The following is a 144,179-nucleotide window of genomic DNA, read 5'->3' on the forward strand; positions in this document are numbered from 1 at the left end:
CCACCTCAACCTTCAGGACACCCCAGGCCCCTTACCCAAGTGAGTCAGGAACTGCTTCCACCCCCTGCAAATGATGTAAAATGAACTCCAGGATCCCTGGGCCCTCCAGCCAGACTCCCAGGACCAGCGCTGCCTGCCAGTAGTCCTGCAGTAAACCCCAAGCCCTGGCCTCACCTGCCAGTGGGTGGGCAGCAGCCCCAGAGCCTTCGGGACCCTGACTCCGTCTGCCAGTGAGTCAGCACTAGCCTGGGCCTCCTAGGAAAGAAGGAACAAGACAAAGTCCCAGAAGAACAACTAAGTGAGGTGGAGACAGGCAGGGTTAAGTGATCTCTGGGACAATATCAGGGGGCACCGATACTCATAGCGGTCCCAGGAGGAGAAAGGGCCTGAGAAAATATTTGAAGAGATAATAGCTGAAAACTACCCGAACCTGGGAAAGGAGTCACCCAAGTCCAGGAAGTGCAGAGAGGCCCAAACAGGATGAACTCAAAGAGGGACACCTAAGACACCCTGTAATCAAGAGACCCATCATGGGCTGCTACTCAAAGCAGAGTGTTGACTTGGGCAAGAGGCTGGGGGACCTGGGACGGGAAATGAGAGATTTAGATGGGGAAGAAGGGCAGGATGCGGGGCTCAGGGAGTGGGGGTTGCTAGACAAAGCTTCCCTCTCCCACTCAGCACGTCCTGCTGGCCCTCATCCGGGCCCTGAGGACAGCTGTTGAGGAGGTGGACATAAACAGGGGGAAAGGCCTTCATTCCTGTGGGCGAACAACCCTGAGAATCAGTGTGCTGCGTCTACGTAGTAGACATGGAAGAGGAATCTGAGGCTAGCCTTGGATGGAATTCAGTGTCCACCACAGATCTACCCACTACCCAAGGGCAAAGACTCAGCAACTTCAGAAAGGTCAATGGAAGCTGGGCACAGGACAAGAAGGGGTGAGGGCCCACTCCTCCAGAGAGGGGTGAAGCAGGGACACAGAACCAGCTGTGTGGTGGGAGCCAGAAACACACTGCGATTAAACCGTGTGACATCAAATGTATTTAAAGAACCCAGGGGATGCAGGTGGTGTCATGAGCCACATCCTAGAAGATGGTCACCTCTTCCTGGGTAGATGTGGTTGGTCCCCTTCCGGGTCCTTCTCTGCAAAGGGAGGGCTTTGGACCAGCTGACCCCAGGGACTAGCCAGCCCAGCACTCTAGAGGCACTAGTCACAAAAGGGCAAACTACAAACCTTGAGTATGAAGCTGATATATTTTACTTATGTAACCACTACCCATTTCCAGCATCCCAGAAAGTTCACTTGTTTCCAGTCAATAACTTCCCTTCCCACCCCCAGGTAACCACAATTCTGACTTCAAAATCCACAAATTAGCTCTGCCAGTTCTAGAAATTAATATAAATGGGGTCAAACAGTATTTTCTGTGTTTGGCTTCTTCGTTCAACAAAATGTCTGTGAAATTCATCCACGTTGCTGTGAAATTCATCTCTCAGTGACGCTACTTTTAACTGAAGTATGGGATCCTTGTCTGAACACACCACATCCACAGATCTGTTTTCTGCTGATGGGCACTGGGGTTGCTGCTGCTTTGGGTCATCCTGAATGAAGCTGCCGTGAACCTCCTGCAGGGTCTCCCCACCTCATTTCCCTTGGGGGAACCACTGGCCTGTAGGGTAGGTGTTGTCTCTAGCATGAGTAGATATCACCATTTTGCTTCCTAAGTTGAGGGGTGACTTTTTGGGTTTCAAAATGAATATAAAAATACAGAAGGAAGTAGAGGGAAGAACAAGAGGAAAGAAATGGATGGACCTTAAAGAATCAGTAAACACTGATTCTTGCAGTCAATGCTGAGTCCCCACTATGAACTGGTAAAAGCTGGGCCGCACCTCTTTCCCACTCCCCGTGGCCTGACGTCACCCCATCCCTGCTCTGCCAGGACAGCTGTGACTTGCTGGCACGGCTGTGATGGCACGACGGAGGCTGTGCCAAGTCGAACAGGCACCGGTGCTCTGTGAGGGACATTACCAGCGGGCCATAAATCTGCACACTCATTCCTCCCCAGCTGCTGAAACTGTTCCGAAAGCCCCTCCCCACACTCAAAGTCATGGCAGCTTTATATTTCAAGCCTCGCAGCCTGGATCCCAGGAAGACTTTAAAGCATATACAAAGCAACTCCCCAGGGCACGTAAGCGGAAAGGGCCTTTACAGAGTCTCTGAAGCACAAAGCCCCACACGGGGCAAGCCTCGGCTCCTGCCCTCTGCCCACTCATGGAGCACCTGGCCGCTGTCCTCCCACGTGCATTCCATTTACACCAAAGAGGTCAACTGCTGACACCCCTCCTAGGGAAACCCTGATGCCAAGAGCCTGTTCTGTTGTGTTCTGGACCAGATCGTGCCTTTCTGCAGAGAATGTTTATCAGGTCAGGTAATTCTTTGTTACAAGGACCATCCCGTGAATTGTAGGGTGTATAGCAGCATCTCTGGCTTCTACTCTCTAGATGCCAGTAACACGCCCAGCAGTGACCACCAAAAATGTCTCCAGACACTGCTCCTCCACATTTCAGCTTTCCAAGACACAATCAGGCTGGACTGAGTGGGCCTGCTTAATCCACAATAGGCATTTTAATCTTGGCAACCATGTAAAACAAAAACAAAAAAACCCACACTATTTACTCTGGTAAAAACTGAAAGAAAAACAGGAGAGGCAGAAAAGAAAATTCGGGAAAGCAGAGGTAAGAGGATTTGGAGGGAATAGCAAGGATGAGGGAGAAATTATCCGTGTAAGTTCCCGCTTGTAAACTGACACATCCACCACGGTTTCCCACATCAGTGACTCAAAGGGCAAACTCGAGGCCATAGCCAACTTCGTGACAGTGTTGGTTTGGGGGGGTACAAACTGCAAATTCAGTATTTCAGGAAGTGTCCCTAAATTCAAGTTCACCTCATTATATGGAAACATCCACACGTACACACAACCTTACCCTCCTGTTCTGTTAAACCCGACAGCTTAAAATGTATGCTCTTCCAGTATTTTTTTATTTTCTTACTGACTCCATTTGACTAAAACAAACAAACAAGAACCATACAAAACATTTTTAACATATCTTAGAAAATTAGCCAAAAAATTAAGAAAGTTCAGCATATTACATTGTACAATATTTAGGTAAGAATGAAAATTATAAATATTTTGTTGCCTCTCAACATAGCACATCACAAAAATACATTTTAAAAACTTTTTTCATGTATAATTTCTAGGAACGATCATATCACTGTTTATTAAGGCAAAGGTCTGATTAGGACAAGCATTCACACACACCAGAGATGTTCTGTACAGTAACTACAAAAGTAAAACCAAGGGGTCTGCCAGCACGTGCATGGTTGAAACCATTGTAAATATTAGGAAGAATTCAGTTAGTATCAAAACATCATTCTGAATGGGATTCACTTGGTTCATCTCTGTGCTATCTTTGATTTTTAAGTATCTATCTCAGCCAAAGCATGATTTAAAGGACTTCTGCCCCCTTGAGACAGTGCCTCTGGAGCCAGAGGCCAGTCGCTCACGTGGCATTAAACCTGCACAACCAAAGACACGAATGGCAACCCCTCAGTCCGAGCGAGGACCGTGTACGGGAGAAGGTGAGGACCGTGTACGGGAGGAGTGCCTTTTCCAGATGAGTAGCCGTGGTCAGAGGCGGTCCACGTCCACCGCGGACCATGGCAAGCAGAGTGGCCCACTTAGTTTAGAAACAAGAACTCGGAGGAGGAAATACGCTGCTGGAAAAACAGCAGCCCAAGCCCACAGAGGTTCCGATACCCAGTGACCCGAGCGCCTCCCTGCTCCCGGTCACACGCCACTGGGCTGTCTGTGCCCCGCCTCCTCCGACAAGAATCTGAGCTGAAGGGAATTTTCAGAAGCTGAGGTTTTCAAAGAAAGAGTAAATAAAGAGCCTGACAATGTTGACTTTTTTTTTTTTTTTCTTTTCAGGTAAGCCCTTCCTTATTGGCAGATAAATAAGAAGGCTTCTTTAGTATACTGACCCCATAGGAGGTGCTGGAAGTTAGAAGCAGAAAAGCCAGGTCCTTCTGTCTTTAGCATAAAGTTTTGCAGCTATGCTTGCAACCTACACAGCTGACATAACTATGGCTCACTCTGTGGTCTTCTTTTCTTTCCAGCTCTTCTGTCGTTCCTCAAGTTCTGCCTGGGTGAAAGCTGCCGGGCCCCAGTTAGTGATCAGGTGAGGGTTTTTTGAACCTAAGAGACAAACATGCATCAAACATACAAGGTCTTATATTCTTCAATTAACATTATCATTTTTCTACAGACAAGAGAGTACATTCTTCTACTTTATTTTCTCCTCTGAGGAATATCCATAAAGGTCATAGGAGGCAAAACCATCAGAAAATGTATACAAAGGGAATTAAATAGGCCTTCTCATCTATCAGAGGACAAAACAAATTCAAGAAAAATTTATTGCAAAGAGCTGGGTTCCTATATATTTGGGCTAAGAAAGTTTTTTTTTTTTTGGCACAATTCAAGTACACAAATAAAACAGAAAAACTGACTAAATATCTGATTACTTCAGAAAGTGTGTTACCTGGTTCTATCAATCGAATTAGTCCTTCATGATGGGCCACTTTGTCCTTCCAGCTCTTGGTCGTCTTAGCTGCCATCTCTAGCTTCTTTTTAACTCCCTGGAACAAGAGCAGATTTTAGACTCTGCAAACACACAGGCAGTTTAAGAGCCAAATAACAATGATTGGGCACTTGCTCCATGCTTGTGGATTATCTCATTAAGTCATCCCAGCCACAGAAACAAGGACTATTATTACCCCCATGGTACACAGGTGGAGACTAGGATTCAGAGCAGTTAAGTAACCTGCCCGAGGTCCCCTGAGGACCTAATTCACACTAATTATAGATGATGTATAAGATACTCCTGTGCCAGTGACGCCTTACTGCCTCTCGACTCCAAATCCATCCTTCGCTGCCCTGCCTGTGACCCTCGCCAGTGGGCCCCACTTAAGCTTCGTCAGTGCAGGAGCTGGCAGGACACTGGAAGAGGTGGGGGCTTTGCCTCCAGGCTCCACTGTGCTCATCTCAGCAGCTCCTATGGCACGTGGGACACCCACAGTGTTCATTCTAGCGGGTTTCAGTGGCAACTCCCCTGTGGGCAGCTGCCATCAGTGCCCCAGAGGGTAGCTTCCCTGTCACAGTGCCTTGTTGGGCTTTCCTATCATCCAGGGGCCAAGCCCATGTCCTCTCCAAGGAAGACTGAATCCCAGCACTGGGCTTATAGAGCTAAGAGTGTGTGTTCCTTCCCTGAGTGCTCTGTCTCAGCCGGGGTGGGGAGGGGGCAGTGGCTGCTTCCTGTGTCTGCCCTTCCTGTATTCTTAGAGTTTTTTTTGGCTGCTTAGTAGGTAATCCCCTGTTGTAGTTAATAGCTGATTATATTAAACCTTCCCTGTTCAAATTACTGTGTGGTTTCAGTCTCCCGATTGAATTCCAACTGTTATACCTCATCACCTGTGAAAACTCTTACTTACAGCTAAGCAACATTCTCACACAGCTTTTTATGGCAGAGCAAATATTCTCTTGGTTTTAAACGTTTAAGAATTTAAATGCACGTATTTGCAGGGATGGGCGTAATGACCTCGTACTGCTCAAGCGCCTGTTTCCGCTCGAGCTCGAGCTGCTGCAGCTGCTCCAAGGCTTCCTGGAGGGCCTGCTCTTTGATGACACGCTGGTTCTCCAGCTCCTGCTTCTCTGCTTCCGTGGTCTGAATGGCCTGCTGCTGCTCTAGATGCCACTTCTCCAGCTCGGCCCTCTTGGACGACTCTTCCTCCAGCAGCCTGCAACACGGAGAGCTCAGGGTGACCACACCCGACCCAGAAGATGACAAAACACAGGAGAGCCTCAGAGGAGCCTGGAGGCCATCTAACCACCTCTAGTCTCACAAGAAGGAAATCAGGAGCCAGAGAGGCCCAGGTTTGTGGGTAAGGTGACCCACGGGTCTGCTCCAAGCTCTGTTTCAGCCTTTTATGAAAAAAAAAAAATTAAAAATAACATGTACTGAAGGCTTAATGGGCCAAGAAAGAAGTGTATTTTTTCAACTGATCCTCACAATAGGCTTACGTACCATTACTATTCAGTTCAGAGATGAAGAAAGTGAGGCACAAAGGGTAAGTGACCTGGACTAGGTCATTCACCTGACAGGCAAGTGGCAGGGCTGAGTTTTGAAATCTGCGTGGTTGCTACAACATTAAAATACTTTTTTATCTAGCAGAAACCTATTACCAAGGGAAAAGCTGACACACCAACAAAGGCAAAAGAAGAGGAGGTGACATAAGGTAGAGGAAGCAGACACCATTCACTGACCAAGCACTACACGTCAGGCTCCTCACCTTCGTTCCTGTGACCCCCCCACAATTCTGCAAGGTGTTACTGTCCCTACAGATGAAGTCAAAGGGCTCAAAAGTATGACACACAGGTAAGCAATGGATTTCAACCCAGGCCCGCGTGACTTTAAAATGTTATCTCTTAATAACAGGTTACCTATCGGAGGATATCCCAGGTAAGCAGGTATCTAATAAATAAACTAACTTGTACCCCAAGTGTAGACAATGTGGTTAGACGCCAGCCCAGGACAGGACGCATGTCTACCGGCTTGATCGTCAGAATTACGGCAACAAACCTCACAGCAGGCCAGTTACTGCTGTGTAAGAGCGTTTGCACGTCTAAAGCCAATAGCAGCAGAAGTCAAGTGACAGACTCTACAGCCGCTATCTGACCACCCCAATCCTGCACCACTGTAAGAATTCCCTCAACGACATCCTACAGGGTGGTCTCCAACTGTGTGTGATGGTCCACTGCTTCACAATCCGGGTCAGTTTATTTCTGGGCAGCCTTGATCCTTAAAAGTTCTTTCTCAACTAGGATGCGCTCTCCTATCTCCTCCCCCGGGTTCCACAAAGAGCCAGTGTGCTGCCTCTGAGTTGTCTCTTGGATGCGACATCGCAGTGAACACTACCCTGCCACCAGGGGCTGACTAGAGTGTGTACTATACACCGTCCATGTGCTTTCCTAGACATGGGAGATACACCAGTGAACGAGACTGGAAGGTCCCCTGTTTCTTCATCCTGGTGGTCAAAGTCTGGAGGGCAAGGGACATTGCAGGAGGTGAGGCTGCTCAGCACTGAACCCCCTTCACGTGTCCAGGGATGTCTTGATGGGAAATGGGGTCCATCTCCCAATACAGAAGCCACAGCCCCTGCCCTTCTGCCCCGGGAAGCTGGAGTGCAGTGGGAGCCAGAGCTGGGCTTGGCTAAGCAGCTGGCATTCTCAGAACTTCATGAAACCACTGACTCACAAGAGCAGAGACAGTGGAGAGTTTATCTTGCTGGTGGCAGCAACATGTAGTGTTGAGTGATGGCAGAAGCAATAGGGACAACTGACTGACAAACCCATGGTGCCAACGTCTGCATCCGTGACATCCTCACTGGGCTTGTCCCATGGCCTTGTTGGTCTGCTCAGCCTCCCTTGGTTCCTGACTGTGTTCAGGGCCTGGCCACCTGCCTTTGTGAGGAATTGGTGAATTTCTCAAGAACCTTCCAAAAAACACTTTGATGGCTTTAGCTAACCCAAGTTGGTTTTTCTGGTTTGCAAACAGGACTCCTGACTAAAGACGAACCTCTCTGTACCTCAATTCCTTCATTTATGAAAAAAGGAATAGGAACTACATGTGTGTGTGTACGTGTGTGTGTATGCTCAGTCGTGTCTGACTCTTTGCAACCCCATGGACTGCAGGCTGCCAGGCTCCCCTGTACATGGGTTTTCCAGGCAAGAATACTGGAGTTGGTTGCCATTTCCTACTCCAGGGGATCTTCTCAACCCAGGAATTGAACCCAAATCTCTTGCATCTCTTGCACTGGCAGGCAGATTCTATACCACCAGCGCCATCTGGGAAGCCCACTAGGAACTACTCCCACCATCAAAGGTTTGCTGATCTATTAAATGTGATAATGCAGGTAAGGTTCTTAGAACAGTGCCTACCGCATCATAAGTATTGAATAAATGTCAGCTCATATTGCTACGATGGGACTATTAGCTCATTTGCTCTGATGCTCATGAATACTGCCTGAGAGGATATGAGGTTTTTGGCAATCAATTATATCAGAGAAGTAAAGCCCTGAACCTTTTCAAATGAATTGCTTTTAAGCCAAGTCTCCTGGATCCTGTACTTGTTCTGTTGATACTTTAAATTATCTTCTTGCTCTAAAACCAGCATTCCAGTCTGTCAATATCTTGTTTGAATGCTTATTTTGACAATTCTATACATTACATTTCTTCTCTATCTGCGCATGAGATATAAAGGAACAGAAACCAACAAACTCCGATGACTACCAAATCCAGACATTGCTCTTTGCAAGCACCACCCTCTTCAGCCTTCACAACAACCCTATGAGCTTATTATAGATAAGGAACTGAAGGCTGAAAGTAGTGAAGTAACTTTTCTAAAAATTACACAGCTAGACAGTACAATGGCTGGAACCAAACCCAGATCCTCAGTCCAGGGCTATCTATTATTGTGTGGACTGTTATTCCATATGGCCCCAAGAGGAGAACTTGGATCCACTCAATCAAAAGAGATTCCGTGGGTACTTACCATGTGCCAGACAATGCACTAGTTGCTGGGAATACAGACCTGACCAAAGTGTGCTCCCAGGCCTTACAAACATAAAAATTTAGTGAGTGGAAGTTATAATGGGACAGACTATGGCTCAGTCTCAAGAAGTTTCCAATAATTGAGCTGTCCAAATGGTAAATGAACAGTTTCCTTCCGAGTTCCACTCAGAAGAGGCTAGATAACCTTAAGGATTACACATTAAAACAACAACAACAACACTTCAATTTTCATGGAAAAACAAAAAACCCAAAACAAGAAGACCCAGATGGTTCAAGTCAAAGTTCTTGTATTTAAACGATTCGATTCTCGATTAAAAGTATCCCTGGGGAAACTTAAGACACTGACAGAGGAGGGACCATCCACTGGAAGAACAATGAGATGCCAACTGTTTCAAGAGTGACTTGCTATTGCTTAGAGCAAGGACAGAGGTTAACTAAAATGCCCTCTAGATACACCCTCAGCTAAGATTACGTTACAGTTCACTGAAGTGCGTGTGTGCTCAGTTATGAAACATAATCTTAGCTGTAGGGTGTATACGGAGGGCTTTTTAGTTAACCTCTGTCCTTGTTCTAAGCAACAGCAAGTCACTCTTGAACAATGAGATGCCAAATGTTCCTTCCAGTGGATGGTTCCTCCTCTGTCAGTGTCTTAACTTTACCCAGGGATACTTTTTAATCGCGAATCGTTTAAATACAAGAACTTTGACTTGAGAGCCATTTGGGTCTTCTAGTTTCAGGTTTTTTGTTTTTCCATTAAAATTGAAGTTTTTTCAGCTTTTCAGTTCATTAGTGCTAGACTTAAACGTTTCTATCCAAACTCCATGATGATTTCCTTTGACCTTTTACCCACAAAGGCCTATCCTGAAGAGTGGGAGCAAGGAGAAAGGCCCTTTTGTCAGTCTGACAAAATGTCCCTCTGAATCAGGCCCAGCCTCTTGTGAGTTTGGAAAAGATACGGACTCGCCGCACTTTAAAAAAATGACCGCTAGAGGGCGCAAGTCTGTCCATGTCAAGTTCCAAAAACAGAATAGTAAAATGCCTAAAATGGCCTTTAAACACCAAGAAAAAGCAGTTAGTTTTTGTGTAGTAATTTCAGCTTATTGGTACAGAGCTGTATGTAGCAGTTATATTTGCATTAACCGAGTTGAAACCATTTTTCCATTTACTGAGATTCAGTTCAGTCACTCGGTCGTGTGCGACTCTTCGCGACCCCATGAATTGCAGCACGCCAGGCCTCTCTGTCCATCACCAACTCCCGGAGTCTACCCAAACCCATGTTCATCGAGTCGGTGATGCCATCCAACCATCTCTCATCCTCTGTCGTCCCCTTCTCCTCCTGCCCCCAATCCCACCCAGCATTAGGGTCTTTTCCAATGAGTCAACCCTTCGCATGAGGTGGCCAAAGTATTGGAGCTTCAGCTTCAACATCAGACCTTCCAATGAACACCCAGGATTGATCTCCTTTAGGATGGACTGGTTGGATCTCCTTGCAGTCCAAGGGACTCTCAAGAGTCTTCTCCAACACCACAGTTCAAAAGCATCAATTCTTCGGCGCTCAGCTTTCTTCACCGTCCAACTCTCACATCCATACATGACCACTGGAAAAACCATAGCCTTGACTAGACGGACTTTTGTTGGCAAAGTAATGTCTCTGCTTTTAAATATGCTATAGGTTGGCCATAACCTTCCTTCTAAGGAGTAAGCGTCTTTTAATTTCATGGCTGCAATCACCATCAGCAGTGATTCTGGAGCCCCAAAAAATAAAGTCTGACACTGTTTCCACTGTTTCCCCATCCATTTCCCATGAAGTGATGGGACCAGATGCCATGATCTTAGTTTTCTGAACGTTGAGCTTTAAGCCAACTTTTCCACTCTCCTCTTTCACTTTCATCAAGAGGCTCTTTAGTTCTTCTTCACTTTCTGCCATAAGGGTGGTGTCATCTGCATATCTGAGGTTATTGATATTTCTCCTGGCAATCTTGATTCCAGCTTGTGTTTCTTCCAGCCCAGCGTTTCTCATGATGTACTCTGCATAGAAGTTAAATAAGCAGGGTGACAATATACAGCCTTGACGTACTCCTTTTCCTATTTGGAACCAGTCTGTTGTTCCATGTCCAGTTCTAACTGTTGCTTCCTGACCTGCATACAGGTTTCTCAAGAGACAGGTCAGATGGTCTGGTATTCCCATCTCTTTCAGAATTTTCCACAGTTTATTGTGATCCACACAGTCAAAGGCTTTGGCATAGTCAATAAAGCAGAAATAGATGTTTTTCTGGAACTCTCTTGCTTTTTCGATGATCCAGCGGATATTGGCAATTTGATCTCTGGTTCCTCTGCCTTTTCTAAAACCAGTTTGAACATCTGGAAGTTTACTGAGATTAGAGTGTACAAAATAATTAGAGTTTTTTCTTTTTTTGTCCATGCCATGAGACATGCAAGATCTTAGTTCCCTGACCAAGGATCAAACTTGTGCAGTGGAAGTGCAGAGCCCTAACCACTGGATCACCAGGAAATTCCCTTGTTGTTCAGTCAGTAAGTCGTGTCTGACTCTTTGTGACTCCAGGGACTATAGCCCGCCAGGCTCCTCTGTCCACGGGGTTCTCCAGGCAAGAATAGTGGAGTGCATTGCCATTTCTTTCTCCAGGTGAATCTTCCTGGACCAGGGATCAAATTTGCATCTCTTGCTTTGGCAGGCAGATTTTTTATCACTGAGCCACCACGGAAACCCAGGGAATTCCCTAGCCAGAACTTTTTAAATAAAATACTCACACCCGGGCTTCTATCCACAGATATTTTGATATGGTAAATCTGGAACAGTCCCTACATGTGCATTTTTCAAAGCTTTATATAAATGATTCTGATACTTACTATTGATTAAAAATTACTGCCATTAATTATCCAAAACTGTCTTATTCAAAACATCATTCTATAAACATGAAATAACTAATACTTCAATAAATTTCTAGAGTTACCTGGTTACCTTTATGATCTGATCCCTGCCATGTCGTAATTAATCTCCCTCACAGCTTCAGAGAAGTAAATATATATTGCATATCTCATCTGTGAATTCTCTACACAAGGGCAATCTATAAACTCAACACACCACAAATGATGAGGGTCAAAAATATCTAACGTCCCTTAGAATGTCTCTCTTTGGAAGTCACATGGGACCAAAGCTTCCCATGCAGTGGATGGTGTGTTAACATCACAATTGGACCGTGCCATTGCCACTCCCCAAAGGCAAGTGGGTGAAGGTCCCTAGACCCTGGCTAATACCATGATGAACACGCACTTGTGGGACCCATAAGTGCCAAGCAATGTGCCAAACATTCAATCTTCTATTAGAAGATAATTTTTCCTTAAGAGAATCAAAATTTTCAACACCTAATTTTTGGCAACGTACGTAACAAAGAAACCTTTCTTTCTCTCTTCCTACCTGAAGATTAAAACAAACATCTCTTGCAGCTCCGTGTGTAGATGGCAGCCATGAAAAACCTATCCCAGTTCATCCCACAACTGCTCCTACAATAGCGTGAGGTGTGCCCACACTAACCAGCTGCTGCTACAGGGAAACAGTGGTTAGTGCTGCATCCCCTGATGTGACATCTCAAAGAGAGCTAATGGGGAAGCAAGTTAGAAACTGGGAGAGGGCAGCTGACATTTGTTCTTTGGGGTCTTCATTCTACTTCATCCTTCCTACTGCTACCAAAGTCAAAAGTGAGAGTTCTCATCTGAGATCACGATGATCATACATAGTAAACCTGACTTTAAAAGGTCTAAGGGGAAAAAAAAAATGTTTTAAGAACTTCTAAAACTAAGATTTAAGGAATGTCACCAATCCTGAAAGACCAAATGGAAACTGCTCAGTTCCTCATTATCCCCCAAAGTGGCTGCAGCTCTTGCCTAACAGGCCACTGCCTCCACATGAGGGCCTTCTCAGGTCTGGAACATATGGAAAAAACCAGATTCTCATTAGGGCTGATGATGCTGGCTCCACGGACATTCTAGAATCTGACTAAGGGAACCGCACCAAACACATCCATCTGACTACTCTGAAATAGATACATGGCCTGTCATTAGCCACAGAAGCAAGGGTTTCCCAGGGGAGATTGGGAGTAAAGAATCCAGCCAGCAAGCCTCTAGGGTCCCTCCCATCTGGCAGAGACTCTTCCCTCTCCAGCAGAGTCAGTGCTTCCTAGAAAGTGTGTGAGCCCAAGCCAAGCACACAAAGCTCAGAGGATGAGTCGAGCCGTACCTGGCCTGTAGCTTCCGCACAGTCTCTTCATCTTGCCGGGCCTGTCTCTCATCCTCGAGAGCCTCCTGCAGCTTTAGGTACATGTCTTCCAGCTCCCGGACCCGCTGCAAATACTGTTCCAGTTCAGAGGATTTCTGGGCAACCTCTTCTTCCATCTGCTGCCTGATCTGAGGGTATAAAGGTCATGTTTAAACCAGGCTGATTTCGCCCTCGGGAAAGCCTCTTGCTCCAACACCATCCTGAGCGAGGCCACAGCCACAGCCATTCAGGGTGGGCAGGGCCCTGTCCTTCACCCCTTGATGATGGAGGAAGAAGAGGACCACAGCGATCCCCAAGACCACAGTTTAAGAGTCTAGGCACACAAACTACACCCAAACGCTGTTCTCCTTCCCTGGTATATTTCTCATCCCTTTCACACTGCGTTTCAAACTCAAGAAAAAAATACTTCCCTGTATAATTTCTCTTTAAATTCCTTTCTATCATAAAGCCACAACCTCTTTACCAACAGCATCTAAAAGGAATGAACCTTTTCCCACTCAGAACAGCCAACGGGTTAAAATAAGGGGGAAAGGAAAGATGGTCTCCTGCACTTACCTGGCTGCCTAGCATGCTCTACTTTCTCCCTCCCTAGGGCACCTCCAGACCTGGGGGACCCTCAAGCATCTAATTAGCATTCTAACACATTCACGGTTTCTCCATTCTGGCTTAAAGAGCCTTGAATCTCTCCTTAAAAGTTAAGACAAGGACATCAAAAATGTAATATCAAACATATTAGCATATGTCTCTGCAGTTTATATTTTCACTTGCATTAGCTTACTTCATCCTCATAGAGGTCATGAGAGATCATGTGACGTCCCCCTAACTTGAAGAAGAGAAACTAATACTCATAAGCAAGAGCAGAGGACATGAACCCAGGTCTGGCTGTGGTGCAGCACCCCCTCAGATCTCGGGTGCCTTCCTTTCACAACACACACACATCCACTTCAAGTCTAAGCAACAGAAAGTTGCTGAAGGAAATGTCACAGCACCTATTTAGTAGGCCCTGGGCCCAGCCCTCTCCCACACACTGTAACCCAATGTGAGGAGACCTGTGTTCCAGTTAACCAGCTCACTGCTGAAGCAACTGGCCCATGGGGATAAGAACCCCTACGATGAGTCAGAGCTGCCAAGAGTGACAGACCAGCATTCACATACTCTCATGACTTCAGAACCCCCACTCTGCTCATTACAGAGGGGAAATGTCATGGAACCTGCGCTTACTTTTTCCATAGTTATTTATTTTCCAAGCCAAGACTGAAGGATGAAAGGGATCTAGCAATAATTATACCAGGCTGGTGGAGACTATCCCAGGCAAACCAGGACAAGGAGCCCCCTCCCCGCAGCACTTATCACCCCATTCCTTAAATTTCTATTGGAGGTCTTGAGAGCAAGGTTCACCTTTACATCCTTGGCATGATACCTGCCACACAGAGAGTGCTCAATACACTGATAATGAGTTAATAACAAACACAAAACCTCCCCAGCAGCCAGCCCACCGTGAGTCAGCGGCAGAGACAGCTGGCAAGATGATCTCACTCTAGCCTCCGAGGTCTTCACCCTCCACCAAGCCAGGCCGGCTCCTGTCCCTCCACCCACACAGCCTGGCCTCTGTCCCTCTGCTGACCAGGATGTGACCAGGGCGGGCTCTTCAAGTTAAAGCAGCAGCACCCTGGGAGTGCGGTACTTACAAGCTTCTCCCGCTCCAGCTCCGTGCTGAACCTGGCCTGGAGCTCCACTTGAGTCTGAAGGCGCTTCTTTTCTTCTTCCGCTGCCCGAGATGCTGCTTCTTCCAGTTTCTACCCAAAAACCCATCCACAGAAGAGCAGGGAACGTTACAGTGGAAGTGCATTTGGAGAGAAAGGGTCACATTTAAACATTATAGGGTGAGTCAGTCATTCTCAATGTTCAATAAAGACAGAATAAGCCTTGTATGTCCACTGGAATTCCATTCCAACAACTTTCCCAGTCAACATGCAAAACAAATTGGATAAATGAATGATTCCTAGTAAGTTGTAACATTTCGCAAAGAAAATTTTAGTGTCATCATTAAATTCACTTGCAAATGCATCTGTGAGGTTCAAATCTATTTCTTGAGCTCACCGTATGCAGTTTTGTCATCTTAACATTATTCCTTAAAACTTTGTTGTTGTTATGTTAGTCGCTCAGTCATGTCCGACTCTTTGCAACCCCATGAACTGTAGGCTCCTCTGTCCATGGAATTCTCCAAGCAAGCATACTGGAGTGGGTAGCCATTCCCTTCTCCAGGGGATCTTCCCAATCCAGGATGGAACCTGGGTCTCCTGCACTGCAGGCAGACTCTTTACTGTCTGAGTCACCAGGGAAGCCCAACTTCCCAAAGGGTGGTTCTCTAGCGAAACAAGGGAAAAACCGAAAGCAATCATTTAAAGTCTCTGGGATTTATGCTAACAGCATACAGCAAACAGAGAACATTTATCCAAGAAAATCAACTAGATCTCAGCAAGAACTGTGAAAGTCTATGGCATCTGAACCACAGCACGGCCTCTTTTCCACCCCACCCTTGCCTTGGCAGTAGGAGGAGGCTCTACCCCATGGCCATGGAACCAAGAACACAAGGCTCCCTCTCAGTTTCCCGTCTAAGGATAAGGTATCTCACAGGAGGATGCAGATCGAAAAAAAAAAAAAAGTTGTCTGCCATTCCAATAAACAAAGGATGTTGTCCGCTATCAAGCCATCAGCCCCTGCAGCCGTCCCAGCAATGACCCATCAGGGAAACTCAGAGTGGAGAGAAACAGGACACTGGCCCTAGAGAGTTAAAATGCACACCTACGGAATCATTTTAATGAGCTAAACTCTGCATCTTCCTATATACAGAAAAGCACTAAAATCATTAACTTGAAATATCTGTTTTTTTGTGATAAGCACTAACTATACGGTTTTGTTTTGTTTTGTTTCCAACAAAAACTCCTATAAATCCTGGCTCTCCACTTATCTCTTTGAAACAGCTCCTTGTAGCTGAGAAGCTTTCTCCCAGGCCAGAGTCCTCAGCAACGGCACCAGATAAAACAGCAATCTCAACTTTTAGGCTGTGTGCTTTTTTCAGTCAACAAGATCAACAAACTAAATCACAAGCCAGCTAGAAGTCTGACAGGGGAAACGGGGGGAGACAGCAAAGAGCCCCCAGGTATTAGGAACAAGTTTCAAAGTCAGGCCTCAAAGATCAAATGTGGGCCAGAATTAAAATACCAGACCGTGGGGCAAGTTAGGCCCCAGGGCACTGTGGACAACAACAGAGGAACCTGTGAGGTGAACACCTGAGAACATGACACCAACTTAACAGAGATCAGAGGTGGAGACGGAACCCTCCTGCCACATACAAAAATACACTCAAAATGGATTAAAGACCTAACTGTGAGACCAGATACTATAAAACTACAGGAAAACACAGGCAGAACACTCTTTGACATAAATTACAGCAATATTTTTTAAATCTGTCTTCTAAAGGAAAAGAAATACAAGCAAAAACAAATGGGACCTAATTAAACTTTAAAGCTTATGCGCAGCAAAGCAAACCATCAAGAAAATGAAAAGACAACCTACTGAATGGGAGAAAATATTTGCAAATAATATGACCAATAAGGGGACTAATATCCAACATATATAAACAGCTCATACAACTTAACATTAAAAAAAACCAAACAGGACTTCCCTGGTGGTCCAATGGTTAGGAATTTACCTGCCAATGTAGAGGACATAGGTTCAATCCCTGGTCCAGGAAGATCCCACATGCCGCAGGGCAACTAAGTCCGTGTGTCACAGCCACTGAGCCCTTGTGCCTAGAGCTTGTGTTACGCAACAAGAGAAGCCACCACAATGAGAGGCCACACATCACAATTAGAGAAAAGGCTTTACACAGCAACAAAGACCCAGTGCAGCCAAAAATAATAACTCACTAAATAAAAGATTTAGGAAAAAAAAAAAAAAGCCAAACTCTATACACTGTTGGTGGGAATGTAAATTGGTACAGCCACTGTGGAAAACGTTATGGAGCGTTCTCAAAAAAACTAAAAACAAAACTACCACATGACCCAGCAATTCCACTCCTGGGTGACAAGGCAGGAGTTTCAAGACAAAAACACTAATTTGAAGATATATGCACCCCAATGTTCATAGCAGCATTGTTTATTATTGTCAAGATATGGAAGCTATCTAAGTGTCTTATCAACAGATGAATGAATAAAGATGCAGTGTTACAAATATACAATGGAATATTACTAAGCCATAAAAAATAACAAAATTTTGCCATTTGCAGCAACGTGTATGGACTTGGAGGGTGTTATGCTAAGTGAAGTAAGTCAGACAGAAAAAGACAAATACTGTATGATATCACTCACAGGTAGAATCAAAAACATACAACAAACTAGTGAATATAACAAAAAAGAAGCAGACTCACAGATATAGAGAATAAACTAGTGGTTACCAGTGAGGAGAGAAGGGGAGGGGCTAGATACAGGTGGGAGGAGTGGGAGATACAAACTACTGGGTTTAAGATAAGGCTCAAGGATGTATCATACAACATGGGGGAAGATAGTCAATATTTTGTAATAACTACAAATGGAGCATAACCTTTAAAAAAAAATAATACAGAAAAAAAAGGCTCTGTTGACACCTTGGTTACCCCAGGACACTACCCATACCCAAGGTTGTGCCTTGACAGAGCACAGACAGTCAGAGGCTCCATATCATGAAGAAAATGGACTTCACTGAAATAGTCCAGCCAAGTCTCCATGCAAATAAATGAGCAAACAACAATAAGTCCTTGGAGGAAGGGCGGAAGCCACATCGAGAGTTGCTTACAAATATCATCTAAAACATTAAGTTTTCAACAAAAAATTACGAGATATGTAAAGAAAGAGTGTGATTGATACACTGGAAAAAAGCAAGCAATAGCAACTACCTTTGAAGGAGCCCAGACTCTGGATTTAGCAAAGACTTCAAAGAAGTTATTATATGTTCAAAGAACTAAGGAAACCTTGTTTAAGGAAACTATAGATGATATGATGACATCCCCTCAAACAGACAACATCAATAAAGAGACAGAAATTATAAAAAGAATCAAACGGAAATTTTGCAGTTGAAAACTACAATAACTGAACTAAAAAATTCACTAGAGGGTCTCACTCATACAAGAAGAATGTATCAAAGATAGACTGATAGGAATTATCCAATCTGAAGAACACAACAGAAAATAGCCTCAGAGAAATGTGAGACACCCATTAAATGTGAGACACCATTAAATACACCATCATTCACAAAATGGGAATATCTGAAGGAGAGGAAAAAAGAGAGAGGAGTAGAAAAATGTTGGAAGAAATAATGACTGAAAACTTTCCCAATTTGATGGAAAATATTAATCCACCCATCCAAGAAAGTAAGATAAATACGAAGAGTTTAACACTACATCATATCATGCACACATATATATCATAGTAAAACTGTGGAAAAAACCAACGACAGAAAATACTGAAAGTGACAAGAGAAAAATGACTCATCTTACACAAGGAAACACCAGTAAGACTGACAACCAACTTCAGAAACACGTGACTAGTTCTGACCAAAATACTGTAAATAAATAGAAGTGAAGTGTGGTATTTCTGGGCTGGAGTAGTTAACTGGCAAATTCTAGAACACTTTTTTGTCTGACACATTGAACAGCAGTATTCGACATGGTGGCTGTTCCATCAGCCTGTATGTCATAATTATAGACGTATATACACTCTGACCCAGCAATCCCACCTCTAAGAATTCATTCTACAGATATATTGGACATGTATAAGTAAGTGTTAGTCACTCAATCGTGTCTGACTCTCTGCAATCCCATGGACTATAGCTCGCCAGGCTCCTCTGTCCATGGAATTCTCCAGGCAATACTGGAGTGGGTAGCTAGTCCTTTCTCCAGGAGATCTTTCTGACCCAAAGATTGAAGCCAGGTCTCCTGCACAGCAAGCAGATTTTTTACTGTCTGAGCCACCAGGGAAGCCCTTTAGACATGTATGAACATTTATAAAATGAAATAGTCCAAAATAATTCCCTGCAGCACTGCTTATTAAAACAAAAGTCTAAAACCACCCAAAAGTTCATCAACAGGAGGAACTGGTTAAATAAGTAATGATATAGTCATATAATAGAATATTATATAGCTATGAGAAAGCTCTTTATACTACACTGACACAGAAAAAAAATATATATATATATATATAAACTAGATGCAGAATCGTGTATGTACTTTTTGTGTTTAAAAATGGGTAAATAAGAATGTATCTTCATATCCTCTTGACTATACATTACATGAATCTAGAAAGATACATAGGAAATGAAAATAATATTTGTCTTAGGCAAGGCATAGGAACCAAGCAGAGGGAAGAAAGAGTAGGAGGAAATTTTTTCACTGAATCCCTTTTTATATTTTAAAAATTTTGAACCATATGATTTTATTACTTATACAAATGATTATACTTTTTAAAAGAAACAAAAGTAAAAATAAAAATTATGTGCTGGGGTGTGGGGGGGATAAGTAGGTGGAACACAAAGGATTTTTAAGGCAATATACAGTGAAAAAATACTCTGAATGGTATTATAATGTATATACATGTCATTATACATTTGTCTGAACCCACAGAACACATACCACCAAGAGTGGACACTAAGGTAAACTACGGACTTTAGGTGACTAGGAGTCAGTGTAGACTCATCAATTGAAATAAATGTACCACTCTGGTTGGGGATGTTGATTCTGGGGAAGGATATGCATATATTGACACTGGAGGTAGGTATGAAATCTGTGCACCTTCCTCTTAGTTTTACTGTGAACCTAGAACGTCTCTAAAAAAAATTAAGTCTTTTAATAAAATTACTTGCTAACTCGCTTCAGTCGTGTCCGACTCTGTGCGACCCCATGGATGGCAGCCTACCAGGCTCCTCCGTCCCTGGGAGTTTCCAGGCAAGAGTACTGGAGTGGGGTGCCACTGCCTTCTCCAAAATTACTTGAGTAACACTTTAAAGAAATCTGTTAATTTATTAAAAAATAATACCAGGGAACTTCCTGGCAGTCCAGTGGTTAGGACCCCACACTCTCACTGCCAAGGGCCCAGGCTCAATCCTTGGTCAAGGAACTAAAATCCCACAAGCTGCACAGTGTAGCCAAAAAGAAAACACACAAAAAAACAACCTACCACGATTTCTTATTCCTCCTTCTGAATTAAATGAGGCCTTGTATCAAGTCTCACAAAATGTAATTTCATTCCAGGTGATTCAAATATTCATCTAAAGTAGTATTTTTCTAAAAATGCTTCAGTGAAAAACTGGAGAATTTTCTTTTTTGGCAAGAAAAGAAATTTAACAATTACTAAAGGATCCATAACAACTGCTTTCCAATATTTACCCATCAAACCCCAAATCAGTTGCTTTAATGATTCGGTAGAACAAGGATGTGGAAAAGTGGTGGAGGTCAGCTGAGGTCTGACCAACTCTGGGTATGCCTTCACGTAGCACAGAACAGGGACCTACATGCTCCTGGAGATTGAGTTAAAAGTCGAAGAGTTTAAAAGGATCCCAGATGGATGAATCTCAAATGCATGATGCTAAATGAAAGAACCCACATACTGAAAACGTACATACTCTATGATTCTGTTTATATGATAATCTGGAAAGACAAGAATATAGGAACAGAAAACAGATCAGTGGTTTCCAGAGGCCAGGGGTAAGGAGAGAGTCTGAATACAAGGGGCAGCATGAGGGAATTCTCTGGGGCATTGGCATTGTTCTATATTCTGTCTGTGATGGTTTCAAGAATCTAGGCACCTGTAAAAACTCATAAACCTATACCATGATACTGCGATTTATAGTAAGAAATACATATATTTGGTCTTCGTCCCAGTTTCTGGCACAGATCTCCCCAAAGTCTTGGAATTTCCTAAGTGTTGAGAGTGATAATCATGTGACTTTAAGAAAACACATATGGATAGGGGCTGGTTACCAGTGAAACCTACCATGTGATTAGAGGGTTGGAACTTTCAGTCTCACCCTCTGACCTCTGAGGAAGGGAGAGGGGCTGGAGGTTGAGTCAACCACCAATGTCCAATGACATAATCAATCATGCCTGTGTAATGAATCTTCCATAACAACCCAAAAGCACAGGGTTCGAAGAGATTCCAGGTTAGTAAACATGTGAAGATTTGGGGAGAGTGATACGCCTAGAGAGGGCATGGAAGCTCCGTGCCCTTTCCCCACATGTTGCCCTATGCATCTGTCTATTCCTGAGTTACAGTCTTTTATAAGAAACCAGTGACTAGTAGGGAAAACATTTCTCCGACTTATGTAAGCTGTTCTAGCAAATTAACCAAACCTAATTTGGGGGGGGGTGCATTTCCCTGGTAGCTCAGCTGGTAAAGAATCCACCTACAAAGCAGGAGACCTGGGTTCGATCCCTGGGCTGGGAAGATCCCCCGGAAGCAGGTATGGAAACCCACTACAGTATTCTTACCTGCAGAATCCCCATGGACAGTGGAGACTGGCAGGCTACAGAGCATGGGGTCACAAAGAGTCAGATGCGACTGAGTGACTAAGCACAGCCCAGCACAAGGAGAGGAGGTTGTGGGAACCCCTGACTTATAGCCAGTTGCTCAGAAGCACAGGTAACAACCTGGACTTGGGACTGGCATCTGAAGAGGGAGTTGGCGGCGGGGTGGTGGTGGTGGTGGTGTCCAGACTGTATCTTTGACTCCAAACAATAAGTAAAACCCACAATTCTAACACTAAGTGTCTTCCAAGATCCTCATGAATGAAGATGGGAGCTAAGGGGGAAAACCTGAAAAAGCAATGGATCCTATCCAGTTCAACAAAAGTGACCCTGACATCCTCAGGAGAAACTTCTCATCTTTCTCTGAACGAATTCAACTGTGCTCACTGTTCTTACAAATGTTCTTTTCTGGTCAATGAAATAGCCCTGCTGTCCTCAGACCCTCATACCCTCAAGGGCTGGGAAAACAGTGTCTCACTCAGTGGTCTAGATACACTTCCTGGAAGCGCAGTTCACCAAATAATCTCCCTACAGTCACGTTAACCTAGTCCTGGTAGAACTGAAGCTCATGAGCAAGGTTACAGAGGCTCTTACAAAGAATCAGGAGACCGCCCCCAGCCCAGCGTCCACTCTCACCTTCCTCACGGCCTCCAGCTCCTGCTGTTTGTTTTCGTTCGCTACCTGGAGCTCCTTCATCTGTCGCTCCAGCTCCTCCTGCTCTGCCAGCAGCTTCTTCCGCAGTTCTTTGCGACGCTGGCGGGCTTCTTTGTGTGGTGGGGGGCTGCCCAGCTTCAGGAGATGGATGGTAGAATGGATGGCTGTGAAAGGCATGAAAGAAAAGACGGGAAATACCCTTTATTCTCTGTGAGCCTAACCTGAATGGCATAGTGGGAAGAAAATCAGAAACCCAGGATAATTCTGATCCTGCCACGGAGCAGGGTGTGACTGTGAGCCAGTCACAGAACCACTTACACACGGGTTTCTCATCTCTAACCAGAGAGAGATGATCTCTAAAGTCCCTTCCAGCTCCAGAGTCCCATAACTGCCTATCTGTGCTTAAACAGACTTGATTTGGGAACATCACATGCATTTGAGGAACTCCCAACACTTGCAACTCCCTTCCTTTTACTTCCCCAAAGGCCAAGTAAGAATAAGACATCGCAAGGGCTGAGATTCAAAATTGCTGGTATCTGATTTGCTACCTGCTGTAGGTAGTCAGTCCTAATGGAAATCAGTCCTGAATATTCATTGGAAGGACTGATGCTGAAGCTCCAATACACTTTGGCCATCTGATGCGAAGAACTGACTCATTGGACAAGACCCTGATGCTGGGAAAGGCTGAAGGCAGGAGGAGAAGGGGACGACAAAAGATGAGATGGTTAATGGCATCACCAACTCAATGGACATGAATTTGAGCAAGCTCCAGGAGTTGGTGATGGACAGGAAGGCCTGGCGTGATGCAGTCCATGGAGTTGCAAAGAGTCAGACACGACTGAGCAACTGAACGGTAGGTAGTCTGCCGCTCATCTATGCCTTATGAAACCATCTCCCTATATACTTCCTTCTCGAGGTGATAACAGCCAATACCATGTATTGAATATTTGCTATATATAAATATATGTGTATATATATACACACACATACACTCTTTACATGCATTATCTAATTTGTATGAAATCTGATTTCTTTCCTGATTGTTTCCATTATCTAAATAGCTAGTATAGGGGGGTGGGGGTGGGAGGGAGGCTCAAGAAAGAAGGGATATATGTGTACGTATAGCTGATTCACATTGTTGCACAGAAGAAACCAAAGCAACATTGTAAAGCAATTATCTTCCAATTAAAAATAAAATCAAAAATAAATAAATAGCCAGTACTTTCACACTGTTCAAATTCAAAAGCCTGAAACGACATAGATGAAATCTCCCTCATACTCCTATTCCCAAGCACTGAGCTCTTCATTCCACTACCAACTAACACCAACTGTTTCTGTGCATCTTTCCTGAAATACTTTAAAAGCATATACAAATAAACGTATATACACATTTTCCACCTTCCACTGACACAGTGGTGGCGTCACACTCTTCAGAGCCTGAGTCTGTCCTCTTCCTTCACCCTGGAGAGCTTTTCAGATCAGTACACACTGCGCAGTATTGATTAGTCCTCCAGTGCGCAGCTGTGCCATCATCTATTCAACCACTCCCTGATTAATGGACATTTGTGTATAAATCTATCACAAACATTTCTGCAACGGTGTGTCATTTTTAAAATGTGCAACTATATCTTCACTATCTAATTATTAACCCTCACAACAACTCTGAGAGGTAGGTACTATCATTAGCCCCATTCCAGAGAAGAAAGCTGCTCCAGAATTCCTAGTGACCCAGGAGAGGATCCAGACCCAGGTACACTTGCCTCAAACTCTGAAGCTACATCAACATGACCACAATTCTCAACAAACAATTTTACCTAGATTCAAGAATATAACATTCAGAATCCCTTTTCATGATTAAAGAGAAAAATCTCACTTTAATCTTTACTAATTCTGGAGTGATATTTTAGTTTAAAAGTTATTAAATCAGACGTTTTCATTCTCGAGATACCTGAAACTAGTGATTTCCTGTGAAAGTAACAGATCTTGAAAATTACTTGAAGTATTCAAAACCTATTGCACAATTCCTCTTTTGTTTTACATATTTCTAAATACTCAAAATGGCCAGTTTAAAATTCTTCATGGTCCTTAAAAGAGGAAATTCCATATTCTTTAAATAGTAAGAGTAAATAAATAAAACCAAAAAGATCCAGTTTGTACTTTTCCCACAAGTTCATCAGGCAAATGAAATTGATGAAAATTTTGGGAACTCCTCTCAGTTTGTTTTTCTTTTAGCTACTGTGCTTCACACAGAAACAACAATAGGCAATGGGGACAATGCCGAGTATCTCTGTTGTTGTTCAGTCGCTCAGTTGTGTCCAACTCTTTGAGACCCCATGGACTGCAGTATACCAGGTATCCCTGTCCTTCACTGTCTCCCAGAGTTTGCTCAAACTCATGTCCATTGAGTCAGTGATGCCATCCAACCATCTCATCCTCCCTCTGTCGTCCCCTTCTCTTCCCGCCTTCAATCTTTCCCAGCATCAGGGTCTTTTCCAGAGAGTCAGTTCTTCGAATCAGGTGGCCAAAGTATTGGAGCTTCAGCTTCAGCATCAGTCCTTCCAGTGAATATTCAGGGTTGATTTCCTTTAGGACTGACTGGTGTGATCTCCCTGCTGTCTAAGGGACTCTCAAAAACAGAAAGTGCTCTCAAGTTATATCATGACAAGTAATAAAAATCATCTTACCCTGAATCCACTCTTGTTTCTTCTTCTTATCTGAAGCACTGATTTCAAAGGTCTTATCAAAACATTTTATGAGAAAAAGGCATTTCTTTCCATCTTTGTCAGGCAAGGACTAAGAAAGCAAAATTAGTCTTTTAAATTTTACTTTCAAGTATTTAATTCAAACTTAATTACTTATACAAGAAGTACCTATAAATGAATGTTACTGATTTATTTATGCTTCCCTCTAGGCAACAATACTTATGGTAAAAATCACCCCAGATTAGCATATGACATCTAGACTGGGAGAACCAACACCACTTGATGGGCCATGCTATGGCCTTTCCTGAGCACAGCGACCCATGTACATTGCACCTTATACCTGAACACATCTCGCACAGGAATCCTGGAAAATATGCCCATGGAACTGTTCCAGTAGGTAGAGACACCCAGGGTGATTCCTACACCCTGCAGATGTACTGGGGGTACTGCTGCTAGCAAGCTGTGCTTCTTGTTCTATATTCTTATAAGTAGACTGGCATGGTCTATCATAATCCTGTGAGTCTCCATGTTTAGCTGAATCTAAGAAGACCCCTTACTGGGCACTTCACACCCTTAATATTAATACATACCATTTCATCCATCAAGACACATTATCATTTATGAACGAGACCTTAGGTATTTTAAATGTTCTTCAACAAATAAAGGTGTGGTAATAATTCAGATACAAATTAAAAATATAAAACATTATGTTCTTGAGGACTTCACCCATTTACAGAATTAGCAGTGATAAAGTGTCCTGAAAGTCATACCAATTACTCAAAGACATGTTCGTTTTATTTATTACACTCAAAAATGGCCCAGGTTCTCAGATATACTCATGATTTCAAACACTGTCTTACTGATTTTTTTGGCTTTGTTTTCTTATTTATGACTCCATTTTACTCAAGAAATGATTCCTTAAATATACAAATAAATGAGATTTAATCCCTACACTTTATTCTTGAATGCAAGACAGAAAATAAATTCACATTACAAACAAATTTTGTCAGGTATCTGTAATTTTTTGGTTAAGAAACTATGGTTACTGTATGCCTATATTATTTTAGAAATGTGAATTTTAAGATTATTTTTAAGGCTCTAGAGTGTAGAATAAGGAAGATAAACTACTTGAACAGCAGGCGGCAGCACTGGAAAGAGGTACCCATTGACTCTTACCTCCACACAGCAGTTCTCATCCAAGAGAATGTCTCCTTTCTTATCTTTCAGATCCTCGCTCACATAATAAGAAATTATGTTGGGTTTTAATACAAACCAGCGTTCAGTCCAGTTTTTTCGTCTATGGCCTTTTTTAATCATGTAACCCTAGGTAAGATTAAATCTGATATAAATGCTGGTGCTTTTACTTATAAGAGCTGGTATCTCTTCCTTTTAACACACACACACACACACACACACCCTAACTGTGATTCTCAGTAAATCTAGACCTCCATTATTGAAAATGCTAAAAGGTGTCAGTAAACCTGGCCAAGCATGCCTTCTCAGACAATCACCCTCTGGTACCAGTGTACCTCTCTACCTGACCTCTCAGAATTCTGGAGGATGAAATCTGCTCCAAAGGAGCAGAAAATGAACTGGACCAGTAGTTAGGATCCTGGCTTCTAAGTACAGCTTTCAGGCTCACACTTACTAGGCTTGTATTTTCTTCCCATATGTCAGCCTCAAAGATGTGTGATCCAAAATTTTATTTCAGCAAGACTACACATTACTACAGGCCAAAACACTTCAGGATTGTTCAAGAATAGCTAACATTTTACATAGTAAATCTGTAGGTGCTGATAGCCTGTGGCAGACTATACACATCATCAAATATATAATAACATTTTGGCTGTATCATGTGATCATTATACTAAGTTCTAATCACATTACTCGTTCAGTTTGCTAGCTCTTGACATATAAACCAAAGCTATCTCATGCTGCAGTTCATCTGCAGTTCTATATTCTCCCATCCTAATGGGCCTGGAAATCCTCTTCAGAGGCCATGTTTCCTAACCTCTTACAGCACCAAAACCCTACACAAATTAAGCCTCAGTTAAAGTTTATTGATAGGCTACATCTGAAGAAAAGAATAAAAACAACACCATTATCTTAGAAAGCAAAACAAGGACCAACCAGTAAGAGTTATTATTCAATATAATAATGTAAGACGTCTGAAAGATCCCGTCAAAATATATAAATTCTATTTACTAAGCATTAAGTTTATTAAACAGACTATGTATATCAGCATATGTATACCATAAATATTATCAGATGCTATGCAGGTACTGAGAATACAAACTTTATAACCTAATATGATAAACACAACTTTATTACATAAAGGCACTTTTCTCCAAAAGTAAGGGTGTTTTTCTGATTTCATAAAAATTATATATATCATATAGACAGGTTAACATATATAAACATTATAGTAGTAAGTTCAATAAAAAGAAAAGAAAAAGAATAAAATAAAATCCACAGAAATCCCACAATCCAGCAGTGATCACTTCTAACATTTTGGCCCCCATCCCTCCAGACAGCTCTACACACACGTATCACTTTGCATGAAAGGAATTGCAAGACACTTGCTGTTCTACAACCTGTTTTCACTGAACAGTACGCCACGGGATCTTTCAGATGAATGAGTATCGATCTACATATGACACGAAAGTACTATGCTCAGAAATGTGATCATTTAAACAGTTCTTTCAAAATAGTAACTTCCCAGTGTTTAACTGTAATTATTTACAATGTAAGCCTAACACAAGGCTGGGAAAATAAGATATTTTATTCTTGTTCTAAATTAGTGTAAAAATATAAGTGACTTAGGCTCATCTTTGTGATAAAAATGTTTTATTTCAAACATGTCAAATTCTAAAGGTGAGGAGAAACAGTGTTACAGGATGCTTACCTGTTTCAGCACATCTAATATTAGTTCATTGAAGACCTCGTTAATTGCCATGGACACAGTCTGTCGATCCATGCCTCTGCTGAACTGTCCGTTTCCAACAAGCTCAATCAGTTCCCACACAGAAAGGCCATCTTTACTGTCATCAAAGTTGATTTTATAATTTTCAAATTGTTCTTGTTGCCAACTTACTCCCATAGCTTCTGTAAGTTTCTTAAGCAGGTATTCAATCTATAAAAAGAATTTTAAAAGTATTATTGCATAGCAAAAAACAAAAAAACTTTTAAACTTAAGTATGTATCTATGTTATTTACACTAAATAACTAAATTAAAAGGTCAATTTAGGAAATATTCTTTTATAGTTCCAAGTGTATCTTTAAAGAATCTTGACACCATCAAGGAGAAGGGTATGGATAAAATGCCACTGATTCTATGCTAACTTAGAATAAAGTAATCAAGAACTGGAACCCTTAACAGCGTATTTTATAAAGAACAAAAGCAAACTGCACACAGACACTATCGTACACAAACTAACTGATGTGATCTGTTTACTCTGTTGGATTTCAATATATGAGAATACTAATTTTGCTGAACCAATATGCAAGCACTAAATAATCATCTCAAAGTATGTACAAGTTAGTCACCGATTTATAAATTTTCCACATAAGCCAATTATTTGAAAGTAATGCTGCCGCTTCTCATTAGAATTCTGACAGTGTTGTAAACAATGGTGAACTCCTAGACTGGCCCAGAAAAGCTTATTAAATTCTGAAACACATAGCTTTGTATACAAAAATGGTAAAAATACTGCGCTCATCCCTCCAAAAAGCTCTACACACACACAACACTGGCATGAAAGGGATCACAAGACACCTGCTGTCCAATAACCTTTTCTTTTTCTGATGAATGAGTGCAGGATGAATGGATGTGCGCATGACATGAAAGTACCAGGAAGGGGAACACATGTAAACCTATGGCTGATTCATGTCAATGTATGGCAAAAACTATTACAATATTGTAAAGTAATTAGCCCCCAACTAAAATAAATAAATTTATTTAAAAAAAATGTAAATAAAATAGTAACAGATTAAAAAAAAACTGTGAGGCAGTAATACTGAATTAGAACTGATGTCTCTTATCTTCTGGAAAGCCTGGGTATCCTACAGTGCTCTCTCAAACTCAACATATCCAAATATGAATGAATCATCTCTACCTTTCAAATGGCTTCTCCTCCAATTATGGATTTAAGTTGTGAACAACACCATTCACCCATGCCAGGATGACAAACCATGTCCCACTCCCTTAAATCAAGATCAGTGACAAAATCCTACTGTTTTCACTTCCCCTCTTTAAACTCTACCTGGCTCCCTATCACCTCAAAGATAAAGGCAAGCTCCTCTGTGTCCCCCTGCGGTCACTCACCCCCTGCGTACTGTCTCTAACATTTTCTCTGCCACACCTCACTGCAGATTTTACACCCCACCAACAACACCGTCCACACTGATCCCATGCAAGCTCTATAAAAGGGCTAGCTAATCAATATGTAAGACTTTATACATCTCTGCTATGTTTTTCTTTGTTTTGGGTTTTCCTTTTAACAGCCCTTTAAAAACGTAAAAACTATCTTAGCACATGGGCTACATAAAAACAGGCTGTGCACTGAATTCAGCCAGTAAACTGTAGTCAGCCAATACCTGCGATAGATTATAAATAGTTTACCCATTTAACACACTTTTTTATGCTTCTATGCCTTGCCCCATGCTGTCCTGTTAAGATTACCTTTCCCCATTTCTCTACTCAGTCATATCCCACCAAAGACCCACAAATCAGGATCTGTGTTTTAACAAGAACCCCAGGTACTTCCCTATGCACATTAAAGTCTGAGAAGCACTGCTCTGGTAAAAGTGCTCTGACCCAGGTCAGGTGTTCCTCTTCTGAACTTGGCATACTGTACAGAAAGTATCTCTACATTCAAATGCTGCCCCTTTCTGATTTTTTGAACTCCTTATAGGAGGGACAATGTCCCACTCATCTTTGAATCTCCAGAATTCAGCATCGTACACAGATGTAGTAGAACTCAATTAATGAAATGGAAATAAACCAAGCTAAACCTCAATTTTCTCATCAAAGAAATGGGTATAATAAAACTCATCATATAGGATTCCTATGGGGATAAAATGGGACAAAAATAGAACAGTGTGCACAATGTCTGGCATAACAGGTATGCAATCACTGCTACTTCCTTCTGCACTGCACCATTTCAAATTACATTTAAGAAAGCATTCATGAAATAACATAAAATGAGGAAGAATGCAAAATTAAATTTACCTATGATTTCCACTTCATAAAGATCATGTAAATATTCTGACAAATACTAGAGGAAAATATTACAGTCTATTTTGTTACAGATAGGATTATGAATTAATTTCTTTCTCTTCTTTGGAATTTCAATTTGATTATAACGTTGTTTGTGAAATAACATACTTTAACAGGAAAAGAATGTGAACAATAGGAAAAACATGTTTGCAAAGAAATACACACTCACAAAACATCACAAGGTCAAAAAATATCAAGAGCTCTATTGATGTAATTTGATGAGCTATTATAAGCTCCCCCAGTATGCAGATCTAATACCTTAAATCTAGCATACAGTGGGGTGTTCAACAAATGTTTACTCGCTGGAGAAAAACACACTCAGGTCCTTCCTTTCTCTTGTTGGAGATGTACCTGTTAAGCTTGTGCATCTGCTGTTAAGTTTAACAGATATTATTTTCTTGGTTTTTTAAAAAAAACTATTTTTGCTTGTGCCGGGTCTTTGTTGTCGCACATGGGCTTTCTCTACTTGCAGCAAGCAGGAGCTACTCTCCAGTTGCAGTGTGAGGGCTTCTCACTGTGGTGGCTTCTCATGCTACAGAGCACAGGCTCTAAGGCACGTGGCCTTTGGTAGTTGTGCCATGCAGGTAGTTCCCCTCAGCATGTGGGATCTCCCCAGACTAGGGATCGAACCCATATCCCCTGCACCAGCAGGAGAATTCTTAACCACCTGACCACCAGGTAAGTTCTTGGCTTTTAAAAAGAAGAAACAGGGACAGGAAGTGGAAAAAGAGAAGAAAGGAAATCAAGAAGAAAAAAGGGAAGAGGGACAGAGAGAACAGGATAGAAAAGAGAAGAAGGAAAAAAAAGATTAAAAGCAATAAAGCACAAGAAAGAAAAACTTAATTATACAAACAATTGACCAAAGTAAAGCAACTCAAAGGCGTTCTCATCACAGAAATTCAATCTCCCTAAGGCAGCAGAAAGAGGGCCCATGCTGCCTGCTCACAACTTGGGATAAAAGCTGTATAGGCACGACTAGAAGTTTTAGTAGTGAGGCTATGGGTGTGGCCACATGTATGGACAGGATGACAAAAAGTGGGTGTGACAAGACAGTGCATCTGACTGACCATTAGTACAAGTCAGGAAACAACTGGGAATGACCCTGTGCCCCTCAGTTCCTCTTGTATATTGGAATGTCTTTTACAGTGTTTCCTGTCTGCAGCAAACTGAGCTCTTCTAGAGGCAGCTCTCCAGGTTCCTCCTGAACCTTTCTGAACGGGCCCTCCCCAGCCCTTCAGAGTTTGTCATCAGGGCCCAATTTCTGCTCTGCATTCCCAGTGACTGTGCCAGGTAACTAATCTAGATTCATTTCCTGTTGACTTTGAACACAATCACATACTTATCACAACCAAATAACTTAAGAACCTCTTAGTTCATTATATTGGGCCAAGGAGAGACAAACATTCCCATTCTCAACTATTCGATCATACTAAATAATAAATCACGTGTTGCTGTGTTAGTCTGAGTGGCCTGCCCCAATTCTAAGAGCTCATTCAGTTTCAGGAAGCAGCTTACTTCCTCCTTCCAAGGCAAGTTGCACCAAAAATAATAAAGAATAAACTTTCAAGCTGCATGTGATTTTTGAGGCTCCGAAATTTCTTTGTTAAAAGTTCTTTCCCTGTAATCATTAAAGAGGTTATTAACTTAATTCAGTTGTCTTACCCTAATTTATTGACTTAATTCAGATTTTATTTTACTAAGGATCTCTTAAAACTCTTTCAGGTTTGAGATTTAACTGCATGAAGCCAATTCTTCCAAATAAGGAACAGACACATCCTGTTTTGTTCTTGGCTCAGTGGGAAATGAATACTAATGTAAAAACTATATTCCACACACACACATTTCCAGGAAAATCATTTGACAAAAATTTCGGAACCACCTCAAATGGGGACATGATAGTTCTGGACTTTTGTGAAGTAAGTCACTTATTTATTCAATGTTCTTGATACTACTTTCTGGGTGATGGGAAACTGAATCAAAAGCAAATTTATCTATACCACTTATGTTATTCATATAACTACCACTGTTACTTATGTCTAATACAGTATTAATCAAAGGCGGAGAATAAAATCTCACTTAAAAACATTTTGGACTTAAAACGCAAATGATCATTATGATAAATGACTTATTGGAAACATAAAGATTACTTTAAATTTATAAAGCCTAAAATCAACTGGTAATATTACAAATCAAACTCATACGTGACAAATTAAGACATTATACTTCAATTTTATTTTAAATGTGTATGTTTTCATACTTAATTTTATTAAAATCTGTAAGCCTAAAACTAGTTCCAAATACAGTTTTTTTTAATACTTAGTACTTTAATAAGTACTTAGGAAGGACACAAAATCTAACAGAGAATGGAACCTGAAGAAATAACTCCACTGTTTTTCATAAAATGTGCAACCTTGAATTTGCACTGCTTGAGCAAAGGCCAGGAGATGTGCTAAGAACTTAATAAACATAAGACCATATTTTCAACCTTAGGAGGCTGGTTCAGCAGTCAGACAAAGCTATTTCACATAAATCTGTTTTAATGATCCTTTCTTTCCCCACACAAGTACTCCTGGCCACACAGGAGTAATCCGTAGAACTAACTCTAATTCTACTTCTAATCAGAAGAATGCTTGAGGGAGCTAAGGACATCAAAACAACAGAGGAAGTCCAAACAGTGACAACGTATGCTGCCTGGCTATCCTGACAAGTCAAAAAAAGGCTGTTCCCTTCTCAAATGAGATTAGCTTACTTAGGAGAGGAGCAAGACACTCTTGTCAGCCTGCAAAGAGTCAAACAAGCAAGCTGTGGAGTCTTGGCTGGGCTCTGGGTGCAGAAAAATAAAACTCATGGTCCACCTCAAGTCTTCTGTGAGTCCCAGTTTTTCAGGCCACCCAAAGCAGAAATCGTTTGAGTGTCTTAGGCAGGGCAGTCAGGAAGCTGGTGCTGACGGGCTCCCTCCACAGCCTATGACTCAGTGATGACTTAAAGCCAATGACAAGTCCCCCACATCAAGTCAGAGCTGCTTCAAGGAATGTGGTAAATCTCCCTACAAAGTAATTTCTAATTCTAAGGTCACTTTCAAGTCCCCCATGTATATTTTGGTGATGGAAAGAACCAAAAGATCATGGGTAAGAGACACACTACATCTCCAGTTCTAAAAAAACTGCAGAGTGAAACTACAAAATGTCTTAAAAGACAACAATGGAGATTTTATTAGCATAATTCTTCCAAGCAGAAGCTAGGTTTAAAAATACCATTGGCATATCTATATCTATCAACATTCTATTCCCTTCTATATGTTTCTGTATTAAGCAAGATAATATTCATGGACAAAAATTCCATAACATGTTTTAATTTCCCCTTTAACATATGTGCACAATTACATTATTATTATTAAACACTGAGAAACTGTTCCCACCACTACAGTGAACTTGCTTTCTCCTTGCTTACCAATGACAATCTAATTGTTAAATCCAAGGACAACTTCTCATTCATCACCCTCTGATTTTTCTATAGCACCTAATGCTAGGAACTACTTTTCTGCTTCTTAGAACTTTTTTTTTCTTTGGCACCCATGACTCAACCCTCTCCCAGTTCTCCTACCTGACAGACTATTAAACTTCCTTTACCAAATCTACTTCCTCCCCCGGCTACAGAAACGGACCCATGGTCCTGTCCTCAGCCCTTGTTTCTCCCACTACTGTCTCTTTCTTCCTGACCTAACCGACTCCCATGGCTTCCCTGTCTCTGTCTCCAGCCCTGGCCTCTCACAGCTCTAAACGTACTCTTCCAGTTGAAATAAGGCAGTTCCACAAGGATGATCCACTCATAATGCCAACTGTACCAAACCATCACCATACATCACATCCCAAATAGTTCATCACCCTATAGTTCATTCATTCATACACACACACACACACACACACACACATGCTGTTTAATGAGCATTTATCATGGAGCTAGACATTAAGTTAAATGCTTCACATATATCAACTATTTTAGTCCTCACAAGTGTCCAGTGAAGGAAGCAATGATCCCCATTTTCCAGATGGGGAAACCCAAACAGGGAGACTAAGTAATCTGTTTATGGTCACAGAGCCAAAAGGTGGTCAAGTGGGATTTAAGTCATGCATTCTGATCTGAAAGACCATGCTTTAAACAACTACACTATATTTCCTCCCAGTCGCTCAGACCTGAAAGTTGTCTCTGTCCCTGCACAGCCATCATGCTCCAGTTAAAAAGGACATGTGTCATTCATTTTCACTGCCCAGTACCTAATCCCCCCCTTTTTTTTACAGTTATTAAAATTACATTTATTAAAAGTTTTCAATGACATGTTTACAGCATAATGTTCACTGAAAAAAAGAGCAGGAAAAATTGTATATATTGCACAATCACACTGTATTCTTTTAAAAAGTCATGAATAGAAAAAATATAAAAAGAAGTATCTCCAAATGCTAACCTTGGTTCTCTTTCAGTGGCAGAACTATAGAACTATAGAAAGAAAGTTCTTCTTTATACTTATTTGTAGAAATAAGTAGAATAAGAATCTAAAGTTTCTGTAATTAACAGATATTTTATAGGGAAAGTGAAAGTGTTAGTCACTTAGTCATGTCCAACTCTCTGTGAGCCCACAGACTATAGCCCACCAGGCTCCTTTATCCATGGAATTTTCCAGGCAAGAATACTGGAGTGGGTTGCCATTCATTTCTCCAGGGGATCTTCCCAACCCAGGGATGAAACCCAGGTCTCCTGCGTTGCAGGCAGATTCTTTACTGTCTGAGCTACCAGGGGAAAGATGCTATTTATAAGGGAAGTTCAGTTCAGTCACTCAGTCGTATCTGACTCTTTGTGACCCCATGGAGTACAGCACACCAGGCTTCCCTGTCCATCACCAACTCCCTGAGCTTGATCATACTCACATCCATTGAGTTGGTGATACCATCCAACCATTTTATCCTCTGTCGTCCCCTTCTCCTCCTGCTTTCAATCTTTCCCAGCATCAGGGTCTTAATCCAATGAGTCAGTTCTTCACATCAGTTGGCCAAAGTATTGGAGCTTCAGCATCAGTCTTTCCAATGAATATTAAGGACTGATTTCCTTTAGGATTGACTGGTTTTATTTCCCTGTTGTCCAAGGGACTCTCAAGAGTCTTCTCTAACACCACAGTTCAAAAGCATTAGTTCTCTGGCACTCAGCTTTATGGTCCAACTCTCACATCCATACATGACTACTGGAAAAACCATAGCTTTGACTAGGTGGACCTTTGTTGATAAAGTAATGTCTCTGCTGTTTAATATTCTGTCTAGGTTGGTAAGAGCTTTTCTTCCAAGGAGCAAGCATCTTTTAATTTCATGGCTGCAGTCACCACCTGCAGTGATTTTGGAGCCTAAGAAGATAAAGTCTATCACTGTGTCCATTGTTTCCCCATATATGTGCCATGAAGTGATGGGACTGGATGCCATGATCTTAGTTTTTTGAATGTTGAGTTTTAAGCCAGCTTTTTCACTTTCCTCTTTCACTTTCATCAACAGGCTCTTTAGTTTCTCTTCACTTTCTGCCATAAGGGTGGTGGTATCTGCATATCTGGGGTTATTGATATTTCTCCCTGCAATCTTGATTATAGCTTGTGATTCATTCATCCCATCATTTTGCATGATATACTGTACATATAAGTTAAATGAACAGGGTGACAACATACAGACTTAATGTACTCCTTTCCCAATTTTGAACCAGTCTTTTGTTCCATGTCCGGTTCTAACCGTTGCTTCTTGACCTGCATACAGATTTCTTAGGAGCCAAGTAAGGTGGTCTGGTTTTATAGGGAAAGGATGCTATTAATTTTTTTAAATAACTCTCTCTACCAGCTCCCTGACAGAAGCCAGTAAAACTTGGCTTACATATAGCAGGCCTGCCTCTTTCTGATTATGAAAACTAGTGAAGGCACACAAAAGATCAGAGTAACAGCCACCAAACCCTCCCATAATTAAGCTCTGGGCATGAATCAGTCACTCATTCATTCTATGAACTAAAAATAATGCATAAAAGCTCTTATCACTGATCTACTTTTATCTCTACAGGGGCTTAGTAGTAATAGTTATTGTTGGTAGTATCATTTCATTATTAACCTTATTAGTGAGGAAAGTTCAAAGTAAAACCCTAAATGAATAGTCTTCAAAATGACACGTTTCGGGTACTTCTGTTCTCCAGGGTCACAAATGGAGGTTGTCTAGGGCATACTAAAATTCCAAATCTCAGAACTCTCACTCTTTGGAAAAAGCCAGCAGGCTGGGCACTGAAGTGACTGACCCCGAATCTGATCTTGACCATGACCAAAAGAATGACCAGGTAAACAGATCAGTCCAGAGTGGGAGAAGCTAGTGGGCACACTGATGAAATCAATGCTAACCCCCTTATGTCTGAGGAATTCCCAATGTGGAAGCTAAACAAAAATGGATCCTTTTCAAGCCTTCTCTGTAGCTAGTTCATGGCACCTGACCTAGATCATAACAATCAGATGTACCATGCCCTGTGATTGGGAAGTAGGCATAGAAAGCTCTCCATGGTAGCAAGAACAGTTGCAGGAAGATCTGAGTTCCCAGGCAGCAGGGTGTAGGGCCAGAGATATTCCACGGTACAATACACAGTTTCCCTGTGGTTCCTCACTGCACAGCCTCCACACCTGGTTTTCAGCCATAATAGCCATCCTATAAGCTACCTAACATTTTTAAAATTACCTTTCTGACTTAAATCAGTCACTCTAGCTACTTCCAAGACTGGCAATTCGGCCAAGTGAGATACCTGACTCATCTCAGACATGCTCCTCCTTTGCTTTCCTGCCTCACATGACCTTGCCCTCTGTCCCTTCCATCCAGAAGTCTTCTCCTTTGCTTTTTCCATTAGTCAAAACTCTTCCATCTTTTAAGGCCCAGCATAAGTGCTATTTCCCCCCTAAATAAAACAGCTAACACTTAATAAGCCCTTTCTAAGGGCCAGGCATTCTTCTCATTTCATCTTCACAAAAAACGGGAGGTAGATAGTAGCATTAGACTTAGTTTACAGTGATGGAAACTGTAGCAAAAATTGAATAAATTGCCCAAGGTCACACAGCTGGTAAGCACTGATGAAGCTAGAATTCAAATCCAAGACATCTGACTCCAGATCTCTGCTCTTAACCAGGGAACGCCAAATTACAGCCCATGAGTCAAATCTACCCTACCAGCCAAATCTCACTCTCAGCCTGTTTTTATACACCCTTGCTCTAAGAACAGTTTTCACATTTTTAAGTGGTTGGGGGCGGGGAATCAAAAGTATAATAATACTTCATGGTCCATGAAAATTATATGAAATTCAAATTTCAACATCCATAAATAAAAGTTTTATTGAAGCAACATACTGTCTTATGGCTGCTTTCATGCTATTAACAGCAGAGTTGAGTAGCTACAACACAGACAATACAGCCAGAAAGCCCACAAAGTCTCAAATATTTTCTGTCTGGCCTTCACTGAAAAAGTTTAAGATGCTGCTTTTAACCACTGCATTCTATTGCCTCTCTTAAAAAGACTTCCCTGATCCCTGACTTCTCCCAAACTGGAATAAATTTTTCTCTTCTCTGTATTTACATGGCATTTGATCTCTCTTATAACAGGCTGTCTATTTTACTTTGAATTACACTTGACTATCTTTTCCTTGAGCAGACTGCAAATTTCTTGAAGGCAGGAAGTCATCTTTTTCATTTCAGATTCCTCTTATTGCCTCATTTATTGTTGCCAGTCAATAAATACTTGCTGATTTGAAAAACTATTGCAGTGTAAACTTTTAAACAGATTTTCCTAACATGAACATGAATCACAGAAATAAATCACAGACCGGACTCCATGCTGGCAGAGTGGATAATAATGGGCATGCTTGATCACTAGTGGTGGGTATATAAATTGGAATAGGTTTTCTGAAGGGGCAGTTCTCCCTCGTTTATCTAACACCCTGAAAGTATGCATTTTTTAGGACTTAGAATTCCACTGCTGAAACTGTGGAAAGAAAGCAGCAGACTAGTGTGCAAAAATGTATGCAATAATATTAGTCACAGGAGCTAACATATTTAATGAATACATATCACATGCTAGGCACTGAGCTAACCCCTTTATTTATTTTTTCCCCTAGTCACAATTTAATTATTATTTTTTTAATTTTAGATTTTTTTTATTGAGGTAACACTGGTTTATAACATTACATAAGTTTCTTGTATACAACATTTTATGTCTACATCTATATGCACTACAGTGTTCTTGCCACCAAAAATTTAGTTTCCATCCATCACAGTACAGTTGACCCTCTTTATTCATTTTACCATCCCCACCCTCACTACCCCTCTGATAACCACTACTCTGTTCCCTGCATCTACATGTTTTTGTTTGGTTTGGTTAATTATTTTGTTTGTTTATATTCCACATATGCGTGAAATCATACGTACCTATCTTTCTCTGACTTGTTTCACTTACTGAACTAAGTTCTTTAAATATGAAGCCTCACAACCCTTAGAGTAAACATTTTAAGAGCTCTATTTTATAGATGAGGAAATAAAAATTCAAGAGGTTAAATAACATTGTCCAATGTTAGAGGATTACAGATGACTCTTTTTTTAAGGGGAAGACTACAGCTGATTAATCTGATATTATTAGTCTTTTCTAAATTTACAACTGTAATAAGCATATATTATATGTATCATTTTTAGGGCAATAAGACAGCACAGAGCCTTACTCCTGCATTCTCTGCTCCTCTCCCCACCTTTGGATGCTCAGGGAAAATAATCCACAACAGAACAAGCAAATGTCCTTTTTAATTTACTTTGTAAAGTATGGTTTAAAAAAAGTCTCCATCCTTGACTTTGACACAGGAGTAGTATTTCCTCACATAAACGAGCCTTGGGAATAACATTCTGGATCCTATCTGTTTCCCATATAGTATCCTTCAGCTAGTTCTTATGGTTTGCCAACATGTAAGTAGACAGAAAATTATGTTGTGACTTGTACTGAATAAAAGACTCCTTGAACATGAGAATGGATTTGTCTATAATTAGAACAGCTTAAAGAGGAAGAGCCCCACCCTGCCTGTAAATATCCAGAGTTACTGCATGACCTCAAATTACTAAGTCTGGGACTTTTTTGGATTCACGCTTTTTTGCCTCTGATCCAAAAACACTAGCACAGGACCTCCTTCCATATCTACACTGAATTAACACAGATACTTCCAAGTTAGATCTATTAGATGCTAAGATAGTCACATAAAACTTCCCAGAGCCACACCTTACCTCTTCTGGCACAATAATCAGTGGGTACTTGTCCTCAGATAAAAAGTTGAAAATAACCCATATTTTAAATGCATCTTCTTCCGTAATGAACAGGGGATTCTTTGTGAGATTTTTTTTGACACAGAGGGTCCAACACATCCTATTGAATTCAATCTTGTCAAAGTTGTCTTGGACCTAAAAAGAAATGAGGAAAAATTCCAATGAATCAGTCCAAAATAAGTAGCATGTAAACCAAGTAAAACAGAAAGACAAAGCCTACTACAGGCTTCCATGTTAATCAATCCAGTTAACCAATAACCATTTCCTAAGTAGTTGCTTAGGTACCACACTTTCAAAGGTTCAATTAAGAATGTTATATTGAGCCTGACACTGAAGTAACACCTGCTCATATGACTCACTTGGCACATGAACTACTAGCTTGTCAAGTAATTTTTTCATGTATAAATATTATCTTCTAAACTGACTACCAATCTGGGTATAGGAGTTGAGAATGTCAGTTATTCAGTATGAGCCACATGCAGATATCATTTTTACCTATATGGTCAAAGAAGATACTTTCTCTTGGGAAAAACTATTTAACTGAAATTCTAAAAAGACAGCTCTGCCACGCGGTCATTCAATCATGCATTCAACATTCCCTCAGGGTCTGCTGGTAGCTCAGATGGTAAAGAACCTGCCTGCAATGCAGGAGACCTGGGTTCGATCTCCAGTCAGGAAGCTCCCCTGGAAAAGGGAATGGTAACCCACTCCAGTACTCTTGCCTGGAGAATTCCATAGACAGAGGAGCCTGGTGGGCTACAGTCCATGGGATCAAAAAGAATCGGACATGACTGAAGTGACTTGGCACACATGCACAAATGAGCCAACTACTAAGCTACATAAGAATATACAGGAACTATTCTAGTGGTCGAGTGGCTAAGACTCTGTGCTCCCAGTGCCAGGGGCCTGGGTTTGATCCCTGGTCAGGGAATTACATCCCACATGTCGTAACTAAAGATCCAGCACAGCCAAATAAATAAACAGTTTTTTTAAAATTAAGGATATAAAGATGAAGAATAACTTGGTCCCTGCTCTTAGAACAGTCACAGTTTATTATGAAAAACAGACATGCTAACAGACAAATCTTAACATAACACAGTGTATGATTCAATAGTTTTTACTCATTCAACTGATAAAATTTAGACAGTAGTCATTATCTGCCAGGGACATCACAGAGACACTGAATATATTGGGTTGGACAAAAAGTTTGTTTGAGTTTTCCCGTAAGAGCTTGAAGAAAAACCCTAATGAACTTTTTGGCCAACTCAATACTGCTAGCCCTTGTCTCCAAGGAATGTCAAAACAATTACAATATAGTGTGGTAAGTATTACATAGATGTAAACAGAGGCTTCTGTGGGAACACTGAGGAGCTAACTACCCAATCTTAAAAACTGGGGAAAGATTTATAGAAAAGATGACAGAAATGAGTCCCAAAGAACCATCAAGAGTCAAACAGTTTGAAAACGGGGTAAAGACTGTTACAGGTAGAACAGAATGTGAGAAAGTCCAGAGGTGGAAACAACCATGCTCAGTTTGGAAGAACTGCGGAAGATTAATGTGAATGGGCTACTTGGTACTGAGGGCGGTATAAGCCAGGCTCTTCATAAGTGCAAATCACAGAAACTATCTTGAGTTCCTTTAAACAGATAAAGAATGTATTGGAAAAGCAATGGGTAACCTCAAAGATCTAACACAAAGGCTAAAAAATCTAGACTCTGAAACTAAGCCATAAACAATCCAGGCTAGGCAGTCAGAACTGCAGTTGAAACTACTCGTGGTACCAGCAGGTGGAGACACCACGGTCAGTATAACATGAGGCCATCGCTGTTGCCACTGATCCAGTCCTTGATCTTCCATGTCACTCACTGCAGGTTCCGAGTCACACTGGGTCACATTTCTATGCCCTAGCTGCCAGGAAGCAGGGAAAATGAGTATCTAAACTTCTCAATATGTGAGATATGAGACAGGTCCTGTCCTCCTTCCAGACACAGAAAATAATTCAGATACTGGACAGTCAGAAAAAAAAAAAAAATGCCCACTGTATGTGGCACGGTGAAAGACTAGGCTAGAGAGCGAGTGAAGACCAGATCATGAAGAGCCTTATATATAATTCAGGGTAAAGAGTTAGGATTTATCTGCACTGGAGGAGTGGTAGGGAGCAACATTCACAATCTGCATTGTAAAGCCATACTGGGGACGGTATGGAAAATGGGAGGAGGCAGAGTGGGTAACAGGACAACATGAACAATGTTTCTGTTTAGAGAGAGAGATGAACAAAGTGTTGTGTATAACATAAGGAAGAAGTCACTAGTTGGCTGCAGGAAGAAGTTTCTCTTTGTGGTTTGCAAACCAGTTTCCCAAGAGTAAGAAGATACCCTTTGTGCTCTGCCTTCGGCACCCAGTCTCGGTCTGACACTGTTTCCCATGCCCTCAATATACACAAATGACCCCATGAAAGGAAAGTAACAGCTGCTGCTTCTCTTTTTTCTTTCCTTTTCATTTCTTTTTTTTTTTTTTTCTTTAACGCCATTTATTGAAGACTTAGCATATGCTTGGCATTTTATATCCAGTTTCTCATTTAAACTTTGTGTTGGCCCCATAAAGGTTAAATATCATCCTCATTTTACAGATCAGGAAACACATTCAAGAAAATTGGGTACCAAGTTTACATTAACTGGTAAATATCAAGACCGGAGTTTAAATCAAAGCTCACATTCCATCCCTTTTTTCTATGCCCAACTGCTTGTAGAACTCAGTGGATGGAGGACTCTATTTATATGATGGAAGACTTCTCTACAGGACTAGTCTCAAAGTCCACTTTATCAACTCTAAACACCCACAGCCCTAAAAAGCACTAAGTGGAAGATACACCACCAGGGGAAATGACGTATGCATGGAAGCACAAAGCTCTGCTCCGAGGAACAAGAAGTGATTCTATGTGGATCACGTGGTGAATTAGACTTCTTGAGAGGGAGTGGCCAGATTTATGGCTAGAAAAGCAAACACAGAAATCACAAAGAGCTTTATAATTTTCATAAATAAATAGCCTTAGGAAACCCCCCATTTTAGAGCAAAGAACAGCCAGGTGATCTGCAGCCCAGATCAGTACTTTGCAGAAAAGACGGTATTTGGGGCAGACCTCAAAGCATAGTGAAACAGTACAAGGAAGAGTATTGCAAAGGATAGGAAAAGCGATTGCATGAGCAAAGGCACAGCAGGAGCAGCACACCAACCATGTCTGGGGAATAGCCACAGGATGAAGAGGACAAAAACAAGAAGAAAGAAAGGTAAAGTGTTCAATTATGTGAATCTTCAACCTGCAGGTCTGGTAAGATATTTATGTCGTCTGAAGACAATCAGAGAAGGAACTGTAACCTAAAACGAAAGGCAGATTTGTGAATCAACTGCATGCCGACAAGGACTGAAGCCACAACGGTCAATGAGATCACCGAGAGGAAATACAAAGTGAGAAAAGAGATGGAATCAAAACAGAACCTCAAAGGATTTGCACATTTACAAAGTAAGAGAAGGATGAGGAATTATGATGATTGGAAGAACAATCAAAGTGGTAGGAGAACCACAAAGACCTAAAAACTGAGTGAGCGAACAATAAGAAGAAGGTCTGACCAACCCAGTAGTCTCCCCCTTTATCCATGAGGGAAAAGTTCCAAGACCTCCAGTGGACATCTGAAACTGCATGTGTTTTTTTCCTATATATACAAGTCTATGATACAGTTTAATTTACAAATTAGGCATAATAGAAGATTAATAATAATAATCAATAATAAAAAGAAAAATCATAAACATATTGTAATAAATGTTATATGAATTTGGTCTCTCTCAAAATATCTTACTGTACAAATGTTAATGCCTTTTCCATCTTTAAGCACTTATCGTGTACTTGGCCATGACTTTTGCAGTTTTGAGATGCAACAGGAAAACTAGCAGAATTTCTTTTTCCTTCTTCACAATTTCACAGATACAAGATTCATTCTTCCCAAACATATTAGCAACGTCAGCATGTTTTCTTTCCTTATTAAGTAGAGAAGTTTCACCTTTTCACTTAAGGGAAGCACTTTAAAGCTTGTCTTTGGCCTATCTGACTTGCCAGCATCACCACTCTTGTGTGCTTCGGGTCCATTTTTAAGTAAATAAGAGTTAACTTGGTAATTCTCTGGTCGTTCAGTGGTTAGGACTTGGAGCTTTCACTGCTGTGGCCCTGGTTCAATCCCTGGTCGGGGAACTAAAATCCTGCAAGTTCTGTGACATGGCCAAATAAAAAAAAAGGTGGGGGGGTTACTTGAACACATTCTCATGTGTTCACTGTAATACCATGACAGTCAATTTGATAACCCAGATGGATATTAACTGACTAACAGGTGGGACACATAGGACAAAGGGACGATTCATGTCCTGGGTAGGATGGAGCAAAAAGGTGCAATTTCATCGCACTACTCAGAAGAACATACAATGAATTATGAATTCTTTATTTCTGGAATTTTCTATTTAATATTTTCAGACCACAGTTGACAACAGGTAACTGAAACCATGGAAAGAGAAACTACAGATAAGGAGGGGCTACTGCAGTGCCAAATGCTACAGAGAAATTAAGAAGGAGTCATTTAAGAAAAGACTGCTGGTTTTGCAACTGACTGGTCACTAGCTAGTTATCTTCAAGACAGCCAAGAAGTCTGTATAAAGTCAGACTGCAATGGAATCAGAAACCAAGCAAATTCTCCATAAATTAGCTTGGGATTCCCAGGAAATAAATAGTGGCTTTTTGATGCAAGTGCAAGTGCTCAGTGTCTTACTTAATTTTAATAAGTTGCCTGTTTGGCTTATTATTTCTCTATATTCTAATCTGTCAATAATATTCTTTAGTTTAAGCACACTCAAAGGTAAAAGTGTATTAAATGATGGCATTTACACCTTTAAAAAAAAGGCACAAAATCAGATCACACAGGAAAAGTCCACAACTAACATCATACTTAAAGGTGAAAAACTGAAAGCTTTTCCTCTAAGATCAAGAACAAAATAAGGATGCCCACTCTCACCACTTCTATTCAACACAGTTCTGAAAGTCCCAGGCACAGAGATTAGGCAAGAAATGCAAATAAAAGGCATCCAAATTGTAAAGAAAGAAGCAATGACAATCTGAAAAGAAAATTAAGAAAACAATCTGATTTGCAATAGCATCAAAAATACTTGGGAGTAAACTGAACCAAAGAGGTAAAAAGACTTGTATACAGAAAATTACAAAACATTACTCAAAGAAATTAAGGACGACACAGATAAATGGAAAGACATCCTATGCTCGTGGACTGAAAGACTTAACACTATTACAATGCCCACGCTATCCAAAGCAATTTATTACAGATTCAACGCAATCTCCGTCAAAATTTCAATGGCATTTTTTTTTTTGCAGAAACAAAAAACATTACCTAAAATTCATACGGACTCTCAAAAGTCCATGATAGTTAAAACAATCTTGAGAAAAACAAAGGTGGAAGCCTTATACTTCTTGACTTCAAAACGGACTACAAAGATACAGTAATCAAAACAGTATGTACTTGGGAATTCCCTGGCAGTCCAGTGATTAGGACTCCATGCTTCCACTGCAGGAAGCATGGGTTTGATTCCTGGTTGGGGGACTAAGGTCCTGCAAATCATTCAGCATGACCAAAAAAGAAGAAGAAAGAAAAAAGAAACAGTATGGTACTGGCATAATGACAGACACACAGACTAATAAAACAGAATAGAAAGCCCAGAAATAAACCCTCATTTATACTTAAAGGCCAGTCTCTTCAACAAAAGGTGTTGGAAAAACTGAATGTCCACATGCAACAGAATGAAGATGGACCTTTACCTTATACCATATTCATAAATTAAGTTCAAAATGGAGTAAAGATCTAAATGTAAGACCTGAAAGTGTAAAACTCCTAGAAGAAAATACAGAGGAAAAACTTCATGATATTAGAATGAGCAATGATTTCTAAGATATGATGCTAAAAAAGCACAGGCAACAAAAGCAAAATTAGACAAAATAACATCAAACTTAAAAGCTCCTGTACATACCAAAAAGAAAAAAAAAACCCAAAACCCTGAAACAGTTCTTGCCATTCTAGAACTTACACTCCAGGGGAGTAATAAGATATCAAACTATACAGCAATAGCACAACCACCTACATGGTGAAAACTGTGGTAAAAAAGAAAAGCACAGAATGTCGCAAGTGTACATTACAGGAAAGCTGGTTAGGTCTAGAATGGGTGGGGTGCTACCTGGAGAAACCTCCCTGAGGAAGTGACAATCAAGCCGAGACCTCCACATGATGGGTGGAGGAAGCCTTACAGCAGAGGAAGCAGCATATCTGAAGGCTCTGTGGCAAGAAGGGTCTTAGTAATCTGAGGAAGGCCAAGGTGGTTGCCCTGAAGCGAGCAAGAGGGAGGGCAGAGAAGGCCAGAGAGGTTGCAGAAGCCAAACTGAACACGGCCCTGTGTGTCATGATAAAGATGTTGGACTCACCTAAAAACAACAGCAAGCCATTGGAGGGTATGGACTCAATATCCAATGTTACCTCAATTAAAATAAATCCATAAATTGAAATGGTCTCTAGGCCCATTCAAACTATAAAAGGCCTAAAAATCTATGATTCCATATTCTATCTCATCTACAAGAACAAACTGGCTCCAAAATTCTAGTTCGTATCACACATATTAAATCAATAGTCTCGTATTTAATAATAATTGCTGCTAGTGGTTTCAAGGTGTCCAAACGGAAGATAATTTCCAAGAAAGAAGTATGTAAAGTGGTTCTTATTTTTACATAAAATTTTTACTTTACACCAAGATTCATACATATGAAGAATAAGATACCACCTCAATTCTGATTCAAAGTACTAAAATTATTTACAAAACTAAACTCACATGTTCTCTAAACTAGAAACTTCATACAAACCCAGCTCAAGACTAAAGTTGTTGTGGAACAGAAACAGTTCTCAAAAGACAGGGAAATTGGTCAACTTAGTGCTTTAGAAACTGCAGAAATTTTTCTCAGAAAGCATTCATACTCTTTGATCAATAATTCTACTTCAATTACTTGTTCAATCAATACTTGTTGTTCAGTCAATACTTGTTGATTATCCTAACAAGAGAACCAGAGTCAGATAAAGATTCACCTAGGATAGTCACTATTATTTAAAAGAGTGGGGAAAAAAATAAAAAGTCCACCAAAAAAAGGCATGGTTATAAAGTACAAAACTATTATACAATCACTGAATACCACTTAGTACTTGGGTGACCTTGAGCAAGCATTGAACCCAAGGCCCATCTCCTCATCTTTAAAATGGTGGTAATGATGGTACTTAACCTACAGAGTTGACATAAAGACTTTATTAGAACACCTGTTTAAAATATTTAGTATCTGAAACACAATAGGCTCTAAATAAATATTAGCATCTTTATACTCAAGGTTTTTTTAAAAAATTCAATGACATGGGACAGGCAATGTTAAGTGTTCGGTATGATCCCTTGAAAAACAATATATAAAAACATTTAAAAACATAAAGACTTGGGAATTCCTTGGCAGTCCACACTTTCACTGCTGAGCGTGCATGTGCAATCTCTGGTTGGGGAACTGTGATCCCACAAGCCAGGCAGTGTGGCCACAAAAATAAAATAAAAAGAAAAACTCAAAACAAACATATCAGAATGCTAACAGTGACTGCCTCTGTATGTTAAAACTATGGATGATACATATTTTCTTAATAAGTTCTTTTTTTCTTAATTTCAACAATACCCTTTTGTTACCTTTACAATAAAAAACAAATTTTAAAAACAGTATTTTATATTAATTATCAGTGAGATGCAAATCAAAACACAGTAAGCTATGTACTTCATATCCACTGGAATGGCTATAATAAAAATAAAATGCTGATGAGGATATGAAGAAATTGGACCCCTCAGCTGCTGCTGGCAGAAAGTAAAATGCATAGCTGCACTGGAAAACAACTTGACAGTTCCTCAAAAGGTTAAACACAGAGTTGCCACATAACCCAAATTTCATTCCTAGGTATATAACCAAGAACTGAAAACATACCTCTGCACACAAATTGAACATGCAAGCTCACAGCAGTAAGTTCATGATAACCAGAAAGTGGGAAGAAAACAAAACATCCATCATCCAATGAATGTGCCAACAAAATATGGTATATCCATAATGGACTATTTTTCGGACATGAAAAGAAATGAAGTACTGTTACGTGCTACAACATGGATGAACTTTGAAAACATGATGCTAAATGAAAGAAGACAGACACAAAGGTCACATGGTTCCAGTCATATTGTATAAGTGCAGATAGAGGTAAATCCACAAATGTAAAAAGAAGATTAGTGGTTGCCTATAGCTGAGGGGGAGGAGAGTAAGTGCTAATGGATGTGGTTTTCACCACCAAATTGTACACTTTAAATATACTTGTATGGTATATGAATTATATCTCACTAAAGCTGCTATTTTAAAAAACAATATTTCTAGGAATACCCTGGCACTCCAGTGGTTAGGACTCTGTGCTTCTGCAGGAGGCACAGGTCTGATCCCTGGTTAAGGAACTAAGATCCCACATGCCCCACACTGCAGGCATAAATAAATAAGGTTAATCTCCCTCTTGATTACTGTAATAAAGAACTGACACTTTAAAAAAACAGAAGATTTCTTTAGACTACATCAGTTTTAGATTTATATTGTTGGCCACTGTGTTCAATGACATAAAGTCATTCATACTTCTCAGCATGGAACCTCTTCAATCACTCAGAAGTTTTTAGTCCTGTATAACTTTGCAAACTTGATGAAAATGTGAAGTCCAACTTGGCCATTGTTCTATATTAATACTATGTAACTTTCAAGCAACAGTGAAAGAAAAAACAACACAGGCTAAAGGATAATAAGAAAGAATCATATAAAAAAGTCTGGTTTGGGGAATTTAAGAGCAGCACCCGTTCCTATCGGGCTTCCCAGTGGCACTAACGGTAAAGAACCCATCTGCCAATGCAGGAGACTTAAGAGAGGCAGGTTCCATCCCTGGGTCAGGAAGATGCCCTGGAGTAGGGCATGGCAATCCACTCCAGTATGTTTGCCTGGAGAATCCCATTGACAGGGGAGCCTGGCGGAATCAGTCCGTAGGGCTGCAAAGAGTCGGACACAACCGAAGCAACTCAGCACATACGCACGCACCCTTTCCTATTAAATGATACTTATTAGGTATACATTTGACAACATTTTGAGTGCTGAAGGCATATTCACACCACTAAGAGAAATTTGAAAACTCATTTTATGGTAGAACTATAACTAAGGGACAGTAAGCAATTGGGAAGAAAGTATAACATCCAGCCTAAGAAAACAGAATGCAGACTGCTAGAGAAAAGAAACATTATATTGAACACAAATGGTTCTCTTTGTGTATTTTTCTTTTGCATGTGTGTATGTGTGTTCCCAAAACAAAATTGAAACAAAAACAACAACAAAAAAAGGATTACATTAGAAAACATTAAATCCCCCAATTAGGACTTGGCTTATTGACAAAGGATTACTGGTTTTTAGTCAAATAGCCCAGACCAACCTTTAATGTGTAGAATCAGGGAAAAGAACTGACAATGATTTGGATGAAGAAGCCAGTTCAGTTCAGTTCAGTTCAACTCAGTCGCTCAGTCCAAAACCATTAAAGCTCATGAACGGTTTAGATTGCCTTATAACACACTGAGGCAGAACTAGGTTTTTTTTTTTTTTTTTCAATTAATTAATTACGGTTGTGCTGGGTCTTTGTTGCTGCACACAGGCTTTCTCTAGTTGCAGCCAGTGGGGGTTACTCTTCATGGCGGTGCATGGGCTTCTCACTGCAGAGCACAGGCTCTAAGGTGAGTGGGCTTCACCAGTTGTGGTACACAGGCTTAGCTGCCCCTCAGTATGTGGGATCTTCCTGGACCAAAAATTAAACCCATGTCCCCTGCACTGGCAGGCGGATTCTTATCCACTGTACTACCAGGGAAGACTCAGAACTAGTTTTCAATGTAGTCTATGGGGGCTCAAAATTTAAAAGTAACAATATACATATATTATATAGCATATATTGTATAAAATATACATATATTGTATAACAATATACCACTTTCTTCAATTATTCATTGTCAGATAATCCAGGCACAGTGTTTTTTTGCCCCAAAAAGGTGGGGAGGAGCTCACAAAAATTCAAAAATTCTTCCTGGATGTTTGCAGAATCCTATTCTCTACTTAAAAAAAAAAGGAATTTAACAAACAAGAAAAAAGTTAACAATCAGCAGAGGCAAAATATTCAATATATGAACACAAGTTCATCATCTGAAGTCTCAGGAAAGCTGAAAATAAATTCTATCAATGTGAAGAACAACAGGAATTATTCCCTCTGAAGAAGCAAATACAGAAACCAAATGGAAAAATTATTTTTTGCAAAGCAAGTTTCATTATAGTTTATCTCTTGGTCTCAACCCCTTCTGAGTAACTCTCTTAAGCAAAGGCAGAAAAACCTCTCAAATAATTGGAGGGGCAGGGGAGAAATGACCAAACTGAACACTGAGGAACATCAGATACTGAAGAAGAAGAAGAAAAAAAATTACATTAAAATAGTTGAGAAAGAACCTAAGGGAACTAGACACTGGATGAGCGAGTTTGAGATGATCAGAATGGTTTTTAAACCACTTTCCCCCAGCTCCTACTATATATCCAGTAACTGGAAAAGTATTAATTCCGCAAAGTAGAAATTAATCCCTCAATAGTACATACGGTTAAAAGTACTCTGGTCTAGAAGTGAAATGGCTTAGGTTCAAAACCTATCTACCCCTTATTAGCTATGTTCTCTATTTCCTCCTGAGTTAAATGGGGATAAGAATTCCAGTTATGCATCATAGGATCAGCATGAGGATCAAATCAGACTGTGTGTGTGTGTGTATAAAAGCACATGTTGCAAATGTTTAATCATCATTTCATATATTCATTACATAACTGATGACAATCTCTAAGTTTTCTGTTAACACTCTTCAGTCACTATTGGCATTTTTTTTCAACGAAGTTTCAAAACAAGGCACCAATCCGCTCAATTTAAATCCACACCATGGAAACCTTGGCTGCTTTATTTGGACTGAAAGCCTGGCAAAATTCCACTCCAGGTGGCTAAGCAATAATAAACAAGGGCTCACTGTTCCATCACATCCTCACTTGCTCTGTGAATAAGATTTTCCCCAAATTTAGTTGCTAATTTTGGACTTCTTAAATACTGCTATAGTTGCTCAGTTCAGTTCAGTTCAGTCTCTCAGTCGTGTCTGACTCTTTGCGACCCCACGGACTGCAGCACGCCAGGCCTCCTTACCCATCACCAACTCCCAAAGCCTGCTCAAACTCATGCCCATCGAGCTGGTGATGCCATCCAATCATCACATCCTCTGTCGTCCCCTTCTCCACCCTTCAGTCTTTCCCAGCATCAGGGTCCCTTCCAATTAGTCAGATCTTTGCATCAGGTGGCCAAAGTATTGAAGTTTCAGCTTCAGCATCAGTCCTTCCAATGAATATTCAGGACTGATTTCCTTTATGATGGACTGGTTTGATCTCCATGCTGTCCAAGGGACTCTCAAGAGTCTTCTCCAACACCACAGTTCAAAAGCATCAACTGTTCCACACAGCTTTCTTTATGGTCCAACTCTCATATCCATACATGACTACTGGAAAAACCACAACTTTGACAATACAGACCTTTGTCAGTAATAATGTCTCTGCTTTTTAATATGTTGTCTGGGTTTGTCATATAGTTTCTCCCCCAGTTACAAAACTTTTAAATACCTGAATACTAAAACAAACAATATTTTAAAACTTTAAAACTCAGGATGTTTAAAGAAAGTTCCATCAAGGAGAACAAAAGGTGGTATCAGGGTACAGCACCTCAAGATATTCAATCATGTCTCTCTATCCAGTCTTCCAGCCCACACAAATTCTAGCACTGAAAAACAGCAATGCCCAGGTTTCTGAGACTTTCCCAGTATGTTCCATATATTTTAATAACAGACATAATTCTGCTTTTTGTTTTTTTAATTTTTAAGCTCAAACACATGCACACAGCAGGTCATCAAACATTTGCCATATATAAGACATATTTACTGTGTGAACTGTTTCTGGTTTTGATTTTGGTTTAAATAAACTGAAATTTTTAAAAAGTAAAAATACAATGAGGTTGTAGTATGTTTTAAACACATTTTTATATAAAGTAGGGAAGACAACAAGTTTTTGTCTTATTTATTTAAAGTCCATAATGCCAGAGTGCTAACATATATACATTAGGGGAAAAAATTAGGGAGCTGGGCATTGTTTGTCCTAGAGGCACAGAGAAAGAGGGTCCTTTGGGTTTGATGGTCCACTGCAGACTGTCTTGCTTCTAGTTCATATAGCCTAAACTTGATTAAAATAGGTATTGATAGAAAAGGGGGGGAATATACCTAATTTGACCCCTTATGTGGGATCTGGGCATGCTTCTTATGCTAACCATTTGTCCCGTTGTTGTTGTTGTTCAGTTGCTAAGTCATGTCCAACTCTTTGCAACCCCATGGACTGCAGCACGCCAGGTTTCCCTGTCCTTCACTATCTCCTGGGGTTTGCTCAAATTCATGTTCACTGAGTCGGTGATACTATCTCACCATCTCATCCTCTGCCGCCCTCTTCTCCTTTCGCCTTCAATCTTTCCCAACATCAGGGTCTCTTCCCATGAGCTGGCTCTTCGCACCAGGTGGCCAAAGTATTGGAGCTTCAGCATCAGCCCTTCCAGTGAATACTCAGGGTTGATTTCATTAAGGATTGACTGGTTTGACCTCCTTGATGTCCAAGGGATTCTCAAGAGTCTTCTCCAACACCACAATTCCAAGCATCAATTCTTTGGTGCCTGGCCTTCCTTATGGTCCAACTCTCACATTCATACATGATTACTGGAAAAATCATAGCTTTGACTATATGGACCTTTGTATGAAAAGTGATGTCTTTGCTTTTTGATATGCTGTCTAGTTTTGTCACAACTTTTCTTCCAAGGAGAAAGCTTCTTTTAATTTCACGGCTACAGTCACCATCAACAGTGATTTTAGAGCCCAAGAATGTAAAATCTGTCACGGCTTCCACTTTTTCCTCATCTATTTGCCAGGAAGTGATGGGACCGGATGCCATGATCTTAGTTTTTTGAATGTTGAGTTTTAATCCAGCTTTTCCATTCTCCTCTTTCACCCTCATCAACAGGCTCTTTTGTCTTAGGGGTTGTTAATGGAATATAAACATTCTCACCACTACAATTGTATTCAAAACCTCTTGACTTTTATTTAAATTAACGCAGAAATATCAAATGGTAAATTTGGGATTCTGAAGCTGTTTTAACTAATCATGGCTAAGACAATCTAAGAGAAAGACAAATCCTATATGTTCTCAGTTTTATGTAGAATATTTAAAACAATGAACTTAAAGAAATAAGAGAATAGGATGGCAGTGGTCAGGGGCTGGGGGTGGGAGTGGAAATGGGGAGATGCTGATCAAAGTGTACAAACTTCTAGCTTTAAGATGAAAAAGATCTGGGATATACTGCACAGCATTGTGACAATAACTAACAATACTACTATATACTTAAAGTCGTTAAGAGACCAGATCTTAAAATTTATAGCTCCCCACACAAACAAAAAGGTAATCATGGGAGGCAATGTTAACACAAGTAATCTTATTGTAGCAATCATTTCACAATATATACTTGTATCAAATCATAATGCTGTACCCCTCATAATGCTATACACCTTAAATTTACATACATTAGGTATCAATAATATCTCAATAAAGCTGGGGCAATTTTTTCTAAATAAAAAGAATTTCTTCACAAAACAAAAAAAAAAACTTACTGACTTATAATACAACTATAAGCACAAATGAGCTACCTGATCAATGAGCAGAAGGCAGCCCAAAAAAGCTTTAGAAAATAGTATAGCATCATACTGTGAAGACGTGAAACGTCACAGATAAGTTTCTATGTAATTTGTTTAAATCTTTTTTAATCTCGATATAATACATATACCAAAAAATTCACTCTTAAAGTGTATATTTTAGTAGTCTTCAGTATATTCACAAGGTTTTACAATCATCATCACTATCTAACTCTAGAACATTTTTATCACCCAAAAAAGAAACTTCAAACCCATCAATAGTCACTCACCATTCCCACTTCCCTCCACCTCTGGCAACCACTAATCTATTTTGTATCTTTATGTGTTTGCCTATTTTGGACATTTCACATAAACTGGATCATACAATAGGTGGTTTTCCCAAGTTTAAGTCTTACATTTAATTTTGGTGTGGTTTTTCCCTCTGCAGTTTCTTTTCTAAGTAAAGCATGACGAAGGCAATGTTTTATATTTATTATAAACATACACACACATACAAATAAAGAGCAAAAATTGTACTGTTGAGGATTATATGGAATAATAGATATAGGTACAAAGAATACTACCTAAATGAACAAACTATAGTTTTGAGTCTTTGCTGCAAAATTTCTCAAAAATAAAACGTGATTTTTAAAAAGAATGCTGACCAACATTTTGGCATTTTCAAAACCACTAACTTAAATTGTTATTATACATTTTAGTTACTGTACTTTGCTATTATAAAAAGACACTAAACTATAAAAAGAATTTTATATATATAAATAGCTATAAAAATTTAAAAAATCATAGGAAAAAATATGTCAGTAGTTATGGTATCTAGGTGATTGGAAAGTAGGCTTTTTTAATGTATTTTATCGTTAATTTAAAGGTATCATCACTGTCACTTTTTGAAGGACATTTTTAATATATACCAAAAAATGTCACACTATATATTATAAATAAGCAAAAGTAGGAACTTCCAACCCTTCATGTGCATATATGATTACTTTTCATATCTAAACTAAATGTACATAATATGAAAAGATGACAGTAATATATTGCTTAGTTAAAAAAACAAACTGAACTATATGTAGCATGATCCTATTGGTACAGAAATAAAACACTATGTATTGTATAGGTGTGTGTTTGTATGCATATAAAAAGGTCAGCAAATAATTAAAAGTGGTTACTCCTGAAGACTCAGACTAAAAAGAGTAAAGGGAATTTACTTTTTATCTCATATATTTGTACTAATTGCCTATTTAATAACAAGCTAATTTTTGTAATTTTTTAAGACTTTACTTAATTATTTTTTTTTTTTTGGCTGCATCTTGTAGTATATTAGTTCCCCAACCAGGGACTAAACACAGGCCACAGCAGTGAAAGCATGGGTCCTAACCACTGGACTGCCAGGGAATTTCCACCTTTCATAACTTTTAAATCACAAATGTTTTAAATTAAATGTGCCATTAATTTAGATTATTTTCTTTAAAAAAAATAAAAGAACATTAAATCTAACAATTTAATATGTAAAAATTTTTAATTACCCAAACCAAAGGAGAACTCAAATGAGGCAGAAAATACCAATAGGTTATATTTGGCTTCCAAACACCTAATAGTTTATAGTATCCTTAGTCATAACGTATCAGAGGAAACATCCACGTGGTACCCAGAAAAGTCCAGGATAAAAACTTTGTTGTATAATATCTATAAATTATAGATATTTTACCACATCATATCCATGCTTTAACAATTCTGGTACATGTGGAACCAGAATTTAAAAAGAAAAAAAAAGCTCCCAAAGAGAAGACAGGTACAGATTAACACAAAATACAGTTCTTAATTTCAAAAAAAAGAGCCAGCTGTAAAAATATCGACCCAAGGTTTAGAAGACACTGGAGAAGAGAGAGAGGAAGACTGTCAGTCTCTTCTTTCGTTCTGATTTATCTCGAGATGCTTCAGTACTACATTCCTTAGGGAACTCATCAACAAGGGTGTGCGGGGCCCGCTTGAAACGTGTAACTTGAACACCGCTATAAGCAGGAAGAGGTGAGAATCATACCTTTTCCAAAATGAACTTGTTTAAATAAGGCATGTAGCCCTGATTGGACACAGGTCCCTCGTCATCATCCCTGAAGTGCTCTTCAAGGGCAACCGGGTCATGTGGAACCTTCAGCACCGTGCACAGGTTATGGGAAAGGACCTATAAGGGAGAAAGAGAGCAGTTTAGAGGCATCCACTAACCAGCACGTGGCACCTTCACTTTTCAAACACAAATGGCTGCCCCCTACCCTGGGGAGAGAAAGATGAAAAAGTGCCAGCTGCCAGGCTCCCCACTTGTTATCTACAGAGTCTCATTCCCTCTCCAGTTTTGGTTCACTTCAAACAAGTCTCTTTTACTTGCCTACAATGAGCCAGGCTCCATGAAAGATCTGTAACTATCATACTCCCTGTGTGTGTGTGAGTCGCTCAGTCGTGTCCGACTCTTTGCGACCCCATGGACTATGGCCTGCCAGGCTTCTCTGTCCATGCAATTATCCAGGCAAGAATACTGGAGTGGATTGCCATTCCCTTCTCCACGTACTCCTTGTAGGCTTTTATAAATTGGCCCATATTAGAAAGAAAAAGGGGGGAAAGAGCAAGAGAATGTGTTCAGAATTGAACATCTCCCCAAGCAGAGCAGTGTCAGTCAATTAAAGCTGTAAAAGAAAACATGTGGTACTGAAGAGCTGCAGCTGGGGGCTCTGGATAAGGTGGCCAACCCAGGCTGGCCACAAGCTCTCTCCGCTTCACTTCTCTCTTTTGTTCAATATAAAGGGCCAAGTTAATATACAAATATATCAAGTATTGATTAGCAATCTCTATTCACCCAAACATCTCTATAACTCCATGATGCTAGGTTAAGTTTTCAGGATGAGTATAAAAGGGTATAAATATGAAAACAGAAAGAAATCAAGTGCCTGGTTTAAAAATATATAAAAAAATCAATAGCAAAAATGTCTCAGGAGTCACCAAAATGGCTGAAAATGTTTTGTAGAAAATTTGCATTCTGGTCTTGCCATAATCTAAATGCATACTTTAACATTCAGGTAGTTGAGTTAGCAGTTCGGGCTATTTGAGTACTAATTGTGTCTCATATTAAGTGAAAATTTAAAAATAAAACTTAAATTCCTTCCATTTCATTTGTGCATTCTAAACAGGTCAAATTACACAGCTAAGGCTGTACTTCCTCTAACACAGAAGCTTATTAGATGTTAAATCCCAGGTTAAAATCTTCCCTATTTTTCTCAGCCCTACCCATTCAATCGCTTAAGGAGCCACATTCACCTCAACGAATACTTTCAATTCCATTAAGCAAGTCACTTTTTTCTGCATACATGTATTTCAGTTAGGATTTTTTACAATTAAAAAAAATTAATCTATAAAAATAACATTTGCATATCTTCTTTCTGCATTTGTTTTGTTTCTCAAAGCTTCATTTATGTGGAGATCCTTTTCTACATGCTCTGCTAGTTTTAAGGAAGTAAGTAAAGTGAAGGAAGTACACAAATGGTTATAAATGAAGTAATGAAGACTTTTATCAGCCTTACAAAGCAGGCTGTGTTTCTCAAGTAAACTCTCTATTTGCCAGTAGTACAGCACATGAAAAGGGCATGGTGGAGCTTTTATTGAATCTTGCACCACAGTCAGAAAATCCTAAATAGACATTTCCTTTCTTTATTTACCTTGTAACACCTAAAGAGTAATTATCTACCTCTAGAGAGGTTTTATGAGGATCTACTTCAAGAAAATAAAGTGCTTAAAAACTGCAACACACTGTGGACATACAGAAAAATAAAGAACATAGTCCTCTTATAAGGCCCAACAGTCATTCAAATTATTTGGGACTTTACCCAAGTAAAAACTCCCAACCACAGGTTAATCTATGGTATATCCATAATACATTAAGAACAATGAGGAACTTACTGTGTAGCGATATGAAAAGATCTCCCAGGTAACTTAAGTGAAAAAAAAAACAATGTACCTAAGACTATATACAGTGTGCTTCTATGTAAAAGATAAAGGAAGAAAAAATTTTAAAAACTCTACAAGGATATATAAGAAACAAATAACAGTGGGGGGAAAACTAGTTTGATTGCAGACCACAACCAAAAGATTTCTCACTGTATCTCCCTCTTTAAGTTCTGAAAAAAATTTTACCTACTCAAAAAATGTAATAGCTACTTTAAAAATTAAGCACATACACATACACACACATTTTTCTTAATGGGCAGCTTAAGCTCACACTAAATCTTTTAATATTTATTTTTTTTAATTTTTGAAAAAATTTATTTGGCTACGCTGAGTCTTAGCTGCAGCACTCAGGATCTTCAATCTTTATTGCAGCAGGCAGGATCTTTAGCTGCAGCATGCAGGATCTAGTTCCCTGACCAGGGATGGAACCTGGGCCCCCTGCATTGGGAGCGTGCAGTCAGCCACTGGGCCACCAGGGAAGTACCACATAGCTAAATCTACTTATCTCCGAACTCTACACTTGATCTTCTACATTAACTTACCCCCTAACAATTAGGTATAAAAGGGAAACATATTCCACAGCAATGTACCATGACTAATGGATGAATAAGGTATAAGGGCAATAAATGAGTTCAGAAAGAATAGTGTGTGCTACAATGACTTCATATATTAAATGAAATGTAACCTAGGCCTTAAAATAAGGAGAGCTTTTGGGTAGGAAAGGGCTTCCCTGGTGGCTCAGAAGGTAAAGAATCTGCCTGGAATGCAGGAGACCGGAGCTCGATCCCTGGGTGGGGAAGATCCCCTTGAGAAGGCAATGCCAACCCACTCCAGTATTCTTGCCTGGAGAATTCCATGGAGAGAGGAACCTGACAGGCTATAGTTCATGGTGTCACAAAGAATCAGACACAAGTGATCGTGACTACCACTTTCACTGTCACTTTGGGTAGGAAAAGGACAACTGGAAGGTTTTCCAGATAGAGGGATAATATAAGAAAAGTAACTGTTTAATGCAAAATTCTCAGGGTACAAAAAGGAGACACCAATCTTTCCCACACTCATCCCTTTCTCTGCCTTTGGGTTTTACAGATCCTCCAACTAAAGTACTGGTAGAGGCCTTAGATGCTATATTGTCATCCTTCCCATCTAACAGATGGTGAGTACTGGCTCAAAGAGATTAAATTTGTTTTTCTTGACTAAGGTGACTGAGGAGAACTGAGACTAAGTCAGGTTTTGTACACCCTGGTCCAACACTGTCCAGTAATAAGGAACATTGTGTTTCCAGTTTCTAAAATCAACATCTTTGTGTAGGTGCTTTAGTTCAGTCCAGTGATCTCACTGAAGATTTAGATTTAAACCCTAGACTCCAGCCTTGGATAATTAAGTAGCACTTTTAAAAAATACAGGGATAACTCAATTCAGGGATAACTTTCTTCACCACCTTATTTTAGTTAAGTAAACTGTGAGAGAAGCATCAGATTATATTAAAGGACCCTGAAGGAGGAGACTTGAGTACTCACCGTACTCATGTGGTCTGTTCCTGGTCAGTGGTTTGCCATTTACCCTTTTTAAATATTAGAATATTTTGCTGCTTACTTGCTTAGTCTCAGTACCCTCACTGCAAAATGAAGAGTTGGTGACTTGTTTCTAAAAATAATGTTTTCAAAAGTCCAATCCTTAACTGTCAACCAAAACTCATTTCATGAATTCAACAGAAAGAACTATAGTTTAGATCAGAAATTCAGCTTTTTTCATTGTTAGTAAGGTCTAGAACAGGGAAGTCTTCTTCAAACAAAGTAACAACAGCATCTCAAAGTTTTTAAGTAAAAGGTATTAATTAAAAAACAAAAAAAAAAAGAGGAAGAGGATTCCTGAAGGCCAGAATATAAACTAGTAACAAGAAGTAACATCTCCATAAACTTATATAGCAGTTGATGCTTTTTTAGAGTAGACTCACATTATCCATTAGTTGCTTTTAGTCTTACCCCTGGAGAGTAGATAGTACTGCTACTTTACAGATGAAGCTAATTCAGAGATGAGATATCTCCCAGATCACACAGTTTTTGGTGCAGTGAAACTAGGACTAGAACCCAAACCTTATACTCTGGTGCCCTTTCCATGCCCTAATACTTTCCCTTTCCTCCTGGACAAACAAAGAGCCCTGCCCATACAAAAGTGACCTGCGTGTAGCGGCCATGTGTGTCTGTTATTGCTAAGGTGACGTGATGGACCAGTGCCCACCTGGTCAGTTCCCCAGCACCCAGCAAGGTGGCTATAGCTATTTAGTGGATCCAATGGGGAAGAACCACATCTGCCTAGAAATCTGGGACCACTCTCTTTCTGGGAGCCCTCATGTCCCAGCACCTGCCTTTGGGGAAAACTGTTCCAAGAGTTACCATCCTCCTCTCCAGATGAGAAAGCTGGAAAACAGATGAGGACCAAAGCCGTCAGGAGGAAACAGGACTACATGTTCCTGATTTGTAAAAGGACTGCCCCTGAATCACGCTAATCAGTGTTTGTAAGTTTCTTGAGAAAGCTGAATTTATCCTACTTCAAATGCCTGCTCCTCCAAGGGCCATTCTTTCAACGCCCACATAATTGCTAAGCAACTTTGCTCTCATTCCTCGATTCGAAGAATAAACTATTGTTACTACAATAAAAGATCCATATCCATGCCAGACCCTCACCATTCCAGTTCCTTCAGAGCTGTCTGCCAGTGCCTCTGCAGGGCCTCTGCCGACAAGAAATGACTAACTGCTCACGTGCTCGGTTCCTGTTCAGTGGTTTACCGTTTACCCTTTTTAAGTATTTTACTCCAACTATCGTGGAAAGAAATCAAGGATGATGAACGACTACACAGTGTTTTAACACACATGAGTGCCTAATGCTCACCCTCCTCCCTCCCAAAGACGCAGCGATTACAAAGGTTCTCTGAAAGGAACCCCCCCCAGCCGACCCCTAGTCACACGTTGTCTCCCTTTACAGGATGTGCGTAATGGGCAAAATTCAACACTGAAAAAAGAGAGGTGGAGATCCAAACGAGCTTATCTCAAGGGACACAATTACAGAACTAAAATTCATAATGGGTAATCTTTTTTTAAAGCGTGAAAATTCCTGTCTGATTAATAAAATTTCAAGCTAATAGCGAATTACCAGAAAACTCTTCCTAACAGAATGACCCATTTCCTACCCATGCTATGCCCTGCCTTAAGAGCATTGTCTTAATAGAAATCCCACCCCTTACCACAAGGACTCATTTTCCCTTTCCTGACAGTATCTTTTCGTGCTGCTTGTCACTGCTTAAGGTCTGCTTGCTTTCTCTTAAATTATCTTTATTATACTCAGCCTCAGAGATCTCAACATCATCTCTGACTCAAGTCCCTGAATGCAATCAATCACCATCCTAGCCACTTCTACCACATTCATCTTCAAGGGCTGCTTACCTCACATTCTTACCTTGTCTAAAAGTCATAAAAAGCCTACAGAAGTAAAAATCAAGATTTATGTCCCTTAGCAAGCCAGTCCCAATTTACCTTTCAGCCTTATTTTTCCCCACCCTTCTGCACCAACTGTACAAAACTAGCCAAACAAGTTCACGCAGGACACCTTAGTGGCTTCCCCAGGGGCTCAGCAGTAAAGAACCCACCTGCAGTGCAGGAGACTCAGGAGACACTCAGGTTCAACCGCTGCATCAGGAAGATCCCCTGGAGGAGGGCATGGCAACCCACTCCAGTATTCTTGCTGGGAAAATTCCATGGACAGAGGAGCCTGGCAGGTTATAGTCCATGTGGGTCGCAAAATAGTCAGACACAACTGAAGTGACTGAGTACAGCACTTCAAGCAAGCCCTGTATCACTTCCCTGTCCCTCTCCAGGCCTCTGCTTCAACCACCCCTACACCTCCATTTCTACCTAACATAAATGCCATCCCTTTCTAAAGCCTCCACCACCCAAAATCAAGATGGTCTTCCTCATTCTGCATTTCCCAAGCACTCTGTATTTCTTATTTTACACTCCCGCACATGATTTACTCTCTCCCATAAGACCAGATTTCTGAAAAGTCCATATCTTACCTACCCTTGCATTCCCATAGTACCTAGCATGCTACTCAGAATGCAGAAGGCTTTCAATAAATGCTGAACAAATTCCTTCTAAAATTCTCCTTTGACAGTAAAACCATAATAAGTTTAACAATGACAACAATCTTAGGAAATATCCTATCTCCTTATTTCATTGATAAAAAGAATGAGGCCTGAGACTTGTCTAAGCAACACACACTGTTTCAGGTCAGGAAGCAACAGTTAGAACTGGACACGGAACAAAAGACTGGTTCCAAATAGGGAAAGAAGTACGTCAAGGCTGTATATTGTCACCCTGCTGATTTAACTTATATGCAGAGTACATCATGAGAAACGCTAGGCTGGATGAAGCACAAGCTGGAATCAAGACTGCCAGGAGAAATATTAATAACCTCAGATATGCAGATGATACCACCTTTATGGCAGAAAGTGAAGAACTAAAGAGCCTCTTGATGAAAGTGAAAGAGGAGAGTGAAAAAGTTGCCCTAAAACTCAGCATTCAGAAAACTAAGATCATGGCATCTGGTCCCATCACTTCATGGGAAATAGATGGGGAAACAGTGGAAACAGTGACAGACTTTATTTTGGGGGGCTCCAAAATCACTGCAGATGGTGACTGAAGCCATGAAATTAAAAGATGCTTGCTCTTTGGAAGAAAAGTTATGACCAACCTAGACAGCATATTAAAAAGCAGAGACATTACTTTTGCAACAAAGGTCCATCTAGTCAAAGCTATGGTTTTTCCAGTAGTCATGTATGGATGTGAGAGTTGGACTATAAAGAAAGCTGAGCGTCGAAGAACTGATGCTTTTGAACTGTGGTGTTGGAAAAGACTCTTGAGAGTCCCTTGAACTGCAAGGAGATCCAACCAGTCCATCCTAAAGGAAGTCAGTCCTGAATATTTACTGGAAGGACTGATGCTGAAGCTGAAACTCCAATATTTTGGCCACCTGATGAGAAGAGCTGACTCATTAGAAAAGACCCTGATGCTGGGAAAGATTGAGGGCAGGAGAAGGGGACAACAGAGGATGAGATGGTTGGATGGCATCACCAACTCAATGGGCATGAGTTTGAGTAAGCTCCGGGAGTTGGTGATGGACAGGGAGGTCTGGCAAGGAGACCCAACCAGTCCATCCTAAAGGAAGTCAGTCCTGAATATTTACTGGAAGGAGTGATGCTGAAGCTGAAACTCCAATATTTTGGCCACCTGATGAGAAGAGCTGACTCATTAGAAAAGATCCTGATGCTGGGAAAGATTGAGGGCAGGAGAAGGGGACAACAGAGGATGAGATGGTTGGATGGCATCACCAACTCAATGGGCATGAGTTTGAGTAAGCTCCGGGAGTTGGTGATGGACAGGGAGGTCCGGCATGCTGCAGTCCATGGGGTCGCAAAGAGTCGGACACAACTGAGCGACTGAACTGAACTGATGAGTAACAAATCAGAAGCAAGAACCCAACTCTTCTAACTGCCTGTCCCACAATCAAGCCCTGTGCTGGAAATGTTCTCTGTTACCTAGTCACATCATTCAAGACTCGGTCACTCTTCATAAACTCCAGGAACCCTTCACTGCCCCTTCTGTCCACTGAACTCCTATTTAGCACTTATGTGAATTCTGCTTCATACACTAGCAATATCTCAAATACCTAACTGTGGCTCAGAGAGGGAGGAAATCCTGCCTAAAACTGTTCTTCCATATCCTTCATAGTGACTAGCAGAGGGTTAAGGCAGGACTCAGTAGGACTATAACACTCACGGACACATTAAGGCAGGCTAGCTGACTCAAAATTACCTGTTGCAATGCTGTCCACAGAATATACACCATTAAACTACATACAGCATGGATTTCCCAGGTGGCTCAGTGGTGAAGAATCCCCCTGCCAGTGCAGGAGACACAGGTTCAATCCCTGGGTCAGGAAGATCCCCTGGAGAAGGAAATAGCAACCCACTCCAGTATTTTTGCCTGGGAAATCCCATGGACAGAGAAGCCTGGTACGGTACAGTCCATGGGGTTGCAAGGGAGTCAGACATGACTCAGCAACTAAACAACAACAACAAACTACAGTATATGCCACTGGATTACATTTTAAGACTATCTTTAAAAAGTTATTTTGGATAGTTCACTAACTTGGCCCTCTTCACAAATCAGAAAGAAAATACTGGTAAATCTGACCACATAAAAGTTCTTAAATTTCCCTTTAAAAAGAGACACTATAAACAAAAAAGGCTAATAGCTCCAATACTCAAATTACTCCTAGAAATTATTAAGTAAGAAATGAACACCTAATTTTAAAAATGGACAACAGACATGAATAGAAAATTCATAAAAGAAGCTAATGACTAATAAATATAGGAAAAGATGCTTTACTTCACTAGTAGTCAACATAATGCATATTAAAAAAGCAACTACTTTTTCGCCTGAAAAGCAACTCCTGGCGTTTGAGCAGACTTAGGAGAGTAAAAATTGCCAACATCCAATACCAGAGAAAGTATAGAGCAAGTTTTCTCCACCACTACTGACATTTTAGACCAGATAACTCTTTGTTGGGGAGCAGGGAGAAGTGTCCCATGCATTGTAGGAAGTTTCACAGCATCCCTGGCTGAAACCACCAAAACACCTCAAATATCTGTGAGTAGTAAAGCAGTTAAATAAAGCATGACTCACCAACACAGTAAAATAGCTCATAGCCATTATAAAGAATGATGGTGTCCGTGTCTATGTGCATTGACGTGGAAACATGACCCTAACACACTGATTAAGAAAACAGGTTACAAAAGCATATGAAATAGGATCCTATTTACATAAAAGAATATATATGTATATGCACATGTGTGCATGCATGTATATGCTTGTAGGCAGCAAGGGAGATGGAGGAAGGATAGGGAAGAAATGTTAAAAGGATAATCACTGCTAAGTTAACTGCATCTGCCTTTAGTGGTAGAATTCCAGGTGCTTTTATCTTTGTCTCTATACTTTAAGGTATTGTTTTAAAAGTCTATGTACTATTTTTAAAATGAGAAAAGGTGAAGCTTTTATATTTATGTAAAATTTAAACATATTTATGTAAAATTATTAATGTTGAATGAATTTTTTAAAATTCCAGCTAGAAAGCACCAATAAAATTATATGAAGAGATTACTGTAGGACTATAAAGTTGATGAAGAGAGTGTCTGATGCCTACAAATGTTTGCTAAATGAGTCCCATTTAAGAATTTTCTTTCTTTATTTTTTTGGTTTAGTTTCATTTGGTTTGCTTCTCTTATCACCTTAATCTAGATGTGTGTTTTTTTAATGTATTTCACTAAACTACCAGCATATTCTTTCCAGAAAGAATTTTTGTTTAATTGGAATCTCTAATTCAGATAATTTTTGAAGTTAAAAAAAAAACAACTCTATACAATACCTCTGTTAATCACTAAGACTCCCAGAATTAGCAGGCATTCCTCATCTGACCTGAGACCTAGTAAAGCAGTCCAGTTTCTCAAAATTCCAGGAAAGATTTTTGAGGAAAGGACTCAAGAGAAATTAACAAGTGCATGAGAGAGAACTGTACAGCAGAAGAGAGAGAAACCAGGCAGCTTAATTTAGTATACTCTTCTCCAAGAGATCAGAAGCCAGTGTACACCCAAGGTGATGATGAAGATCACAAATCTGAGGGTTCACCTCTGCTGCCCCATCCTCTGACCACTCTGGCCCCTTGTCCCCTCCAATCACTATAACATGGCTTCTTTCTATCCCTATCAAGGTCATGAAAATGCCTTCTCAAAAAGACTCTGTGGCAGACACAGAGCTGCAGCACTCTAGAAAGGAACTGAGGCCCAGCTGCAAGGAGCAGCTGAGGTTAGCTGAGCCTCCAGCTGTTAGTACCTCCAGGGTCCACCTCAGCCAATGACTGGCAAGGTAGTGACATCACTTCTCCCCAGCGTGGGTGTCCTCCAACAGGCCATCTTTGCTCCAGAGCTCCTGGTTTGTCAAGTCCATGTCCTAGATTGACAGCTCCTTTTCCCAATCCTGCCTCCTCTCTTCCTCCCCCATACATGTTTCTCCCCAGTAACCCTTCTGCACTTCCAGCTCTGCCTCAACATCTGCTTCCTGGAGAACCCAGCCTGGGACAGGTATCTTCTAAACAATTCACTCTCCCAAGTTTCTGGCATCTGGATCATCCTCTCCACTTAAGACTTTCTTGGTCCCATGCCATACGAGCTCTACCTTGCTCTACCTTTATGGGTTCACTTCCCTCACCCTTTATTCTCCCATTCTGGACATTTTCCAAGCCCAATTTTGAGCCCCAAGTTCTTAAAAAGGGCTTTAAGTCTGACAACAACAAGTCACCTTAATGACTCCCAGATCCCCTTCTAGTCTTGACCTCTCAACTAAGCTCTGGTTTATATCACTAATATTAAAGATCTCCAGGCTAAATTTGTCTCAGTCCAAAAAATCCAAAGGAGAGTTCATTATCTTTCTCCCCGAAACAGGTTTCCCACCCTGACTCTGACTGTGGTACCACCATTCCCTTAACAACAAAACTATGGACTCTCCTCTTGTACTTTTTTATAGTTTGTCCTATTTCTGAATTCAATTCAATACCCTCCCCCAGGGCCAATTCCTCTCCTCACCGACCAATCATGCCTCTCTGTTGGTGAAAGACTAACCAGAGAAGGTGAGGCTGGGGGAACAAAGGCTTCCTGCTCTCAGCAGCAGGTCCCATTCTCCCTTCTGAGGCCCTAACAGAGACCACTCATCAGGATATGATGTGGTAAACACATCAAGCTGACGAAGTTCAATTAGAAGGCTAAGGCTTGAAGATCTTGTCTGCTATTCCACATTTCACAAATGAGCAAGATGAAGCCCGGCAAGAAGAAACCTCCCAGGGTCACACACACAAAAAAGGCAGAGATAAGTCTCCTGACTCCCTAGCCAGTGCTCTCTCTCTCTCCTGACACTTTTTCCTCTGTCTCCAAGGGATTTACTTTCCAAATCTTTCACCACCAATGTGCTTACTGAGGAGCTTCACACATTCCTTAAGGTCAATGACAACTGACTATTGCTTTAGAAGCATTCTCTGACCCAATGCTTTCAATCCTCACCACAGCTAAGTCGTTACCTTCCTCTGTGTTTCCCAGCACTGTGTACTTTCTTTATCTCATTATATTTGCACTTTCAGTTTGCTGATACGTATCACTCACAAGACTTCAAGCTCCATGAGAGTAGGGAGCTTGTTGGTTTTGATTTCCATGGCCACCACCCCAGGCTAGCACACATCAATCTTTACAGCAGTCCCTCACTTGGTCTCCCCATCTCCAGCCTCTCACCTCAAATCATCACACCCACATCATTAGAAGAATCTCAGAACTCTCTCTGTCATATATCTACCCTCCAAATTTTAATAACTTTCCCTCTTTACAGGATCAGTTCTAAACTACTCATTCTAACATAGTCAACAAATACACGTTAATCATTTATTCTGTATGAGAACAAAATCATCTAAAATGTAATCCCATCTCCCTTTAAAACCTGATTTTCCACCATGCCTCAAAACACTCTACTCAAAGTATTTCCTTATCGCTCACAACGCTGCAAGTTTCAGCTCTTGCTCTCATGCACAGGGCCACCACCATAACTGCCATCTTTCTTTGACTCTACTGGACAAGATCTGCCCCACTCCCTCTAGAAGCAGCTCACAGTCTATCTCTTCCATGAAACGTTTTTTGTCTACAACTGTGTGCATCTTTTTCTCTATTTCCTTTAAATTTCTACAGCAGGTCCATCTGATAGAAACAGAATGCAAACTACAAATGGAATTTGAAAGTATTAATAGCTACATTTTTAAAATGTGAAAAGATCCGAAAGGTTAAAAAAAAAAGGCAAAATTAAATTTACTAATATATCCAAAATATTATAACTACAACATGTAATCAATGTTTTTAAATCTTTTAAAGAGATGTCTTACATGTCTGTACTAAGTCTCTGAAATCCAGTGTATATTTTATATTTACAGCACTTCTCAATTTGGACTAGTCACTTTTTCAATGTTCAATAGCCAAATGTGGTTAATGGCTAATGTACTGGACATCATATTCCATAGTTCTCATTTTCCACACTTGTAGAACTGGCTTATACATTAACTTGTTGTAGTCATTTCATGTATTATCTTCTTTACTAAACCACACGCTTCTCAATGTGAGGAGCAATGTTGTATAATTTTCACTTCCCCAGAGTCCAAGCAAAAGGTATAGATTAAAACCTTCAAATTTATACGCTGCTTTGTAGATTAGTTTTCTTCAACATCAGTGTGTGGTAAGAAATAGTTGGCTAGTAAAAGTTCTGTTGTCACACATAAAGGCTGTGAGCTTCATCTATTCAAGCAAGTATGTTGTTTAAATTTCTTCTTATTCCCATTTATCAGATCCCAGATGGCACAGTGGTAAAGAATCCATCTGCCAATGCAGGAGACACAGGAGACTCAGGTCCAATCTCTGGGTCAGGAAGATCCCTTGGAGTAGGAAATGGCAACCCACTCCAGTACTCTTGCAGGGAAAACTGCATGGACAGAGGAGCCTAGCAGGCTACAGTATACGGGGTCGCAAAGAGTTGGACAGGACTGAGCATGCACACATTTAAAATACAATGAGCAAAGCAAATTCCCCAAAATCATCCCAATGAAGAACTTCAGAATTCCAACCTAGTTTGATCTACTAACACCCTGGTGGTCCACTGCATGCATTCACGTGTGCTTGGTCATGTCTGACTCTTTGCAATGCCATGGGCTGTAGCCCACCAGGCTCCTCTGTCCATGCAATTTTCCTAGCAAGACTACTAGAGTGAATTGCCATTTCCTACTCCAGGGGATACTCCCGACCCAAAGATTGAACCTGAGTCTCCTGTGTCTTCTGCATTGGCACGTGGATTCTTTACCACTGTGCCACTTGGGAAGCCGGTGTCCCATTATCTAATAGTATCTTCTCAAATCGTCACTGAAGGGAGTCACGAGAGTTAAGTCAGCTGCCCACCAGCTCCTGCTCTCACTCCAAGGTAACAGCATCTGGCCAAGACATCAAATGTCCTATGAACTAAAAGAACTGATGGAGATGTGCAGCCTGGTAAGGCAGACAGTGCTCCATCCTCCCAGAGCTGCCTATCCAGTGAAATATAATACCTTCAACGTTGTCCATCTGACAGAACAGCTTTCATCCTAATTGCTGCACTTCTGGTTGGTACACCAGGCCCACATAATAACACTCTCCTGGTAGTTGTAAAGCTAATAATTCCTAAAGAAGCAAAAGGTAGAGAAGACAGAGAAGAACCTTGAGATGAAAAAATTAGTTTTTCCAATAGTGCAGAAATCTCTTCCTACCTGTAAGATCTCCTTACATAAAATTTGACTATATGCAGATTTACTCCCAAATACTTTTCCACAATTAAAATGCTAATCTCTGAAAACAGCAGTCCATGGGGTTGCACAGAGTCAGATACAACTTAGCAACTAAACAACAGCAAACGGCAATTTCAAGTAGACACAGATTGGGGTTAAAAAAAAAGAAGGAATCTGAAGGTAGAATGAGAAGAAGTAAATAAAGCAGAGAATAGAGAAGTAAATAAAGCAGAGAGCGGAGCAGAAAAACAGATTCATGAAATGAAGCCTTGAGGAACATAAAGGAAACTGAGCCAAAGGCTCAGGAAGGGAACTAGGACACACGTAAGAGGAACTGAGGAGAAAAGCTGGGAGTATCTGGATTCCTGTGTGCTAACAGTCACTGAGGGGATTACAGTAACCCTCTGGTTGAGGGAAAATGAGAGGGCAAACTGTGTAAGTGAGAAAAGGTCATTCAAAGCCTCTTCCGTCTCTAGCTTCCAGTTACTATGTACCTCTGGGACTGCAGTAAGACCCCAAAGGAAATACAAAATGGGGACCAGGAAGGTTAAGAGTCACTGAGTCATAAGATTAGAAATGTGCTGGCTATTATGATGGAAGGTCACACATAAAAAAATACCTCACAGATTACATACTATCCTCAGTAAAGCAAAAGCTTACATGTATTTCAATAAAATAAAAACTTCCAATCTATCTTACTGAAAAGTTTCTAGCAAATGGAAAAAGGAAATAATCTAGAATCCATTATTACCATTTTAAGATTTTTACATGTCTCTTACAAGCTCTTTATTTGGAAAGCTGTCTTTATTGTTTCATTTTGGTGAGATACAAAAAAATATTTACAAAGACTTTCACAGGCTCACTCATGAGTCATGCTCTGGTCCTCTAAATGGGGATTTTTTTTTTTTTTTAATTAGATTTTTAGAACAGAAACAGCTTTAACCACAGGGGTTAACAGAAACATAACACTAAAGATTAGAGAGGGAATACTTACATGTGCCAAATTCACAAGAATTAACCAAATCTTTTACATTGTGTTTCACACAATGAAAGCTCTTTACTGCAACTTGCTTCCTTTATATTTTCAACAGATTGCTGGCCTGGCTCAATTACTTCTGAAACTAGCAAGATTAAAAATTTTTGAGGCTAAATGCCTACATGGGAACAAAACACATGACATTATTCACAAGATATGCAAACAACTGCATGGCCAAAGTTTAAAAACATTTAGTTAAAAATCTATCATTGAGAAATGAATAAAGATTCAAAGTATTCATGTTGCTCCTCAAATTGTTTTCATTTAGATTCTCACTAGTTGTGAGCTCTTTTACCTCAAAAGGGCACAATTTAAAACAAAACAAAATCCTGTGTTTCTAAAAACAACAGGATAAAAGTGCAGAGACAATAAGCTTATTTCAAGATATTTCCAGCACTGACATGTAATTCATACTGCAACCATAATTATAAAGTAAAATCATAAGAGAGGTTGCAAAAATATCACTAGATTCTACTATAATTAAGAAAACAACATTTACTAATAACAATAAAAGTAATAATTTTAAGGAACTTTTTTTTTACTGAAGTATAGTTGATTTATAATGTTCTGCTAGTTTCAGGTGTATAGCAAAGCAATCCAGGTACATATATATGTGGAGGGGGGTGTACATATATTCTTTTTCAGATTTTTTTCCCTTATAGATTACTACAAAATATTGAGTATAGTTCCCTGTGCTATACAGAAGGTCTTTGTTAGTTATCTGTCTTCAATATAGTAGTATATAGATGTTAATTTCAAACTCCTAATTTATCCTTTCCTCCCCCCTCCCCCTTTGGCAACCATAAATTTGTTTCTGATGTGGAATTTCCTATGGATATTATTTCATTCTTCTTTATGGCTAGGTAATATTCCATTGTGATATATATATCTTCTTTATCCATTCACTGTAAATAGTGCTGCAGTGAACACTGAGATGCATGTATCTCTTTTAATTGTAGCTTTCTCCAGATATATGCCCAGATGTGAGATTGTTGGATATGGCAATTCTATTTTTAGTTTTTTAAGGAACCTCTATACTGTTCCACATAGTGGCTGCACCAATTTACTTTCCCACCACCTGTGTGCTGCTACTGCTGCTGCTGCTGCTAAGTTGCTTCAGTCGTGTCCGACTCTGTGCGACCCCACAGACAGCAGCCCACCAGGTTCCCCCGTCCCTGGGACTCTCCAGGCAAGAACACTGGAGTGGGTTGCCATTTCCTTCTCCAATGCATGAAAGGGAAAGGGAAAGTGAAGCTCCTCAGTCGTGTCCAACTCGTAGTGACCCCATGGACTGCAGCCTACCAGGCTCCTCCGTCCATGGGATTTTCCAGGCAAGAGGACTGGAGTGGGCTGCCATTGCCTTCTCCACACTACCAATGTAGGAGAGTTCAATTTTAAGGTACATTTAGATTTCTGGAAGGAATATTAAAAAATTAGTAACAATGGTTACCTTGAGGGTAGATAACTAGTGTGGGCCAGGGTATGGATGATACTTACTTTTCACTCTCCTAAATGCTCTTTTGAAAATTACAAATTTTATATCATGTATATTTAGGAGCTATTCAAAAGGGTTTTTTTGGTTTACTTTTTTTTAAATGATAGGCTTCATCTTTTAGAATTGCATGTATTAGAATTCCAAGAATCTTCACTACGTAACACTGGAGATTTAGTATCTTTCTGCAAGGCCGTCAAAATTCTAAATCATTTGAAGATATTTTTAAAATATCAGTGGAATGCTTCCCTGGTGGTCCAGTGATTAAGAGTCGGCCCTGCAACGCAGGGGATACTGGTTCAATTCCTGATCTGGGAAGATCCCACATGTTGCAGAGCAACTAAGCCTGTTCACAATTACTGAGTCTGCACTCTAGACCCCAACAGCTGCAACTACTAAAGCCTGGGTACCCCCAGAACCCATGTTCCGCAAGAAGAAAAGCCACTGCAATGAGAAGCCCGTGCACCGCAACAAGAGAGTAGCCCCCACTCGCTCCAACTAGAGAAAAACCATGCACAGCCTCTAAGACCCAGCACAGCCATAAATAAATAAATAAATAAAATTAAATACCAGTGGAGAAGAAAATAATTGCTGCTTCTCCCTCAAATAATATGCCCAATATCTTTTTCCCTTATTATTTTTAGAAATTTACATAACCTAAAAGTAACAATGTCTGCTTCAGATGGCATATTAATAAAGTTTCCTAAAATATGGGATCTACACACAAATGCCCCTCCTTAAAAAACAACAACAGACAAAAGAAGGGCACAAACATCAGAACCAAGGGAAAAATTGTGAAAAAAATTTCTAAAATATTAAGCTCAATAATGTTTACTCAGCCACCTATATGTATGGATCTTCCTATACAGAAAAATTTCCATCAAAGCCTCTCTCAGTAGTTTTTAACCTCTCATCAGTTATCATAGACTATACTAAAACTGCATACAATAAACTAGTTTGTTCTAAGGAAGGACTGTTCATGAATACAAGTATAAAAGCAAGTAAAGAATGTGTTTCTGAGATTTCTTTCCCACCTCTGCTAGATCATGGCATCTGGTCCCATCACTTCATGGGAAATAGATGGGGAAACAGTGGAAACAGTGTCAGACTTTATTTTTTTGGGCTCCAAAATCACTGCTGATGGTGATTGCAGCCATGAAATTAAAAGACGCTTACTCCTTGGAAGGAAGGTTATGGCCAACCTAGATAGCATATTTAAAAGCAGAGACATTACTTTGCCAACAAAAGTCCATCTAGTCAAGGCTATGGTTTTTCCAGTGGTCATGTATGGATGTGAGAGTTGGACGGTGAAGAAAGCTGAGCGCCGAAGAATTGATGCTTTTGAACTGTGGTGTTGGAGAAGACTCTTGAGAGTCCCTTGGACTGCAAAGAGATCCAATCAATCTATCCTAAAGCAGATCAATCCTGGGTGTTCATTGGAAGGACTGATGTTGAAGCTGAAACTCCAATACTTTGGCCACCTCATGCGAAGAGTTGACTCATTGGAAAAGACCCTAATGCTGGGTAGGATTGGGGGCAGGAGGAGAAGGGGACGACGGAGGATGAGATGGTTGGATGGCATCACCGACTCGATGGACATGGGTTTGGGTAAACTCCGGGAGTTGGTGATGGACAGGGAGGCCCGGCGTGCTGCAATTCATGGGGTCGCAAAGAGTCAGACACGACTGAGCGACTGAACTGAACTGATCTACTTTCACAGCTGAAAAGTAGATCTCTACACAATCAGAACATGCTTAACTTAAAACAGTAACTTAGTTTAGTATCCCTCTGTATTCCAGCCTGAAAAAGAGAGCAAACCAATGACAATTTAAAAATGAGTTGCCTTGCAACACTGCAATTACAAATTAAGCTAATACAGCTGATGACTTCTACAGGGATACATAGGCTGACTGTGGAGGTGAAGATCTATACAGCTACAACTCAGGTGGGGAGCCAGAAATGCCACAACTGGAGCCAAAGAGACACCTGGAGAGGGTGCACAGATTGCCAGCAAGAAGCTCAAGGGGATAACAGGAAATGTGGGAGGAAGATGAAAAAAGACTCAAGGTAAAGAAAGAGGCAGAGCTGGTTCCCCATTTGTGGGAGGGCATGGAGGGGGTGGGGTGGGGGGCTGGGGGTGGGGTTTAACAAGAAATATCACTGTGACTAGAGGACTACTCAACATCTGCTTCTATAGTAGCTTATGTAAGTCACAAGCAGTTTTAAAATTCTTTCTATATTTTTATCTTATTGATAAATTTAATGATACTATGTTTGCCTCAACAAATATCCTTAAGTTAATTTTTTTGGATTTTAAGTTTCAAAATTTCTACAAATAGTAATTTTTGTTTTACTCAAAAACAGACTATTATTTAATAATATAATTTAGGTGTCAAAAATAAGTTTTGTGACTTGTGGCTGTCAAGGGGGAGAGGATGTGGGAGAGGGATAGATTGGGAGTTTGTGATTAGCAGACACAAACTATTATATATAGGACAGATAAACAGTAAGGTCCTGCTGTCCAGAGAACTATATTTAATATCCTGTGATAAAGTATAATGGAAAAGAATATGAAAAAGAAGGTGAGTGTGTGTATATATATGTATATGTATAACTGAATTACTTCGCTGTACAGCAGAAATTAAAACACTCTAAATCAACTATACTTCAATAAAGTAAATTTTTTAAAACTTAAATTTTTTTTAAAAAAATTAGCTTTTGAGGAAATAACAGCAAATGAAACAACCGACAAAGGATTAATTTCCAAAATATACAAGCAGCTCATACAACTCACTGCCAGAAAAACAAACAACCCAATCAAAAAGAGGGAAAAAGACTTAAAAAGACATTTCTCCAAATAAGACATACAGATGGCTAACAAACACATGAAAAGATGCTCAGCATCGCTCATTATCAGAGAAATGCAAATCAAAACTACAATGAGATATCACCTCACACCAGTCAGAATGGCCATCATCAAAAAGTCTATAAACAATAAATGCTGGAGAGGGTGTGGAGAAAAGGGAATGTCTTGCACTGTTGGTGGGAATGTAAATTGATATAGCCACTATGGAAGATGGTATGGAGATTTCTTAAAAAAGTAGGAATAAAACCACCATATGACCCAGCAATCCCACTCCTAGGCATATACCCTGAGGAAACCAAAACTGAAAAAGGCATATGTATCCCATTGTTCATTGCATCACTATTTACAATAGCTAGAACATGGAAGCAACCTAGATGTCCGCTGACAGATAAATGCATAAAGAAGTTGTGGTACATATACATATTGGAATATTACTCAGCCATAAAAAGGAACACATTTGAGTCAGTTCTGATGAGGGGGATGAACCTAGAACCTATTACACAGAATGAAATAAGTCAGAAAGAGAAAAATAAATATCATATTCTAACTCATATATATGTAATTTAGAAAAATAGTACTGAAGAATTTATTTACAGGGCAGCAATGGAGAAACAGACATTGAGAACAGACTTATGGACATGGGGAGAGCGGAGGAGAGGGTGAGATGTATGGAAAGAGTAACATGAAAACTTACATTACCATATGTAAAACAGATAGCCAATGAGAATTTGCTGCATGGCTCAGGAAACTCAAATAGGGGCTCTGTATCAACCTAGAGGGGTTGGGATGGGGAGGGAGATGGGAGGGAGGTTCAAAAGGGAGGGGATACATGTATACCTATGGCTGATTCATGTTGAGGTTTGACAGAAAACAACAAAATTCTGTAAAGCAATTACCCTTCAATAAAAAAATAAGTTAAAAAAAAAAATAAGCTTTTTGTACTAAACTGGGGTCCCTCAAGGAAAATACTTATTAATTATTGCAGAGACCCAAACACATTTATCGAAATGAGAACTATACTACAAAGTAATGTCCTTAAAAGTAAAAGATAACTTTATTTCCAAGATGATGCCAATATTCCAAACTTTTCACAACTTCAGGTTTCCCTGGTAGCTCAGTGGTAAAGAATACACCTGCCAATGTAGGAGACACGGGTTCGATCCCTGATCCAGGAAGATCCCACATGCCGCACAGCAACGATGTCCAAGCACCACAACTATTGAGCCTGGGCCCTAAAGCCCGGGAACCAGAACTACTGAAATCCACACACCCTAGAGCCTGTGCTCCACAACAAGGGAAACCGCTGCAATGAGAAGCCCGCACACCGTAACAAAGAGTAGCCCCCATTCGCCGCAACTAGAGAAAAGCCCACACAGGAACGAAGACCCACAACAGTCAAAAATGAATAAATAAAATTATTTTTAAAAAAAAAGAAAAGAAAGAAAACTTCACAACTTGCCTTCAGAAAAGAAGAAATATGTAGTTTATGACCTACAGCTGGGAAAAATCAGTCATTATTTTACAATCTCCAAAAATATATACATAATTATTAATAAATTCTCAAAGATAACAGACCATGTCTTCTTTGAAAAATCCCTTCTCCCTCAGCACCAATGTTGTCCCAAAGTGGTTCTTACATCTCACTTCTGGTCCCCTGGCTTCTGTTCTTCCATCTACTCTAGCCATTCTCCAAGGCCATTGTTGAATTTCTCTCTTTCCATGCTTCAACTACTAGATCCTGTACCAACAGCCCCGGACTTCTCCAAGAACATCATCTCCAGCTAAACAACCATCCATCAAGGACCTCAAAAACTTTCTTCTACCTACACACAAACACACTCATATCCTACACTCCTATCAAAATAAGTCACACAGAAGTCTCTATACATAAATGCCTGATGAATTTCTGTGGCCTGCAGTAGTTCACATGGATCCCTTAGAGCTAAAAGCAGTCAATAAATACCCATTGAAAGAATAAATAAATGAATTAATTAATGTTGTTGTTCTTGTTGTTTAGCTGCTAAGGCATGTCTGATTCTTTTGCCACCCCATGGACCAGACTCCCCTGTCCATGGGATTTCCCAGGCAAGAATACTGGAGTGGATTGCCATTTCCTTCTCCAGGGGATTGAACCCTGTCTCCTGCATTGGCAGGCAGATTCTTTACCACTGAGTCACCAGGTTATCTGCTTAATGAATTAATAGAATGGGCTTAATTCTCCCCCATTCCACATAATCACACCCTAGCTTTCTTCAGAGGTCACGTCAAAGCTTTTTTTTCATGAAGTAATTCCACTAGCAAAAACTATTGGTCTCTTCCTCTAAAATCTCATGGCCTCTTTTGTTCTATCACATTCAGCATCTTCCTCTCAATAGTATTTCTGTACTTCTTATCTCTGTCACCAGATCTTACATTTTTTAAGGATAGGGTAACTATGTGAGTAATATAATCTACATATATACCCGGAAAGACAGAGAAAGAAAGAGATTTCCCTAATGGCTGCCTAAGTTTTTAGTTTGCCTACCAAAATTTAAACTCTTTAAAAGTAAAAACTGATGTTTCTTTCTCCTCCACCTGCGCTATCCATATTACCCTTAGAATTTAGGCACAGTATCTAATAACACATGTAGTGTCACCACAAACATCAAAAACTGTGAAGGTAGTTCAAAAAGATAAGTGTCAAACATATTTTAGAATGCCCATATAGTTTTCCAAAGTGATAAATTTTAACCTCATTTTTGGGTGTGTAATTTTTTTTTCTATTTAATAAATCAATTCTATATTTCCTCCAAGATAGTAACTCTTAAAGAGCCTAAAAATACTAAATTTTTATGAAATTACCATGATACCTTACACAGAGTATACACAAATGTCATTTAAGAACAGATGAATGAGCAAACTAAGGCAAAAATTCTTCCTAGCCAATGGATTACTGATTCTTCTGCGACCCCATGGACTGTAGCACACCAGAGTCAAACTACAGAGTCAAAACTCCGAAAAGGAGAGAACTAAATAGCAGTTTTCTAATATTTCCAATTCCAGACACATTGGCAAGATGAACAGAACTGAAACAATCCCCAAATCTCTCAGTTAAGCTAACAAAGCGACGAAATACAACTGCACATTTGCATTATCAACATCTTGTGGGTAAAAGCTATGAACTGGGATTTACTTCCTGCCTAGGCTTTGCAGGTGGCACCAGGTGTTAAGAACCTCACCTGCCAACGCAGCAGATGTAAGAAAGGTGGGTTCCATCCCTGGGTTGGGAAGATTCCCTGGAGGAGGGCATGGCAACCTACTCCAGTATTCTTGCCTGGAGAATCCCATGGAGAGAGGGGCTGTAGCCTAGTGGGCTACAGTCCATGAGGTCAAGAGTCAACATGATGGAAGTGACTTAGCATGTACACACACCAAGCCTGCAGTCAAGAATCCTCCAGACACCTTTTCCATAAGTAGCCACAAAGACAATGCTGAATGGTATACAACAAAAGTAATAGGAAACATTTCATTAATGTCATCAACTGGAAGACAAAAAAATGAAAATAGTGGAAACAAGCAGAAACCAAATAGTAAAATGCTAGCCCTAAATCAAACCACATCAATAATTAAACATAATTGGTCTGTAACACCAATTTAATTACAGATTATCAGAATGGATTAAAAAACCAAGAACCAACTACATGCCATCTAAAAAAACTCACTTTAAACATGGTGGTATAGGTAAATTAAAAGTAAAAGCAGTGAAGAGTAAAATTCAACTCTGTTCGTAATTACCAAAAACTGGAAATAACACAAATATTCTTCAAGAGTGAATGGATTAACCATTGTATATCCATACAGTGGAATACTGCTTAGCAACAAAAAGAATTATTGATACAACAACATAAGTGAATCTCAAAGGCATATATGCTAAATAAAAGAAGCCAATGTCAAAAGGTTACATACTCTATGACTCCATTTTTATGACATTGTGGAAAAGACAAAAGTATAGCAATCAAGAACAGATCATTGATTGCCAGCAGCTAAGGAAGAGGGAGCAGCATGAAGTAAATTTGGGGGATGATGTAACTGACAGAAGCCCAATTTCGGTAGTAGTTATACAAATCTATGTATGTTAAAACTCAGAACCATCCACCAAAAAAGTTAATTTTACTCTGTTAATTTCAAAAATTTATTCAAATAAAGATTAAGTAGATTATCTCCATGAATTGTTCCAGACTATGATTTTGTGTATAAGAAAAAAAAGAGTAGGGTGAAAGGAAAACAGGCAGAATGCTGAGTCCTACTGGCATAAAAGCCACTAGTCATAAGAACCTCTTGATGACTGCACAAAATATACAAAACAAACTCAATCTTCAGAAATTCACTCCCAGAAGAGGCTAAGAAAACGAGACATTCATATCCAAAATGTGTATATTTTAAAATGCCTATGAATAGTTCTTCTTGTCTGTTTCCATATTTTAAACTTTCAAGAAGCTGCCAATTTCTCCTGGCTAAGTGCCACTTGCCCTGCTCGGGGTTACTCGATTTACAAGCATTCCTTTATTCTTACCTTACTCTCACTTAATGATGGGGTCTTTGGCAGTCACAATACAGACTTTGCAGGGTGCCAGATAGAGCTCCTCACCCGGAAACTAAGTTCCTGCGGGACACGGCACACCCTGGACTCGGCACACTCTGGACTCGATCCAGACTTGACGCCAGGTCTTCCTCACTAATCGGTCCCCCATTGCCACAGCGCCCCAAAAGCGGAGGCCGCCGAGGGCCGGGCTCTGGGGCACTTCTCTCTCCCTTCTCGGAACTGCCTGGTTGCCTGCGGTGCAGCTGGCCGTTTCGAGGACTACCCCGGTGCGGAGCGTGCGCCTTGGAGGGCTCTGCCCAGTCACCTTGGGCAAGCCCCTTCCTCTCCCAGAGTAAGGAAGAAACTTTGGATTAGTTTCCGAGTTAGCTTCCCACCGCCCTCTCGGAGTCTGAAACTTTCCGGGCCTCCTGCGCCAACAGGGAGCCGAGCTCGCCGCTCAGGGTGCCCACCCCCGCGGTCCCTTGTTCAAGGTGAGCCCTGGGGAAACTAACGCAAAACAAGCGCGAGGCAAAAAAAATGCCAAATGCTGGTCTCTGCCCCCTCCACCCCAAGCAGGCCGCTCGGCCACATTCTGGCCTGCCACTCCCTGTGGTCACCGCCCGCCTGCCCGCTTCCACCCGGGGATAGTGGAGAGCGCGCCGGGGAGGGGCGAATGGGGGTCCGGGAGAGGGTGTGCCCACCTTCAGCTGGGATTTGGAGACCTTGCCGCTGTGGTCCAGGTCGAGCGCGGTGAAAGCATGCCAGATGCCCTTGAGCAGCTCATCCTTCAAGCTCCCCATGGCTGAGGCGCTGCTCCTCCGGCTGCAGCGACTGCCCTGCCAGCCACTCGGTGCGTCTGACGCCCCTCGGCCTCTGCCTCCCTCGCCGGCCGAGCGGTCACGTGGCCGCGCCAGGCCCCGCCCCGCCAGGCCCCGCCCCCTCGGCGCCCGCAGGGGAACCGCGCTCCGCAGAGGGAGCGCGGAGTCGCGTGGTCTGCCTATCCCTGCGGGTGGGGACGCCCGGCCTTGTTTCCCGGCTAGGAAGACAGGCGACACCACACATTCCCCTAGTGCTTCCAAAACCAGCTCGGGCCACTTTCGGTACTTGCATGCCTTCCAAACAAGAGCCCCTATCCCGAGGAAAAATATGAGAGTAGAGGTGAGCAGCCTCCTCGGCTTCAGTTTGCTTCCCCGCAGCGAAAAAGGGAGCCCTGGTCCTGACCCTAGAAGGGGGTCACAGTCTGAGGAGGCCAGACAAGATCCCCAAAAATCCCCGGGCAGGGGCTCAAATGCTGGCACAGTTCCTAGTGGGAGAGGACATGGAGCCGGAGGGGAAGCAGGGAAGGGCCTGGAGGCAAACCGTTTCTTGATGTCTACTGTGTAGTGGACTCCGGGGGCTCAGAGATGAAGTTTAAGGTGGGTTTAGAAGTCAGAGGGTCAGGCAACATTTTCTTTCTCTCAACTGTTTAGGGTCAGTTCACAACTTACAGAGGGTTTGACATGCTGTTTCCTGATATTTCTGTGCTTGTATAATATGAGATCTGGAAGGACCCCAGCAAATCACTCCACCCATCTTACTAATCAGAATGAGTGGACCATTTAAAAGAACCTATCCATGCCCAGAAGAATGTCCTCCTCATTGTAGATGTTCATTTGATATCTGTTAACAGTGATCACTTGAGCTCTTTGGGCTTCAAATTTTCCACATATGAAATAAGCATGGTTGCTCCAGATGTTCTCGAAGGGCTCTGCTAGTGCTAACATCCTAAGACAGTAACTACTGCTGGCTGACTCCAGTCTGATTAAGTCACCAGGCACAGTGCCTTGCATCTCCGATCCAAGACCAAATCTGGACAAAAAGAGAAAAACAATTACCAAGAATTTTCAAAGGGAAATGGTTCTCGGATGGTTTTGTTTTCCTTTTTTATGTTCCTATATGCATGTATATGCACTTTGTTAAAAGGAAAAGGGCATCATAAGCAAGGGGGATTTGGAGAGAGCAGAAAAGGAAGGAGCTACTTCAGTGAGCTTGAGGCCAAAGGGAACTTGGTGGGGCAGAGGAAGGGATGACCCAGTTGAAGGGAAGGGGCAGAAGCAGAGGGACTGTCAAGTCTCTCACTGGAGGGCCCTCAAGCCCCTGCTTCTCCATTTGTCAGGACTTTGCTTTCTCTGCTAGAATCCAGTCTCCGTCAGTGATCTTCCCTACTCCACGTCAAGTCTTCCAGTCAACAAAAACACATGATCTAACCTCTAATTTCTTCACACAACTCAGCTTTCCCTGGGTAGTAACAAAAAAGAAAACTTCCTAATTCTCAAGGTTCAGATTAACCACTAGATGACACTCCTCCTTCTCTCTCTGTATCTGGAAGCACCAGAAAGATGTTTCAAAGCTTTTGCTGGGGTGCGGGGTGTCACATGACCAGCACATTCTGAACTTTCAAATTTCAACTTCTTCCACAATCTCCAGTCTCATAATCTGAACAAATTTTAGAGCAAAATAATCTCACAGGAACTGTGCTTTGGAACCTAGCAAATTATATTATCTACTGCTGCATCACCAGTTAACCCAAAATTAGGCAGCTTAAAACAATAATAAACATAATCTCGTATTTTCATCAATTTCTGGAATTTAGAAGCCATTTAGTCCTATAGTTCTGACTTGAGGACTCTTGAGAGGTTTCAGTCAGAATATGGGACTGTAGTCATCTGAAGGGGAGGCTGGTGCTGTAGAAATTACTTGCGCCTTGTTTCACCCACATGGACGTGTTCACAAAAGGCCTTGGTTCCTCCCTATATGGGTTTGCCTACAGCTACTTGGATGTCCTCACAACATGTCAGCTGGCTTTTCCCAGAGCAGGTGATCCAAGAAAAAGGTGGAAGCTGTAATGTCTTTTATGATCCTGCCTCAAAAGTCACTTATCATCACTGTAATATTCTACTGATTACTCAGGTCAGACCTATTTAAGGTGGGAGGGGAACTACAAAAGAGCATGAGTATCAGAAGGTAGGGCTTCCCAGGTGGCTCAGTGGTAAAGAATCCATCTGCCAATGCAGGAGATGTGGGTACAGTCCCCGAGTCTGGAAGATCCTCTAGAGAAGGATATGGCAACCCACCCCAGTATTCTTGCCTGAGAAATCCCATGGACTGAGGAATGTGGTGGGCTACAGTCCACAGGGGTCACAAAAGAGTTGGACATGGCTTAGTAACTAAACAACAATCAAAAAGCAAGAATCACTGGGGCCCATGGTGGAAGTTGGCAACCACACAGATATAGGGTAGAATCCAAACTCCTCCATTTGCTCACCTGTGAGCAAATATGAAGCTTTATTTCTTCATATGTAAAATTGGAAGGCTAATCTTTATCTTGCAAAACTGCTATAAGGCTTAAATGAGACATCAGTATATATGAGACACAGCCCCCTGGTACCTGACAACTGTTGATATTTGGCTATTGTGGTGGTTTTCTGCTCTGTCAATTTAACTGAACTGAAATTCAGTTCCCCAAATTTCCCTTCCCAGTCTGGTTCCAGGATAGGACTAGTCACAAGAGAAATCTGTGTAAGATTTGAAAGGAGCGAGTGAAGCAGCAGTGATTGTGCTCCATGGCTGATGCCAAGTACCAGCTGCAGACTGTAAACTTTTTACTGACCTGCTGGCACACTGTTGGTGCAGAGCAGCAACTGGTCCTCAGCTCCTCCACCTCCCACCACATCTCCTATTTCAGCTTCTCCTAGCCTCTGCGGCCACCCAATGTAAAGAGCCGATTCATTGGAAAAGACCCTGATGCTGGGAAAGACTGAGGGCATGAGGAGAAAGGGGCAACAGAGGATGAGATGGTTGGATGGCATCATCAACTCAATGGACATGAGTTTGAGCAGACTGTGGGAGCTAGTGAAGGACAGGGAAGCCTGGCGTTCTACAGTCCATGGGGTTGCAAAGAGTCAGACACAACTGAGCAACTGAACAACAACAAGCCCCTGGGGCAAGGCACACATGTAGTTCTGTGGTAAAGGCATTAACTTCTTGAGCAGGCCGCCTGCATCATCAGCGTGAGAGATAGCTATGGTTCTGTTCTGACCTCATCAGTTCCGGTTTGTCCTTATGAATTCTAGTTTGCCCTCACTCTCTCCGAGTTCAATCCAAGTTGTCTTCCTGTCAGCTGTGATGACTATCAGTTTCAGGCCCATTTCTGGTTGCAGGCTACAGCCTTCCGTAGACTTCTTCACCAGCTTTCTTTTGTGATCCCTGGTTAGTTTCCTCTGGTCCTCACAGAGGATCCTCTGATAAGCATGGAGTCTTAACCACTGGACCACCAAGAAACTCGCCCTCATAGCTTTTTGAAAGGACCAACCCTACTGTTAGCTTGATCTTGTGTTTCTAGCCTCCAGAACCATGAGATAATAAATTTCTGTTATTTGAGCCACCAGTTTGTAGTACCTTACCATGGCACCGCTAGCAAACTAATAGTGTTGGACAAAAGGTTACAGCTAGCAAAAAGTTTGGCAACACTGTTAACTGACGTAATGTAAAACATAGAAAGAGTATCTAATGAAAAATAGTAAGGATATTTAATGATCTTATGGATCTGGCTAAGGAGATGTTCAGTCATAATGCTGAAACCAACTGGCTTCTTCTGTTTGTCTAAGATAAAACACATGAAGGGAGTTGAACTAAAGATGGAATTGTTCAATTTGGAAGCGGCATGTAGAGGGACTGTAACAAAGCCAAGATATGCTGGGTTCAAAGATAAAACTTTCTAATCCCCAGTTTCTTCTGGTAAAAGACCTTCAAAGCAGGACATAGCCTAAGAGCAAAGATTAAATCCAGCACACTTCAAGAAAAGTAGAAGTAAAAATCATCTCAGAATTTTTTTCAGCTCAAGGATCCAATGCAAGATTAAAAGGTATGCTTCACAGATACTCCCAGTTAGACAAAAAAAAGCTTTAAGACTTTAAAGAGCATTATCTCAGAGCATCTTGACTCTAAGACCAAGGAAGAGAGGGGATTATATTTAAGAGACTTGGGGATATGGCTTAATGCATTTAATAGAAAACGCACAATGTTGGTAAGAAAATGATATTGGTAGAAGCACCATCAACTTGGACAGAGAAAAACAGAGATGGTTTGGAATGAAAAGTGGCCTGGGGGAGGGACAGCAACATTACAGGAACAGGAAGATGACTGAGAGAGCAACTCCTTTGCAAACATAGGTGATTTCTTATGCAAAAGGAATAATGATGACTACAGACCCAAGAACCCAGAGGGAAGAGCCAAGAATTACAGAGAAACACTTCTAAGCAGGACCAGGCCTTAGTCAAGGAATTAAAACATATGCTTGGATGGATTTCAGAACTGCTGTGAACCAGTGACTGCTACCTGCCTTTCATCCCTCTCCCCTCCACTTTTTTGAATGGGAGTAGTTGTTGTAGTTATTCAGTCCCTATATTACCATTGTATATTGGCCAGTGTACAAAAAAGAGCTAACATAGCAGAACTGACTGCTTAACCTTAGAAAAGTCTGCATATAAAATTGACCTTTGGGGAAAAAAAGGTTGGCCTTTGGCTGGCAACTGGGAACCTAGATTTCAAGAAGGCTTCTACCATTACTTGATTAGAGTGGCTCTCTATGCCTACTAAACTGTTTGGACAAACAATATGGTTCATGTTGAATATTCATCTTCTATCTGGGTGTCTATGATTTGGGTGCAGGTCAGGCAGAGGCTACCTACTTGATTAACCCTCAATAAAAACCCTGGGCATTGGGTCTCTAATGAATTTCCTTAGTTGGTGACATTTCACATGTGTCTTCACAATGCATTTCTGGGGAAATTAAGCACATCTTGTGTGACTCCGTTAGGAGAGGACTCCGGAAGTTGCCCCTAGTTTTCTCTAGGCATTGCCCCATCTGCCTTTTCTCTTTGCTGATTTTGCTCTGAATTCTTTTGTCATAGTAAATCTTAGCCCTGAGTATGACTATATGCTGAGTCCCATAAGTCCTCTTAATGAATTACTGAAATTCACTGGGGGGTGGTCTTGGGGATGCCCAACATAGGAAGAAATGGGACAGATAACTTGTCTCTTTCATTCACAATTCTTCAGATGAAGAGGAGATGCAATTACGAGGATTTTTATGAGATCCTAGACTTCAAGCCAATTCCATCAAAGGCACATGAATTGTGGTAACTGGGATGAGGTGAGGGTTGTAGCGGATGGTCTCCAAGATGGCTGCTAGTAACTCTGTCTCTCCGTATAGAAACATACTGCTCCTCATATTAAGAGGTGAAGTCTGGGACTTCCCAGGTGGTCCAGTGGTTAAGACTCCACACTGCCAATATAGGGGACCCAGGTTCGGTCCCTGGTCAGGGAACTAGATCCCACATGACACAACTAAGAGTTTGCATACTGCAACTAAACATCCCACATGCTGCAATGAAGATCCTGTGTGCCCAACTAACACCCCGTGTAGCCAAATAAATACTAAAAAGAAAAGAGGTGCAGTCTAATTCCTTTCTGCTTGGATATGGGCTGGACTTCGTGACTTGTTTGACGTAAGTATGCTCAGTCGTGTCTGACTCTTTACGACCCTGTGGACTGTAGCCCTCCAGGCCCCTCTGTCCATGGAATTTTTCCAGGCAAGAATACTAGAGTGAATACTGGAGTGGGTTGCCATTTTCTTCTCCAGGGGATCTTCCCGACCCAGGGATTGAACCCATCTCTCTTGCTTCTCCTGCATTGGCAGGTGGATTCTTTACTACTGAGCCACCTGGGAAGACCCTTTGACTTACAGAATGTGTCAAAAGTGGCAGCCTGGGACTTCTGTTGTCATATCATTAAAAACCTACACCTTTCACCCAATTTCTTGGACTTTTACTCTTGAATATACTCTCTTGGGACTTACTGTTGTGCTATGAGAAGCTAAAGTCACATGGAAAGGCCACATGGAGAGAGGTTTTGCTGGCCAAACCCCAACTGTTTCAACAATCCAAGCCCAGATATCAGACATGTCAATGAAGGAGCTATCTTGGACATTCTAGTCTCAGCAAATACAATGTGGAAAAGAACCAAAATCCCAGACATATGACCCCAGGTAAGCTGTTCCTGCCATCTCCAACCATTTGAGACAATGTAGCTTGAGGCCCCAGACACTGGGAAACAAAGCAAAGGATCCCCTCTGTGCCCTGCCCACACTTCTGACCCACTAAATCATGAGCGTAATAAAATGGTTGGTGTTTCATGCCACCATGAAACACCATGGTGGTTTGGGTGGTTTGCTGGGTAGCATTAGATAACTGAACAGGAGGGACAAGATGATGTTCCCAAGATGTTTCCTTCCGCTGCCCACTGAATAAGATTCTGGCTTGGCCTACACAGGATGCCTCCCCTCCCTCTGCCTTTCAAGGAGAGTCTCACTTTCCCAGAACAGCTCCTGAGCTCTTTCTTATAATGGCAAACTAGGAAGAAAGGAAGAGGGAAAAGAGACCACAACGCAGAAATTGGGAGAAGGGGTAATGGTTGAGAAGAAAAAAAAAAGCAGTTGTTGTACGTAAAGGCAGTGGGTGGGAAAAGGGGTGATTCTAAGAGATCTCAGGAAAGACTACATAGCCCCATTTGAAAGGTACAGATAAAGGATGTGAAAACTTTCAAAATTAGCTTTGGACTGTGTTCTTTCACTCAGGAATACTGTAGTCATAGTTAACACTTACCTTTCTAAGTGTTACAAACAGATGGCATTCCCTCTCTTTGGACTGTGTCCCAGGACATCCTGTCTTTTTCTGCTAACTGCGACAAAGGAGAAACACAGGATGGTATGAGAGTGTAGAGAACACACTGCTCTGCTGGAAATAGGGAAAGCGTCAAATGAAGAGTGACAATGAGTTTGAGTCCTGAAGGATGAGTTGCAGTGAACTAGGCAAAAAATGGGAGAAGAAATTTCCAGACAGAATGAACAGTGTAGATGGAGCATAGTTCAGTAATGAAACCCAAGTGAAGACTAGTGTGGCCTGAGTGTGGAGAAGAGGGAGACAGTGCTGAGCTGAGAGGAGAAATTAGAGAGGCAACACTGGAAGAATAATAAGCCAAGAGAAACAGCCCTGCCCATGAGCTCTATCAAGCTCTTATCTTGGCTGAGACCTGTGTTGAAGGAAAAATCGACAGTCAATCTAAGAAAGCAATGGAAGTGACTTCCCTGGCATTCCAGTGGTTAAGACTCAGTTCTTCCCAATGTAAATGTCCATTGACGGATGAATGGGTAAAGAAGTTGTGGTACATATATACAATGGAATATTACTCAGCCATAAAAAGGAACAAATTTGACTCAGTTCTAATGAGGTAGATGAACCTAGAGCCTGTTAAACAGAGCGAAGTAAGTCAGAAAGAGAAAAACAAATATCATATATTAATGCATATATATAGAATCTAGAAAAATGGTACTGATACACCTTTTTGCAGGGCAGGAATAAAGACGCAGACATAGAGAACAGATTTGTGGACACAGCAGGGGAAAGAAGGGCTGTTCTGCCTGTTAGAGGTCAAAGCACAGCTATATAAGTTTTTGAGACAAAGGGTTTTATATCAGAAGATATACTGACAGTGGCCACAATCAGATCTGCATGTACAAAGTGCATCATCATGACCCCTTATAAGATGAAGATGGAAAACGTTCTCCTAAAGAGGTCTGGGTAATGCAGATGCAAGGAGAAGGAGAAGGCCCAGATGGAGAGAACTTTTGTTTAAATTTTCCTTACCTTGCCATAAAATATAAATTTTATTTCATCACCTGAAATGCCCTGTAATCAGTGGGCACAATCTAGAAGCAAAAAGCAGAAATGCTGAGCAACTGTGCCTGACCTTGGCAGATCTGGGAGTGGTATCCGGTCCCCAGCCACATGGCCGCTGATAGCATCTTTGTGACTGCCGTCACCCGACAGCTTTCTAAGAGGAAGCCTCTGGTTCCATAAGAAGTTTCATAGACCGATGCCGGGATTTACATTCTTAGAACCAGGACAAATTACAGTCTCTTCAACTGGTAAAATCGGCTCTTGGGGGTTATTGTGAGGATCAAATAAACAGCTGTGAAAGTGTGACATAGTCACTAAAGCCTGTCCAAATGGGAGGGACAATCGTGATAAACAGGAAGGAGGAGAATAATGGGAGTTCTGATGCTAGCAAGAACAAAATCCTGAGGCCTTAGGGTTGGGTGGCTTGCTCAAGGTGCAGAAGCAGCAAAATCTGATCTTTTAACTGTAACAACTAAAAGCCTTCTTTGACATCACTAGCTGAAGCTTAGGCTGAACCCCGTGTTCCACAGAAAAAACTTACTTAATCATCTTTCACCGAGACCAAGACCAGATCTACTGCCCCATGGAATAGATCCATGTGTGAAAAATCCATGTCAGCCTGACCTATTAAGAATAGGGATGAGGGTAGAGTTGGGAGAAGCTTCACAGACGTGGAGATTGGGTCTTTTTTTTTTATTTTATTGACCTACAGTTGATTTACAGTGTTGTGCCAATCTCTGCTATACAGCAAAGTGACTCAGTTATATACATATATTATTATTCTTTTATAGTCTTTTCCATTATGGTTTATCACAGGATATTGAATATAGTTCCCTGTGCTATACATTAGGACCTTATTGTTTATCCATTTTAAATGTAGTAGTTTGCATATGCCAACCCCAAACTCCCTGTGCACCCCTCTTCTTACCTGTATCCCCTCTCCCCTTTGGCAACCACAGCGCTGTTCTCTAGAAGTCTGTTTCTGTTTTGTAGATAGGTTCATTTGTGCCATATTTTAGATTCCATATATAAGTGATATCATATGGTATTTGTCTTTCTGATTTACTTCACTTAGTATGATACTCACCTCATACTATGTTGCTATAAATGGCATTACTTGATTCTTTTTTATGGCTGGGTAGTATCCCATTGCGGAGAAGGCAATGGCACCCCACTCCAGTACTCTTGCCTGGAAAATCCCATGGACAGAGGAGCCTGGTAGGCTGCAGTCCATGGGGTCGCTAAGAGTCGGACACGACTGAGCGACTTCACTTTCATTTTTCACTTTCATGCATTGGAGAAGGAAATGGCAACCCACTCCAGTGTTCTTACCTGGAGAATCCCAGGGACGGGGGAGCCTGGTGGGCTGCCGTCCATGGGGTCGCACAGGGTCGGACACGACTGAAGCTACTTAGCAGCAGCAGCAGCAGCAGCAGCAGTATTCCATTGTGTACATGTACCACATCTTCTTTATCCATTCATCTGTCAATGGACATTTAGGTTGTTTCCGTGTTTTGGCTACTGTGAATAGTGCTGCTATGAACATAGGGGTGCACTCTTTAAATTATCGTTTTGTCTGAGTATATTCCCAGGAGTGGGATCACCGGATCATATGGTAACTATATTTTTAGTTTTCTGAGGAACTTCCATACTGTTTTCCATAGTGGCTGCCCCAGCTTACATTCCCACCAACAGAGTAAGAGGGTTCCTTTTTCTCCACACCCTTTCCGGCATTTGTTATTTATAGGCTTTTTTTTTTTAATGATGGCCATTCTGACTGGTGTGAAGTGATACCTCACTGTAGTTCTGATTTTCTTTTCTCTAATAATTAATGATGTTGAGCAGCTTTTCATGTGTCTACTGGCCATCTGTATGTATTCTTTGGAGAAATGCATATTAAGGTCTTCTATTTCTCCATGGGTTGTTTGGTTTTCTGTTGTTGAGTTGTATGAGCTGTTTGTATATTTTGGAGATGAAGCCCTTGTCAGATGTGGAGACTGAGTCTTGAGAATTAGTGAAAGTTCATAGATAGCTAGAGAAGAGAAGGTAGGGCATTCCAGAAAGAGCTGCATGTGCAAAAATAGAAAAGAAAAAAAAAAAAGAAGAAGGATGGTGTTTTGGCTATATGATATCATAATTTATAACAAATATACATTTGATCTTGTCCCATTCTGGCAGGAGCCCTAAAACCCTTAGAATTTCCTAAGTGTTGAGAGCCATAACAGTGTCTTTTGTTATGTTAATGAGGTAACTTTTATAAAGAACCTAAGGATATGGGCTCCCTGCCAGAGGAACCAACCATTTAATTGGAGAGTTGGAACTTGGAGCCCCACCCCTTTTGACCTCTGGGGACGGGAGAGGGGTTAGAGATTGAGGGCAATCACCAATGGCCAATGGTTTATTCAATTGTTTCTATGTAACGGAACTTCCATAAAAACTCAAAAGGACACAGGATTTGGAGAGTTTCTTGGTTGGTAAACCAGAATGCATCCGTATTCCAGCTCCCAAACTCCACAGAAACAGAAACTCCTGTTTTCAGAAAACTCACCCTATATATCTCTTCATTTGACTGTTCATTCATAACCTTTAATACCTTTTGTGATAAACTGGTAATCTAATAAGTAAACTGGTTTCCTGACTTCTGTGAGTCATTCTAGCAAAACAATCAAATCCCCAAGGAAGGGGTTGTGGGAACCTCTGAGTTAGAGCCAGTGGGTCAAAAGCACAGGTAACAACTTTTACTTGGAATTGGCATCTGAAGTCAAGAGTCTTGTGGGACTGAGCCTTTAACCTGTGAGATATGCTGCTATCTCCAGGTAGACAGTGTCGGAATTGACACCAGCTGGTGTTGGAGGATTGCTTGGTGTAGGGAAAACATTCACACATCAAAATTGAAATCAGCATCTTGAAGAGATATCTACACTCTCATGTTCATGGCAGAAGTATTAACAGCAGCCAAGATACGGAAACAACCTAAATGTCCATTGACGGGGAGTGGGTAAAGAATACAGCATATACATGTATATATACACATACAATGAAATATTATTCAACCTTCACAAAGAAGGAAATCTTGACATTTGCAACAATACAGGAGAACCTGGAGGACATCATGGTAACTGAAACAAGGCAGACACAGAAAGTCAAATACTGCATGATCTCATTTATATGTGAATCTAATATAGTCAAATTCATAGACAACAGGAGTAGAATGATAGTTGCCAGGGGCTGCGGGGAGGGAAAAGTAGGGAAATGTTGGTCAAAGGCACAAAGTTTCAGTTTTGCAAGATGAATAAGTTCTGGAGATCTGATGTACAGCGATGGGAATAGAGTTAACAATATTGTAGTATATACTTAAAATTTGCTAAGAGGGTAGATCTTAATTGTTCTTACCACCACCAAAAACAAAACGGTAACTGGTAATTATCTGAGGTGATGGATATGTCAGTTAGTTTGATTATAGCAATTAAAATTCACAATGTATACATGTATCAAAACATCAAGTCATACACCTTAAATATATACTACTTTTCTAATATTTATTTGTCTGTGCTGGGTCTTCATTGTGGCACACCAGATCTTTAGTTGTGACTCTCAAGATCTTTAGTTTTGGCATGTGAAGTCTTCACTGTGGCATGTGGGATCTAGTTCCCTGACCAGGGATCGAACCCAGCCCCCTCCATTGGAGGCAATGAGTCTTACTTAGCCACTGGACCACCAGGGAAGTCCCTAAATATATACTATTTTTATTTATCAATTATACCTCAATAAAGATGGAGGGAAAATCAGCAATGTAAAAACAAAGTCTTACATTCTTCATTCTCTTCCTTTCTTCCTCCATGTCTTCCTTCCTTTCCTTCTTCCTTTCACAAATAAGCATTGAGCATCTTCTCTGTATCAGGTATTGTGCCCGGCACTGGGAATCCAACACAGAACATGCAGGTGGTGGGCCCTTCCCCTCATGGACTTAGAGTTGGGTGGATGTCCTGTCCTTTCTGCTGATGACTTCAGGAGGCCAGGCCATATGTGTGCTGCTGAGCACCACTCTAGAATTGTTCACTGGGTCCTCAGAATAGCTTCCTGCTCCTTCTCACATTTTCAATCTTTCCCCATCTCTTCCATCATCTAACCTTTGATACCTTGGTAGAATCATCTGAAGATTTTACTTCCCAGAAACAAAGGACTGAAACAGTAAAGTCAGCTTTATTTATGATATTTGATTGACACACCATCTTGTAACATATTATCAGACTCCCTTTTTAGCTGGTTATTATGTGACCATCAGGTTAAACGTCTTTTCCTGTTCTTAGTACAGTTTCTGCCTTTTGCATAATTCTTTGGCTTACTTTTGTCCACTGTATACATTCTTCCCTCATTACACTGAGAGAAATAAATACTTATACTTTATACTGTTGGGGAAGTGGAAATTTCCACCTTCAGTTCAGTTGTCGCTCAGTCGCGTCCGACTCTTTGCGACCCCATGGACTGCAGCACACCAGGCTTCCCTGTCCACCATCAACTTCTGGAGCTTGCTCAAACTCATGTCCATCGAGTCAGTGATGCCATCCAACCATCTCATCCTCTGTCATCCCCTTCTCCTCACGCCTTCAATCTTTCCCAGCATCAGGGTCTTTTCCAATGAGTCAGTTCTTCGCATCAGGTGGCCGAACTATTGGAGGAGTTTCAGCTTCAGCATCAGTCCTTCCAATGAATATTCAGGACGGATTTCCTTTAGGATGGGCTGGTTAGATCTCCCTGCAGTCCAAGGGACTCAAGAGTCTTCTCCAACACCACAGTTCAAAAGCATCAATTCTTCAGCACTCAGCTTTCTTTATAGTCCAAATCTCACACCTATACATGACTACTGGAAAAACCATAGCTTTGAATAGATGGACCTTTGTTGGCAAAGTAACATCTCTGCTTTTTACTATGCTGTCTAGGTTGGTCATAACTTTTCTTCCAAGGTGGCTCCTGGTGGCTCAGAGGGTAAAGCGCCTATCTCCAATGCAGAAGACCTGGGTTCAATCCCTGGGTCAGGAAGATCCCCTGGAGAAGGAAATGGCAACCCACTCCAGTATTCTTGCCTGGAAAATCCCATGGACGTAGGTAGGAGCCTGGTAGGCTACAGCCCATGGGGTCGCAAAGAGTCGGACATGACTAAGCGACTTCTCTTTTCTTCCAACGAGCAAGCATCTTTTAATTTCACGGCTGCAGTCACCATCTGCAGTGATTGTGGAGCCCCAAAAAATAAAGTCTGTCACTGTTTCTCCATCTATTTGCCTTGAAGTGATGGAAGCAGATGCCATGATTTTAGTTTTTTGAATATTGAGTTTAAGTCAGCTTTTTCACTCTCTCTTTCACTTTCATCAAGAGGCTCCTCAGTTCCTCTTTGCTTTCTGCCATAAGGGTGGTGTCACCAGCATATCTGAGGTTATTGATATTTCTCCTGGAAACTGTTATTTCCACCTTATCCCTCTTGAATTCCTGTGGGACTAATAATAAAATTGACATAAAATAGATTAACAGGCAAAAAAGAAATTTTAATTCATGCACATGGAGATGCCATAGAAATGGGACCTAAGAATTGGCCAAGGCAGGCAACTTTTATACTTTTTAGATAAAAACAAAACAAAACAATAAATTTGTGAAGAAGTGACAGGACAAAGAATTTTTGGTTTTGGATGCTCAGTGAAGAATCTAAACAGAGTTTGGGCTTGGGGTAGTAAATTAAAGAAGTAACAAGGTTTGTTTAGGATTTGTTTGTTCAGGATTCTTGGCCTGAATTCCTTATCTTTAGCGATAGCGTCTCCTTCTGCCTCCAGATGCAGGGAGGGCACCTTTCACATGAGAGATCTATTTCCTGCTTTCAGGGAGAATGAGGGGAGGTCAAAGTGTACCTCTTATGTTGGCCATTTTTTAAGTAACTTTATTCAAAATAACCTATATGTTATGAGGCACATTTTGGGGTGGCCTGCCCCTAAGCCCCAGAAATACACAAAATGTACCTACCAGAAGAAACAAAGCCAAAAATATTAACACCTGCTTTGAAAATTAATAAGAATTTAAATGTATTTTTATTATATTTAGCCTCCTTTGGCATTATAATTACCTTTTAATATGTTTCTTTAAAACTTTCACTTTGAATCATGGACTTTAGAAATGTCATAATTAACTATAATTATTATTCTTTTTTGATGCTCAAAGACACAACATGGCCATTGAGAGCCCTGTTATATTGGCTTCAATGTCGAATCAGTACTATTTCAAGTGTTTTTGGAAGCATCCTTTTCTCAGATATTATGAGCCCTCCCTGGTTTTTCCCTGTCCCAAGACATGGAATTAACTATGCTTTAAAAAGTCTTGGGAACTTCCCTGGTGGTTCAGAGGCTAAGACTCCATGTTCCCAATGCAAGTGGCCCGAGTTCAATCCCTGGTCAAGGAACCAGATCTCACATGCCACAACTAAGACCTGGAGCACCAAATAAATAAATATATATATGTATATTTTTTAAAGTCTAGGCTTTTTTAAAGGAGCATAGTAGAATCCAAAATCTGGATATTGGGTGTGCAAACCAATTTGGTAGTGAGTAAAATTGTTTACAGGTGACAAACTTGAAAAGTATTTTGCTTCCTGAGTCCCCATCAATTTGCATTAAATCTTTCCACTTTTATCCAACTCTTAGTAATATATGAATATAATAATTTAATATACGTTCTATTTCCTTAATTTTTAACCCCTCACCAAATCTATGATTATAATTTCTTCTTTTATAATCTTTATTTGAATCATCTATCACAACTCAGAAGTCTCTTCACGGATGCAAATTTGTTTGCATTCTTTTTTTGGTCCAAAATAAATTTAGGGCTCAACTGTAAGAAAGATTTTCTTAGCTGTTAACATCTATACCTTGGTTATTTAGAAATGACATGTGCTCTGCTTCGATTTTGATCCTTTTTGGGGAATAACGTAGGTATAACTATGAAACAAATGAACAGCTTAGTGTTGTAATCAAATAAAATTTGGTAACAAAGCAAATCTGATACTCATGAGTTGTTATTGTGATAATAACTAACCATGTATGGAAACGTTTGCATAAATGGTGGTAAGTATACACCTGAAGATCATACGTCAAAGGTTAGATAGTAGGAGAGCTAAGGGAAGACTGGACGTATGAGAGAGCTCAAGAAGCTATTCTGAGGACCCTGAACAGTTCTCGAGTGGTGCTCAGCAGCACCCACATGTCGTGGCCTTTTCAAGTCATCAGCAAAAAAGGACAGGACATCTACCCAACTCTAAGTCCATGAGGGGAAGGGCTTACCCACATGTTTTGTGTTGGATTTCAAGTGACTGCCATAATACCTGACACAGAGAAGATGCTCAATGCTTATTCATGGAAGGAAGAAAAGGAAGGCATAAAGGAAGAAAAGAAGGGAGTGAATGCTTATATTTCCAGTCATTCCAAACAACTGTGTAAATATATAACAAAGGCAGCACAACTAATTATATAATACAAGCATACCTCAGAGATACCGCAGGTTAAATTCACTTCTGGCTATCACAATAAATCATATACTGCAATAAAGCAAATATGCAATAAAGGAGAGTCTATGAGTGACTATGCAATAAAGCAAATCACATGAATTTTTTGGTTTTCCTAGTGCGTAGAAAAGTTATGTTCACACTATACTGTAGTCTGTGCAACAGCATTGCCAAAAAAAAACCCACTGTACCTACTTTAATTACAAAATACTTTATTGCTAAAAACTGCTGTCACCTGAGACTTCTGTGAGTCATAATCTTTATGCAATAATAAATAGTAAATAATATAAAAAATCAGTGTCCACATATCACCATAAAAATATAATAATTATGAAAAAGTCTGAAATATTGTGAACCAATAGACTTGGTCAATGTAAGGTCACCACAAACCTTCAATTTATAAAAAGCACAGTATCTGTGAAGTGCAATAAGTAAAGCACAATCAAATGAGGTATACCTGCACTAACTAAGCAAAACTACATAATTTCAGGAAATCCCCCTATGAAAGGGATGTGTGTGCGCTAAGTTCAGTTGTGTCTGACTCTTTGTGACCCTATGCACTATAGCCCACCAGGCTCCTCTATCTATGGGATTCTTCAGGCAAAAATACTGGAGTGGGTTGCCATGCCCTCCTCCAGGGGATCTTCCCAACCCAGGAATCAAACCCACATCCCTTACATCTCACAAGAGGATTGGCAGGTGGATTCTTTACCACTAGTGCCACCTGGGAAGCACATGAAACAGACAGACATGACAAATGCCACTGATAGAACACGTAAAGTGTTTAATGATTAAAAGGGTCCCAGCCTCCACACAGTACATGGTTCCATTTGAATGAAGTGTCCAAAATAGGCAAATCCATAGAGATAGAAAATGCCATCTCTGCTGGTTGCCTGGGGCTTGGAAGAGGAGGAAAATGGGGAGTGACTTCTAATGAACTTTCCATTGCCATGATGAAAATGCTCTAAAATTGATTGCGTGATGGTAGCACAACTCTGTGAGTATACTAAAGCTATCGAATTGTATACTTTAAATGGTGAATGATATGGTACGTAAATCTTATCTCAGTAAAGCTGTTACAATAAAAGGGAGGAGGGCAGACTCATGCACACTAGCTCAAGTTTAGAAGATGTCACCAAATCCTCTGCTCCAGCCATGAATCAATTATAAGTAACCCCAAGACTTCCCTACTAGTCCAGTGGTTAAGATTCTGCACTGCACTTCCAATGCAGGGGGCCCAGATTTGATCCTTGGCCAGGGAACTTTATCCCACATACCTCAACTAAAGGTCCTGCATGTTGCAATGAAGATTGAAGATCCCATGTGCCACACTAAGACCTGGCACTGCCAAATAAATGAATTTTTTTTAATTTTAAATAACCCCAACCTACATAAATAACCTACACCCCTGGCCAGTATGAAATGGTATTATTTTAATTTGAGGTCTAGTAAAATCACTGTAACCTAAAAAGCATCTAAATAAATATTATTTCCATGAATAACTATAGAAGTAATGAAAAAGAAATTAAATCCATAGTTTTAACAATTCAGACTTAAATGTGGTTATAGCCTTTGTGACTATTTTGTTTTCATGTTTCTGTCTGCTATTTGGTGTGCTGGGATGTTGCAATATGTTTGAGGAATTAGTCTTATTGGATTTGTGATTATTACTTGGATTGTTTAAGGGAATTTAAGTAAGTGATGTGGTGATCATTAGGATGGACTTCTCAACAGTCATTCCACTCTGGGATAATTAGTAAAAGCCAACTGGCCATCCCATGCTCCTCACCAGTGACTGGTTTAGGAACAGGCATGTGAGACAACTCTGGCCAATGAGATGGGAGTTAAAGTCCACAGAGAGCTTCTGGGAGTTTTCCAGAGTTACAAAAAAGGGAAGTAAGAGTCTTGCTTTCTCTTAATTGTTGTGTCTGGATATGACACTGTCACTGCAGCAGCCACAATGCTACAAGCCTGTGGGTGGTGCCAGCACATGGGGAAGGGCAGAACCAAGGGGATCATAATGAAGTGGAGCTGCAGCCCAGGTGTACCATGCCCACAGCCCACCCCACTTTAGGGCTTTAATAGCCACCCCACTTTGGCTGTTATTTCCAGCCAAAACAAACATTTTATAATAGGATTTAAATGTAAAACTGTATTTTGAGAAACTTTAAAAATTTATTAGTTTTGTCAGTTGATTAGGCATATAAATTTGATCAATTGAGCATCAATTAGACTAGAAGTTGTAGAAAATGTTTCTCTGCACAGAAAGAAATCCCCCTGGACTCTGAAGAACCTAGAAATAGTGTGGCAAGGAAAATTGCAAAGAGAGCTTCATGCCCTTGATCCTCATACGAGGACCTACTGGTAACATGACACATGTCTTCACCTGTGACATTTATCATAAACTCAGGGAAGGAATCACAAACAACTGATTGATGCTGGTATCTGTAGGAATCACAAACACTGGTTTCTGGTGTAGGGCAAGAAGCTTGAGAGCCCAAAGGAACAGATCACTAGCAGCTATGCTCTTTTATCAATAACCAAAGGGGACTTCACAGACCAGGAGTCCCCAGTTCAAATGCCTTCAGGGCCCAGGCAGGGTCCATACATGAAGGAAAATGAGTGGAAGTGAAGCAGTAGGGAATGGTGCTCCCATCTACAGGCAGCATCGCTACTCAAACCCAGGTGATGCTATGGTGAGGAAATGCAGCTTTATTGTTGCCAAATCTTCCCTTTTTCAAGAAAAGCCAAAAAACTGGATCATGTGAATCATATGAAGTTTTAGATGAGGGCAACCAATTCAATTTTTTAAATATTTATTTGTCTGTGTTGAGTCTTACTTGTGGCATGCAGGATCTTCATTGCATCATTTGGAATCCTCGATGTGGCACGTGGATTCTCTAGTTGTGGTTATCAGGCTTGGTAGTTGTGGCATGCAGCATGTGGGATCTTAGTTCCCCAACCAGGAATCGAACCCACATCCCCTGCATTGCAGGGTAGTTTCTTTATCATGGGGCCACCAGGGAAGTCTCCGACCAATTCAATTTTAAAAACAAAACACCGTGGGGCCAAATAGAATACATCTACAAGCTATCTGTGGTGCATAGAGTATCAGTTTGCAACCTCAGCTGGAAGGTTTAAAGCACATCCATAGGATGGATATATGTGGAAGTGTGCCAACATTTCCTTCTCACAGAAGCTGCTCATATACTGAGATTTGGGGCCACATAGCTGAAAAGATGTAATTCGTAATAATAGCCCAGCAAGGATGAGCTGCAAAATGCACATGCACAGTTGAACAAAATAATCTGTTGCATGCAGCTGGTCAGTGTCATCTGCTTAAATATCAAACACGAAGACAAAATTTTTATTTCAATGCTTGCCAGAGCCAAATTGGGCAAATGATTAGTTACCAACATGATCAGTCCTACTAAATTCCTTTATTGTGTTCCCAGATTTTATAAATCAGGATCAGTCATTCACTTGCAACCGAAAAATTAAAAGAGAGAGAGAAAGACTTTGACTACTGGCCCAAATGGCACATGAGTCTCAAGAGAGTCTTGTCACAGCTCTCTGGAGCTTCCAGCATCGCCCAGCACAGTCCCTGGTCTGCAGGGGTCACATGACAAGCATTCCCTGGTTTCTTGAAGGTAAGAGTAAATCAAAGGCCTGTGAATGCCTCTGACTCATACAGAACTCTGCTCATTTTCATGAGTCTATTTGTGTGTCATTTTTTAAAAACTGTGATATGACACATGGTAGTAGGAGGAACTTAGGCTAGACATTAAGAACAATTTCCAGACCAACAGACGGTGAAACATTAGAGCAGGTTACAAATGAGGAAGTGGAGGCTCCATCTATGCAGGAAGTTTCCCCCAGTGTAAACGCCTGATTCTGTTGGTCAGATGCTATCACTGGTGAGATGGAGGTGATGTTTGTGCAGTGTGTCCCTGCCAGTCTGCTCTTCCCTTTTAGTAAGAGCTGCCATTTACCAAGGGTCAACCTGCTCACTATCCTAGGTCTTTAACTTATCAAATCCTCATAGAAACCCAGTAAGATAAATTATCCCCATTTCACAGATGAGGAAATTGAGACTTCAGAGAAATGAAATATCTTGCTCAAGTTCATCCTGTTAAATAAATGGCAGAACCAGGATTAGAAGCCACCTCTGTGTAGCTTCCAGGTCTAGGCCATTTCTCTCAGGCCATGCTGCTACAGGTCCCTTGGGCAGAACACCTGTGGCTACCTGTGGGAAGGAGAGACCAAACAGCAGGTTCAAGCAAGGAGAGCATTATGCAAAAAAGTCATGAGAACACTGCTGAAGCCAAAGAGGAAGCCAGTGTCAAGAAAAGAGAGAAAATGCCAACTGGGAAAGTCACAGAGACATGAAGGGGTCATAAGGTCAAGGGATATCCTTCCAGAAATGAATCTGTAGTGACTTGAAGAGTCCAGAAAGTGAAGACAGTGAAGAGGGAGTTCCTTTTAAGCAACACCTGGCCTGTGAGCTCAAGCTTGCCAAGCAGCAGACTGGGAGCTACTGACTCACCAGCTTAGATTTTCCTTTGGTGACTCCTAACCTACCAACAGTGCCCACGGACAATTTTCATTCCCACTCCCCCACCAACCAGCAACTTTCTTTGATATAGAGAAGCTACAACACTATTTCCAACAATGATTCTACAATTTAGTCAAGTGCTTATGTCCACATTCAATATACATGTAATCATGTAACTTTCCTTCTCTAAAAAACTGTCCCTGTTGTTTCTGCCGTGATAGGGCCCAAATTCTTGGATTAGCATTATTGCTACAATAGAAGAGAGGCCAGCTTGAAAATTAGTGGGTCTCAACAGCCTCTATATATTTATATGTTAAGCCATATCAAAAGATTCAAGGGATTAGATCTGATAGACAGACGGCCTGAAGAACTATGGATGGAGGTTCGTAACACTGTACAGGAGGCGGTGACCAAAACCATCCCCAAGAAAAAGAAATGCAAAAAGGCAAAACGATTGTCTGAGGAGGCTTACAAATAGCTGAGAAAAGAAGAGAAGCAAAAGGCAAAAGAGAAAAGGAAAGATATGCCCATCTGAATGCAGGGTTTCAAAGAATAGCAAGGAGAGATAAGAAAGCCTTCGTAAGTGAACAATGAAAAGAAAGAGAAAAACAATGGAATGGGAAAGACTAGAGATCTCTTCAATAAAACTAAAGATACCAAGGGAATATTTCATGCAAAGATGGGCACAATAAAGGACAGAAACAGTATGAACCTAACAGAAGCAGAAGATATCAAGAAGAGGTGGCAAGAATACACAGAAGAACTATACAAAAAAGATCTTCATGACCCAGATAACCACAATGGTGTGATCACTCATCTAGAGCCAAACATCTTGGAGTGCAAAGTCAAGTGGGCCTTAGGAAGCATCACTACGAACAAAGCTAGTGGAGCTGATGGAATCCAGCTGAGCTATTTCACACCCTAAAAGATGATGCTGTGAAAGTGCTGCACTCAATATGCCAGCAGATTTGGAAAACTCAGCAGTGGCCACAGGACTGGAAAAGGTCAGTTTTCATTCCAGTCCCAAAGAAGGGCAAGGCCAAAGAATGTTCAAACTACCACACAAATACACTCACTCCACATGCTAACAAAGTAATGCTCAAAATTCTACAAAGTAGGTTTCAACAGTACATGAATCGAGAACTCCCAGATGTTCAAGCTGGATTTAGAAAAGGCAGAGAAACCAGAGATCAAATTGCCAACATCTGTTGGATCATCGAAAAAGCAAGAGAGTTCCAGAAAAACATCTACTTCTGCTTCATTGACTATGCTAAAGTCTTTGACTATGTAGATCACAACAAACTGTGGAAAATTCTTAAAGAGATGGGAATACGTGACCACCTGCCCTGCCTCCTGAGAAATCTGTATGCAGGTTAAGAAGCAACAGTTAGAACCGGACATGGAACAATGGACTGGTTCCAATTGGGAAAGGAGTATGTCAAGGCTGTATATTGTCACCTTGCTTATTGAACTTATATGCAGAGTACACCATGAGAAATGCCAGCCTGGATGAAGAACAAGCTGGAATCAAGATTTCAGGGAGAAATATCAATAACCTCAGATATGCAGATGACACCACCCTAATGGCAGAAAGCAAAGAGGAACGAAAGAGCTTCTTGATGAAGGTGAAAGAGGAGAGTGAAAGAGCTGGCTTAAAACTCAACATTCAAAAACTAAGATCATGGCATCCAGTCCCATCATTTCATGGCAAATAGATGGGGAAACAATGGAAACAGTGACAGACTTTGTTTTCTTGGGCTCCCAAATCACTGCAGATGGTGACTGTAGCCATGAAAATAAAAGACACTTGCTTCTTGGAAGAAAAGCTATGACAAACATAGACAGGGTATTAAAAAACAGAGACATTACTTTGCCAACAAAGGTCTGTCTAGTCAAAGCTATGGTTTTTCCAGCAGTCATGTATGGATGTGAGAGTTGGACCACAAAGAAGGCTGAGCGCCAAAGAATTGATGCTTTTGAACTGTGGTGTTGGAGAAGACTTTTGAGAGTCCCTTGGACTGCAAGGAGATCCAACCAGTCCATCCTAAAGGAAACCAGTCCTGAATATTCATTGGAAGGACAATGCTGAAACTGAAGCTCCAATACTTTGGTGACCTGATGTGAACAGCCAACTCATTAAAAAAGACCCTGATGCTGGGAAAGATTGAAGGCACGAGGAGAAGTGGACAACAGAGGATGAGATGGTTGGATGGCATCACTGACTCGACTGACATGAGTTTGAGCAACCTCCGGGAGATGGTGAAGGACAGGGAAGCCTGGCGTGCTGCAGTTCATGGGGTCGCAAAGAGTCGGACACAACTGAGTGACTGAACAACAATAAGCCATATCACCTTTCCTACTTAAGAACTGTGACTGAAGAATTGGTATTTTTATTGCAAAATCAATCAAAAAACGAGGTCCAGGCCAACTTTGGAGCAGGGGTCCCCTGTAAACTATTTTAAGAGATGATGTGGGGGACTTCCTTGGTGGTCCAGTGGCTTAAGATCGCATGTTCCCAATGTAGGAGGCCTGGGTTCGATCCCTGATCAAGGAACTAGACCCCACATGTCACAACTAAGAGTTTGCATGTCACAACTAAAAGTTCCTGTGTGCTGCAACTAAGACCTGGCCCAGTCAAATAAATAAATAAAATTACAAAAAAAGACACAAAAAAATATGTGATTTGAGGGATTTCCCTGATGGTCCAGTGGTTAAAGAATCCGCCCTGCAATGCAGGGGATATGGGTTCAATCCTTGGTTAGGGAACTAAGATCCCACATGCCATGGAGCAGCCAAGTCCGCCAGCCACAACTACTGAGCTTGTGCACTCTGCAGCCCATGTGCTATAACTAGAATCTGTGCACTGCAACGAAAGATTGCGCATGATGCAATGAAGATCCCACTGCAACTAAGATCCAATGCAGCCAAATAAATAAACATTAAAAAATTTTAAAAACATGTGTTTTGGATCCTTCATCCCCTCTCTTGAGAGTTCATTTCCTAAATTCTAGTATGGCCCCAGTAGCTCCAGTCTCTATGTTCAGATAAGAAACCCAAGGAAATGAATACAATCTCAGAGACACAAAAGAGATTCACTGGGCTGGCCTTCCAGCTGCTCAACTAGATCTGATATCCAGTTCCTTTAATTAAACTCAAAAATTCCTGGGAGCACAGGTCTCAAGAAGCAGGAGGGAGCCCCAAACCTGTCCTGCTGATCAGTGCCTTTGGGAAATTCTTTCATTCAGTTTATACTTTCCTGAAGCCCATTCCCCCCTAATTGTGAGGGCAGGAAGAGAAAAATAAACCAGAAATCAAATAAGTAAACAAACCAGAAGGACTTTTGTTTTCTTTGAATAGCCTTAGGTTGGCCAGGTCAACAAATCAATGCAAGGACACATCTTCCTGAAATTATTTTTCACCCTACCGTCCCAGGGGTTTCCCAGGTGATTCAGTGGGTAAAGAATCTGCCTGCAATGCAAGAGACCCGGGTTCAATCCCTGGGTTGGGAAGATCCCCTGGAGAAGAGCATGGCAACCCATTCCAATATTCTTGCCCATAAGGTTACAGTAGCTCCTCTCCTACAAAGAGTCGGACACCACTGAAGCAAATGAGCATGTACACACCTACCCTTCCAGTCACTATGAAAAAAGTTAGAGCTGACTTGCCTATGACTGCACTGAAAGCATAAAGTTCCCCAGTCCTTCAAGAGTTTGGCCTAGGGATTAGCACAATTCCAGAAAATGTTTGAGATTTTAGGCTCATTCAGTTAACCCATAATCAATTTTTGAGTACTTTCTATTTTCTTTGTGCTGAGTCAGAAATAGTGAAATACCCCCCAGGATCTGACCAGGACACAGATCCTGCTCTTTAGCTGCTGAGGGTGCAGTAAAGGAGATAAAGCATGAATTTGATGACTGTAATTGAAAGAAGAAAGTGCTGCATGCCACAGAGCGAGATAACCAATGAATAATCATCATTTATATTTGAATGGGGCTTTCTAAAGTCAGTTTCCTTATATTATCTCACTTGATCCTTGACACAACTTGTGGTGGACATTTGCCATGATTCTCTTTCCCCCTTTGTGTTAAATGTACCCTAACTTCTCAGGGAAGAAACTCCACCCACCCACTCTGATCCTATGTCCTACTGCCAGGGCTGCACCCAGGGTCTGAGGTAGAACAAGTTTCCTGGGCCCCAGCCAATCCAAGTATAGAGTTCTCCTAGCCATTAGTGACCACCTCAGGGACGGGAACATCACTCACTGAGGGCAATGAAAATTCAACTGGGATTTCTTTGGTTTTGGTCATAATGCAAGCTTTGTGGGATCTTAGTCCCTTGACCAGGGATCCAACCGGGGCCTCAGCAGTGAAAGCACAGGGTCCTAACCCCCGGTCATCCGGGGAAACTCCTAGTTAGGACTTCTAAGAAAGAGATTCCAAATGAGTCTGCTAGATTTAGAGCACAAAGACTGTGTGTTCTGGGACTGCTGCCACTCCTTGAACCTGAGCCTGAAGGTGACAGAGCAAAAAGCAGAAGAGAAAGAAGGAGAGACACCAACTGGATTATATCATTGGAGCCTGGACTTCACCCATGCCTGAAGCCATCTCTGCCCCTCAACTTTTCACCTATATAAACCAATAAATACTGTTTCATCAGAAGCCAATTTGGGTTGGGTTTTTCTGTCATTCAAAAGCAAAAGAGTCACAAAAGAAAACGTTAACTCCATGGAGTAGATATATGTACTTCCATTTTATGTAAGAAAAATTGAAGAATTTCCCTAGTGGGCCAGTGGCTAATCCTCTGCACTCCCAATGCAAGGGGCCCAGGTTCAATCCCTGGTCAGGGAACTAGATCCTACATGCCACAACTAAGAGTTTTTATGCTACAATTAAAGATCCAGCATGCCACAACTAAGACCCAGCACAGCCTAAGTAAACAAATATTTTTAAAAAAAGAAAGAAGAAAAGACGAGAAGAATTGAGGCTCAGATCGCCAAAGAGTAGAAGAACCAGGTCCCAATATCAATTCACAGATTCAGTCCTTCACACCATAGCTGCTTCCCTCAGTGACAGAAACTCAGAGGAAGCACAAGTAACTTGAGGCTGGAAAGATCAGCCAGTCTTTGCAGGAGCACCAGCTGAGCCGGACTTTGAAACGCAGCTTGGATTTGGCCTGAAGTGATGGCAAAAGTATTCTGAGTAGTGGGAGGGAGGTTCATGAGAGAGGGGACACATATATACTAATGGCTGATTCACATTGTTGTACGGCAGAAACCAACACAACATTGTAAAGCAATTATCCTCCAATTAAAAAAAAATTTGTTTAAGAATTTTGGGTGAGGGGTAATGTGAAAGGTCATGGATGTGAGAAACTTCAGGGGTACTTGGAAAATAGCAGGTACTTGGGTGTATCAAAAGATTGGGTGTATAAGAGAAGATAATAATAAGTAGAGTTAGGAACATAGTTAGGATCAGAATATTTGGGGAATAATTTATAAAAATATTGAATCACTATGCTGTACACCTGAAAATAATTAATATTGTAAATCAACGACACTTCAATTTTTAAAAATGTTTGGGGAACTTGACCTCTATCCTGAAGGTCAGAAATTCCCAAACCCCACTGTATTAAACATTGGCTTTAATTGACCAGAACTCAGTTTTCACCAGCTTAGTTGTACTAGATCTTAAAGATGAGCTCTACTGACACAGGAAATAAGACTCAAAAGAACCCAGTGAGGAGAAAGAGTTAAATACTTGGCTTTGTATTCCAAAACAGTGTCTGGAAACCAAGACAAGCTGACGAAACTGAAGCAGAACTCACTGTTCACACAAAGAAAAATGCTGGATAATTTTTTCTTAAGATGTATCTGACATTGAAAGCGAGAAAGGGAAATTCTCAGGGGCCAGAAATCAATAGGAACCCAAAACCATCATGGTAAGCAGAATGCAAAGCTGAGACAGGACAGGTCTTAGGGATTAGGGGTGAGATTTTAACGTTGCTATGGCAGCAGCAGATGAGGCCTTGATCCCTGACAAGACCTGAAATTGGAATAAAAGTCCTATCTACTCCCCACAGAAGGATAGAAAAACTCTGCTTACTACCCTGGGGAAGGAGCAAGAAAGTTCACCACTGGCCTGGGTCACAGGCAGGAAAGGAATCACCAGTGATAAATTGGGACCCCAAGCCTGTTCTGCACCAGTGTGGGACCCAAATTCACGTTATCCATCAGGTTCAGGTGACAAATATTAAGCAAAATACAAATAAATTCAACCCTAGGCATCATGGTAAAATTGAAGAACATCAAATATAAGAGACAAAATTTAAAAACAATCTATGGAAAAAGACAGAATACCTACAGAAGTTGAATAGGCTTTAGCAGGCCATCATCAACAACACTAAATGGCAGAAGACAAAGGAATATCTTAAAACCGCTGATCTATTGAGATGCTAAAGGGCAATGAGAATGTGAATCAGGAGAATGTTGGGTAGCCAAGCAGAGAGGGATGTTTTGAGAACAGAGCAAATAGTTACATCAAAGCTGCCTAACTGTCAGGTACGATCAGGACAGAGAAACATACATTGCATTTGGCAACCTGGACATCATCATCAGTGGCTTTGACTTAGTGGTTTCAGTAGAGGGTAGGGGACAGAAAGCAGGTGTAAGGAGACCAAATTCAACACAAGGAAGTGAGTTTTTATCTCCCCAAACCCCCTTACTTCAAACACATAGCCAGCCATGACATTTAAAAATATAAAAATGATTTTTTTAAAAAAAGATATAGCTGGGGACTTCCCTGGTGGTCCAGTGGTTAAGACTGCATGCTCCCAATGCAGGGGGCTCAGATTCCATCCCTGGTTAGGAAATGAGACCCCACATACCACAACTAAAGTCCATGTGCCACAACTTAAGATCCTGTATGCCATAACTAAGACCCAGTGCAGCCAAATAAATTAAAAGTAAAAAAGATATAGCTGTAGAGAAGGCAATGGCACCCCACTCCAGTACTCTTGCCTGGAAAATCCCATGGACGGAGGAGCCTGGTAGGCTACAGTCCATGGGGTCGCTACGAGTCGGACACGACTGAGCGACTTCACTTTCACTTTTCACTTTCATGCACTGGAGAAGGAAATGGCAACCCACTCCAGTATTCTTGCCTGGAGAATCCTAGGGACGGCGGAGCCTGGTGAGCTGCCGTCTATGGGGTCGCACATAGTCAGACACGACTGAAGCGACTTAGCAGCAGCAGTACCCTCACATATGTCCATGAGCCAGAAATGAAACAGAAACACAGCAAGATCAGTGGGGCCCATGTCTCAGGCTTATGGGCTCCAAGTCTGGAAGCTGGACATTGGCAGTTGGGTACACGTTCAGTGATTATGGGGATCAAGTGCTCCCCTTAATGGGGGGACTGAAACTCATGGCTTGATACCAGAGGCTTGTGTCTGCTCCACTGCTTGTGAAAAGAACCTGAATATAACAGTGGGACTCTGGCTTTATTAGAGTCTGGGGAGGTGAGGGCACCTTGCTACCAAAGATCATCAAGTCATCTCCTGGCACTTGACCAGATATGACATTCCTAACCTCTGGGTATGGAGGATCATAATTCTCCTGGCTCCATCTAGGCTGAGGGCCAGAGGGACAGAGGGCCAGATGGTGGCATCTTGAGAAGGGATGAGAGGAAAGTCAGAAAAAGAGAGAAATCAAGCAAAAACAAATATTATCTTACTCAAACTATAATTCCAAAACATATGAAAGAACCTACTTGGTGAGAGAGATGGCCTTTGAAATTAACCATCAGATCAGAAATTTTCTCAAATTTCCACTGGAAATTTGTGGAAAAGTGTAAAGAGACTTTAAAATAGGATGTTGAAAATGCACACCTTCCATGCCAAGAGGAAATTATTAAACAAAAACAGACTAAAATGAAACAATATGAACCATAACCAATCAGAAACCCTTGAAATGAAAAATACCCTAATTGAAATCTAAAAGTCACCAATGGGGCAATTCCCAGTCTTTAGGACACTGCACTTTCACTGCAGAGAGCCCGGGTTCAATCCCTGATTAAGATCTGATCCTGCAAGCCACTCAGTGCAGCCAAAGATAAATAAAAAGGCCATAACAGGAAAAACTCTAGATTGAACACACTCAGAGAGTGAATTAGAGAATTGCAAGGGAGAACTCAGGAACTCACTTACAATATAACATGAGGTGAATGGAAAGTAACAGAAGTCAAAACATGGGGAACAGATTAAAAGGTTGAAATATTCATATAATAAGAGCTCCAGAGAAAGAGAATTGAAAGAAATAGCAGAAAGAGCAATATTTGAAAAGCACTGAGTATTTTTTTCCAGAATTGAAGAAAAAGTCTTAGGAATGAAAGACATTTATTTCATTTATTTATTTTTAGTCAAAGCAAGCAGGATGTTTAGTTGTAGCATGTGAATACTTTGTTGTAGCATGTGAATCCTTCATTGCAGCATGTGGGATCTAGTTCCCTGACCAAGGATCAAACCCAGGCCCCTTGCACTGACAGTGCCAAGTCTTAGCCACTGGACCACCAGTGAAGTCCCTGAAAGAAACTTAGACTCAGCCAAATTATTATTGAAGAGTGTTAGGGGAGTTGAATCTCAGTATATAAAAACTAACAAATTCTTACCCCTCATAGGCCCTTCCTAATGAACTACTGGATTTTGATTCTAATATGCACATTTGTTCACATTTTAACATCTCTGAAATCACGATGCATATTACAATCAACTGGCAACTTTTAGTTTTGTTTTCCCTTTTTAAAAAAGCCTAGATTTTTATTTCCTTTAGTCTTCTGTGTCCTTATCCTAATGTATCTTCAAACATTCCATCAGCTGTGTGAATCTCAAGCATACTTTTTCCCTTTAGGCATGCTATCTATCCCATCTCCTTGAAATCTTCCCTGGAGCCTTCTGACTGGTTCCAGTGTGAGCTGGCTGTCCTCTAAGCCTGCAGCATCATCATCATCTTGGCTTTTTCTTTCACCATTGTTTTGGGGACTTCCTTTCCTCCCTTTCGTGATAAAGACCTGGTCCCCTAGTTCCCATTCTTCCTCTCTTTTGGTTTATCCCCTTGTTTTCCTGGAGCAAATTCTCCTGTTATGTCTCAAGAATGCATTGGAAGCAACATTTTTTGAGACTTTGCATGTCTGAAAAATTTTTTCTACCATCACTTGATGGCTTGGTAGGGTTAGAATTCTACATTAAAAAAATTTTTTTTCTCAGTATTTGGAAGCATTTTTCCATTGCCTCCTAGCTTTCCATAAGAAAGGTGAGAATTCTGATATCTTTAAGGATTTGTAGAAAATGGTTCTTTCTCTCTGACAGGTTTTAGGAACACCTCCTTGTCCACACTATTGTGAAATTTCTCCATGGAGTACTGATTTTGATTCACTCTGCTAGACTTTCAGCGGACTCTTTCATATGTTATGATGGGACCTTCATCCCAGGTCCAAGTCTTAGCGAGTCCAAAGCCTCATCTCCTGTTGCCGTAACAACATGAAATCCCATCCTTAATGCCTGAGACCCATTCTGTCCCAGCTTTGAATTCTGCTCAGCATACTAGCTTTGGGCTCCATTTTGATTTCTGCCTCCTGGAAATTTCCCTTTCTTGCTTTCAAGCTGCCTTGGTGACATCATCCTGTCTCATGGTCTTAAAATAGCATCTATGCCCTGAAACAACTTGAAAATTATATATCCACAACAGACCTCTCCAAACCTGCATATTCAGCTGTTCCTTGATATCTCACTTGAATGTCCAACAAAAATCTCAAGCTTAAAATTCCAAATTGGAATTACTAACAGTTCTACTAACCCTGCCCCTCTCCTACTCTTCTGCTTCTCAGTAAATAACATTCTTCCAGGTGTTCAGTTTGAAAACCCGAGTCACCCTGTCTGTCTCATACCTGCATACAAAGCCACCAGCAAATCCTCTCAACTCTACTTTCAAAACACATCCAGAAACCAATGAATTCCTCCCATCTCCATCACTAACACCTAGGTCCAAACCACCATGTTGTCTTGCCTCAATTACTGAAATAGCTTTCAATTCAGTGGTGTTGGACTTTCACTTTAGTGCCCTCAGTGAACTTCAGCTCCTACATTCATGTCCTTGAATGGTTCCTCCCTTCAAATCAAAGCTGACCCTGTACCTGCTTTAAATAAAGAGAATGTGGCAAAACTGATGCTGAGGCAAAGTCTTTAGAAGGCCTGCCAGCTTTTACTCCTACACTTCTGGAAGCCCTGCACTGCCACGTAAGGCTACCCTGTTAGAGAGGCCACATGAAAAGAGGGCGAGGCTACCAGACCATCTGGAGGTGAACCAAGGAATCCAGCCAAGAGCAGGAGCCAAGCCGTGGCCTCAAGTGTTGTTGCAGCCAGACCCTGACGGTTTGTGAACACGTGTGAGTGAAGGAGCCACGTGGGACATTTCATACCCAGCAGGAATTGGTAGTCCTGCTGTGCTTTGTCCGAATTCCTGGCCCACAGAACCATGAGTGACAATAAAAGTTTGTTGCTTCAGTCTCTAAGTGATGGGGTGGTTTATTTTGCTCCACACACAATCTAAACTCCAGCGTCCCTGCTCCCTCCTTCACGCACCACCGCTCCGCGCCTTCGACTGTTCTCCACACAACAGCAGGGGATCCATCCAAAATCTAAACGAGGCCGTGTCACTCTGCTGCTCAGAATCCTCCAGTGCCTCTCATCTCACTCAGGGTAAACACAAAATCTTTAAAACAGTCTATAAGGTCTCTGAGGGCGGCAGACTAAGGCCAGTGGGCCAGACCCTTGTACTACAGAAAAAAAAGACTTTGACACTTTTTAAAGGCTGTTTAACATTTTTAAAGGAAGCATATGTGACAGAAACCATATGTGGCCTGCAAAGCTTCACATATTTACTATCTGGCTCTTTACAGGAAAGTTTCCCAAACCCTGCCTGTCACAGTCTGGCTCCTTGATGACTCTTGGTCACTCCCTTTGCTCATCTAGCTCCAGGCCAACTCCTCGATAAGCCCGCAGTTTTCCGCAGTTACTCCACAGCCAGGCATGCTCACACCCTGAGGCCTTTGCTCCTGCTCTCTCCTTCGGCCCTTTCTTCCCCAGCTAACTCCTCTACCTTCCTCAGGTCTTTACTCAAGTGACCTTCTCAGAGGGGCCTTTTCTGACCATGTTATTTAAAGTTACAGTCCCCCTGCATACACTTCCCAACTCTCTCAGCTTTATTTTCCCTTATATCACATATCACCAACATATACTTTTTTGTTGTCATTGCTTATTTCCTATATTCTCCAAAAGAAGAGTAAACGGCATGTGGACAGAAACCTTTGCTTTTCACTGATACATTCTCAGTGCCTAAACCTATTCCTGGTGCATTGTAGGTACTCAATATATATTTCATGAATGCCCTTATGAGTCACAAAAACCACCACTGTCTTCTGTTTTCTGCGTAACACTTTCTCTAAATGCCATATTTAGGGGTTTACCCACCAACTCATGACAGTGAGAACTGCAGAATAAAGCTTAACAGATACCAACTATCCAATGTAATATTTAATCAATAAATAAATATACCTCCCATGCACCTTTCAAAAGAGGTAATGGGGATTGAGGAGGTAGAAACACAGTAAACTGACAATCTTCTCAAGAATTTTTGCTGTGAATAGAAATGGAGAAATGGGATGACTGAGCGAGATCTAGGGAGGATTAAAAATAGGGATACGAGGCATAATCAGATTAACACAATCAGTAGCATAGTAGAAAGTTCAGTTCAGTTCAGTTCAGTCACTCAGTCATGTCAGACTCTTTGCAACCCCGTGGACTGCAGCATAGGAGAAAGGAAGGGATTAAAGAAGTAGAGTTCTTGGTGAGAGGAGGGCAACAAGATGCAGAGTGTGGATAAGAGGCTGGCTGGTTATGGGCAAGATCTATCTTTTCTAGAACAGAAGGGAAGAAGGAGCAGACTGCAGCAGAGCTAAAGCCTTGTGGATGGGAAGATGAGGGAGTTCACATCTCCTGGCTTCACCTTCGTGAATGAAGTGTGGGAGGTGAGGCTATCAGCTGAAACTAAGGGGTGAGCAGGATACTGGAAGTTTGAGAGAGAGAAAAGTTAGAGACCTTACTAGAGAAATGTGAAAGGACAGGCAGTTGCTGAGGGACCATCTGGAGTCTGTAATCACATATTTAAACAAAAGTAGTCAGCCCAGTTGGTGATTTCTCTTGAGCAATATCCAGCTAGTTGGTTGCAGGTGTAGAAGAGACAATTGCTCAGTTGCTAAGTTGGTCTGACTCTTTGCGACCCCATGGACTGAAGCACGCCAGGCTTCCCTGTCCTTCACTATCTCCTGGAGCTTGCCCAAGTTCATGTCCACTGAGTCAGTGATGCCATTCAACCATCTCATCCTCTGTCGACCACTTCTCCTGCCCTCAATCTTTCCCAGCATCAGGGTCCCTTCGAATGAGTTGGCTATTTTCATCAGGTAGCCAAAGTATTGGAGCTTCAGCTTCAGCATCAGTCTTTCCAATGAATATTCAGGATTGGTTTCCTTTAGGATTGACTAGTTTGATCTCCTTGCTGTCCAATGGACTCTCAAGAGTCTTCCCTAGCACCCAATTCAAAAGCATCAATTCTTTGGCACTCAGCTTTCTTTATGGTCCAACCCTCACATTCATACATGACTACTGGAAAAACCATAGCTTTGACTGTGCGGACCTTTGTCACCAAAGTGATGTCTCAGCTTTTTAATATGCTGTCTAGGTTTGTCATCAGTTCAGTTCAGTTCACTCAGTTGTGTCCAACTCTTTGTGACCCCATGAACCGCAGCATACCAGGCCTCCCTGTCCATCATTAACTCCTGGAGTTCACCCAAACTCATGTCCATTGAGTTCAGTGATGCCACCCAACCATCTCATGCTCTGTCGTTCCCTTCTCCTCCTGCCCTCAATCTGTTGAGTTCAATCAGAGTGATCATAGTAAGGCAGGGGTTATGTTTGTGTGGTCTTCAGACCAGCAGCATCAGAATTATTGAAAACTGGTAAGAAATGTAAAGTCTCAGTCTTCATTCCAGATGTCCTAAATCAGAAACTCAGAAGGTAGGGCCCAGCAGTTTGTGTTTTAACAAGCCCTTCAGGTGACCCTGATGCTACACCCAGTCAAGTTTGAGCAGCACTGCAATAAAGGGAAAGAACAAGCGACTTCTCTGATGGTCCAGAGGGTAAGACTCTGTACTCCCAATGCAGGGAACCCAGGTTTGATCCTTGGTCAGGGAACTAGATCCCACATGCTGCAACTAAGAGTTAGCATGCCACAACTGGAAGATTCACATGCCACAATGAAGATGCTGCATGCTCCAACTAAGACCTGGTGCAGCCAATAATTTTTTTTTTTAAAAAGGAAAGAACAAAGAGACCTGAGGGTGTTTATTAGGGAAAAATTAAATGGCAGACTAGAGAGTCTAAACTGGAAAAGAAAGGAAGTGAAGGCACAAGGGACGGACCAATAATGATCAAGTAATGGGGATCAACGGCTTAGAATATAATGTAAATAACCATAGTATGGTGTATTCATTTTCTATTGCTGCCATTACACACTACCACAAACTAAGTGGCTTGGAAGGTTTCCCTGGTGGCTCTGTGGTAAAGAACCCGCCTGCTAATACATAAGACATGTGTTGGATCTCTGGGTCAAGAAGATCCCCTAGAGAAGGAAATGGCAACCCACTCCAGTATTCTTGCCTGGGAAATCCTATGCACAGAGGAGCCTGGCAGGCTACAATCCATGGGGTCACAAAGAGTCAGACACTACTTAGCAACTAAACAACAATAAAGTGGCTTGAAATAACACCCACTGATTATCTCATAGTTCTGTGGGTCAGAAGTACCAGTATAACATGGCTCAGCTGGGTCCTCTTCTCAAAGTATCAAAAAGGCTGAAATCAATGTGTTGGTTGGACTGCATTCCTCACAGGAGATTCTAAGGAAAAATCTGCTGAGATTATACAGTCTGCTGACTAAATTTCGTTCCTTGAGGTAGGAAGTATGCAAGGCAAAATAGGAAAACTTTTGAAGTCACCTCCTCCTGCAGGCACACCACTATTTACAGAGCAACTATCTAGGAGAACGCGCTGACGATCAGCAGAAAAGATTTTTCACCACTAAAGATACAAAGTGGTGGGCTTCCCTGGTGGCTCAGATGGTAAAGAATCTGCCTGCAATGCAGGAGACCTGGGTTCAATCCCTGGGTCGGGAAGATCCCCTGGAGAAGGAAATGGCAACCCACCCCAGTATTCTTGCCTGGAGAATTCCATGGACAGAGGAGCCTGGCAGACTATAGTCCATGGAGTCCACAGAAAGAGTTGGACATGACTGAGCAACTAACACTTTCACTTTCTTTCAAAGATATAAAAAAGGAACTATGATGAGATAGGTAGGAGGGGTGGAGGCACAGTATAGTCAAGACCCACACCCCCAGGGAAGTGACCCATAAAGGGAAGGATCATCATAATTGCAGAGGTTCTCCCCAGGGAGTGAAAGGTCCAAGCCACACATCAGGCTCCAGAGGTCCTGCACCAGAAAGATGCAGGGCTTGTGTACAAAGAACCAGAGAACTGTGGGCACCAGAAACTCTGTTCTCAAAGGGCACATGCAAATTCTCACAAGCTTCAAGCTCCCGGGCAGAGGCAATAATTTTAAAAGATCTTGAGTCAGATCTACTTGCTAACCTCGGAGAGCCTCCTGCAGAGGCAGGAGGCAACTGGAACTCCCCGTGGGGACACAGATTCTGACCACCACCAATTCTGGGAGATTGTTCTATCATGCAGACACTAGTCTGGCAAGTGATTTTTTGGCGTACTCTGTCTAGTTTATTAGCCCTGTGAAATTACTCACCACTAGCTGGTCAGCACCAGTCCTAGGGACCGCCCCCCACCCCAAGACCACATAGCCTGCCCCACCCACCAGGTCCTACCCCCACAGTCAGCAGGCTAGCACCAGCCCCAGACCACCCCAGGCCATGCAGGCAGTCACACAGGACTCATCCCTCCCACCACTGAGATTATACAGCCCACACAGGGGGTACCCCTAGAGCATTCAGCTCTGGTGACCAGAGGGGAGTGTGCTGCTGGGCCCCATAGGACGTCTACATAAGGAAAGTTCACCAAGAATGGAAAATGTTACCAACCTACCCAATACATAGAAATAAACACAGAGAATCAGGCAAAATGAAGAACAGAGGAATAAGTTTCAAACTAAGGAATAAAACAAAATTCTAGAAGAATTAAGTGAAATGAAGATAAGCAATCTGGGTAGATAAAGAATTCAAGATAATGATCATAAAGATGCTCAGTAAACACGATGAGAAGTATAACACAGACTCAGAAAATATCAAGGAACTAACAATAACTGAATAAAAAATACACTAGAAAAAATCAACAGTAGATTAGATGATACAGCAAGATAGATCAACAAACTAGAAGAGGAGGGGAAATTACTCAAGCCAAAAAGAAAAAAAAAATTTTTTTAATGAGGATAGTTTAAGAGACCTCTGAGACAACATCAAGTGTATGAACATTTGCTTTCAGGGTTCCCAGAAGAAGAGAGAAAGGGGGCAGAAAATTTATTTGAAGAAATAATACCTGGAAATTTTCTTAACCTAGGGAAGAAAATAGGTCCAGGAAGTCCCAAACAAGATGAACCCAAAGAGGTTCACCAAGTCACATTATAACTAAAATGGCAAAAATTAAAGATAAAGAAAGAATTGTAAAAGCACTAAGAGGAAAAGCAACTAGTTACATAAGAAATACCATAAAGCTATCAGCTGACTTTTCAACAGAAACTTTGCAGGCCAGAAGGGAGCTGCCTGACATATTCAAAGTGATGAAAGATAAAAACTACAACAAGAATACTCTAGCCAGCAAGGCTATCATTCAGATTTGCAGGAGAGATGAAAGAGTTTTACAGACAAGCAAAAGCTAAAAGAGTTCAGCAGCACTTAACTGGCTTCACAAGAAATATAAAAGGGACTTCTCTAAGCAGAAAAGATCACAAACAGAATTATGAAAATTACAAAAGGAAAAATCTCATTGGAAAAGGTAATTATACAGTAAAGGTAGTAGATCAAAAACTTACAAAGCTAGTAGGAAGGTAAAAAGATAAAAGTAGTAAAATCACCTATATCCACAATAAGTAATTAGAGGAAAGGATATGCAAAACAAAAATGCATAAAATATGATGTCAAAACAGGGGGGTATAAAATGCAGGGTTGTTAGAATGTGCTCAAACTTAGATTACCAACTTAAAATAATCATATATATTTAAAGGTTGTTATATATTAATATGAGCCTCATGGTAACCATAAAACAAAAACTTATTACAGATACACATACACAAAAGAGAATGGACTCCAAACATAACACTAAAGATGGTCATCAAATCAGAAGGGAGGAGAGTGAAAAAAGGAAGGAACAAAAAAGAACTATAAAAACAATCAAAACAATTAACAAAATGTCAGTAAGTACATTACCTTTAACTACATGGATCACAACCAACTTTGAAAAATTCTTAAAGAGATGGGAATACCAAACCACCTTACCTATCTCTTGAGAAATCTGTATGCAGGTCAAGAAGCAACAGTTAAAATTGCACATGAAACAAAGGACTGGTTCAAAATTGGGAAAGGAGTACAGCAAGACTGAATACTGTCACCCGACTTATTTAATTTATATGCAGAGCACATCATGTGAAATGATGGGCTGGATGAATCACAAGCTAGAATCAAGATTGCTGGGAGAAATACCAATAACCTCAGATGAGGTTATATGCAGACACCACCACCCTAATGGCAGAAAGTGAAGAGGAACTAAAGAGCCTCTTGATGAAGGTGAAAGAAGAGTGAAAAAGTTGGCTTAAAACTCAACATTCAAAAACTAAGATTATGGCATCCAGTCCCATCACTTCATGGCAAATAGAAGGGGAAAATGTAGAAGCAATGACAGATTTTATTTTCTTGGGCTCCAAAATCACTGGACAGTGACTGCATCCATGAAATTCAAAGATGCTTGCTCCTTGGAAGGAAAGCTATGACAAACCTAGGCAGTGTATTAAAAAGCAGAGACATCAGTTTGCTAACAAAGATCTATCTAATCAAAGCTATGGTTTTTCCAGCAGTCATGTACAGACGTGAGAGTTGGACCATAAAGAAGGCTGAGTGCCAAAGAAATGATGTTTTCCAACTGCAGTGCTAGAAAAAATTCTTGAGAGTCCCTTGGACTGAAAGGAGGTCAAACCCGTCAATCCTAGGAAATCAACCCTGAATACTCATTGGAAGGACAGTTGCTAAAGCTGAGGTTTCAATACTTTGACCACCTAATGAGAATAGCCAACTCATTGGAAAAGACCCTGATGCTGGGAAAGATTGAAGGGAAAAAGGGGACAGCAGAGGATGAGATGGTTAGATAGCATCACCAACTCAATGGACATGAATTTGAGCAAACTATGGAAGATAGTAGAGGACAGAGGAGCCTGGCATGCTACAGTCCATGGGGTCACAGAGCTGGACATAAGATAGCGACTGAACAACAACCACCACATACCTATCAATAATTACTTTAAATGTAAATGGACTATATACTCCAGTCAAAAGACATAGTGTGACTGGATAGATAAAACACAAGCCCATATACATATTGCCTACAAAAGATTCACTTCAGATCTAAAAACACACACAGAAAGAAAGTGAGATGATTGGGTAAAGATAGTCCACGCAAACAGAAACAAAACAAAAACTCTACAGTAGCAATACTTAAACAAAATAAACTTTAAAACAAAGACTCTAACAAGAGACAAAGAAGCACATTACGTTATGATAAAGGGATAGATCCAAGAAGAAGATACAACCATTGTAAATACATATGTGCCCAACATAGGTGCACCAAATATATACAGCAAATATCAACAAGAATAAAGGGAAATTTTACAGTAACACAGTAATAATAGTAGACTTTAACATCCCACTTACATCAGCAGATTATCCACAAATAAAATTATTAAGGAAACTGTCACTGTTTGCAAGTGATATAATATTATATATAGAAAATTCTAGATGCCACCAAAAAACTATTAGAACTAATAAATGAATTCAGTAAGATAGCAGGATACAAAATTAATATACAGAAATCAGTTACATTTCTGTACAATAAAAAAAATCTAAGAAAGACAAATTAATAAAACAATCCCATTTACAACTGCATCAGAAAGAATAAAACACCTGAGAATAAATCTAACCAAGGAGGTAAAAGATCTATACTTGGAAGACTGTAAGACACTGATGAAAAAAATCAAGGATGACATAAACAAATGGAAAAATATACTATGCTCATGGATTGGAAAAATTATTATCAAAATGACCATACTTAGACCACACTCTCTAAGGCAATATATAGATTTAATGTAATTCCTATCAAATTACCAATGGCATTTTTCACAGAACTAGAACAAATAATTACAAAATCTGTATGGAAACACAAAAGGCCCCAAAGAGCCAAAACAATCTTAAGAAAGAGGAACAAAGCTGGTGGTATCATGCTCCCTGCTTTCAAACTACACTACAAAACTATAGTCTTCAAAACAGTGTGATTCTGGCATAAAAACAGACACACAGATCAATGGAACAAAACAGAGAGCCCAAATATAAACTCACACTTACATGGGCAGTTAATCTACAACAATCCCAGGTGGCGCTAGTGGTAAAGAATCTGAATACCAATGTAGGAGACCTAACAGATGGGAGTTTGGTCCATGGGTTGAAAAGATCCCCTGTAGAAGGAAATGGCAACCCATTCCAGCATTTTTGCCTGGAAAATTCCAAGGACAGAGGAAACTGGCAGGCTACAGTCCATGGGGTCACAAGGAGTCGGACACGATTGAAGCAACTTAGCACAGCACGATATACAACAAAGGAGGCAAGAATATACAATGGGGGAGAGACAGTTTCTTCAATAATGTTGCTGGGAAAACTAGACAGCTACATGCAAAAGGATCAAACTGGGCTACTCTCTTATACCATGCACAAAAATAAATTCAAAACGAATTAAACATTTAAATGTAAGAACTGAAACTTTTATAAAACTCAGAGAAGAAAATACAACCAATATATTCTTTGATATAAATAGTAGCAAGAATTTTTCAGATACATCGCCTCCAATAAGAGAAACAAAAGCAAAGATAAATGAGATTAAAAAGCTTGTACAGTGAGAAGAAAATGATCCATAAAATTAAAAGACAGAGGGAATTCCCTGGTAGTCCAGAGGTTAGGATTCTGTGCTTTCACTGCCATTGTCCTGGGTTCAATTCCTGGTCAGGAAACTAAGATTCTGTAAGCCACATAGCACAGCCAGAAATAAAAAATGAAAAGTCAGACTCTTGAATGGGAAAACATACTTGCAAATGATATATCCTATAATGGGTTCATATCCAAAATAAAGAACTCCTGCAATTCAATATAAATAAAACCAAACAACTCAATTAAAAAATGGACAGGGGCTTCCTTGGTGGCTCGTAGTGAAGAATCCACTTGCCAGTGCAGGAGATACAGGTTTGAGCCCTGTTCTGAGAAGATGCCACATGCCTTGGAGCAACTAAGCCCATGCACCACAACTACTGAGCCTGTGCTCTGGAGCCAGCAAGTCGCAACCACTGAGTTCACGTGCCCTACAGCCTGTGCTCCACAAGAAAAGCCACTGCAACGAGAATCCCAAGCACCACAATTAGGAAGTGGCCCCCATCTCTGCAACTAGAGAAAAGCCCTCACAGCAACAAAAAACCACCACAGCCAAAAGAAAACAAAAAAAACAAGCAGAGGACCTGAACATTTCTCCAAAGAAAACATACAGATGGCCGACAGACACATGTGAAGATGCTCACTATCACTAATCATCAGTGAAATGCAAATAAAAGCTATGAAATATCATTTCACACCTTTCAGAATGGCTACTGTCAAAAAAATAACAAGTGTTGGTGAGGATGCTGAGAAAAGGTGGACTGCTGGTAGGAATATAAACCGGTGCAGTCCTATGGAAAACAGTATGACGTTTCCTTGAAAAATTAAAAATAGAACTACTATGTATGTGTGCTAAATCACTTCAATCATGTCCAACTCTTTGCAACCCCATGAACTGTATAGCCCACCAGGCTCTTCTGTCCATGGGATTCTCAGGACAAGAATACTGGAGTGGGTTACCATGCCCTCTCCCACAGGATCTTCCTGACCCAGGGATCAATCTCATGCTTCTTATATCTGCTGCACTGGCAGGCGGTTCTCTACCACGAGCACCACCTGGAAAGCCCAGAACTACCATACAAGACAGCAATTCCATTTGTGTATTTTTTTCAAAGAAAACAAAACCACTAATTTGAAACGATATATGTACCCTTATGTTCACTGCAGCCTTATTAACAATAATCAACATAATGAAAGCAACTTAAGTGTTCACTGATTGACAAGTGGATAAATAAGATGTGATATATATATTATATATGTCACATATATAATACATACACACACACACACACACACACACACACACACACAACCATAAAAAAGAATGAAACTTTCCCTCTGTGATAGCATGGATGGATCTAGAGGGTATTATGCTAAGTAAAATCTCAGACAGAGAAAGACAAACACCATATGATTTCACTTATATGTAGAATCTAAACAGCAGAACAAAGGAGTAAACATAAAACAGAAAGACTCATAGATATGAGAACACACTGGTGGTTGCCAGTGGCTAGGTGGGGTAGGGGTAGCATGAAATAGGTGAGGAAGATTAAGAGGCACAAACTTTCAGTTATAAGATAAATAGGTCATAGGGATATAATATTCAGCATGAAAATCATCAATATTTTAATAACTTTGTAGAGTGACACGGTAATTAGATTTATCATAGTGATCATCTTGTATAAAAATATCACATCACTATGCTCTACACTGAAGCTGATATAATATTGTAAGTCAATTACACTTCAATGTTTAAAAAGAAAAAACAACACCTCAGAGACTCCCTGGTGGTCCAGTTAAGATTCCACGCTTCCACTGCAGTGGCCACAGATTCAATCCCTGGTCAGGAAAGTTCTGCATGCCACAGAGTGCAGCCAAAAAAAACCAAAACAACAACAAAGAACTCAGTTCCATATGGCTGAAGGACTCAGATCCCCATTCCTTACTAGCTGTCAGGCAGGAGCCTCTGTAACTTCTTAAAACTCCTGCATTCCTTTTGTTATGTTGTCTCTTCCATCCTCCAACCAGCAATAGCAAGTGGAGTCCTCCTTAAATCTCAAATATCTCTGACGGCCCCTTTGGCCACATCTCTTCTGCTTTACTCTTTTGGTTGTAACTCTGTGACTCCACTCAGGGAAAGTTTTCATGTGATTAGGTTGGGCCCACCTAGACAATCCAGGATAACCTACCTATCTTAAACTTCATACCTTTTCTACATCTGCAAAGTCCATTTTGCCCTGTAAAGTAGAATATTTACAGGTTCTGGGATTAGAATGTGAACATTTCTAAGGGACCTCTATCCTGCCCACAACAGCATGGAGTAGACAAACAGTGAGCTGCAGAACTGGAAGGGGGAGATTTTGCAGGTGGTGAAGATTTTGGTGGTCGGATCTCAGGTGAATCCACAAGAGTAGTAAGGAATAGAAGAAATGTCATTGACGACAAGAAAGTCACAGAGTTTAAGGACTTCCCTAATGTTCCAGTTGCTAAGACTCTGGGCTCTCAGTGTAGGGGGGCACCCAAGTTCAAATGGTTAGGAAGCTACATCCCACATGCCACAAGTAAAAAGATCCTGCATGCCTCAACTAAAGGTCCCATGTCCCCACATCTTGGGTCACAAGTCAAACCTCAGTAAATTCAAGAAAACTGAAATCATATCAAGCATTTTTTCTGACCACAACGCTATGAGACTCGATATTAATTACAAGAAAAAAGCTGTAAAAAACAAACACATGGAGATTAAACAATACGTTTCTAAATAATGAACAGGTTACTGAGAAATCAAAATATTTCTAGAAACAAATGACAACAAAAACATGACAACTCAAAACCTATGGGATGCAGCAAAAGCAGTTCTAAGAGCAAAGTTTATAGCAATACAATCCGACCTCAAGAAACAAGAAAACCATCAGACAGACAACCTAATGTTACAACTAAAACAACTGGAAAAAAAGAACAAAAAAAAATCCCCAAAATTAGCAGAAGGAAAGAAATCATAAAGATCAGAGCAGAAATAAATGAAAAATAAATGAAAGTAACAATAGTAAAGCTTAATAAAACTAAAAGCTGGTTCTTTGAGAAGATAAACAAAATTGACAGATCTTTAGCCAGACTTATCAAGAAAACAAGAAGAATCGTGTTAACAAAATTACAAATGAAAAAGGAGAGGGTACAACAGACAATGCAGAGATACAAAGGATAATAAGAGACTATTATGAACAGTTCAGTTCAGTCGCTCAGTCGTGTCTGACTCTTTGCGACCCCATGAACCACAGCATGCCAGGCCTCCTTGTCCATCACCAACTCCCGGAGTCCACCCAAACCCATGTCCATTGGTCGGTGAAACCATCCAACCAGCTCATCCTCTGTCATCCCCTTCTCCTCCTGCCCTCAATCTTTCCCAGCGTCAGGGTCTTTTCAAATGAGTCAGCTCTTCGCATCAGGTAGCCAAAGTATTGGAGTTTCCAGCTTCAACATCAGTCCTTCCAATGAACAGCCAGGACTGATATGAACAACTATATGGCAACTATATATAGTTATGAACAACTATATCTGTATCTATATCTATATATAGTTATGAACAACTATATGGAAATAAGATGGATAAACTGGAAGAAATGGACAGATTCATAGAAAAGTTCAATCTTCCAAGACTGAACCAGGAAGAAATCGAAATTATGAACAATCCAATTACAAGCACTGAAATCAAAACTGTGATCAAAAATCTCCCAAAAAACAAAAGCCCAGGACTAGATGGCTTCACAGGTGAATTCTATCAAACATTTAAAGAAGAGCTAATGCCTATCCTTCTAAAATTCTTTCAAAAAACTGCAGAGGAAGGAACACTTTCAAACTCATTCTATGAGGCCTGATACCAAAACCAGACAAAAACAACACAAAAAAAGAAAACTACAGTCCAATATCACTGATGAACATAGACGCAAAAATCCTCAACAAAATTCTAGCAAACAGCATTCAGTTCAGTTCAGTCGCTCAGTCGTGTCCGACTCTCTGCGACCCCATGAATTGCACCACGACAGGCCTCTCTGTCCATCACCAACTCCCGGAGTCTACCCAAACCCATGTTCATCGAGTCGGTGATGCCATCCAACCATCTCATCCTCTGTCGTCCCCTTCTCCTCCCGCCCCCAATCCTACCCAGCATTAGGGTCTTTTCCAATGAGTCAACCCTTCGCATGAGGTGGCCAAAGTATTGGAGCTTCAGCTTCAACATCAGACCTTCCAAAGAACACCCAGGATTGATCTCTTTTAGGATGGATTGATTGGATCTCCTTGCAGTCCAAGGGACTCTCAAGAGTCTTCTCCAACACCACAGTTCAAAAGCATCAATTCTTCGGCGCTCAGCTTTCTTCACTGTCCAACTCTCACATCCATACATGACCACTGGAAAAACCATAGCCTTGACTAGATGGACTTTTGTTGGCAAAGTAATGTCTCTGCTTTTAAACATGCTATCTAGGTTGGCCATAACCTTCCTTCCAAGGAGTAAGCGTCTTTTAATTTCATGGCTGCAGTCACCATCAGCAGTGATTCTGGAGCCCAAAAAAGTAAAGTCTGGCACTGTTTCCACTGTTTCCCCATCTATTTCCCATGGAGTGATGGGACCAGATGCCATAATCTTAGTTTTCTGAACGTTGAGCTTTAAGCCAACTTTTTCACTCTCCTCTTTCACCTTCATCAAGAGGCTCTTTAGTTCTTCTTCACTTTCTGCCATAAGGGTGGTGTCATCTGCATATCTGAGGTTATTGATATTTCTCCCAGCAATCTTGATTCCAGCTTGTGTTTCTTCCAGCCCAGCGTTTCTCATGATGTACTCTGCATATAAATTAAATAAGCAGGGTGACAATATACAGCCTTGACGTACTCCTTTTCCTATTTGGAACCAGTCTGTTGTTCCATGTCCAGTTCTAACTGTTGCTTCCTGACCTGCATACAGGTTTCTCAAGAGACAGGTCAGATGGTCTGGTACTCCCATCTCTTTCAGAATTTTCCACAGTTTATTGTGATCCACACAGTCAAAGGCTTTGGCATAGTCAATAAAGCAGAAACAGCATTCAGCAACACATTAAAAAGCTCATACACCATGATCAAGTTGGGTTTATTCCAGGGATGCAAGGATTCTTCAATATACACAAGTCAATCAATGTGATACACCATATTAACAAATTGAAAGATAAAAACCACAGGATACTCTCAATAGATCCAGAAAAAGCCTTGGACAAAATTCAGCACCCACTTATGATTAAAACTCTTCCAAAAATGGGCACAGAAGGAACCTACCTCAACATAGTAAAGGCCATATATGATAAGCCCACAGCAAACATTATTCTCAATGGTGAAAAACTGAAACCACTTCCCCTAAGTTCAGGAATAAGACAAGGGTGTCCACTTTTACCACTATTATTCAACATAGTTTTGGAAGTCCTAGCTTCAGCAATTAGAGAAGAAAAAGAAATAAAAGGAATCCAATCAGAAAAGAAGTAAAGCTCTCACTGTTTGCAGATGACATGATACTATACATAGAAAACCTAAAGATACTATCAGAAAATTACTAGAGCTAATAAGTGAATTTAGCAAAGTCACAGGATACAAAATCAGTACACAGAAATCACTTGCATTCCTATATACTAACAATGAAAAATCAGAAAGAGAAATTAAGGAATCAATCCCATTCACCACTGCAACAAAAAGAATAAAATATCTAGGAATAAACCTACTTAAGGCGACAAAAGAACTGTATACAGAAAATTTTAAGACACTGATGAAAGAAATCAAAGACAACATAAACAGATGGAGTGATATTCCATGTTTCTGGGTAGGAAGAATCAATATTGTGAAAATGACTATACTACCAAATGCAATCTACCAATTCAATCTGATCCCTATCAAATTACCAATTGCATTTTTCACAGAGGTAGAACAAAATATTTCACAATTCATATGGAAACACAAAAGACCCCTGATAGCCAAAGCACTCTTAAGAAAGAAGAATGGAGCTGAAAGAATCAACAGTCGTGACTTCAGATTATACTACAAAGCTACAGTCATCAAGACAGTGTGGTACTGGCACAGAAACATAAATATAGACCAATGGAACAAGATAGAAAGCCCAGAAATAAACCCATGCACCTACAGGTACCTTATTTTTGACAAAGGGGGCAAGAATATACAATGGGGAAAAAGCAGCCTCTTCAATAAGTGGTGCTGGGAAAACGTGGCAGCTACATATTAAAGAATGAAATTAGAACGCTTCCTAACACCATACACAAAGATAAACTCAAAATGGATCAAAGACCTAAATGTAAGACCAGAAACCATAAAACTCTTAGAGGAAAACATAGGCAGAACACTAGATGACATAAATCAAAGCAATATCCTGTATGACCCACCTCCCAGAATGGAAATAAAAAAAAAAGCAAACAAGTAAGACCTGATTAAACTTAAAAGCTTTTGCACAGGAAAGGAAACTATAAGGTGAAAGGACAACCCTCAGAATGGGAGGTGATAGAATGCCAGTTGAGCTATTTCAAATCCTAAAAGATGATACTGTGAAAGTGCTGCACTCAATATGCCTGCAAATTTGAAAAACTCAGCAGTGACCACAGGACTGGAAAAGGTCAGTTTTCATTCCAGTCCCAAAGAAAGGCAATACCAAAGAATGTTCAAACTACCACACAATTGCACTCACCTCACACGCTAGCAAAGTAATCCTCAAAATTCTCCAATCTAGGCTTCAACAGTATGTGAACCGTGAACTTCCAGATGTTCAAGCTAGATTTAGAAAAGGCAGAGGAACCAGAGATCAAACTGCCAACATCCACTGGATCATTGAAAAAGCAAGAGAATACCAGAAAAAACATCTACTTCCACTTTATTGTACTCCAAAGGCTTTGACTGTGTTCAGTTCAGTTCAGTTCAGGTGCTCAGGCTTATCCAACTCTTTCGGCCCCATGAACCGCAGCACACCAGGCCTCCCTGTGGATTACCAACTCCCGGAGTCCACCCAAACCCATGTCCATTGAGTCAGTGATACCATCCAACCAGCTCATCCTCTGTTGTCCCCTTCTCCTCCTGCCCTCAATCTTTCCCAGCATCAGGGTCTTTTCAAATGAGTCAGCTCTTAGTATCAGGTGGCCCAAGTATTGGAGTTTCAGCTTCAACATCAGTCCTTCCAATGAATATTCAGGACTGATTTTCTTTAGGATGGACTGGTTGGATCTCCTTGCAGTCCAAGGGACTCTCAAGAGTCTTCTCCAACACCACAGTTCAAAAGCATCAATTCTTCTGCGCTCAGCTTTCTTTATAGTCCAACTCTCACATCCATACATGACTACTGGAAAAACTATAGCCTTGACTAGACGGACCTTTGTTGACAAAATAATGTCTCTGCTTTTCAATATGCTGTCTAGGTTGGTCATAACTTTCTTTCCAAGGAGTAAGTGTCCTTTAATTTCATTGCTGCAATCACCATCTGCAGTGATTTTGGAGCCCAGAAAAATAAAGTCAGCCACTGTTTCTACTGTTTCCCCATCTATTTCCTTCCCATGAAGTGATGGGACCAGATGCCATGATCTTAATTTTCTGAATATTGAGCTTTAAGCCAATTTTTTCACTCTCCTCTTTCACTTTCATCAAGAGGCTCTTTAGTTCTTCTTCACTTTCTGCCACAAGGGTGGTGTTATCTGCATATCTGAGGTTATTGATATTTCTTCCGGCAATCTTGATTTCAGCTTATGCTTCTTCCAGCCTAGCATTTCTCATGATGTACTCTGCATATAAGTTAAATAAGCAGGGTGACAATATACAGCCTTGATGTACTCCTTTTCCTATTTGGAACCAGTCTGTTGTTCCATGTCCAGTTCTAACTGTTGCTTCCTGATCTGCATACAGGTTTCTCAAGAGACAGGTGAGGTGGTCTGGTATTCCCATCTCTTGAAGAATTTTCCACAGTTTATTGTGATCCACACAGTCAAAGGCTTTGGCATAGTCAATAAAGCAGAAATAGATGTTTTTCTGGAACTCTTGCTTTTTCGATGATCCATTGGATGTTGGCAATTTCATCTCTGGTTCCTCTACCTTTTCTAAAACCAACTTAAACATCTGGAAGTTCATGGTTTACGTATTGCTGAAGCCTGGCTTGGAGAATTTTGAGCATTACTTTACTAGCATGTGAGATGAGTGCAATTGTGCAGTAGTTTGAGCATTCTTTGGCATTGCTTTTCTTCGGGATTGGAATGAAAACTGACCTTTTCTACTCCTGTGGCCACTGCTAAGTTTTCCAAATTTGCGGGCATATTGAGTGCAGCACTTTCACAGCATCATCTTTCAGGATTTGAAATGTGTAGATCACAACAAACTGTGGAAAATTTTTAAAGAGATGGGAATACCAGACCACCTCACCTGCCTCCTGAGAAATCTGTATGCAGGTCAAGAAGCAACAATTAGAACCAGACATGGAACAACGGACTGGTCCCAAATTGGGAAAGAAGTATGTCAAGGCTGTATATTGTCACCCTGCTTATTTAACTTATATGCAGAGTACATCATGTGAAATGCCAGTCTGGATGAAGCACAAGCTGGAATCAAGATAGCAAGGAGAAATATCAATAACCTCAGATATGTAGATGACACCACCCTTACGGCAGAAAGTGAAGAACTAAAAACCCTCTTGATGAAAGTGAAAGAGGAGAGTGAAAAAGCTGGCTTAAAACTCAGCATTCAAAAAACGAAGGTCATGGCATCTGGTCCCATCACTTCATGGCAAATAGTTAGGGAAACGATGGAAACAGTGAGAGACTTTTTTGAGGGGGGGCTCCAAAATCACTGCAGATGGTGACTGCAGCCATGAAATGAAAAGATGCTTGCTCCTTGGAAGAAAAGCTATGACCAAACCAGACACTATATTAAAAAGCAGAGACATTACTTTGCCAACAAAAGTCCGGCTATTCAAAACTATGGTTTTTCCAGTAGTCATGTATGGATGTGAGAGTTGGACTATAAAGAAAGCTGAGCGCAGAAGAATTGATGCTTTTGAACTGTGGTGTTGGAGAAGACTCTTGAGAGTCCTTTGGATTGCAAGGAGATCCAACCAGTCCATCCTAAAGGAAATCAGTCCTGAATATTCATTGGAAGGACTGATGCTAAAGCTGAAACTCCAATACTTCAGACACCTGATGCAAAGAACTGACTCATGAGAAAATACTTTGATGCTGGAAAAGATTGAAGGCAGGAAGAGAAGGGCACAACAGAGGATGAGATGGTTGGATGACATCACCAACCTGGCGGACTTGAGTTTGAACAAGGTCCAGGAGTTGGTGAAGGACAGGGAATCCTGGCATGCTGTAGTCCGTGGGGTCACAGAGTTGAACACGACTGAGCAACTGAACTGATAGTAGACTTCATATCTTACCCTTTTTAATACATATTTCTGTTAAGTTTGAAGCATCACATTTTAAATGAAGTGATTTGGCACATGTTGAGATGTTCTAATTTAGATATAATATAAAACTGGCACAAATAATGATGGCCAGTTTTATTCCTTCTTACATCTCCAGGCTGCTGTGAAAGAATGTATTTCTTCAAAGATAGAATCCTGTGAGAATAAAGCAAAGAGAAGTTCAGCAGCAACACCTGAGAATAGCAGCACCTTATATCATCCATGTGCAGGATCAGGGCAAGGCTCTCTGCCTTATCTAACCATTCAATATGGACCTAGAATTCAGATATGTTTACCATAGGGAAATACTATAGGTTTATTGCAATTGAAAAATTCAGACTAATGGGATAATTAAACTGATAATATCTGGGTTTGCTGATATTTTTTATATGACAGACATTTCCCTTAAATTGAATGAGCCATATCTGCAGCTCTAAGGTTTTAACAAATTATACTTAAAGCCCATAAGAAAAAAAAAAATCACATCTTATTTTTTTTAATTATATAGTTGACCCTTGAACAAGATTAGGTGAGCCAACTCCCACCCCTCCCACATAGTCAAAAGTCACACTGTATAGTTGTGACTCCCGTAAAACTTAACCACAGCCTACATGCGAAGAGTTGACTCATTGGAAAAGACCCAAAGACCCTAATGCTGGGTAGGATTAGGGGCAGGAGGAGAAGGGGATGACAGAGGATGAGATGGCTGGATGGCATCACTGACTCGATGGACATGGGTTTGAGTAGACTCCGGGAGTTAGTGATGGACAGGGAGGCCTGGCATGCTGCAATTCATGGGGTCGCAAAGAGTCGGACACGACTGAGCAACTGAACTGAACTGAACTGAACTACTGACCAGAAGCCTTACCTATAATGGCCAATTAACATATATTTTGCATGTTATATGTATTATATATTGTATTCTTAAAGTGAGCTAGAGCAAAGAAAATGCTATTTAAGAAATCATAATGACTTTCCCAGTAGTCCAGTGCTTATGCCTATGTGAGGACAGGGTATCCTCTTCAATACCAGTTTTACACATGATGTTCTACACAATGAATACTTACATGATGATGATGACACAAAGACATCTTTTACAGTTCTTACTGTGCAATTATTAGACTTTCATACAAAGACACTCACACACATAAGCAACAGGTAAGTTTATTAGCTAAACTGCATGATGATTATTTACTATTCATGAAGTGGAAGTGTATCATCATTAAGCGTTTCATCCTTGTCATTTTCACACTGAGTAGGATGAGCAGGAGGAGGAAGAAGAGAGGTAGGTCTTGCTGTCTCAGGGTGGCAGAGGTGGAGGAAATGGAGGGGGGAGGAAGGGAGGCACACTCTGTGTAACTTATTCTGGAAATACAATGTAATTTCTATCTGATGCTTTTGCCTTTTCATTTCTCTAAAAATGTTTCTGTGCAGTACCATTCTTTCTGCCACAATTTTATTTTTGTTTTTTATTTGGCCTTGTCAGATTTTCTTGAAGAGATCTCTAGTCTTTCCCAATCTGTTGTTTTCCTCTATTTCTTTGCATTGATCGCTGAGGAAGGCTTTCTTATCTCTCCTTGCTATTCTTTGGAACTCGGCATTCAGATGGGAATATCTTTCCTTTTCTCCTTTGCTTTTCGCTTCTCTTCTCTTCCCAGCTATCTGTAAGGCCTCCTCAGACAGCCATTTTGCTTTTTTGCATTTCTTTTCCATGGGGATTGTCTTGATCCCTGTCTGCTGTACAATGTCATGAACCTCTGTCCATAGTTCATCAGGCACTCTGTCTATCAGATGTAGTCCCTTAAATCTATTTGTCACTTCTACTGTATACTCATAAGGGATTTGATCTAGGTCATACCTGAATGGTCTAGTGGTTTTCCCTACTTTCTTCAATTTAAGTCTGAATTTGGCAATAAGCAGTTCATGATCTGAGCCACAGTCAGCTCCCGGTCTTGTTTTTGCTGACTGTATAGAGCTTCTCCACCTTTGGCTGCAAAGAATATAATCAATCTGATTTTCGTGTTGACCATCTGGTGATGTCCACGTGTAGAGTCTTCTCTTGTGTTGTTGGAAGAGGGTGTTTGCTATTACCAGTGCGTTCTCTTGGCAAAACTCTATTAGCCTTTGCCCTGCTTCATTCTGTACTCCAAGGCCAAATTTGCCTGTTACGCCAGGTGTTTCTTGACTTCCTACTTTTGCATTCCAGTCCCCTATAATGAAAAGGACATCTTTTTTGGGTGTTAGTTCTAGAAGGTCTTGTAGGTCTTCATAGAACCATTCAACTTCAGCTTCTTCGGCGTTACTGGTCGGGGCATAGACTTGGATTACCGTGATATTGAATGGTTTGCCTTGGAAACGAACAGAGATCATTCTATCATTTTTGAGATTGCATCCAAGTACTGCATTTCGGACTCTTCTGTTGACCATGATGGCCATTCCATTTCTTCTAAGGGATTCTTGCCCACAGTAGTAGATATAATGGTCATCTGAGTTAAATTCACCTGTTCCAGTCCATCTTAGTTCGCTGATTCCTAGAATGTTGACGTTTACTCTTGCCATCTCCTGTTTGACCACTTCCAATTTGCCTTGATTCATGGACCTAACATTCCAGGTTCCTATGCAATATTACTCTTTACAGCATCAGACTTTGCGTCTATCACCAGTCACCTCCACAGCTGGGTATCATTTTTGCTTTGGCTCCATCCCATCATGCTTTCTAGAGTTATTTCTCCACTGATCTCCATTAGCATATTGGGCACGTACTGACCTGGGGAGTTCATCTTTCAGTGTCCTATCTTTTTGCCTTTTCATACTGTTCATGGGGTTCTCAAGGCAAGAATACTGAAGTGGTTTGCCATGCCCTTCTCCAGTGAACCACATTCTGTGAGACCTCTCCACCATGACCCATCCATCTTGGGTGGTCCCACACGGCATGGCTTAGTTTCATTGAGATAGACAAGGCTGTGGTCCGTGTGATCAGATTAGCTAGTTTTCTGTAATTTTAGTTTCAGTGTATCTGCCCTCTGATGCCCTCTTGCAACACTTACCGTCTTACTTGGGTTTCTCTTAACTTGGATGTGGGGTATTTCTTCACAGCTGCTCCAGCAAAGTGCAGCCGTTGCTCTTTACCTTGGACAAGGGGTATCTACTCACGACGGCCCCTCCTGACCTTGAATGTGGAGTAACTCCTCTCGGCCCTCCTGTGCCCACACAGCCCCTGCTCCTTGGGCCTTGGGTAACTCCTTTCGCTGCCGCCCCCAGCCCCCGGCCCGGCCTAGCCCAGCCCCTGTCGGCCACCGCCCCCGGCCCCCGGCCCGGCCTAGCCCCTGTCAGCCGCCAAAGGAACATTTCATGAAAAGATAGGCTCGATAAAGGACAGAAATGGTATGGACCTAACAGAAGCAGAAGATACTAAGAAGAGGTGGCAAGAATACACAGAAGAACTGTACAAAAAAGATCTTCACGACCCAGATAATCACGATGGTGTGATCACTCACCTAGAGCCAGACATCCTGGAATGTGAAGTCAAGTGGGCCTTAGAAAGCATCACTATGAACAAAGCTAGTGGAGGTGATGGAATTCCAGTTGAGCTATTTAAAATCCTCAAAGGTGATGCTGTGAAAGTGCTGCACTCGATATGCCAGCAAATTTGGAAAACTCAGCAGTGGCCACAGGACTGGAAAAGGTCCGTTTTCTTTCCAATCCCAAAGAAAGGCAATGCCAAAGAATACTCAAACTACTGCACAATTGCACTCATCTCACATGCTAGTAAAGTAATGCTCAAAATTCTCCCAGCCAGGCTTCAGCAATACGGGAACCGTGAACTTCCAGATGTTCAAGCTGGTTTTAGAAAAGGCAGATGAACCAGAGATCAAATTGCCAATATCCTCTGGATCATCGAAAAAGCAAGAGAGTTCCAGAAAAACATCTATTTCTGCTTTATTGACTATGCCAAAGCCTTTGACTGTGTGGATCACAATAAACTGTGGAAAATTCTGAAAGAGATGGGAATACCAGACCATCTGACCTGTCTCTTGAGAAACCTTTATGCAGGTCAGGAAGCAACAGTTAGAACTGGACATGGAACAACAGACTGGTTCCAAATAGGAAAAGGAGTACATCAAGGCTGTATATTGTCACCCTGCTTATTTAACTTATATGCAGAGTACATCATGAGAAACGCTAGGCTGGAAGAAACACAAGCTGGAATCAAGATTGCCGGGAGAAATATCAGTAACCTCAGATATGCAGATGACACCACCCTTATGGCAGAAAGTGAAGAAGAACTAAAGAGCCTCTTGATGAAAGTGAAAGAGGAGAGTGAAAAAGTTGGCTTAAAGCTCAATGTTCAGAAAACTAAGATCATGGCATCTGGTCCTATCACTTCATGGGAAATAGATGGGGAAACAGTGGAAACAGTGTCAGACTTTATTTTTGGGGGGTCCAAAATCACTGCTGATGGTGATTGCAGCCATGAAATTAAAAGACGCTTACTCCTTGGAAGGAAGGTTATGGCCAACCTAGATAGCATGTTTAAAAGCAGAGACATTACTTTGCCAACAAAAGTCCGTCTAGTCAAGGCTATGGTTTTTCCAGTGGTCATGTATGGATGTGAGAGTTGGACAGTGAAGAAAGCTGAGCGCCGCAGAATTGATGTTTTTGAACTGTGGTGTTGGAGAAGACTCTTGAGAGTCCCTTGGACTGCAAGGAGATCCAATCAATCCATCCTAAAAGAGATCAATCCTGGGTGTTCATTGGAAGGACTGATGTTGAAGCTGAAACTCCAATACTTTGGCCACCTCATGTGAAGAGTTGACTCATTTGAAAAGACCCTAATGCTGGGAAGGATTGGGGACAGGAGGAGAAGGGGACGACAGAGGATGAGATGGTTGTATGGCATCACCAACTCGATGGACATGGGTTTGGGTAGACTCTGGGAGTTGGTGATGGACAGGGAGGCCTGGCATGCTGCAATTCATGGGGTTGCAAAGAGTCGGACGTGACTGAGAGACTGAACTGAACAGAACTGAACTGTCAGATTTTCATTGTATCATGTGGGATCTTTCATTGCATTACACAGCCTCTCTAGTCTTGGAACTAGGGCTTAGGTGCTCCGGGGCATATGAGATCTTTAGTTCCATTGTGGTGGTTTAGTCACTAAGTCGTGTCTGACTCTTGAGACTCCATGGACTGGAGCCAGCCGGGCTCCTCTTGCCATGGAATTCTCCAGGCAAGAATACTGGAGTGGGTTGCCATTTCCTTCTCCAGGGGATCTTCCTGACCCAGGAACTGCACCTGGGTCTCCTGCATTGCCGGCAGATTCTTTAGCAACTGAGCTACAAGGGAAATCCCTTCAGTTCCCCTACCAAAGATCGAACCCACAATCCCTGCATTATAAGGCAGATTCTTAACCACTAGACCACCAAGAAAGTACCAAAAGCAGTCTTAATTAATCAGAAGCCTTCTGCTAGATTGTCTAATGTCAATTTGTTTTCTGGCACTGCTTCTTCTATGTCTTCTTCCTCTTTGTCTGACACTGGTTCAGAAGCATTCAACTTCATCAAGTCATCTCCTGTAAATTCCTCTGGTGTGGTGTCTATTAGCTGTTTAATTTCTCCAAGATCCATATCTTGAAACCCTTCACTCCTTACCTTTCCTGTCATATCCACAATGTCTTTCATGATTTCCTTGATTGGCTCTGTCATATATGCTGAGAAGTCATGCAGAACATCTGAACACAGTTTTCTCCAGCAAGAATTTATTGTTTAGGGATTGATGGCTTTCACAGCTTTTCCTATAACAATGCTGGCATCTTTGATGGTATAACCCTTCCAGACTTCCATGATGCTCTATCAGTCCTTTCCAGAGTACCATGTGTAAGGAGCCTTAAAAGTTCTTATGACCCCTTGCTCCAGAGGCTGAATTACAGAGGCTCTGTTTGGGGGCAAGCAGACCACATTGACACCATTAGTGTGGAACTCGTAGTGTCCTGGGTGGCCATTTTCCCACATCGAAGGAACTTTAAACGGCAGTCTCTCACTGGCAAGGTATTTCCTGACTTCAGGGACAAAGCACCCACGAAACAAATCCAGGAAAAGGGCTCTCATCGTTCAGACCTTCTTGTCATATGGCCAAAAGGCTGGCAGCTGGTGTTCATCTTTTATCTTTGAGAGTTAGGGGTGAGCAGCTCTATAGATAAGGACCACCCTGGTCACAAACTGCACTGCATTTGTGTAAAACAGTAGAGTTAGCCTTTCCCTGCCTGCCTTAAATTCTGGTGCTCTACTTGTATTCCTTACTAATAAATGTCCTCTGTGGCATTTTTTTTTCCAGAAGAGGGCACTTTCATCTGCATTAAAAATCTGTTCAGGTGGATATCCTTTCTCTTTAACGATTTTCTTAATGGCTTCTGGGAACCTGTCTGATGCCTCTGATCAGCAGAAGCTGCTTCTCCCATTGTCTTGATAGTTTTAAAGCTAAGCGCGCATGCTCATCACTCCGTCATGTCCAACTCTTTGCGATGCTGTGGACTGCAGCCCTCCAGGCCCCTCTATCCATGGAATGTTCCAGGCAAGAATACCTGAGTAGGCTGCCATTTCCTCCTCCAGGGGATTTTCCTGACCCAGACCTCAAAAACCCTCGCCTCTGGCATCTCCTGCATTGGCAGGTGGATTCTTTACCACTGAGCCACCTGGGAAGTCTTTTCAAGCCAAACCTCTTTCTAAAATTCTCAGAATATCCTTTGTTGGCATTAAATTCTCTAGCCTTCTCTTCATCTTCCCTTCACTTTGTCATGTAATGGCCACTTTTCTTGAATAACATGTGAGTTTATAGGTATGCCTTTCTCACAGCAATCCGGCACCCACATAAAAGCTGCATTTTCAATACAAGATAAAAAGGTATTTCACAAAAAGTGCAAGGTTTTCACTCCTGCGAGCATAGCTGCAGCAAATGGGCTTCACGAATTTCCTCTTCTTTTTGCAATGGTCCTTACACTGGACTCATTTGTCTTGAAACGGTGGGCAACCGCAGCTGCAGATTTCAATTTACAGTACATATCAAGCAATTCAGCTTTTTCTTATAATGTAATGACTTTTCTTTGCTTCTTGGGAGCACTTCCAACATCACTAGCAGCACTTTGTATGGGACATACAATGTTACTTAAGGTTTACGATACTACTTTAAACACAATGAAAAATATGTAAGAACCACGACAGATCACTTCTTACTGTAATATGCTATTTACTGGAGAGAGCAGTTAAGTAACTGCTCATGTGGAGATGATTAGCCTCACAAAGCCTTTTATGCAGATACAACACTTGAGCTCACTGCAATAGCAACAGGATGTGGCTATGAAATTATTACAGTAGTACAGTATGTACCAGAGTTAATTTATGCAGCTATGATTTAATACTGCATCTTTATGTTTGTTTACATCTCTCTGGCCTTCCAATGGTGCCATGGATGGTCTCTGTTTGTGTACCTAGGTTTTGATTAACTTTTTATAATAGATCTGTGTAAATTTTATGGTAATAAATGGTAAAACAGACTAGTAACTACATGTATTTTATGCATTCATGACATACAGAACTTTTTACAAATGTTTCACTATTTCTAAGCTATGTGTTTTGTCTGAGAGTTTTCTCAAATTATCACAAATATCAAAAAATTTCCAATATATTTATTTAAAGAATCTGCATATAACTGGACCCACACAGTTCAAACTCATGTTGTTCAAGGGGCAGCTGTACTGCAAGGTATATTAAAATTAATTTTTTATGTTCCCAATTCTTTCTGAGGGTTTTGGGTCAAATAAAATGCCTCTATCTGAAGAATAAAATACATAAGTAATATTAATATTAATTTGTTAAGTCTTGGTAAAGCCTTTCTTGGTATGTTTCCCAGGAATTAAGTGAATGAAGCTAAGTGAGTAACAGTTCTTTTGAAAGTTAGGTGGTTTCCAACTCTTTTGCTTTCAACAAAACTGAAAATTGAGGTGTCAGCTGATAGATTGTTAAAAATAATTTTGAAAATAAATTGCTATGTGATTTTTGGCATTTAATTCAGAAGGGGCTCAAATAATTGAGAAAGTCTACAATATCAAAACTCCTTTCCCCACCCCCCACACCAACAGCCAATTAATCATTGACAAAGGAGGTAAGAATATAGAATGGTGAAAAGATAGTCTCTTCAGCAAGTGATGTTGGGAAAGCTGGACAGCTGCACGTCAATCAGTGAATTTAGAACACACCCTTACACCATACACAAAAAAAACCTCAAAATGGCTTAACAACTTAAACATAAGATGTGACACCATAAAACTCTTAAAAGAGAACACGGGCGAAACATTCTCTGACATAAATCATACCAATGTTTTTTTAGGTCAGTCTCCCAAGGCGACAAAAATAAAAGCAAAAAATTTAAAAATGAGACCTAGTCAAAAATCACAAGCTTTTGTGAAAGTCACTCAGTCGTGTCCAACTTTTTGCGACCCCATGGACTATACAGCCCATGGAATTCTCCAGGCCAAAATACTGGAGTGGGTAGCCTTTCCCTTCTCCAGGGGATCTTCCCTACCCAGGGATCGAACCCAGGTCTCCCACATTGCAGGCGGATTCCTTACCAGCTGAGCCACAAGGGAAGCCCGAGAATATTGGAGTGGGTAGCCTATCCCTTCTCCAGTAGATCTTCCTGACCCAAGAATCGAACCAGGGTCTCCTGCATTGCAGGAGGATTCTCTACCAACTGAGCTATGAAGGAAGCCCCTTGTATAATAAAGGAAACCATAAAAAAAAAAAAATGAAAAGACAATCTATGGATTAGGAGAAAATATTTATAAATGATGCAACCAACAAAGACTTAATCTCCAAAATATACAAACAGCTCATACAACTCAATAACAAAAAACAAAAAACCCAACCAAAAGATGGGCAGAAGACCTAAGTAGCTATTTCTCCAAAAAAGACATACGGATGGACAGTAAGCAGATGAAAAAATCCTCAACATTGCTAATCATTCAGTTCAGTTCAGTTCAGTTCAGTTCAGTCGCTCAGTCGTGTCCGACTCTCTGCGACCCCATGAATTGCAGCACGCCAGGCCTCCCTGTCCATCACCAACTCCCGGAGTCTACCCAAACCCATGTTCATCGAGTCGGTGATGCCATCCAACCATCTCATCCTCTGTCGTCCCCTTCTCCTCCCGCCCCCAATCCTACCCAGCATTAGGGTCTTTTCAAATGAGTCAACCCTTCGCATGAGGTGCCCAAAGTATTGGAGCTTCAGCTTCAACATCAGACCTTCCAATGAACACCCAGGATTGATCTCCTTTAGGATGGATTGATTGGATCTCCTTGCAGTCCAAGGGACTCTCAAGAGTCTTCTCCAACACCACAGTTCAAAAGCATCAATTCTGCGGCGCTCAGCTTTCTTCACCGTCCAACTCTCACATCCATACATGACCACTGGAAAAACCATAGCCTTGACTAGACGGACTTTTGTTGGCAAAGTAATGTCTCTGCTTTTAAACATGCTATCTAGGTTGGCCATAACCTTCCTTCCAAGGAGTAAGCGTCTAGAAATGCAAATCAAAATTATGAGATACCACCTTCACCAGGCACAGCGGCCACCATTAATGTCTCCAAATAAATGCTGGAGAGGATGTAGAGAAAAGGGTTCCCTCCCACACTATTGATGGGAATGTAAATTGGTGCAGCCACTATGGAGAACAGTATGGAAGTTATTCAGAAAACTAAAAATTGAGTTGCCATATGATCCAGCAATCCCACTCCTGGACACATACCTGGAGAAAACTATAATTCAAAAAGATACATACACCCTTATGTTCATAGCAGCACTTACAATAGCCAAGACATGGAAACAACTTAAATGTCCATTGATGGGTGAATGGATAAAGAAGACTTGGTACATATATACAATGGGATACTACTCAGCCTTTGGGGAAAAAAAAGTGAAATAATGTCATTTTGGGCATTCCTTCTCTTTTTTGTTGCCCTTGTCTTTTTGTCTCCACCAGCGCCAGGCGAAAAGGCCCAGCAGCACCACAATGAGGAGCAACAGGAGGACGATGCCTGTGACAGCACACACCCAGTGGCGCCCTGAACCCGGTGCTGGGCTGGTCTTGGAATAGGGATTCAGCCCCTTCATCAAGAGGGCAGCTGCGGCTGGAGGCACGGGCTGAGCCGAGGGAAGGCCCAGGTGCTCTTCAAATCGCCTCACCCTGGGGCCTAGACTCCTCTCATCTTAGGAGACCCGGGTTCTGGTCTTGGCCCTGTTCCTCAATCCCTTCAACCTCACCTGTGTGTGTCTAGATATTATCATTCTAAATGAAAGTAGGCCAGAAAGAGAAAGACAAATACCATATGATATCGCTTCTATGACACAAATGAACTTATCTACGGAACAGAAATAGGCTCACAGATATAGAAAACAGATTTGTGGTTGCCAAAGGAGAGGGTAGGCGAGGAGGGAGGGAGGGTTGGACTGGGAGTTTGGAATTACTAGATGTAAACTGTTACATATAGAATGCGTAAACTACAAGGTTCTACCATACAGCACAGGAAACTACATTCAATATCCTGTGATAAACCATAATGGAAAAGAATATACATATATATATATAACTGAGTCACTTTGCTGTATGGTAGACATTAACACAACATTGTAAATCAACTATCAGTTCAGTTCAGTCGCTCAGTCATGTCCAATTCTTTGCAGCCCATGAACTGCAGCACGCCAGACCTCCCTGTCCATCACCAACTCCTGGAGTTTACTCAAACTCATGCCCATTGAGTTGGTAATGCCATCCAGCCATCTCATCCTCTGTCATCCCCTTCTCTTCCCCCCTTCAATCTTTCCCAACATCAGGGTCTTTTCAAATGAGTCAGCCCTTCGCGTCAGGTGGCCAAAGTATTGGAGTTTCAGCTTCAGTATCAGTCCTTCCAATGAATAGTCAAGACTGACTTCCTTTAGGATGGACTGGTTGGATCTCCTTCCAGTCCAAGGGCCTCTCAAGAGTCTTCTCCAACACCACAGTTCAAAAGCATCAATTCTTCGGCGCTCAGCTTTCTTTATAGTCCAACTCTCACATCCATACATGACTACTGGAAAAACTATAGCCTTGACCAGATGGACCTTTATTGGCAAAGTAATGTCTCTGCTTTTTAATATGCTGTCTAGGTTGGTCATAACTTTCCTTCCAAGGAGTAAGCGTCTGAATTTCATGGCTACAATCACCATCTGCAGTGATTTTGAAGCCCAGAAAAATAAAGTCTGTAACTGTTTCCACTGTTTCCCCACCTATTTGCCATGAAGTGATGGGACCAGATGCCATGATCTTAGTTTTCTGAATGTTGAGCTTTAAGCCAACTTTTTCACTCTCCTCTTTCACTTTCATCAAGAGGCTCTTTAGTTCTTCTTCACTTTCTGCCATAAGGGTGGTGTCATCTGCATATCTGAGGTTATTGATATTTCTCCCGGCAATCTTGATTCCAGCTTGTGCTTCATCCAGCCCAGCGTTTCTCATGATGTACTCTGCATATAAGTTAAATAAGCACGGTGACAATATACAGCCTTGACGTACTCCTTTTCCTCTTTGGAACCAGTCTGGTGTTCCATGTCCAGTTCTAACTGTTGCTTCCTGACCTGCATAAAGGTTTCTCAAGAGACAGGTCAGGTGGTCTGGTATTCCCATCTCTTGAAGAATTTTCCAGAGTTTGTGATCCACACAGTCAAAGGCTTTGGCATAGTCAATAAAGCAAAAATAGATGTTTTTCTGGAACTCTCTTGCTTTTTTGATGATCCAATGGATGTTGGCAATTTGATCTCTGGTTCCTCTGCCTTTTCTAAATCTAGCTTGAACATCTGGAAGTTCACGGTTCACATACTGTTGAAGCCTAGCTTGGAGAATTTTGAGCATTATTTTACTAGCGTGTGAGATGAGTGCAATTGTGTGGTAGTTTGAACATTCTTTGGCATTGGCTTTCTTTGGGACTGGAATGAAAACTGACCTTTTCCAGACCTGTGGTCACCGCTGAGTTTTCCATATTTGCTGGCATATTGAGTGCAGCACTTTCATAGCATCATCTTTTAGGATTTGAAATAGCTCAATTGGAATTCCATCACCTCCACTAGCTTTGTTTGTAGTGATGCTTCCTAAGGCCCACTTGACTTCACATTCCAGGATGTTTGGCTCTAGGTAGTCACCATTGTGATTATCTTGGTTGTGAAGATCTTTTTTGTACAGTTCTTCTGTGTATTCTTGCTACTTCTGTTAGGTCCATACCATTTCTGTCCTTTATTGAGCCCCTCTAAGCATGAAATGTTCCCTTGGTATCTCTGATTTTCTTGAAGAGATCTCTAGTCTTTCCCATTCTATTGTTTTCCTTTTATTTCTTTGCACTGATCATTGAGGAAGGCTTTCTTATCTCTCCTTGCTATTCTTTGGAACTCTGCATTCAAATGGGTATATCTTTCCTTTCCTCCTTTGCTTTTGGCTTCTCTTCTTTTCACAGCTATTTGTAAGGCCTCCTCAGACAGCCATGTTGCTTTTTTGCATTTCTTTTTCTCGGGGATGGTCTTGCTCCCTGTCTCCTGTACAATGTCACGAACCTCTGTCCATAGTTCATTAGGCACTCTGTCTATCAGATCTAGTCCCTTCAATCTATTTCTCACTTCCACTGTAAAATCATTAGGGATTTGATTTAGGTCATACCTGAATGGTCTAGTGGTTTTCCCTACTTTCTTCAATTTAAGTCTGAATTTGGCAATAAGCAGTTCATGATCTGAGCCACAGTCTGCTCCCGGTCTTGTTTTTGCTGACTGTATAGAGCTTCTCCATCTTTGGCTGCAAAGAATATAATCAATCTGATTTCGGTGTTGACCATCTGGTAATGTCCATGTGTAGAGTCTTCTCTTGTGTTGTTGGATGAGGGTGTTTGCTATGACCAGTGTGTTCTCTTGGCAAAATTCTATTACCCAATAAAATAAAATTTTTAAAAACTCCTGTTCTCATTTACTTATTTTTGTGAACAATGTAATATTTAACCACCAATACACAGACAAAAACATAGGGCCATCCATCTCATTAACAAAGACATTTTTACTAAAATTTTTTCATGTTTAATAATTATTTATCATAATTTATAACACATGTACATTGTTCTGACCAATTATGTACTACTAATAATTATGATGCTAATTCGGCCCAGAAGAAATTTAATATCTATTACCTGATCATCTTAGGAAATATTTTTTAAATTTCAATTCATATGTGTTTTTCTTGTTGCAGAAAATAATAATCAATAAAAGACTATCAAGGATAAAAATACGTCATATCAGGATAAAATTCTATAGAGAGAAGTACAATGCATTTTTCAAGTTTAAGGAAAAGACGCAACATAAAATTCCAACTTTAAAGAACTTTTTTTTTTTTAATTAATAATACTTGGCATCAAACTGCCATGGTATTTAAGTCCTATTGATACACTTTAAAGGTTTTATACCAGTTTTAAATGTCAATGTATGCAATAGGCCATAAATTACATCCTTTGAAATTATTTAAACTTATAATACAAATTCAAAAAATGATTGCGGGAAATACAGAAGCTCAAACCTTTGAAGACTGCTGGCTGAAGACAACATCAGGAAATACTTGCCAATAGTAAGTGTATCCTCTCCCTGGTGGTCCAGTCGGTCAAGAATCTGCCTACAATGTGGGAGACCTGAGTTCAACCCATGTGTTGGAAAGATACCCTGGAGGAGGGCATGGCAACCCACTCCAATACTCTTGCCTGGAGAATCCCCATGGATAGAGGAGCCTGATGGGCTGTAGTCCATGGGGTCACAAAGAGTCAGACATACTGAGCAACTAAGATTAGCACAGTACAGTAGGTGTATAAATGAATCTTTGCTGAATTTAACTAGCAGCAAATTTAAGACCAGAGACAGAGAGACCAAGAGGAGATTGTTACCATAATCCTTTTACTTCTTTACTTATTGATGGACTGGACTCTGTGCTGGCAACTGTACTATGATCTGGAGGTCAAATAGCCCCGTGGTCCTCCCCTTGTGGAGTTGACAGGCCTGGAGAAAAGCAATGAGGCCTAAACCAAGGTAGTAGCATGAAGGGTGGAGGTAAGGGAACAGATGTCAGTATTACTGACACTTGCTGACTTATCTATGTGTTTGTGTCTTTATTGCATATCTTCCTTTTAAAAAAAATAAGACCAATTTGCTGAAAGTCTAAGTCCAAATATTGAAGGTGCGATGGAGGGCCTCCTTGAAACTGAGTGCTTTTATGACCCAAGCCCCACCAAAGTTTTAAATAACAAAAATAATTCGTGCTCATTTTAAGAATTCAAGTAAAATCAAATGTAAAAGTGAACAGATAGACAGTATATTAAAAAACAGAGACATTACATTGCCAACAAAGGCTATGGTTTTTCCAGTAGTCATGTATGGATGTGAGAGTTGGACTATAAAGAAAGCTGAGCACGGAAGAATTGATGCTTTTGAACTGTGGTGTTGGAGAAGACTCTTGAGAGTCCCTTGGACTGCAAGGAGATCCAACCAGTCCATCCTAAAGGAGATCAGTCCTGGGTGTTCATGGGAAGGACTGATGTTGAAGCTGGAAACTCCAATACTTTGGCCACCTCATGCGAAGAGCTGACTCATTTGAAAAGACCCTGATGCTGGGAGAGATTGAGGGCAGGCGGAGAAGGGGACAACAGAGGATGAGATGATTGGATGGCATCACTGACTCAATGGACATGGGTTTGGGTAGACTCCGGGAGTTGGTGATGGACAGGGAGGCCTCGTGTGCTGTGGTTCATGGGGTCGCAAAGAGTCGGACATGACTGAGTGACTGAACTGAGCTTCTTTGTCCCATTCAATCTCATTTCTGTAAAAAGACAGCTGTTACGAAATGGGTTGATTTCTATGATGCCAGACCCCAAGCGGAGGAGGATGTGGACTGGATCAAAGATGAGTGAGCCAGACTCCTGTGTCATGCTGTCCTGAATCCAAATCTTTGCTTGCCTTGAAGGTCTAAAGCAACGTGACAAGTTATGCACACGTGGACACACTCAAGATTGTAAAAGATGAAACTGTGACATGGTTTATATTTCCAGCTGGCTCTGACTCCAGGACCCCAGGGTATCTGTGTGTAGCCCCTGCAGGCCGAAGCCTAGTCCCCATCCATATAAGTCCTTTCAGGGACTTGCATGTTTGAAAATCCCACTCAGTCTCAAAATTGGTCTCAGCACTGCTTCCACTGGTCAACATGTCCTGCCCCAGGAGTTGACCTGCTGCAGACAGTATCCAGGGGGCAGGGTAGGGGGCAGTAAGCAGGGTCTCAACCTACACAGCTTCCCTGAATACCTGTTTGGGAAACTTTGGAGTTCTGATCCTGTATTTGTGCCTCCTTGACTTAAGGCAGGCCCCGACGTCCCCGGCAGCCAAAAAGCAAGCAGATTTGCCAGAGGAGCACCAGCCAGTTCAATTCATTCTGCTTTCATTTTTCCCACCTATGAGGCATTTGGCAGCTCATGTAAGTGTTGGTAACCCTATGAGACTGAGACAAATGCTCTGCTCAAGGAATACACTAGCTCTTTCATTTACTTGGACACTTCACCTTTTAACTCAG

General features: G+C 41.0%; 1 protein-coding gene across 2 annotated transcripts; it reads right to left on the reverse strand.

Annotated features, from left to right (window-relative positions):
- Positions 1 to 3,016: 3,016 nt before the first annotated feature.
- SWAP70 (switching B cell complex subunit SWAP70) lies at positions 3,017 to 79,745 on the reverse strand. Of its 2 annotated transcripts, XM_081540689.1 has the most exons (12): positions 79,589 to 79,745; positions 55,530 to 55,670; positions 39,475 to 39,648; positions 27,795 to 28,022; positions 26,066 to 26,212; positions 24,872 to 24,980; positions 22,170 to 22,351; positions 14,665 to 14,772; positions 12,938 to 13,104; positions 5,651 to 5,849; positions 4,595 to 4,691; positions 3,017 to 4,251 (listed from the first exon to the last, which is right to left on the reverse strand). In XM_081540689.1, the coding sequence occupies exons 1-12, from the start codon at positions 79,685 to 79,687 to the stop codon at positions 4,145 to 4,147; spliced, it is 1,758 nt and encodes a 585-aa protein (XP_081396815.1). In that variant the 5' UTR covers positions 79,688 to 79,745; the 3' UTR covers positions 3,017 to 4,144. The 2 variants fall into 2 exon arrangements, with proteins under 2 accessions (XP_081396815.1, XP_081396816.1); XM_081540690.1 differs by lacking the exon at positions 39,475 to 39,648.
- Between the last annotated feature and the right edge of the window lie 64,434 nt (positions 79,746 to 144,179).

The sequence above is a fragment of the Giraffa tippelskirchi genome, chromosome 11 (genome assembly GCF_054371585.1).
Source record: "Giraffa tippelskirchi isolate mGirTip1 chromosome 11, T2T-mGirTip1v1.2.pri, whole genome shotgun sequence".
In the NCBI taxonomy this organism is placed as follows: domain Eukaryota; kingdom Metazoa; phylum Chordata; class Mammalia; order Artiodactyla; family Giraffidae; genus Giraffa; species Giraffa tippelskirchi.

Bases quoted from the DNA above. Each gene is read 5' to 3' on its own strand.
- SWAP70 (XM_081540689.1), bottom strand. From the start codon at position 79,687: ATGGGGAGCTTGAAGGATGAGCTGCTCAAGGGCATCTGGCATGCTTTC. The intron at 39,649-55,529 runs GTATGATTCTCA...ATTTCTTTTTAG, and splicing joins ACAAGTTCATTTTGGAAAAG to GTCCAAGACAACTTTGACAA. The intron at 24,981-26,065 runs GTAAGAGTCAAT...TTGCTTTCTTAG, and splicing joins ATGAGAACTGCTGTGTGGAG to TCCTTGCCTGACAAAGATGG.